General features: G+C 43.0%; 4 protein-coding genes across 7 annotated transcripts; 3 read left to right on the forward strand and 1 right to left on the reverse strand.

The window, feature by feature from the left end:
- The first annotated feature begins 6,466 nt into the window (after positions 1-6,466).
- PRXL2C (peroxiredoxin like 2C) lies at positions 6,467-15,746 on the forward strand. The gene is made up of 6 exons (XM_066616071.1): positions 6,467-6,664; positions 9,445-9,513; positions 10,962-11,015; positions 12,964-13,069; positions 13,741-13,872; positions 15,477-15,746. The coding sequence occupies exons 1-6, from the start codon at positions 6,473-6,475 to the stop codon at positions 15,602-15,604; spliced, it is 681 nt and encodes a 226-aa protein (XP_066472168.1). The 5' UTR covers positions 6,467-6,472; the 3' UTR covers positions 15,605-15,746.
- Positions 15,747-20,792: 5,046 nt separating this feature from the next.
- Positions 20,793-71,318, forward strand: CDC14B (cell division cycle 14B). Of its 4 annotated transcripts, none has more exons than XM_066618597.1 (15): positions 20,793-21,046; positions 32,474-32,567; positions 35,472-35,547; positions 41,059-41,151; positions 49,388-49,464; positions 50,124-50,190; positions 51,523-51,585; positions 51,956-52,043; positions 52,193-52,423; positions 54,434-54,572; positions 58,358-58,511; positions 59,069-59,166; positions 62,914-63,030; positions 67,476-67,532; positions 67,788-71,318. In XM_066618597.1, the coding sequence occupies exons 1-15, from the start codon at positions 20,869-20,871 to the stop codon at positions 67,822-67,824; spliced, it is 1,569 nt and encodes a 522-aa protein (XP_066474694.1). In that variant the 5' UTR covers positions 20,793-20,868; the 3' UTR covers positions 67,825-71,318. The 4 variants fall into 4 exon arrangements, with proteins under 4 accessions (XP_066474694.1, XP_066474695.1, XP_066474696.1 ...); XM_066618600.1 differs by lacking the exon at positions 20,793-21,046 and adding an exon at positions 30,244-30,331; XM_066618598.1 differs by lacking the exon at positions 67,476-67,532.
- A 1,293-nt stretch (positions 71,319-72,611) lies between these two features.
- On the reverse strand, positions 72,612-98,181 carry HABP4 (hyaluronan binding protein 4). The gene is made up of 8 exons (XM_066618601.1): positions 97,743-98,181; positions 87,709-87,859; positions 86,740-86,898; positions 86,494-86,565; positions 81,056-81,139; positions 76,836-77,004; positions 74,400-74,582; positions 72,612-72,920 (listed from the first exon to the last, which is right to left on the reverse strand). Exons 1-8 carry the CDS (start codon positions 98,056-98,058, stop codon positions 72,864-72,866), a joined length of 1,191 nt encoding a protein of 396 aa, XP_066474698.1. The 5' UTR covers positions 98,059-98,181; the 3' UTR covers positions 72,612-72,863.
- Positions 98,182-106,443: 8,262 nt separating this feature from the next.
- ZNF367 (zinc finger protein 367) lies at positions 106,444-116,182 on the forward strand. The gene is made up of 5 exons (XM_066616960.1): positions 106,444-106,967; positions 110,383-110,533; positions 111,897-112,016; positions 113,510-113,648; positions 113,921-116,182. The coding sequence occupies exons 1-5, from the start codon at positions 106,587-106,589 to the stop codon at positions 114,150-114,152; spliced, it is 1,023 nt and encodes a 340-aa protein (XP_066473057.1). The 5' UTR covers positions 106,444-106,586; the 3' UTR covers positions 114,153-116,182.
- Positions 116,183-118,327: the final 2,145 nt, after the last annotated feature.

The raw sequence follows: 118,327 nt of genomic DNA on the forward strand, positions 1-118,327 counted from the left end.
TACGTATAGTCTGGGATTAGCTGATCACTCATCATGTGACAGGAGGTCTGGCTCAGTTGGTAGAGCTGCCGCCTTGTATGCCTGAAGAACTGAGGCTGCCAGTTTGAAACAACCGGAAGTACCCGAGAACTGACGACATGCTGATATACTGATGAGCTGACCTTCAGTGGCAAAGAGGAGTTGCCGTCAAGTGGAGCATGGGAAGCGAAGGGCCAGAGAGAGGCCAGACCGGGAAGGAATCCAGCTGGAACGAGGAGTTCTATGAAAGACTAGAACTATTCAATTGTAAAAATCCCTAAACCCAGGGGGTTTAGAACAGTCTGCCTATGTAAACCGCCTTGGATTAAAGTCTGAGGAGAAATCTGACGATCAAAGAAAGGCGGCATATAAATACCTGTATTAAATAAATAAATCATGAGGGCCTGCTAGGAATTTTTTTCTGTCATCCAAATTAGCTGTGGATGGCGGTCTTTTTTTTTGCCAACCCCAGACTGAGGAGGGAAGGACTGATGGTGCGTTCCATGTTATAAACGCATGTTAGGTTCCATGTTATAAAAATTGGTCATTTGTGGTTAATAGACTGGCCCAAGTTGAACCCAAGCTGCAACCTGGTGTCTTTGTTGGAGGATGCAAGGGTAAATAGAATGCCAGGTGGAGGAGGGGGGCAGTGAAATGCAAGCATCTTGCCTTCTGTGTGCTCCCTGAGGCATCTGGTGGGCCGCTGTGAGATACAGGAAGCTGGACCAGATGGGCCCTGGGCCTGATCCAGCAGGATTCTTCTCATGTTCTTATGGAAACAGCCCAATAAAAGAAGGGAGGGCTCTGTTTCTCTTGCACAGGAACATGACTACAGGATTGTACCCTAACAGATAAAATATGATCTTTTTTTATTCAGGCCTGGAAATGGCTATACCAAAAAGAAAAAAGGAAATATTGTAGCAAAACAATTGGGTTTTAACAAAAAAAACAACACCATCAGCCTGGAATTCCTTTTGACGTTTCTGACTGCAGCAATTTTCCCACTCTTTCAAATGATTTCAGTTTGTCAATGGCCAAACCAGGCTTTTCATTTGGAGTTCAATATTAAATGGTATGCAGCTTCAGAAATAGAAGGCAGGGCCTTAGAAAATTTTAGTGGCTAATGGCATTGGCTCCTCTGTTGATCTTTATGGGGTTTCTTCTCAGCCAAACCAACTTCATGACTACTTAGGGTCCAATCCTATCCAACTTTTCAACTCCGATGCAGCTGCAATGCTGTTCTAAGATAATAGAACAAATGCTTCCTTACCTTGAGGAGGCCTCTGTGACTGCCCCCCTCTCACCATAGCACACACCCTGGTGGCACTGCTGCATCAGTGTTGGAAAGTTGGATAGGATTAGGCCCTTAGTCCCCTTCAGGACTGTACAGTCCCCTCTCAGTACAGTATTTCTATTCGCAAATCTAGAAACTGCTTCCGTCAAGAAATCTGGACTTTAAAAAAAAAGTTTGGTTTTGGTTTGCTGGTCAGAAGTTTTGCGTTTTCCTAATGGAAAGTGTAGTCAAAAGTAATCTTTTCATGATGGGATTTACCATTTCAGCAAATACCCACACTTTCTCCATTTGCTAGTTGTTTTGATTAATGTTTTCCTCCCAAACACTCCTAATTATGAGCATGCAGAACATCCCTGGGGGAAGTGAATACATCTTTTATTAACATATCCTGTCAGGTACCTTTCAGTCAGCTGCATAGTTAGTATTGTTTTAGCATTTAGGAATATACAGATAAAGAAATACGAAGGTGGGAGAGAAATGGAAACTGATGAGGCATGCAGGACATGTCAGGGAGAATGGAAATCAGAATAAAAAAGAATAAGGCATTGTGTTGTCAAGAACCTGCTGAAAAATAACTGAGAGCTGTTGTTCTAATAGACAGCATGCCTGGTTTTCGAAGGCCCATGTCAGAGCACACGGGCGACAGTGTGTGATACATCTCTGACATCAAGTGGTCAATCTGTAAACTTGCAGTGTAGATCATGTTTTGCATGTCCTCCAGCCATTCAAGGTCTTGGAAATAATTGGCATAAAATCTGATTGCATTATCAAAGCACCCATCATTTTTTTATGACAATTGCATCCTGCCCTTCCGGCAATTAAACTGCAGATTTTTCTGGTGGTGGTTTGTTTTTTGCTTTTGCTGCAACTGTTCACTAATTAATTTAGATTTTAGCCTGGTTCATGCTAAAAATTCAGAGCAGGTCATGATGCTTTTAAAAGTTAGAAAACCCCTCTGAAATAAAAGCTCACTGAAAGTGAAAACACACACACACAACTAAAATATAAAAAAAAAAAATCATTAGGGCAGTGGTTCTGAAACCTTTTACAGCCCCTAGAGACTGTTACCTGATTTATGAATGCCAAGGGGTGAGGCTGCAATGGTGATTTGGCAGCAGTGCTCCCCGCTCCCAAATAGCAGCTTGTTTAACCCTAGATGCACATAGCCCAATCTGCCCTGTCAGTTTTGTGAACCACCAAAAATTGACCCACAGTGGGTCTTGATGACAACACCGCAGTTACCGCCAACATGCTCGGAGTGGTTGTGTGCCACTCGGAGCAGCCACCAGCTTCTTTTGCTTTGGAAAAAAATGAAAGAAGTGGCTGCTAGGCGGCTACTTGGTGCTACCCAGCACATGTGGGGGAAGTTGATGGCAGTGTGCTTCCACCTGTCTGGGCATGCCGCTTGGAAGCACGGTCCTCTGACCTTCCCACAGGTACACTAAGTGTTCTCCTGAGCTGTTGGGAAAAGGGCTTCAGCCTTTCCTCCCATCACTTCTTGTAATGGAGGGACTGGTGAGGAAGATGCTGGGAGCAGAGAGTTTCCTTTCCCAAGATCCTCCTGGCACTTTACAAGAATGAACAGTAGCCAACTGGGGTACAAGAGGATGGTGATGAGGATTCTAAATCCAACCCGGTCCCTTCCAGGACCCAATCTCACAGTGTAGGTCCACGCGCACCCATGCCAGCAAATTTGCTATAGCAGGTCTGAGTAGACCCCTCCATGCTGCAGAGGCTTACCCCTGGGTAAGGGAACAAATATTCCTTTACCCAGACATCCACAACTGCCAGACCTCCATAACTGCCAACCCCCACAGGATGCAGCAGTTGCCATTTTGACGTTGCTGCAACAGCCGGGGGAAGGGAATAGGGTTGGGCTGTGTGTCTAATACCATTTGTTTGAGCATTCAGAGACAGCCAAACACCCACCCCAATCAGTCAAGCTTCATTCTTCTACCCTTTCATCTTGTTTAACTTAATTATATTTGCACAGTCTGTACAATACCACACTTTAAATGCAACATTTCCCCTCCCCATTTAGCTTTACTTGCTCTGCTAAAACTATATTTAGCAAAGCTCTTCAGAACCTTTTCACTGCATTATAATTTTTTTCTGTTATCATTCCTCAGCAGCTTTTAAACAGGAGCATTGGATAAGATCTGAATATGTACAGGCTGGGCCAATTCTAGTCTTCGTGAACAGATTCCAAAGCAAGCAGGACTCAAATACTCTTTGACAAGAGAGGAGGAGTTTAAGATAATAAACTTGTAACACCAGGGTGGGAATCCTCAATAATCCTCTGCTGCCTAGGACCTGTTACTTAAAGCAGCAAGTGTTGTCTCAGAGTCACTCTATCTGAATGAGATGGCAAATATATCCTGGTAAACTGTGGTGCTTACATTTTTTCCAACAAATATATTCTGCTATTGGAATATGGGTTAACTGAGCACAAAGGCACACACTGTAAGAATAAGAGGTAAAATGCATCTCTTTGTTAGCCAAAAACTTCAGGTTCAATCTCTAGTATCTCCAATTAAAGATAGGAACATAAAAAAGAAGAGCCCCGCTGGATTAGGCCAATGGCCCATCTAATCCAGCTTCCTGTATCTCGCAATGGCCCACCAGATAGCTTTGGGAGCACACAAGATAACAAGACAAGGTACCTATATCTTGTTGCCACTCATTTGCACCTGGCATTCAGGGATAGGCTACCTCTAAAGCAGGTAGCCTATCCCTGACTGTACCTTGCATACAGTCATCATGACTTGTAACCCGTGATAGACTTTTCCTCCATAAATTTGTCCAAGAATCTCATCCAGAGCTGGAAAATCTTTGCCCAACACACTGGAGAACTGCTGCAAATCACCAGCAGACAATACTGGAGCATGTGGACTAATTGTCTAACTCAGTTAATACAAGGCAATGCTGTATGCATATCAGCTCAGGAATCGCCTGGGGATGGAGCTCAAGTAGCTCTGCCCCCAGAGTTGAATCAGAAATGAAATGAAAAGAAACCTACAGTTGTAAATATGCACACTTGAAAGTTAATTGAATTCCAGATGCAAGGGAGTGGCAACAGGATGCAGGTGCCCTGAGGCATCTGGTGGGCCACTGCAAGATACAAGAAGTTGGACTAGATGGGTCCTGGGACTGATCCAGTGGGACTGTCCTCATGTTAATTCAATTAAAAACCAATAGAACTGGCTTCTGAGGGAACTGTGCTTGAGACAGGAGCATCAATGCAAAACTTACTGTCATTCTCTTTCCAGAACTGAACAGGTAGGATTCTGGCTCTCCCCTGAAATGCACTGAGCCATTCCTGTGCCCCTGTCGTGTTTTTTTTTCCTGGTGCCACAACTTTTCATTATTTAGGTACCATTTCCTGTAAATTTAGCAGGAGCCAAATTAGGTCCAAATCCTATCCAACCTTCCAGCCCTGGTGTAGCCATGCCAATGGGGTGTGTGCTGCACCCTGTGGTGGGAGGGTAGATATGGAGGCCTCCACAAGGTAAGGGAACATTTGTTCCCTTGCCTTGAGGCTGCATTGCAGCTGCACCGGTGCTGGAAAGTTGAATAGGATTGGACCCTTAGTCCACAAGGTGAGGAAAAGGCTACACGTCACTCCCCAATCACAATCCAAGGCAGTTTAACAAACAAGAGATCTTTTTTTCACAGATGCCTCCAAGCAATAGCTTAAGACGCCCAGCTATTAACATGCTATGTTCTATACCAGGGGTGTCCAAACTTTTTGGCAGGAGGGCCACATCACCTCTCTGACACTGTGTCTGGGGCCAGGAAAAAAAAAGAATTAATTTACATTTCAAATTTGAATAAATTTACATAAATGAATATATTAGAGATATAACTTGTATGAATGAATGAGGGTATTGCAATAGCTCAAGTCCTATAAAAGGCCTTGCACAAAGCAAGGCCAGTCTTTCCTTTGCTCCCTCTGCTTGCACAGATATGAAACAGCAAGCAGTGGAGGGAGCCCTCATCCCACAGCTCACACGAGAGGTCACAGCTTACACAGTTGGCCATCATGCTGAGAGCAGTTGCATCAGGTCAGTGCAGGGAAACAGCAAGTCTCCCATTAGATATTTGATTTTCTCTGTAAACCGCTTTGTGAACTTTTTTGTTGAAAAGCGGTATATAAATACTGTTGTTGTTGTTGTTGTTGTTGTCTCCAGAGGGCCAGAGGCTCATTGGAGACTGGGGGCTCCCTGAGGGATGGATTAGGAGTCCTCAAGGGCTGCAAGTGGCCCCAGGGCTGGCATTTGGGCATCCCTGTTCTATACCAGTGTTTCTCAACCAGTGGTACAGGTTCCACTGGTGGTACCTGAGGTGGCATCTGGTGGTACTCACAGGACCCCTAGACAACTGCTGCCCAGCAGCAAGACCAGGCAGCAACACAACAAACAACAGTAGGAGGCTTGGCTCCGAAGCCAAGCCGCTCAGAAGCGGGCAGAGCTCCGAAGCATGCTTTTCCACACTCAACAAAGCCCTCCTGTCCACCCTGAGCATCTTACTGGTGTTTATCATGTCATATCTGGTCTCCCAACCCAGAAGTAACTGGTGATGATGTCATACTTCTGATGGTACTTCGAATAGGTGGACCATGTGAAGTGGTACAGCAGAGGACAAACCTTGAGAAACACTGTTCTAAACCAGTCACAGGAAGAGAAATCTTAAACCTTTGCCAAGTATGTAACAGCTGCTAAAACGACTGGGGTCTGAGAACCCAATCCTATGCCTGTCTACTCAGAAGTTCCATTATAGTCAATGGAGCTTACTCCCAGGAAAGTGTGGATAGGATTCTAGCCTGAATTCGCAGCTCAGTGCAGAGCTCTCTTGTCATTTGGTTACACTGACACCCCTTGAGACACGGACTTGGAATGAATGAAACTCTCGCACCAATAGCGGTGCGCGAAAGGGAAGAGAAACAAGCAGCGTGGAGTTGGCCATTGTGACGTCACTTTCTCCGACTCTTCCCTCCACGTGTTGCTGGTTCTCCCTTCCCTTCGCCCACTCAAGCCCCGCTCCTGCTATTGGAGGAGGAGTAAGTCCAGCGAAGGCAGGGAGAGGCTGCCCTCCTCGCAGGCATCATATCCCCTTCAGCAGTGCTCCACCTTCCTCTCTTCCCCTTCCAGGGCAGCCCGTATGGCAGATCCCCTAGCAGGGAGGCTCCCGGTTACGCGGCAGGTCCGCAGCACGAGTCCCCGGCAGCACAAGGAAGAGGAGCCCGTGGAACTCCGAGACGCTGCCCAGTGCACGGTGGTGGATGCAGCCGGGAAGGCACTTCCCTTCGAGAGCCTTTACCGAGAGCAGAAGGCAATCGTAGTGTTTGTGCGGGTGAGAGGCGCAGGCTCCCATCGCGTTTACACTGTACTCTGATGGGGGGGGGGCTACTTTGTATCCGAGTAAAACTTGAGACTCGCCCTGCTACACAACTTCAAAGCTGTTTCCGAGGTGTTGAGCAACTGCTAGTAGTAAGCAGGAAACTGGAAGTTGCAGGCGTGATCTTAATCCTGAGACTGATCACCTATAGCAGGGGGTAGGGTAGGGTGGGGTGGGGTGGGGTGGGGTGGGGAGGCAGGTGAGGCAGTGCCTCCCCACTGGAGTCCTTCAAAAAGCAGCACCGTCATGTGAGGTGTCCAAGCACCCACAACCCACGTGCAAAAGTGTGTGGGTTGTGGGTGCTTGGGCACCTCACACGACGGTGGCGCTTTTCGAAGGATTTCAGTGGGGAGGCACTGCCTCATCTGCCTCCCCATCCCACCGCAAGTCCCTGACATAAACAGATCTTGGAGATAGCAACTGGAGAAAAATAGCAACAATAAAAAGCTACAATCCTATGCATGTATATTTCCAAGGAAATGAATTCCCACAATGGGACTTGCACATCAGAATGACCCACAGGAGACCCATTGTCATGCGTGCTAACTTCGAAACCCCGCTGAGGTCAGCCCACTTTCATGTAAACATGCATAGAATCGAGCAAAAAAAGGCTATGCTGAAATAAGCTGCGCAATTCTATCCATGTTTTTTTCTGGCCATGCTAGATATCTGATGCGGACGTCTGGTCAAAAAGTTTGGAGACCCCTGACCTAGAGAATACTGTATACCAGGGGTGTCAAACACAAGGCCTGCAGGCAAGCAATTTATCTGGCCCCTGTTATAATTGGGCTCTCCCAGCCTGATAATTGGGCTCTCTCATATCTTGAAAATATGAACAAAGTTTGCACATTTTCTCTTCTGTCATTTGCATCTAATGAATCTCTGTGTGAAAAGTGCTTATTTCTGGCCATCATCTGCTTAATGATGTCACTTTCTGCTTAATAATGTCACTTCCAGCCCTCAGCAGGCACTATGAATGCTAACCTCAGCCCTCTGTATGAAACAGGTTTGACATCCCTGCTGTAGATCATTTCAGTGCTTCCACTGACATCTACTGTCCTTGTTTGCTTTTTGCTTTTTATCTTTTGTGGCCTGTTTACACACATTGCCATTCTGTTATTATTAGAATCTATTGCCATTCCAGCTGCCTCAGGGCAGCTAGATCCTATTGGGCCCACGCTGTCCCAGTGCTGGCTCTCAGTATTGCAAACGTGTCATAAGGCATGCCTGCGACACTATGTACCAGTCCAGTGCCAGCGCTGGCTCAGTGCAGGCAGAGGACGAAGAACTTCGGGTGAGCACTGGGCGGTGGAATGGTGAGGTGGGGAGAGGCGTTTCAGGGCGGGGGGCAGGGGGCAGAGATGGCAGCAGGCCCTGCCGCCATATCCTAAACCAACCATTTTCAACCACTGTGCCATGGCGCACTGGTGTACCACGAGTGGTTCACAGGTGTGCCACAGGAATTTGGGGGAAGGTCATTTATTAATAGGACCAATGGGAGATGTGAACCCCCACTGGCAGCATGGTGTACCTTGTCAATTGTCAGAAACCTGATGGTGTGCCTTGACCATTTTAGTGCCTTGTCAGTGTGCCGTGAGATGAAAAAAGGTTGAAAATCACTGTCCTAAACCCCCTCCTGGCCAGAGAAACTTGGTACAGGTCTCCTGGAAACTGTGCCTGCTCAATAGCAGGTGCAGATTTGAGGTGACCCATTGGGACCACCTGGCCATTACATAGGTTAAGAAAGCATAAGGTCCCTTACACCGAGTAGCCCTGTTGCTGCTTCCCAGCCCCATGGGATGCAGCGGTAGCTGTTTTGACGCTGCTGCAGCCCTGGGCTCTGGGAAGCACAGGATTCGACTGCTCGTTATTTCAACCAGATATATATGATTTTTCTGCCATTCATGTTAATCTATGTCAATACATGATTGATCCATTGACTATATTCTAACATAACTTCCGGGATCATATATTTCCACAAAACACATGGTTCACTAGATCTATAAGAAAAGAAGTGGAGGTGGAACTCCTTTGTTAAACTCCTTTGTTACTGATATCATAACTATTTTAGGGAACAAATACTGTATGAATCCCAATACCCATGACCTGCACAATATAGGGTGGTGTAGTGGTTGGGGAGTTGGACTTAGACCTGGAAGATCCAGGTTTGAATCCCCTCAGCCATGAGTGGGGTGGGTGACCTTCCTGGGTGACCTTGGGCCAGTCACTTTCTCTCAACCTCACCTACCTCACAGGGTTGTTGTGAGGAAAAAAGGAGGGGAGCAGCCGTGTACACCGCCCTGAGCTCTGTGGAGGAAGGGAGGTATAAAAATGTTAAAAAATAATAAAATATCCTCAGGTCTCATATCCATGGATTCATTTATCTGCGGATCAGGTCCAGTCCCCTCAGCGTGTGCCCTCCCCTCCAGTGCAATTTCTCCATGTAACCAGAAGTCACGTGTTTTGAGCTATACAGCTCAGTCTGAGCCTGGTAAAAGCTGGGGTTGGACATCCTCGGCCTCTGCTGAGCTGGGCCCCAGACCCACAGCTCACCCATATCTGCGGATTCAGGTATCTGGGGGGGGGGGGTTTCAGGTGTCCCACTATGAAATTCTGTGACTTTCTGATGCTACTTCTCAAACTTTTATATACTTACTAACCAACTCCAACCATTTTGAAATCTGATTATTTTATTACAGTTATGTCTTCTGACATCCCTAATTGACTTTTTTCAGAACTTCTTGTGTTATGCTTGTAAGGAGTATGTGGAAGATCTGGGCAAAGTTTCCAAGAAATGTTTACAAGTAAGTAAAATCCAAAACATCTCACCATCTTTCAAAACGGAACAGCTGAGGACAAAGTTAATGCCTTTGCTTATGTCTTTAGAATACATGCTGTGAATGTGTTCTCCCCATGTGCTTTCTTCCTAATATCTACTATGATATGCATATAGAACCAAATGAGGTGGTAGAATGGATTGTACCACTTCAGGCTGCAGGCATAGGATACTATTTTTGAATGCTCTTCCATGTAAAAACTCCTCAAAAATAGTAGAACGCATAAAGAAAAAACAATTCTACTGTAGGCTGCTCCCTGCTGTGCGAGTTTTGTGCTTGCAACAAGCCTTCTGAGTTGGGAAGCATTCAAAAATATGATTGTTTCACCTGTAGTCTGCAGTAGAGCAGTCCGTCCTGCCACATAACTCTACCATCTCATTCTGATGCCCATAGACTAAAATTAGATGTCACATTAACCACATGATGTGTTATGAAAAGCATGCTTTTACTTGCATTTTCTGCAAGTAATGCAACAACACAGGGACACAGTTTGAATCAGAATTGCTGTTGGGAGGTAGAGGGTACTTAATTTTTAATCCTGAACCATTTTCCTGCTGAAAATCATGCCCCCCCATGACATTTTACCTTTGTAAAATTTACCTAGTTCCATCTTAAGCCTCTGCGTGTTTACTCAGAGCAATGCCCACTCACCACAATAGAACTCACTCCCAAGAAAGTGTGCTTCACATTGCAGCGTCAAAAGTGTTTGGCTTCACATTTTCAGACCTTTGAAAGCCACTTGAAATGACTTGTGAAGTGCTTGTTAATTACCTGTGGAAAAACAGTACTGAACTTGCTTTAAGAACATCAATTTTGCTTGCTTCAACTACCATTCACCTAAAAAGAGAGGGTTTCTTTTATGTGTCTCATTGGACATGGTCCATTACCAAACTGATTTTTGCTGTGCAACTTTCTACTCTTTTTTAATATTGGCTATTTTTAATGATCTTACTGGTATTTGTGATTTATTATTACAAAGTTGTTAATACTTTTGTCAAATTGTTAACAGGCACTAGCTTTAACGTCCCCCTGCCTGTGATCTTGACCTGGTGTTAATTAGTGCTAAATGGCTTATACGCAAATAATCAATCTAGAAAATCAATCTTTTCATTAGTAGCATTACAGAACTGGCAGTACAGCCTAAACAACATCTGTATCGCAGTCTCTGCCTTCAATAACTTTCTGTCTTTATTGTAATGCTAGTATATCGTCCTGGCTTAAGACACTGCAATATCATAATTGTGGTTTGGTCCAGTCTGTTCCCTTCAGTGTTGGCACAGTGAGCCATGGATTGTGTTAGTAACATTTTGAGATTGAGGCTTTGTAACTACTCAGAATTAAGACCCATGGGATGTACTCCCTGTTACTTGTATATAGGATTGCATAGTAATATTCTTTGCGTTTTCCCCCTTTAGGATGCAAATGTCAGACTTATAGTTATTGGACAATCATCACACTACCATATTAAGGTAAGAACTAGTAAGAAATGCCAGATGGAGAGGAGGGCACCAGGTCGCAGGTTGTGTCTTGCTGTCTTGTGTGCTCCCACTGTGAGATACAGGAAGCTGGACTAGATGGGCCTTTGGCCTGATCCAGTAGGGCTCTTCTTAAAAAGTTAGTGAACATTCATGGCAATATTTATTCTGTTGTGTTACTTTAAATTCAGTATGCCTCACCTCACCATTAAGAGTATGTGAGTGCATGCATATTTATTTATTTTTATTTTTCACATTTTTATACCACCCTTCCTTCAAGGAGCTCAGGATGGTGTATATAGTTCCTTCCCTCCTTTTGTCCTCACAACAACCCTGTGAGGTAGGTTAGGCTGAGAGATAGTGACTGGCCCAAGATCACCCAGAAAGCTTAGTGGCTGAGCAGGGATTTGAACCTGGATCTCCCAGGTCTCGCACTGCTAAGTTTTATTCATTCTATACCTCCCCACCACAGTGTCAGGCAACAGGAGACTGTGCCAATTGTATCCACACTTGAGAGAGAACTCAAAAAGGACTATTGATTAATATTTATTATTGTATCAGAGCAATTTCATCTTTAAAGTGTCTTTTGACCATAATTAAGGTTGATCTTCCAGGTTTGTGATTTCTGCTGAGATCAAATAGTGTATGCTGATGTGCAAAAAAGATACTTCAAGAAATCCTAGGTCTGCTGTATAATTACTAAACTACTTGCATGTGAATAAGTGCAATTGGGTTCCATTGGGATTTATTTATAAGTGTGTTTGAGGCAAAGTTGATTTTTATTTATGTAAGATTCCTGCTAGTGAAAATTCTGTATGAATCTTGTTGGCATCCTTCAGTCTTGGAAGACTATGGTGTCACGCTCTGAATGGTGGTTCTGGAACAGAGTGTCCTCTCCAGTGCGTGAAGCCTGCGTAAAGTAGGTATGGAGGATAGGCTGTTACCCATGCAGCAAATCCCCCCTCTCCACGTCGCTGAAATGGTCCAATGGAAAGGCAGAGGCCAATACGGTTGGTTCCAGCGGCGTCACAGGAGTTGCCAGAACGTGACTGTGTTCAGCCATGAACTGCCTCAGGGACTCCGGCTCCGGATTTTGCCTCGAGGTTGACTCCTGAAGCCTTTTCCATAACTGGATGTAGCCACAAGGCAGTGGAGGTTTGGGATCAGAGTTTTCCTTCTCTCAGATGAGCTGCCTTCCCAGGCTAACGAGTCCCACCTACTCGGTGGCTGTTTAGTCGCCTCTTACGACAAGTACAGCCAAACTGAGGGCCTATTCTTATCCCAGCCCCCAGGGGAATGAATGTATGAATGCACATTACAGTAATCATAGCTTTTTTATGTCACACAAATATGAGGCAGTATGCAAAAAGCCATTCAACTCTCATTTTACATGAGTTTGATTTACACTTTTTTGAAATAATGTGCTTTTAAAATTAATACCAAAACCTAATTTACACATGCCAATTTTAAAATACCATGGTAAATTCCCTGCACTCCTGCATGTTTGGCTGACTTTGTGTGTGTTACTTTTGATTTTTAATTTATAAGTTTTTGAAGTACACACTAATTTTCATGAATGTAACAAGAGCTGCCTGTATATCATTCATGTCAAGAGTGGCCTGTATATCATACATAGTTCCTGAATCATTTCTCTCAAGAGCTGTCTGATTCCAGTTTTGTATGAAAGGAGTGTAAATGGAGACGGGTATGCAATCCAGCACAATACTAAGGACGTTTGATCACAGATAAATCCCATCTACCAGTACTATGACTTATGGTGGAATCCTATACAGGTTTATTGAGAAATTACTCTCAGGAAAGTATTTACAGGATTGTACTGTTGTTCCTTAGAGTATATGGTTAGGATTGCAGCTTTAGTTTTGGGGGAAGTATAAAAGACTCTCCAATCAGTTCTATTTATATTTATGTACATCTTTTGCAGCCATTTTGTAATTTGACAGGTTATCCTCATGAAATGTATGTAGATCCCGAGAGACAGATTTATCGTATATTTCACATGAAAATTGGAGAAGAATTTGTTGCATCAGGTAGGCATTGCTACCAACTGTAAACATTAGAGTCCACTGCACAAAAACTGTGAAGTAACAATGTAAAGATTTGTAGATTTCAGTGTTTTTTCTTACACCACAGTCACATGGGTTACTGATCTCAGGTCATGCTATGTTAATGTTCAGATTTAAGTCAACATCAACTTAAGAAAGTTTTTGTCAATGTCAGTTTTTTGAGTTTTGACTGAATTTTATGTTGATTGATATTTATGTTTATCAATGCTTTTAATTTTGTTGCAAGCTACCTTGGAGGCCCATTTAGATGCTGAAAAGTGCACCTTACATTCCCTTACCTTGGGGATGCCTCCATGACTGCCCCCCTACTGCAGGATGCAGCACATGCCCTGTTGGCACAGCTGTACCAGTGATGGAAAATTGGATAGGATTTGGTCCTAAGCCAAGTAGGCTGCTTAATAGTAATAGCATTTGTAGAGTGCTTTCTGAATGTGCAAACCATGTCACATGTTATTTTCTGTATGTGGTTCTTATAACAACCCTGTAAGACTAATATGTATGCATCTTAGACCAAGTGGTTTGCCAAAGGCATCTGTGTGTCCATGGCAGATTCAAAGCAGGGATGTCCTGATTTGCAACTCAGGCTTTTATTTATTATGCTGGTCTTCTTCATCTTTTGTGTTGTACTGTTATAGCACAGAGTCCTCATGTAAAATCCAACTGGCTATCAGGAAACATTAAGAGCATATGGAGAGCAATGGCTAGCCCTGCATTTGATTTTCAAGGGGATCCAGCTCAACAGGGAGGAACTTTGATTATAGGTCCAGGTAAGAGTGTTTAAAAAAAATAATCTTCCCAAGATTATGCTACACTACAGGGTGTCTTCTCTCTCCTGGCTGCACTTTTTACCATTTCCATGGATTAAGTTGCAAATACAGCATTGAAAATGCTTCCCTGTATTTCTGTGGCTCTTTTTGAGGTCAGCAGTTTTGTCTGTGAAACTTTTGGAGACAGAGATGCAAACATGCTTTAGTTATTCCTGCAGCTTGGGAGAAACTGTTACTTGATTATTCTTGGCTAGAATCCAAAAGTCACCCAGAGTGTTATGCATGGGTCTTTTTCATGCCCTGCCCACTGCTGTTCCTAGCATCTTCTGAAACACTACTCCTGAGGATCATGTAATGAGGTATGGGGGAAAGCAAGGGGGGAATCGGCACCTCTTTGTGCACATTTCTATTGGGCTATTTGGATCCTGGCCTTAATATTGAAGCAGTTTACAGTTACTGTATTCTTTTGTTCCTCATAATAATGAACCTGGGTGTGGATTACAATTGCTCCCATTTTACAGATGGACAAGACTTTTCCAGGTAGTCTAAATCTCTGCCTGCTAAAAGCACAATTGTTGCAGTGAGATTTGCAGATCTGCCTTCAAGGAAGTGCTTGGGTGGCAATGGTAAAAAGCAATTTTTTGGTCACTGGAAAACTGCAATTCTCCTCCCACCAGCAGTGATTCCATTGGAGTTCTGAGTAAAGTATGTGGTTATGAAAATCTCATAGACATTTCATAGACCTCTTTCATGAATCTTGTTGCTCCTTTTGTTTGTTTGTACCCTTTCACTTACCCTAGAGAATGAAAACACATTTCTCATTATTTATCTTCTAAAATCCTCCTAACTTGGTGAGCAGGCTATCTTCCCAAAACAAGATGATTTTTCTCAGCAACAAGGCTATCCACTTCTTTGATGTGGGGTTAGGGTGGATCATTAGAAAATGCAAGTACAGGTGCAACCTATTTATCCACGGATTTTTTATCTGTGTATTTGTCTCATTGTCTCAATGTCTCATTGTCTCATTGTCTCAATGGGGTGGGGTACTGACAGTCACACACACCTTTGCCTCCTTTGCCCTGCTCTGGCATCTCGATCCAGACAGCCCAAAACACTGCAAAAAGGTTCCGCCTTGCCCAGGCCCAGGCTTAAAAGCTCAGCAGGACAGCTGGCAACGGGAGGGCTGAGTACGGAGGGGAGGGGATTTATAACAGCTGCCTTAGTTTCCTTCCATCCGGAAGTGTCTGGCTGCAATGTATTTGTGTAACTCTATGAAATTTAGCACAACGCGTTTTTTGTTAATCACGCTGAGTCACAGAACAGAACTAACGCGGATAAATAGGCTCTACCTGTACTTTATTAATGAGAATAAGTATTTTGTCACATGGAAAGTAATTCCAGTAAATCCATGACTGATGTGGAACTTGAGAAAAAAAAAAGAGAAAACAGTAAGGTACAGAGAAGCTCATGTATTTTAACCCCTAGTTCAAATCCATCACTCTTGCCACCGCTCTGCACTGATAGCAATAACAGCGAACTGTTGTGATGATGAAAGAATATTTGTACAGATAAATGTTAATATTGTCATTTTCCATTGTTTCCAGGTAATGAAATCCACTTTGCACACCTTGATAGGAATAAGTTGGATCATGTTCCCATTAACACTATTCTGCAGCTTGCAGGCATTCAAACAGTAAACTTCACCAACAGATCTCGGATCATTGATGTGTGACTTGTCAAGAGAAGAAAAAGTCCAGATGGCAAGTTAAATGATACACAGCAACACAGTCTATTCCAGCAAATCACAAAAGATGAACTTACTGTGGCATTGCGGAATGAAAGTGTTTGGCTTCTGAGTAAACTGGTTTCCAATGGATGAGTGTGATACTTCATACTTAGTGATTTTCAAGGCTATGATGCAACTAACAAAAAATCATGTTTAAACTGATGCACAAAGAGATACAGGCATGCCCATGGGGAAACCATTCTAGGGACCCCCCACACACACACAGCTACAGAAACAATGGATATGGGGATGTCTGTATGACTAGTGCCCACCCCCATATGCCCATTAATGTTCTTTAAAGTCTTACCGATAAGTGTTTCTTGCTTTAAACAGGGTGCTGTAAGCACAGGAATTGGAAGTTAACTGTTTCCTGTTTAATGTTAGGTCTATTTTGTCAGTCATTCAGGTTGCCAGCAGCCTGTTCTCTTTGCACTATCAGCTTGAATGCTTCTAGCCCCCTGTTTAAAGCAAGAAACACTTAATGCTAAGACTTTAAAGAATGGTAATGGACACATGGGCCCCCTGCATCCATGGATAATTGAAAACATGGATGCCAGATCTGCTGTTATGGAGGCCTACCTGTACTTGGTATGTTGCAAGTTTTTTTTACACAGCATATTTTTAAAAATATATTACTGTGAATGAAGGGTGCACAAATAATGTGAGAATCTGTATATGTTACATCCAGTTTCCTACATTTGGCCTTTTTGTCATGCTCTAACAGTATCATGATCAAATGTGATAGAAGTACAAGTTCAAATCTGGGGGGGGGGGGAGGACTCCCTGTCCAATATGTGCAAATACACTGACCTTACATCTGCAAGGAAAATTCTTGGCTTTCTGCTGGGGCTATTCAAATGAAGACGTCAGGAAATGTTACTCTTTAAGTCTTCAGCCAGGAATACAGCAATTATATACAAACAACAAAATCAGCTGTGTGCATGTGTTGGTGCAGACTATTTGACTGAAAGGTAGGGTATAAAGGCCTTGAAAGAAAGTACAGTCTACACAGTTTCTAGGCAGTCATTACTCTTTTGAATAGATACAGCAGGGGAAGACTGTTACCATTGTGATAAAAATGGGTTTATTTGTTAACAGTTTAAGGGCTGTGTTTTAAATTTTCATTTATCTTTAAAGAAAAAGGAATCTTACAGTACCTTGACATACTGTGCCATAAACTTTCCTGGACTGAAGGCCATTTCATCAGCTAGGTATGTATGTGAGAACTAAACAGTGGGGGCAATGTGTCAGGAAATGCAAGTCAGGCAGTCTGTGACATTTCTATGCAAATTCAAGTGTATACAAAATAAGCAAGGTGACCATTCACAACAGCAGTAATTGGTCAGAATGCACATCTAGCCTTGGGAGGAAGAGGTCATGAAAGATCAGTATGTTTCCTCTACCAGCACAGCCAGGCATTAATTAACATGGAAAAACTAGAATGATTATTATGTTTTCACCCACTGCTGCTTTTGCTGAATAGTCCCAGTGCTTATTTTCTATACATTTGAGCATTACACAGAATTGTTACGGGTTGTACCTCCTGCATTTCATGGCCATTTTGTTCAACTGTATACAGTCCCCCTCATACTCATTTATGTGTATTCCAGCCAACTAGTCAACAAATATTTATACCATATAAAATGGTGAATAGTCCAATCCTATCTGGGTCTTGCACTGCTGAAACTTGTGTTGCACCAGCACAAGGCCCTTTATGATGGTATGAAAGCCAGGCCACCATCACACACTGGACAGCGGCACAGTGCACGCAGGAATGGCTCCCAAAGCCTCCACTGGTGCCAAAAAGTTGGCAGCAGAGGCATGTGGGGAAAGGAGGTAGATCTATAAGCAGTGGCTTATGCCAGGATCCTATCACCTCTTTCCTAGGTTTCCCTGTCTCTTTTCTTTCTTCAGACTTAACACCAGCAAAATGGCTTGTGTTGATTCAAGGAGTCCCATAGGTGATTGGGCAGCCTACCGGGGGTAAGTAAAAATACTTTACTTGTCTCCTGCTGGCTGCCCAATCTCCCCTCCTTCCTGTTGGATGCAGCATGCATTCCATCAGTGTGGCTGCATCAACAGTAACGGTGGGGAATAGGATTAGGGTATTAGTGCCGTGATACTCTTGTTGTTTTTGATGCAACAGGCTAGCAGGAATAACCCCCCAGGAAGCTGTGCATATCTTGTATATGCGAGCTTTGCATAGAAAAGTATCTGGCATTTCTTAGACTTTGGCCCAACAGTTGACATGTTCCATGAATGTACAGTATGTGCATGTTATATGTGTGTCAAATGAAAATAACATTTCATGTATCTGATGAAGGAGGCTTTATTCCATGAATGGTTATGCCACAGTAAATCTGTTGGTCTAAGGTGCCATAAGATTTCTTATTGTTTTTGCTGTAACAAGCCTACCTAGCTGCAATACATGTTTTAACTATGGAAGTTTTAAAAGGAAACAATACTTTTATGGGAAAAATGTGGCATGTTAATATTAAAATTATTTAAGAGTATTAAATAATTACACTTAATGATTAATGTTTAATAACATCATTAAATATTAATATTAAAAAATTTTAATATTCAGCAGATGGCAGTCTTCTCCCAAAAGAAATGAAGGATTTAAGCATGTAGATGCTGATGAGCCCAAAGAGGACTTGGGCTGCGAATGTCCCAGTCCTTCCATGCCTTGTTACGTGGAAATTCTGGAGTTTCCTTCGAAGTAGCTGTTTTGAGCCTCAAGGCATACATTTTCTCACTGCATTTTTAAACTGCACTTCTTGCACTTGTATACACTGAGGCCATTATTTTAAGATACTGTAACCAGCAAGAACTGTATTTTAAACCAGTGGAAACTTTGGCTGTTCTAGAGCTATTCCCATGTGGTTTGTCTATGAGACTGTTCCCAAGGACATACTCATAATGCGAATATATTTGGATTGGAATTCTGCAGTACCTCTATTTGTACCATTTCATTTCTAAAAACACTTTCAGTATTGGGATTGGACAAACCTCCCTTTGCCTTTTCACTTATTACAAGTAAGGCAACAGAAATCTGAAAAAAGCACTGGAAGTTCAAGTCACGCTGGCTCGTAAGCTGTATTTGCTTACCAGCAGCCCAGTCCTATGCTTCCTGGTGCCTGATGGCTACCGCTGTATCCAACAGGCTTGGGGAAACCACTTTTGTCCTCTTCCCCTAGGAAAAACCTCAAGCCCTGCATCGGGCTTCTCAAGTCTGTGCCCGCTGTTTTGCCAGAGCAGACTTGAGAGACTTTGTGTTGGGCTTTTCAGCCCGCCATGGAGTTCAGGAGATGGAGGAGCAGAGCTCCACTGGTCCCATCCCCCTCCTGCCCCAGTTCCTTCCCCTGCCCTGCCCTCCCTCGCCCCCAGAGATTGCACCATTGCCCAGTAGTTTCACTTATCCTCAGTGGCAGCACATCCTCCTTCTGCTGGCTGTGGGCCTGGTGCCTGACTGACATGGGCCCAGCACCAGCGCTCCCTACTCTTCCAGTGCCATAAACATGCTTGACGGCACATTTATGGCACCTAGTACCAGTGCTAGGGTTTAGTGCCGACACTGGGAGCGTTGAGAATTGGACCCTAAGTCCACATGCCATTTGGGCCTGATACAGCTTATTATTATATGTAGGCAGTCCTGTTCAGACATTTGTTGCAGGTATAAATGTCAGCAGGCTTTGCACCTGACTGTATATGTCTACCTGGATGGTGCTATATAAAGAAATAATCTGTTTCAATATCAAGCCCTATTAACGTGTTACTTTCAACATGTACACAAACTGTTACGCATGATTGTTGAGAAAAGCACATGTAAATTTGTTCACATTATTTTAACAACAGTACATACACTGCATTTTCAGGGGAACCAGTCCCCATGTTGATCTTTAAAATTAATGTCGTTCCGTGCACAGAAAGACATGCAGACACCTATATGTGGAGACAAAGTAGCACCTGAACAGCCTTACAGAAACAAGTCTGTGCATAGAAATAGGGGTGTAAGGTGCTTGCCTTCACCTGGAACTTGCTTCTGTTCCACCAAGAACTCATCTCTGAAAATAGCCTAGGGCTTAGTTGAGTGTGCATCAGTCATCACATGTGATGGGACCATTTGTCATGGATAATACCTATCTAGAAGAGGAGAGAGTGGCAAAGATGTGACTAAGAAGAAATGAAAGTACTGTATTGGGACCAAGTATAAGGAGAAGACGGGAGGGATAAAAAGGTCTTTGAGATATAATTTATGGACAGTTCCTAAACTGCACACTAACTTAAATGTACTTGGAAGTGTGGTTCCATATATGCTTTAGAAGCAGAGAGGTGCAGTAGGTGGGGAGGCAGCTGAGGCAGAGCCTCCCCACTGGAGTCCTTCAAAAAGCCCAAGCACCGTGTGAGGTACCCAAGCCATGTGAGGTGCCCAAGTGGAGTGTGGGTTATGGGTGCTTGGGCACCTCACATGGTGGCAGGGGTGTTTTTCAAAGGACTCTGGTGGAGAGGCTCTGCCTCACCTGCCTTCCCACCCACGGCACCTCCCTGCTTAGCTACATGAAATAGATTCCATGACAGTCGAAGTGGCTTGGGATTCCACTAACTTGAACGCTCAACAGGCTTCTGCACCAACGCGGAGCGTTATCCAATACCCCCTGGTCCCTACTGCATTATCTAGTTGCTGCTCGCCAATTCAACCAGCTTTCTATGTCCTGATGTACAGAAAAGATCAGAGGCTGCAATCCTGTCCAGACTTACTTGGAAGTAATCCCCACTGACTATAATGGGATTTACCTCCGAGTAGACAAGCATAGGATTGGGCTCAGAGTAATTTCTCCCCCCTTGGCAAGGAGGAGCTGGCTGGGAAAGGATTGTGGAGATGCCAGCTCCACGCGTTCTGAACCTCTGCCCGTGACGCAGGTGCCCAAGTACTCGGTGTGACATCACGGGGGCCGAGGGTCTGCGATTATGACGTCGCACTGCCTTGGCCCAATGACAGGCGAGCAGGAGGGGGGAGACCGAAAGAGGAAGGAGAGGTGGCCGAGAGCGGCAAGTGGCAGGTTGGAAGAGACGGGGGGCGGCGCCTGCCTCCCTCCTGCTCCTCCTCCTCCCGCTGGGCTGCTGGAGCCCCAGTCGGGGGAGGAAGCGGCGGGGATGAGCCCGGGTGTCCTGCAGCCGCCGCCGCCGCCTCCTCTGCCTCCGCCGCCATGAAGCGGAAGACCTCGGGGATGGGGGGCCGGCGACACTCGGCCCCGGCGACGCTGCCGTCCACGGCGCCCCCGGCCATCAAGAAGACGCGCAGCTCCGCCACGCTCCCGGTGCTCAGCGAGGTCGAGGAGCTGCCCTGCCGCTCTCTGCGACGGGAGATCTGCCTGCAGATCACAGGTGAGGGGCGGACGGGCGGGGGCGCCTGCGGGGCGGGGCGGGGCGGGGACTCCCCTGCTCCGTCCCATCCCCAGCCACCGGGGAACTGGTGCGAGCCACCAACTTCCACCGTCAGCCCAGCCCAGCCCAGCCCACCCCGGGAACTTGGAAGCAACCCCCAGGGGCTGCAGATCCCATCCTCACTTACCTGCGAGTGAGCCCCTTCGACTACTGTGGGGCTTGCTTCTGAGCTGCTTTGCCTCGGATTGGGCTCTGGGTTGACTGCCCTCGTCGCTGAGCTGCGTTGCACGGTGGCAGGCTGGAGGCATCGCACGGCTGGCTGTGTATACACAACAAGGAGTCACGTGTTGTTACTACTTACTTCCAAACATTTGCAGGCGCTTCCGAGGCTCTGCAGTGCAAGCGGGCTCCGAGCTGCAGGCGTTCGGGAGAAGGTTGCTCATCTCCAGGGCCACCCACTGGAATAATGATTCCCCCCCCCGCCTCCCCACACGTTAATGGCAGGTAAACAGGCCAGACCTTCTTGTGGGTGCCCTCTCCAGTGCCCAGTTCGTGGCTTTGCCTACCAACTGATCATCCAGACCTTGAAATGTAGCCCCCTTGCCTGGCTCCCTCTCTAGTGCTCAGTTCCGGGCTTTGCATAAGGGCTGATCAGCCAAACCTTGAAATGTAGCCCCCTTACCTGGCTGCTTCTCTAGGGCTCAATTCCTGGCTTTGCCTAAAGGCTGATCATCCAAACCTTGAAATGTAGCCCCCCTTACCTTCTGTTTGAAGATGAAATGTGGGGAGATGCCCCACTGCTAGTTGGGAGCCCAAGTGAGAAATGGCCACTTCCTCATTCTGTCGTAAGAATAGTCTTTGTATTCTGTGCTTAACAGATACCTGTTTTTTTGGCTATTTTCCCTGTGCGAGAATTGCATAAGAATACTCTTATGACATTAAAATAACAGGCAAAAGGACGTTTGCATAACTTGGCCATTAGTGCTTGCAGTGGGGGCAGGTTCAGAATTGAGTTGTGGGGAAAGCACCGCTTTTTGAAGCTTGTGTGGCAGTTCTGGGCTTTTCCAGATACTGTAGTACAGTATTTGGTCGTTAGACACCAGATCAGTGTGAACAGTCTGAAAAAAGTTTGTGATTTCACTTTAACTGAGTCTTGTGAACTAGGCCATGAGTCTCACTGCTTGTCAAGCAAAGCATTTCAGTCAAATCACATTTGGGGTTCTTGTCACACAGTTTGCTGCAAAGTCTTGCCCTGTCATGGTGGATAGATGGAAAATCATATGGGGCAGTGCACACCCACTCTAGAGCAGAATCAATGCCTTTCTTACTGAATGGCTTTCTTTTTCCTTCAGCCTTTCTTTGGAAATGTTGCCTTAATGCATAATAAATAATGTTTGTGTACACAAACAGGATGGTTAACAAATAAATCAGCATTTTTTGAATTAGACTGCAGTCCTAAATTCACTTCCCAGGCAGTAAATCCCATTGAATTGAACTTGCTTCTGAATAGACATGCATAGGTTTGCTCTGTCAGCTATATTCAGCATCCTTTAAAAAATCATCTGAATTAAAATGAAATCTGAGTGTAGTACAAACAAATTGTAAAATTTATATTCCTTGAATTGAATTAAAGGGCTTCTTGTATGGTATTCCACTGACTTCCATGAATTCCCCCCTACCCCACAATTCTGCTGAGGCACTCCTTGCACCATTACCTATGCAGTCCCGGAGGGATTCTCCAGTCCTTTTGGAAGTGCACTATAAGATGGAAGAGGCAGAAAAGTCCTATTCAGTGAGTGGAGCTGGATGAATGTAACCAATGATTTCTTAAAACTGAAACCATGTCTCTGGTCAATCCACCCTCTACACACAGCATTTAATATATCTTTTTCTCTGAGTTTTAGTATCTTTTTTTAATGTAGTTTTTTCTTCCTAATACTTGGGAGTGATGGCATCATTCAGATGATGAATAATTATCTCACTCTTTCATTGAGGTGAAACCAAAAATTTCTGAGTTTAGGGCAAGTCAGCATAATCGGCATGACAGCTTTGTTTTCTTATGTCATTTTGGGTGCAATCCTAACCCCTTATGTCAGTGCTTTCCAGCACTGGCATAGCAGTGCCAATGGGGCATGTGCTGCACCCTACAGTTGGGTATCACTCACAGAGACCTCCGCAAAGCAGGGGAATCTTTGTTCCCTTACCTCAGAGCTGCATTGCCCTTATGTCAGTGATGGAAAGCACCAACATAAGGGGTTAGGATTGCGCCCTTTGCCTTTTCTTTTTTTGTTGTTATTAGGAAATAGGAAAGAGTTTATTTCAAATCTGTGCTGAACATAGGAGGAACTAGAGCATCTTTTCTTAACCTTTGTCCCCTGCCATACCACTTTGCATATAGGAAGTACCACTGGAAGTAACTAGTGATTATGTGATTGCCTGTTACTTCTGGATTGGGAGGCCAGATGCAGTGAAACAAACAGTAGTAAAAGGCTCAGGGCAGATGGGAGAGCTTTTTCAAGCGTGCAAAAAGTGCACGCTGGAGCTCTGCATGCTCAGCCGAGCCTCTTACTACTGTTTGTCATGTTGCATTGCTGGCCTTGCTGAGAGGGTCTGGGGGGTACCACGGGTACTACTTGACACCACCTCAAGTACAACCAGTGGAATCTAGTGATTCAGCACTGGTTGAGAAACACTGAACTAGAGCGTGTGCAGCTCAGACTAGAAAGCAAAATACAAGACAGGATACATACAATATAACTAGAAATGGTACATTAAAAGAACCTCCTTAAACTGCTGTTGTAGTCTTTTATTTTCCTAATGTTTGTAAAGCCTTTATGAATTTTAATTTGGGAGTCTCTGTATCTACTTAATCAAATTTCCTGTTGACAGTTGGTTTCCTGTTTTCTTTATCTTTTGTATTTCTTATCCTTTGCTTCTGATGTGGAAGTTTTTTCTTTTTCCTCAAGTGCATAATGGCTAAATGGCACTGCTTTGATCTGTACATACAGCATTTTGTCAGTGCTACATATAATAGCTGTATAAATATTGTAACAATGATAATGTGCACTGTACCACAGTTTGCTATGTAATGTAAAGCAAAGGGTTTGTATTTAAAATCAAGTAAGGCTCTCACTATAACTGATCCATGTGTATCGATGTTCACCTAGGGATTAGGCATTACATTTATTTATATGTTTTAACATACACGTATTTTCATATTTCCAAATTTTCTGTATGCTGCCAAATGCTTACAAGAACAAAACTAAAATCTGCCTGTAGTTACAAAACAATACAGTCAAAATAAGCCAGACTCAAGTAAAATTGCATCACAAAGACCTATCCCACATCCAGTTTTCTGGAAACCTTTGGGGAGTGAAAACCAAGCCTATGCATGTCTGCTCAGAAATAGCCTTACTGTGACTTACTGTGAGTTCAGTGTGACTTACTCCTCGTTAAGTGTGTGCAGGATTGCAGCCTGACTTGAAGATGCCTTTTACTGCAGTCTTATGCACACTTAGTTAGGAGTGTGTACCATTGAAGGGCCCAATCCTATCCAACTTTCCAGCACTGGTGCAGCCACAATACAGACCTGAGGTAAGGGAACAAATGCTCCTATACCTTGAGGAGGCCTCTGTGACTGCCTCCCCACCACAAGATGCAGTGCATGTTCCATTGGCACAGCTGCACCAGCACTGGAAAGTTGGATAGGATTTGACTTGAAGTAAGTTGGGAGTAAGTACCATTGAATATGTGGAACTGAGTAAACTCAGGTATTTCTGAGTAAACTTCTGAGAAGTACTGTAAGTTATATTTACCTCTGCACAAACGTGCTTAGGATTGTACGTGGCAGAACAAAAACATTTAGGCCCAAATCCTAACCTACTTTCCAGCACTGGCATAGCTGCACCAATGGAGCATGTGCTGCATCCTGCAGTTGGGGGGGCAGTTACCTCCTCAAGGTAAGGGAATGTTTGTTCCCTCACCTTATGTTGGTGCTGAGAAGTGGGTTAGGACTGCACGCTTAGACATCCAAACTGCTCTTATTTCTGAAAAACCTTAATTATACTCATACTTGCCCATTTTGGCAAACCTTGACTGGCAAATTTGATTTTCTTTGACTGAGCTTTGTGTCACTCATGTTCCTGATATTCCACTGGGTGTAATCACAGAGAGACAATCCCAATAGGGCTGCTTAGGAGTCTGCCCATGTGGCCCCATCTGCATGTGTGTTAGTGCCTTGTGGGGCCTTTGTGATGGCTGTCTCCCAGGCAGCTCACACAAGACCAATGCTGGCCCCAGGTTGTCAGTTACTATTCCCCCAAGGAAGCCAAGACCCAGTGGTGCCACTGGGACACATTGTTGGGGGGGCATAGAGTTGAATCTCTCCTCCCATCACACCATAGTCCTGATCAAACTGCTATTGACTTAATAATGAAAACAAAACACAAATACACGTGCCTCAATCAAGTGCTCAACAGAACATCTACTTTCACTTACTAAGAAGAAATAACTGAGAGTCAGACTGGAATTCTTGGCTTGCAGAGCACACTCTTAGCCAACTCCTCTTAGGAAAATACTGGAGATGACTCTCCTGCATACCATCTGTAATGCCTTTTAAAAGAGCAAATACCTTTTGGTCCCTATAGGATTGCCCTCTGTGTTGGCAGTCGTTGGTAAATTTTAATCTATTATTATAGTGGGGTTTCAACTGATACCACAAGGTATGAGTTTTGCCTATTCTGGGATACTTCACAGGGCTCCAAGCCACTCAGTGCACCATCACTGCACTTTCTTATTGGTAGAGGTAAGCATTTGAAGTGCATAATAAGCTGAATTTTGCTCAGTCAATGGGAAATTCTCCACTGGCTTTTAAAAATAGAACTGGATTGCAGGGATTTACAAGAAATGGGAGAAGGGAAGAGTGGAGTGTTGAGATATATTGCACATGGTAAGCCTTTTACAGCACCACAAACCTTCCTGAAAGTATGTGTATAGGACAGGCAATGGCAATGTAGTAATAGAAAGAAAAGAGTCTGAGTGGATTCTAGAACTGGTAAGTGGTTCATTCTTCCCAAAAGCAGTCTGAATATCTGAAGGACGTTTTGACCAAGAAAAAATTAAAAAATAGCATGCAGCTCAATTCTATGCATACTTACTCAGAAGTTCCTTGTGCGATTTCAGGCTTATTTCCAGATACATTTGCAAATGTTGTTTTCCCTGTTTGTATTTATCTAATACAAATTGTTTCATAATAAGTCTCTGGCTATTGCTCATGTTGTCTCTTTTGAATACTGCAAAAATTTCTCATGATAAGCATTAGTCATCCTCTAACTGCAGTCTTTCCCTGGAAATATTGACAAGTAATTTGTAACAGTTTTCAAGTTCTAAAGGGACAAGAGGCTGCAGCTGGAGCTTGCCCCAAATACTCAAATTAAAGACGTTTGGAGATCTGTGGGAAGATGTGAACAGGACACACCGAGAGTTGTGTCTACACATACATAGAGTTGTTTTCATTTTATTGACATGGTCTATTACAATAAGGAGGTAGAAATACAGTCAGGATAATGGACTATATTTTAAACTTAATAGAGGCAGAAGAATCTTTTCGTCATTGCAAGAATTGGTTCCTATAATATTTGACTTACAGCTACATTTCAATGGAAGCATTAAAACCACTTTGACTTGATGGAAAGCTGCAAAACATAGAACACTTCCTACATGCTACATAGAACATAAGAGTCCTGTTCTAACCTACCACTTGCAACTGACTGGTGTTTTGTGTGAATGCATATCTGTTAGAGTGGTTTTTTGAAAGGGAAAAATAGTTTCATTGCAATTAGGTGTGGCAAAGAATTGTAAAAATCTTCAGCCATGAACGTTTTTTAAAAGTGAGCTCTCTAAAACAACACATCAATTATCCTCTTAAATATGTTTGAATTTATTTCATAATAGATTCAGCTATTTACTTGCTGAGAGGAGAGTTCTAGGCTCATAAAGAATGAGGCCCAATTTTTTTTCTTTGTACTCATAGGCTGCTGTCCATCATAGGGTCAAACAAGGTGAGAATTACATAACACTATGCAGAATGAGATGAATACTGAAGAATATAACTCCAAGCAGGCTTCTTATAGACTGAGAATTGGGACATTACATGCTTTCCTCCACCTCCCTTCCATCCAAAATAGAGCAATAATGACATCTCCCCCCCCCCCGAAATATTAAGCATTTCTCTGTTGACAAGACACTTCTTACCTTCAGTTCTCAGTAGGCATCAGAGGAGGTGGAATTTTGAATAGCTTTGGGATGAATGTGGGACAGGTGTCAGTGTGTGTAGTGTTGCATCAGTGTGATAGGGCCAATCAAAGGAGGTGCTGGAGTGCATTTAGGATGACACCACCTGCTGCCTGTCCCCTTTGAAAGGAGCACAGCTAGACAAAGGATGCTCTTCACCATGCTCTCCGTGATGGCTTTGTGGCTTAGATTTTCATTTTGTTTTGGCCTAGACACAGCTTTGGATTTAAGGTGATTTCAGCCTTTTGCCATAGTCAATTTCTGCCTCTTGGCTTGGTCAAGTTGGCTTTGCTGATTTGTCGATTTTAGCCTTGAATAACTTGGAGGCCTCTCTGCTATTGATTGTAGGGGAGAGGGGTTACCCCTGCAGGTTTGGGCTCAGCTCTGTGCCCTTGGGTAGGAAGATTATGTTGGGAGTGGATTTGGGGCCTTTGGAACTGTGGGATTTGCAGTCTGTGAAACGGTGGCAACTGGGAGCCTGGGCCTTGCTGTCTCAGTGTGAGAGAACCAAGCAGCTGTTGGAGGAGTGCACATTATATATAGTTTTAATAAATATATAACATGCCCCACAAAGTTGTGCTAAAGGGGAAGCAATGTGCTTCTAAACACCCACTTCCCAAGCTTAAGATTTGGCAAAAGGGTCTTCTGAACACTTTGTCTTATTTTTTTATTTATTTTTATTTATTCACATTTTTTATACCGCCCTTCCTCCAAAGAGCTCAGAGCGGTTTACACAGCTGCTGCTCCCCTCTTTCTTGTCCTCACAACAACCATGTGAGGTAGGTGAGGCTGAGAGAAAGTGACTGGCCCAAGGTCACCCAGGAAGCTTTGTGGCTGAGGGGAGATTTGAACCTGGATCATCCAGGTCTAAGTCCACCTCCCAAACCACTACACCATCACTGTTTGCCACATCTTTAGTGCGTTGTACTTTTTTTTCTGGGTGCATGTGTCAGTCTTTAATCTTTAAGACTATTTATCCAAGAGGCATTTCAGACATTATATTTTCCAGCAACGGAATAATTCTTGTGAATGACTTGCAGTATATATAGATAACCCTGCAGAGAAAATATTTATTTGTTTGAGAGATTTATATTCCGCCTTTCCCATGCCACAGCAAATGCCCAAAGCGGCTTACAAGATTTCACAGTAGAGTACAAATGAGTTTATTACAATAGTTCTACAGACAGATTGTAGAACCCCTCTCTTCCCAGTGGAATCCTTCACGAGGGTATTGTTTCCCCACCCATCCATCATCAACATATACTGGAGATCCATGGATGAGAGTCTGGTTCACAGGAAACCAATCCATCCGTGAGAGCTGTTACAGGCAGAGGTTAGAACCAGTGGTGTAGCTAGAGGGGGTGCAAAGCCCTAAGTTTTTCAGGAAGCCTCAGCATAGCATGCAAACGACCCCTCCCTTTGGAGCCATTCTGGGCGGTGGGAACAAAATGGAGGCATTTGCTTCTGTTTTGCTCCCACCACCCAGAATGGCTCCAAAGGGGAGGGGCCGTCTGCATGCCACACTGAGGCTCCATGCAAAACTCCCTGCTTTGCACCCCTTCTAGCTATGCCACTGGATCTAACTGAGTCCCAGCTCTGGTATGAGTACCCTTCCGAACTAATTCCTCTAATTTCTCTTTCATTAAAATGGGAATTGAGAGGACATGGTTTATGTTGGCTAAGCACTTTGCACCCTTTGAGGTGCCATGAAGATAAGGATAACACAATTTGGCAATGCTGTAGCACTTTTCACCTTCAAATGCAGTGAAACCATTATGCTAATTCAGGGGTGTCAGACAGAAGGCCTGGGGGCCAGATGCAGCCCCTGGAAGCTTTTAATCCAGCTCTCAGCTGCTGAGCAGTGCTGAGGTGTTACTGCTGAAAGTGCAGCCCACATGAAAATTGGGCTCTCCCATGACTTGAAATATGATCAGGATCTGTGTATTTTACATCATTTGCAGCTAATGAGTCCCCAAGTGAGAAAAAAAAAAATCCTTATTATTTCTGGTCATGAGCTGCTTAATGACATCACTTCCTGCCTAATGACATCAGATGAATGCTATTTTGGCCCCCTGTATGAAATGCTGTATGACACCCCTGCGCTAATTAGTCTGGGGTTATTAGGCCCATTCTGCAGATGGGAGTTGAGGCTCCAAGAGGCAGTGCAACCTCTGAGAGTCCAATGCTCTGCGTGTCTACTCAGAAGTAAGTCTCATTATGGTCAGTGGGGCTTCCTTCCAGGAAAGTATGGCTAGGATTGTCGCCTGAGCTGCCTGCGGACTCCAAGGCTGGCACGGCTCCTGGGCCAGCGTGTGTGTTTTCCAGGGAGAAACTTTCAGCCAGTTCTGTGGCTTGCCCAACTGTGGATGTGGCGAGGACGCCTCCGCCTGGAGTGCTTGTGGTGGAGCCGCATGCCCGTTGCGGCCTCTGGCGCGGAGGCAGGCACGGAGTTTGGCCTGCAGGCACCGGGGGCCGCCCTTCCCGCTGGGCGAGCCTCCCACTGTGCAAGCGGCGGAGAGGCCGCCCCAAGCCTCGGAGCGCGCGGGGTGGATGTGGCCGGCGGGTGTGGCTTTGCCCCATGCGCCAGCCAATGGCAGGCGCTCTGGGGGGAGGACTGCGTGGACTGCAAGGGGCTCGAGACTGCTCGGGAGCCGTCGACGAGCCCGGCAGCCGAGGACGTGGGCTGCAGCGCTGCCCTCGCTTTTCTGGGGGGAAGCCTCCTCGAGGACTGACTTCCGAGTAGGCATGCCTCGGGCCGGGCTCTAGGAAGGCGCCCACGAGGGGGGCTCGCCGGCCACGCAGCCTCTGCTGCTGAGCGCGCGTCAAGTGCGGCCGAGGAGCGCCCCGTGGAGGGGGACCAGGGCGCGGGAGGAGCCCTCCTTGGCTCCGGAGAGGAGGGAAGCCGCAGCCGCTGCCGCTGCCTCTTGGGGTGCCAATGTTGGTAAACAATGAGCGCCGTCAAGGAGTTGCGCCTGTGTGTGGAGGTAGTCCAAGGTGAGGGGGAAAACATGGCGCTACCCCGGGGCGGGGGGGGGGGCTTGGTGGCCTTTGTGCAGCTGGTCGACTTGGCTCTTTAAAAGCCACTGGTGCAAGGCCTCTTGGGCACAAGGAAGCGGGGAGGGCGCCAGCTGGCGGCTGCTCTTCTCTGGCCCTGCCCCCTGGTGTGTGTGGGGGGGCTGAAAGTTCGCTCCTTCCACTGCCTGCAACAAGTGTGTTTGGATAGATAACAAAGGGAGTCCTCACTGAAGGGCAGCCAGCAGGTGTGGGGTGCCTTCAGTGGGATGGGGTGAAAATCACCCAGTGCCACCTGAGATGTTTGAAATAAGTGCAAGAGACTTGTTGACCTTGTTGCCGTTAGTCACCTACAGTTGTGTGAATTGCAGCGTGCTCTCGGTGGTGAGCATGGGAAAGGGGGAACCTTGAGCCACCGTCTCTCTCCTCTCCCTAGATCGCCTTCTGTGCCAGTGCCCAAGTTGGTAGACCCCACCACTAGCCTGAGGAAAGCTAGGCAGAGAAAGGCCTTCTTTGGAAGGTTCAGAAGAGAGTGACCAAAATGTGATACTACAGCATTTGGGGTTCTTGAAAGAAGACACCCAAGCGAGGTCATTATTGAGACATGCACAGGATGGATAGAGGGAAGGTCTTTCCCCTCTCACGCAACACCAGAACCAGGGGGCATCCACTAAAATTGACTGGTGGGAGGGTTAGAACAGTCAAAAGGAATTATGTCTTTACCCAGCATGTAATTGATCTGTGGAACTCCTTGCCACAGAATATCAAAATGGCACCTGACCTAGGTGCCTTTAAAAGGGAATTGGACAGATTTATGGAGGAAATGTCCATTGTAGGTGACAAGTCATGATGACTATATGCAACTTCTGGGTTTTAGAGATAGTCTGTCTTTGAATACTAGATGCAGGGGTGTGACAACAGTATACGGGTACTATATCTCATTGTCTTGAGTGCTCCCTGAAGTACAGGGCCACTGTGAGATACAGGAAGCTGGACTAGATGGGGCCTTGGCCTGATCCAGCAGGTCTTATTTCCTTATCTTCTAGGTCAAGATTCTGTTTGACCAAATGCAGACAAAGGGATAAAATATTTTAAAAGTTATTAAAAATACTGGGGGAGGTGGATAATACAAGGAGGAAACAATAAAGCAAATAGACTTGGAAAATGGCTTGTGTGTTCACCATGCTTGGGTGTTGATCTTGGCAAAAATATAAGTAGGCAGAGGCATATTTAAAAGCAAAATAATTCTCTAACAAATCAAAACCTTAATGTTCCTTAACTATATGTTAGGATCATCATCCTTCTCAGGTCCCCATGGAGGCAGGTGAAGACTTGAACACACACAGATGCTTTCTCGAAGGGAGCCAAACCAGAACACACACAAACATAACCTTAAGAAACTTAGGTTTGATGTCATTATCCCATCATATTGAATGTTTTCTAACCACGTGGGCAACCTCTCCCGGCAGTTATGCTGGATCCCAACCCCTGTCCTCGTGGAGAACAGAGCGACTTAAAGCCGCTCCACTCTCCTTGGACTTGCACTACGTCCAGAGGTGGCGCAGGTTCGAGGAGACCCATTGGGGCCAGCATCCAGGGGTAAGGGGAAGAGTTTCCCCTTGCCTCTGGCTGAGCTGCTGCTGCCAATGAACCTGCGTGGGATGCAGCGCAAGCCTCCTGGCTTGCCTGCTCCAGTGCAGGTTTGGTTTGCGCCCTTTGTTGAATAGTAATTAAAAGATTTCTTTCTACTTCTTTTCCACTTTAACAAAATAATTATGCTTGGTAATAATTGTTTAGTGATTTATTATGTCCTCCTTACATGGAACTGAAATGAATATTCTAGTATCACAACAACCCCATGAGGTAGGTTGTATAGGCCTTGTCCAAATCCTCCCAGTGAGCTTCAGAGATGGCTGGGGATTTAAACTTCAGTTTCTTACTTTAAATCCAGCTCCTTAGCCACTACATCACACTGGCTAATTATCAATATTTGTCATGAACAATAACATCTGCTCCAGACATTCTGAATGGAAGTCTTTACATTGCAGTTAAACAGCTGAAATAGTATTGACACTTTTTCTACTTTCATTCTAAGAACTAGTTTGGTTTATTTTTCAATTTCAGATCGTCTTTATTTTGCCATTCTCTGCCATAAACCAAAGGCTGGTGGTGCAAGCACACATTATTTCTGCATAGACGATGAATATGTGTATGAGAAGTAAGTATAAAGTTATACCTTTGTTCTGCAAGACCATGAAGTAAGTTAATTTGTATTGCAGCATTAATGAGGAAGGCAATGAATCATTGTGATAAGAAAGATGTGGTATATAGCTCTGATGGAAATATGTAATGCAATTGTTTACATGCCCAGGGTCATCAGAGAGATTTATAGACACATGGCTTCTGTGATGTAACCCACACTGAAATCTTCCAGAACAGGCTAGAATATACAACTTTATTCTTGTTACTGACCTTATCAGTAATAATTGGATTTGGCAGCATAACACTTAACTTCAGTTAAGAAGAATTCCAGAGTCATTTCATTTTGTATCCAGCACTTGGAACTGCTAACAGCTGCAAATCCATGCCACCTTTTTGGATTTAAAAGAAAAGCCAAAATAGAAAATATAATGCATTAGCATAATAAAGAAATGTACAGATGCTATGGAGCTTTCATTTTTTTAAAGGTAAAACCAGAAGGGAGAAATAAAAGGATTATAATGAATACTGTTTTCTATATTTTATCTCCCTTTTTTAGAATACAAGGCATCTGTGTTCCATAATTCCTTCATGTTTCTCTGAATTTTTGTGGTGGCTGAAGTCAAATTATAGAGTTTGTAGAATGCCAAAAAAGAAAAGTAATGAGAATTTTTTAGGCAATATAACGTAGATACTCGGCTATAAGGTGAGAAATTTTACCCCCCAAAATCCATTGTAGACCATCTACTTGTCCTATCTGTGGGTTATTTATGGGGTCAGGGCAGTGCAGGGGTCTTGCGGCAGCCAGGAGAAGCCCAAGGGAGCAGCAGGCAAGAGCTTAACTCTGACTGGCCATGCTTTGCCTCTCCCAACAGCTCCCTCTTGCAGGGAAACATTTAGCCAGTATGTGATTTGGCAGGCAGGCTGCTGCAGGGTCTTAAAGATTGGCAGCTACTAAGTCAGTACAACTACAGATAGGAAAACTTCCCTTTACTTCCTCTCTCCCTCCAAGCTGTTCCATTACATAGAAAGGAGGAATGGCACACAGTACTGCATAAGCACCTTGTTAATGTCTTTAAAAAGTGACATGATTCAGATTCGTTCCCTCCTTTCAATCAGGCTCCAGGGCAAGCTGCAGCCCTTCCTCACAAGCACCTTTCCCTATGTTCCCCCCCCCCCCACTTATCTGAGAGTCATGGAACATTCCATGATTTTTGACTGAAAACCTGCCCTCACCATATCTGTGAGATCATTTTATAGACAAGTATCTACGGTAAACTGCTTTTTTATGACAGGAGCCCTGTTAGGTTAAACGAAATGTAGTCCAGTGTTCTAGACTGGGAGCAAATGTCTCCTAAAGGTCCAGTAATTTGGCTTAAAAGCAACAGCCTTGGCCCATTTTTTATTCCTAGCACCTTGTGTTCAGAGGCATGTATATTTTAATGCAGAATTTCCATTTAGCTGACATAGCTAAAGTTATTGGAAGACCTGTTCTCCATTAATTACTGCATAGAATTCATGAGTCTCAGGTTATAGAGCATGGAACATTGTTAATAGAAAACTCCTCTTGGAAAAGGCTCATTATGAGCCTTTAACAGCCCAGCCCTCACTTACAATCCTACCCACACTTTCCTGGGAGTAAGCCCCATTGACTATAATGGGACTTACTTCTGAATACACATGCATAGAATTGGGCTCTGAATCCCTACACAGTGATGCAGCTGGTTCAGGCTCTGTTTCCTCCTGTGGGATTTTCAACTGCTGGAGGTCTCCTTGGGGTAAAGGAACCTTTGTCTCCTGCTGGGTAAGTCCCAGCAGCCACTATGAGTCAACTTGGGCGTGTGCCAGCAATATCATTGGCACAAGTCCACATTGATCCATGGAGGTGGATTGCGCCTGGAAAGGGGGATAGGATATGGCATGCACTGGCGCTGCCAGTCCCGTCTGCTTCCAGGCCTGATCTGCGCACTCTGCCCCATCTCCTCCTCATTCTTTTTTTACCCTGCCCTGTTGCATAATTCTGCTGTCATCTGTACCTGTAGAGACTTAAATGCTCCAGTCAACATACCCATTGAAGTGTTGGTACAGAATTAACCACCTGTAGCAGCGCTTGTGAATAAATTTGCAACTGAGAGCTTTTGGAAGGAGTGCCAATGAACTTTTCCAGAGCCAATCTCTCTAGGGTCAATTTCTGTAACCCTGCTTATGTATTCAGCCTGAATGCCTGAAAGTGGACAAATAAGAATGTTCTGGTTTGCTGTGCTCTTTCTCATACTCATGTGTCTGCTAACCAAGTCTTTGCTAGGATTCCAAATTGTGCAGAGAGAGCATCCATTTATGTCTTTGTAAATAAGCACTGAATGTGTAGATATTCAGGGGTGTAGGTTGTATGGTAGTATAAGAGTATGGCTAGATGGCACATTCTCATTCACTTCCCACTCAATTGCTGAATATTTGGCATAAAAAAATGACTGATGAAGGCTTGTGTTAACTTTCAAACTAATTTATTGAGCCATTTCTGCCCAACCTTTCATATATGCAGCAGGAACCAAATGTGTACCCCTGTGGGATGGGCAAAAATGGGTTAAAGTGCTGGATGAAGAACCTTACATTGCTAGTTCCAAAAACATTTCAATGTTCATTTACATCTTAATCTTGGAGATACTGCAGATGTGTGTTGTTTTTTTTAATGAGTAAGGCTTACGTAATTGGTTTTTCTACCAGTAATTGCAGCTTGCTTCAGTGGTATGTGGGAAAGAAATTTGAGAAAGTAGTATACCTGTATAATGCATGGTCATTTTAATGTGGGCAATGCCAGGGTGGAGTGGGGGAATGGGTAACAATTTCAAACTAGATCTTATTTATGAAAATGTTTTCTTTTTTCCCCTCTACTTTCTTCTTTTTCCTACCCCCTATCCCCAAGCTTTTATGCAGATTTTGGTCCACTCAATCTGGCAATGCTTTACAGATACTGTTTGAAGCTAAATAAAAAATTAAAGGTAAAAACAGCTTTGTACAAACAGTTTGAATACGCTGGACTGTGTTCCTTTATATGTTGCTTTGGGGGAGAACATACTTCAGTTTAAATGTGTTATATGCACTATTTTTATAACAGTAAATACACTAAGTGTGTGTGTAATATACAGGCACTAACACATATGTTTAGGTGGTGCTGTAGTGAAAAGGAAGTGTTTAACACAGCGATTTTTCAACTGCTTTCATCACATGGCATACTGACAAGGCTTGAAAATAGTCAAGGCACAGCTTCAGTTATTTTGAGTGCAATCCTAACCCACTTTCCAGCACTGACATAAGGGCAGTGCAGCTCCAAGGTAAAGGAACAAACATTCCCTTACATTGAGGAGGCCTCCGCGAGTGCCATGCAACTGCAGGATGCAGCACACATTCCATTGGCACCGCTATATACAGCACACATTCCATTGGCACTGGTATGCCAGTGCTGGAAAATTGGTTAGGATTTGGACCTTATTTATTTCAGTGTACTGCATGTAAAGAAGAAGAAAAATTCTACAATAACAAACTGGTCTGGGGGATGAAAATCTGGCTAGGTCATTATCTATGTTTTTGCTAGCCTAAATTATTTGGATATGAGAGAGAGAACCTTAAGTTACATTTTAAGCTACATCCAAGGACCTTAAGGTACATTTTTTTCTTGTGGTTCTGAAATTATAATATTTTTCTTTACAATGGTTACTAATACTTTTGAAGATGGGACTGCTTCTCCCTTCTAATAAGAACATAAGAAGAGCCCCGCTGGATCAGGCCAAAGGCCCATCTTGTCCAGCTTCCTGTATATCAGAGTGGCCCACCAAATGCCCCAGGGAGCTCACAAGACAACAGACACAGCCTGTGTCCCGGTGCCCACCCCTGCATCTGGCAATCAGAGGCAGCCTGCCTCTAAAACCAAGAGCTTGCACATACCTACTGTGAATTGTAAGCTGTAATGAACTTTCCTCCAGAAATTTGTCCAATCCCCTCTTAAAGGCATCCAGGCAAAATCTGGTCACTGTTTCCTGTGGCAAAGAGTTCCACAAACTAATTACACACTGGGTAAAGAAATATTTTCTTCTATCTGTCCTAACTCTCCCAACACTCAGCTTTCGTGGATGTCCCCTGGTCCTGGTGTTATGTAAGAGGGAAAAGAGCGTCTCTCTATCCACTCTGATCCCCTGCATGATTTTGTATGTCTCAGTCATGTCCCCCCTTAGGCACCTCTTTTCTAGACTGAAGAGGCCCTAACGCTGTAGCCTTTCCTCATAGGGAAGATGCCCCAGTCCAGTAATTGTTTGATTTTTCTCTGTAAACTGGTTTGTGAACTTTCCGTTGAAAAATGGTATATAAATACTGTTAATAATAATAATAATCATTTTGGTTGCTCTCTTTTGCACATCCCTTGTAATACTGTAATAAATGAACATCCTTTGTAATATTTAGTACAGGTGTGTGCCCCTTAGTGACCTACTCTGGGATCGCATATGCGACGACCCTGTATGGTCACGTGGTCATCAGGGGCACACATCCCAACCCTCCGAGGAGGGTCTGAGCCTCCCAGAGGCAGTGCACGTCTGAGGCAGCGCATGTCCTCTCACGCGATTTATGGTTTCCTCTGTGAAACAGGAAGTCACGTGAGAGGCGCAGTTTCCCTCAGTCTGAGTCTTGCAGAGACAGCGCTTAGACTTGCGCAGACAGCCACCCGGAGGGGAGCGGAGCATTTCCTTCCCTGCGGAGGGTTCAGATAGCATCAGGCGCCACTTGACGGCAAGGATCATGGTCCTGATCCTTGTCAAGTGGCTCACGACTGTACTGTAAGAAAACTGAACCCCCCCTCCCTTTTTTGGAAAATACTATAGTGAATGAATAAGTATCTAGTAGTAACAAAATCATTGCACTGTTTCTCATGGTTCCTGAGAAAGAGAAACATATTCTTATTAACAATGTGTTTTCATTCTTAAGCGTTGCCCCAATGGTATGAATCAGTAGTTACAAAATTTCACAGTTGTGGCAATTTGGGGTGTAACTGTTAACCAGAATGTTGTATCCCCCTTGAGCTTCCTATGTTTAGGTTCTTGAGACAGATTATAAATTTTTTAAATAAATAAATTATAGCCTAATCCTAATGGGGCTGCTGGTGCATTGATGCAGCGGTGCTGAAACAGCCGCCACTGTATCCTGTGTGGCCAGGGAGGCAGCTGGAGGCCTCCTTAGGGTAAGGAAACGTCTGCTGCTGTAACTAGTGTGGAACCCTGGCAACCTGTATGGATCTGCTCAAATCTGGACCAGCTCAATTGCTGGTGCAGATCCAAGTAGCCCCATGTAGGGCTTTCAGGCCCCAAATGGGGAAATAGAATCTGATGGTAGCGTCTACCACCATCCCCACCTCCCCTGGGCCGGAACCGCCCTTCCCTGCCCAGCTTTACCCCTCCCCACCTTCCACCCACCCCAGAACGCCACGGCACAGCTAGGCAGCAGACTGCCCCCTTCACCATGCCTTCCTCCTTCTGGCTGCTACAAAGTGCCTTACAGCACTTTCACACCAGCCATCTCCTGGGCAACACATGTAAGACTGATGCTGACTCCAACTTCAAGTTTGGATTGGTGCTGACTCTAAGTTTGTAAATCAGTTATTCTAATCTAAAGGATTACATAAGTTTACATAAATGAATATATTAAAGATGAACTTATATAAATGAATGAAGGTCTTGCAATAGCTCAAGGCCTATAAAAGGCCTTGCACAAAGCAAGGCTGGCCTTTCCTTTGCTGCCACTGCTGCATCACAGATGTGAAACAGCAAGCAGTGGAGGGAGCTCTCATCCCACAGCTCATGCAAGAGGTCAAACAGTCGCCCTCATGCTGAGAGCAGTTGCGTCGGGCCAGTGAGGGCTCCAGCAAATCTCCGGTGGGCCAGAGGCTCATTGGAGACTGGTGTTTCCCTGAGGACCACATTGAGAGGCCTTGAGGGCCACAAGTGGCCCCAGGGCCGGGGTTTGGACACCCCTGATCTATAATAATAATAATAATAAAATTTAGTACTATAGTAGTATTTATGTGTCGCAATTTGTGAGAAGTTGGCAGTTCCAAGATGCAATGGAAATAACTTTGCTTTAAAATTTTAATATGCTTTAAAATAAACAGGGAGCCATAAGTTATTTGATTTTTCTCTCTAAACCGCTTTGTGAACTTTTTTGTTGAAAAGCGTTGTATAAATACTGTCAATAATAATATTAGGCAGTCTTCAGTTGACTAAGCAAACATCTGCTTAAGTGCTTTCATTCAGCCCTTGACACTTCAATTTTTCTATAAAGTGCGAAAAAATTGGCATTTGCAATACATCTATCACTAATAGCAAGGTATGAAGTTTTGCTTGATATATAAACAAGATTTATTTTAAATGTATTGCTTAGTTCTTGGATATTGTTGTACAAGTCACTCTTTCAGAGTCTTACCTTGTGCTAATTGTTTTTCATTGAGTGAAGAAGAGAGATCCAAACATTTGCCTGTCTTTTGGAGTAGAGCACAGTAGGTGTTAATTTACGCTAGGCTGTATTTTTGTGTTGCCTATGGTGCTATAAATAAGTAATGAATCTCTGAGGTGTGAAAATAAATTACACACTACCTAGAGCACAATTAAAGTTTATTGAAGGTTCTTTTTAAAACAGCAAAACGGAGGAAAATTGCTCGTCCTGATAACTTCATGTTTTTACCATTTTTTTTGGTTATATCTGACCAAATCGTGTGTGTATTTTGCAGACTTTAGAATTATTCATTCAATTAAAAGTTTGTTTCAAATATTAGTTCTAGCTGAAAAAAAAAACACCAGTTGCTGCTTCTTTTTGTGTTGCTGTCCCCTGGCTCTGTAGAGAGCACCTCAGTGTCTTCATCGTTACTCTGTAGAGAGCACTTCAGGCATCAACAAGGAAACTATACTTTTGCTTACATCTCAATTCGCTGTTGTCTGAAAGTACACAGGGTTGTATCCTAAGATTTGCTATTTGGAACTAAGGCTGAAATCCTATGTACACTTTCCTGGGAGTAAGCCCAACTTAACACAATAGGGCTTACTTCTGAGTAGACAAGCATAGGGTTGTGCTGAAAGAAAATTAGGGCACAATCCTAACTGGTCGTTAGGCTGGCACAAGTTCCTTGAGCTAGCCTGGGAGTGTCACAAACATGCCGTAGAGCACATTCACAACTACTCTGGAGTCGGGGAGGCTGGTGTAAGGACACGTGCCAGCCTCTCCGTGCCAGATCCACACCCCTTGGCAATAAGTATGCATCAGCCGAGGGTGGCTGGCACAGGAGATTGGTGAGGGTGGAATGGGGGTGTCTTAGGGCTGGTGGGCGGACTGGTGGGGGGTGATGGGACTGGCTTTGGGAACTTAGGCCGGATCCTAACCACTATCCCTTGCCTGGTCAACTTTACACGGGCCTCTCTGATTTGCACCAGTGATTTCCCTGCCATAGATCTGAGTAGTCCCATGAGGTGGCTGGGGCATTACTCAGAGTAAGGGGATAAATATCCCCTTACTCCAAGTTGCACCACAGCCACATTCTAACCTGCAGTGGATACAGTGCAGGCCACTTGGCCTGCATAGAGTGGGTTTGGGCTGTTAGTCATGGGTTCAGGCTGCTATTCAATCAATCAAAATATTTTTACCCCGCTTTTCCTCTGCCGGAGTAGATGCCCAAAGCAGCTTACAGTTTCCAGCTAAAATATACAATATATAAAAACAATATCCCTGCTAATTGGGTAAGAGGCACTTTTTCAAGTGGGTGCTCCTTTTTTTAGCAGGGGGAGAGTAACTGGCCCACCTCACCCCAGCACTGTCTGTTCTAGTGGCTGTCTGCTGGTGTTCTTTTGCATCTTTTTAGATTGTGAGCCCTTTTGGGACAGGGAGCCATTTAGTTATTTGATTTTTCTCTGTAAACCGCTTTGTGAACTTTTAGTTGAAAAGCGGTATATAAATACTGTTAATACTGTTAATAATAAACAATCACAAAAAATAAATAAAGCCAATTGGAGGAGGGCACTATTTACAACCAAAGTACTGCTACAGAAGCACAGGAGTAGACAGCCCATCACACAAATGCCAGATGGAACAAAATGTTCTGAGCCTTTAACAAAATGCCATGGGGGGGGGGGTAGATCTTAATTCACCTTCCCTAGGGAGTTCCATAATTGCAAAACCAGTTACCTTCAGATTAATCTTATGCACCAGTCAATCTTATGCACATTCCTGGGAATCTTCTGGATTGAAAAGAGTGGGTATTACTTCCAAATAAACATGCATAGGTCTGCACAGTTTGTCATGACAAGCTTCCTTGGTAATGATTCACTGGTCTTAGCATACAAACCAGGATAACTATATGTAACATAGCACCATTCTAGATGAAGCTGTTTTTTGAGCATGGAAATTATTTTGCCTTGTTACTTAATATTTTTGAAATCTAAGAAGTCAATTATATATCTTTTGTTCATTTCTTGATACAGTCTTTTAGCATGGTGAGGAAGAAGATTATTCATTATACTGGTTTTGATCAGAAAAAACAAGCCAATGCAGCCTTCCTCATAGGCTCTTATGCAGTAAGTATTTTAACATCCAACTTTAAAGGCCCACATCCTTCAATGTGTTGTCTCAGTGATGGCTGGGGTCATGTGGTTTTAGGTTCTTTTTTCCCTTCATTGTTGGAATCCATGGCAATGCTTTGTCTCCAGTTTATGAAGAGGAACATATTCATATGATAAAACTCGTTTACAGTTTTACCCATATATTCAGTGGTTTCTTTATATAGTTGATTTATAACATGGCAAAACTTTCAGAAAAAAATTTAGAGCAGTGGAAATAGCAGTGTGCTTATGTAGAGTAAGTAATGCTATCCTAACAATAATAAAAGTCTCAACCTGTGAGGGAATGTAGTGTTTGGGTTGCAACATGCCAAGAGCTTCTGTTGGTACACAAGGAAGCAGACCATGGTGAGAGATCACCATGGTCTGCTTCCTTGTGTACCAACAGAAGCTCTTGGCATGTTGCAATCCAAACACTACATTCCCTCACAGGGTTGTGGGGTTGTGGTTGAGGGAAAGTGTGGTTGAGGGAAAGAGGGTGATGGGAAGACGACAGTTGTTTTTGCTTTTGAGATTGTTCTACATAAGCACACTGTTCTAATGTAGAGTAAGTAATGCAATCTCTTCCTTAACTCTGCTCTTATAAAACTAATATTAGAGACAGAGTTGCAGCCCTTTCCTTTTGGTCATGGTCTGTTTTCTTAAACCAGTCATTCCAACTGTGTTCTAGGGAACCTTGGGGTTTTCAGGAGTTCAAACAACAGTCGTTCTTATGATGTATCCAGGATTGCCATTTGGCTGCTTAAATTAGAATCATTTGCAGTTCAAACATCAGTTTGATTGGAGCATAGGATGAGATGCCATATGCTCAGTACAAAAGGCATATGTCTATATATAAGCATTATATGAGAGTGTGTGTTTAAACATGGATGGTTGAGCAAGAATCTGTGTAGTTCACAGCTTGTGAGGGTTGTGGGGTTGTGGTTGAGGGAAAGAGGGTGATGGGAAGACGACAGTTGTTTTTGTTTTTGAGATTGTTCGAAAGGAAAACCCAGTGCATTGTTAATAACAAAAAGATGTTTTAAGGACCTTGTAGGATCCCAAAGGGAAGGGGGTGGATCCAGACTTCCCAGAGTAAGAGTTGATTCTCTGAGCTCAGGGTGGCTCACCTGGCCGCTAGAGATTCAGGAGATCTCCTTGAAGTAGTGATCTAAGCATGGCCTAAGCAGGTGATCAGCTACATGGAGTGCCTATATCTTCAACCATTGTATAGAAGAGGAAATTTTGCCAGGTGCAGCTCAAAATGGAAACTGCACCTACCAAAATCCTCTCTTCTGTACAATGGTTAAAGGTAGAGGCACTATGTCTTCCATTGTATTTGGTCACCTTGGACCTGAGCAGCTTCACTGGAGAGGGGGTTGCAGCAGCTGTGTTCCTCCTTCAGCAGCCTCCTTATGTCCATCCCTGGGTCTTGGGGTTTTGGTTTTAGCTGGAGATCTGGCAGACTGCTAGTCCCTGGCATCCTCTGGATGGGAGGACCATCCCCTTTATCACGGGCCTGCTATCTCTTGGGCCAGGGCCCCCACCCCTTCCAGGTCTCCGCCCCTTCTGCATCCATAAGGCCCCCCTGATAGGTCTCCCTATCCCTATCCACATCCCCTCCTCCTAGAATCCCTGCATGATCAGGATCCCACATTTTATGCACTTGAATTTTTTGAAAGCCACTTATTGTGCTCACAAAAGTGTGTATTCTGTTTTTTACGCCTATTTCTTCAAACAGTTTCATTCTTGTGCAAAATCATGGAGATTCGATCAATTAAAAATCATATGATTCATCCATTAAGTTTGAGTGACAGCTGTAACTTTTCCTTCAGTGTTCATCCATGACTTATAACAGCATGTCAGCTGCCCAAATTACTGTACCTATTATGTTTAAGAATAGTGAGGTTTTTTTTGCAAAGACAGGGTAAGAATTAACTCATTGTTTTGTATTTATTCTGTCTCTTAAGAGAGTTATACTGTAGTGAAATGAATTGTGCATGTAGGCTGTTCAGACTGAGTGTTTATCTTTGAGGGAGAGAGAATAGCAGGAAAGATACTATGAATACATAATGATAGATGGGGATCAAATTCTTGTTTATGTAGAGAAAAGTCTTATAACGATGTTGCGTGCATACACAGTATAAGAGCCAATTGTTGTGTTGCAGTTTTGAACTTTATTGCTCTGTGACTTGCCCTCTGGAGTGCAAATTTTCCCAATTTCTCTATTTTGTGGGAGTGCTTAGTGTTGAAAGAAATAATTCAGGAAGGAGTGATCTATATTTATTTCTCTTTGATGTTAATATTGAAATAGACAGTATAATCTAAATGCAGATTGTTGCTTAAGGTTTTTCTTTCTCTCTCTCTTTTGCAAACTGGACTGACAGTAGATTACCAGTATGGAATTAATAGCTTGCTAAGTAGTTATTGCCAGAATGTTAATGCTTTTTGAGCATACTCTTATAATATTACTAGGAATAGCATTTTTTTTAAAGTCTTTTTACAGTATGTTTTGTAGGGGTTTTTATTAGCCTTCTGGTATCTTTTTAGTTCAAGGACACATTTGCCATAAATCTTCACAGATGTCTCAGATGCAAATCCCTTAGTGTTACTATGAGTCTCTTGTTTTCAGGATACGTACTAAAGAAAATTATGCATAATTATGCAAGTTTCTCACTGCAAATACAAAATATTACCACAGATTTCAAATGTTTTGTTTGAAATATTATATAACATAACTTTGTAATAATGGAAGGAAAATAGAGGTTATGATCTAAGAGGTGTGCCTAAGTCCCATTTATGATGGTGGGCACTGTTCCTGCTAAGCTGTGCAGCCATGCAAGCTTTAAACCAAACCCCACACAGCTTGGAACTCAGTTTTCTTGATGTCAGCAATGACGGTGATGTTATCATGAGTGCTTCGGGAATTGACACCACGTAGCCATGGTAGGCATTCCGTGCACTGGTGGTGAAAATTAGACAGAACCCTGGTAATGGTACTTAAAAGTGCTTAATAGGGTGGTTGGCCCTTTTCTGGATTTCATGTAGTGAAAACTGGATATTGCAAGTGTCTCAAACTCAAATTGCCACATACAACCTTAAGCAAAAGAAATAAAAACATCAGATGAAGGGAATGCACAAATCAAAATACTATTTTACATCTCTAAATCTAGAACATTTTCAGGAATTGAATATGTTGCAGAGAGAATATGCTGCTTCTTCATTCCATAATGATTGTGGTCTAATAATTAAAAAAAAACAAACAGCCATACACTTTTTTGGCTTAATGTATGCTTCTGGTCTTTCAATGTGATGTGTTATCTTTCTGCTGTCTCTCCACATCATGTCCTCTGTTTTTGATCCATTTTCAACAAGTTTCAGAATGTATCAGTCTGGGTTTGTGCTGCTGGAAGAGAATGCCAGGAATGTTTAGCAGCATTGTAAAAATAGGATTCGAAAGTACAGTATGTGGCTCTAATTTTATTTCATTAAAAAATTAATGCACTGACTTCATACTTAGAAGGCAGAACTGTATTGCTTGGAAGAAGCTTATGTTGCATGGTTGTTTGTTACCCAGCTAGAATGAACCTTCGAGATGACTTCTGCGATGGGTACTTTTGATCTTCTCTAATGTTTCAGGTGTTGAGAACTTCTTTTCTTTTGTCCTTTTGTTCGTTTTCAATTGGAAATAGCTTTCATGCTGTTTCTCCTTCCTCCATGTCTTCTTCCTCCGCTTCAGTTCTTCTTTCCCAGCCCTGCGTTAACTTAGTAACAGTGTTTCTTTTTCTCAGGCTTGGCACTAATTATGTCCTTTTGGAGGGCCACCCTTCTTGGGTCCTACCCCCAAGAACTGCTGTAATTCAGGTCATCTTCTTCAGGACTCATCTCTGTGTACTTTATTTTCTCATCTTCCTCCTTCAGGGTAAGCAGTTTCCTTCACCTCTTGTGGTTTTTAATCCTTCCTAGGTTCAATTTGTCAACCTTTCTAGATGTAGTCTTGTTTTAGTTGGAGCTGTTGCAGCAGGAGCATCGATATAATTTTCAGATAGCTAACTTCTCTATTAGTAATTTCAGTAGTAACTGAAGTTACGTGTAATGAACATTAAAAACCCATTTTAATTTCTAGGTCAATGCATGGGAAGTGATGGTATGTTTCATACTCAGTGTATTGAGGCTTTCAAAGCCTTTTCTTCTTTTAATTAAAAAATTGTTTCTCTTTTCCAAATCCTATGGTTGCATGTGGTTTTGTTTTTTATAATGTTTTCCTCCTCTTTGGATGTATATTTCAGCTAGTGCTGTCCTCTCATTTTCCCAAAGGCCAATATGTCACCCTCTCCTATATTCTTCATTAGGTCTCAAGGTTTGCTTTCTCCTGTACATAAATGACCTTTTCCTTTTGTATTTCTCAGAATGTATCTGTTGTGTCTAATTTGCAGTGTTATTCTGGAAAGTTGCTAAAGCAGATTGGTTCCCTAGTTTTGGACAACGGTTTCAATTTTTTTTTCTGTCTTTCTATTTCTCTGTAGTTGCTTCTCTTATACTTTGTCTAGAATAAAAGATACACTTACCTTTCGAAGAACTGCTTTGCCCTTAACCATAAGCCAACTGCTCTAATTCAAATTGGTTGCATTTTTCTTCTGGAAATATTGTATGGCATACTGATAGGTTTTAGAAATCTTTGTTAAAAGTACTTCTTGGAACTAGTGCAGATGTGAGCCAGCTATTAGGCATGCTTAAAGGTTAAAAAATGGCCCTTCCTCCTTGCACTTGAATCACCTAGCTAAAGTTAAGCATGATTAAGGTGGGCAAGTCAAATTTGAATTCTGGCTGGAAAGCACTGGGGGAAGAGAGTATGCTGCCCCCATAGTCTGTTCCTCATCCATTAACTATGGTTAATAGCCATCTGGCATTATGTCTCACAGATTTTTGGACCATGTTTTGCAAGAAAAACAAGCTTCTAATTTAATTGTTGTCAGCTGTTAAGAATTTATGGCTGTGTTTAGACTTGCATTGATCCAATGCCATTTTTTCTTTTTCTTAATATAACCTATTCAAAAATGTGTCATGTTTTTATATGTTTGTAGTTTATTATGGAAGGAGTAATACATACTGTATAAAATACACTGTAAGAACTGAAATGCATCCTGTATAAAATGAATGTACTTGAGTGACTATGTCTGGGCTGTGGGGGAATGAAAGAGAGCAACCACCATAAGAACTGCACTACAGAAATACAATGCAGTACTGATGACAGCTGCTCCTTTTTTCTTTTTTTTCTTTGCTTAAAGCGTGGCACAGAGGTAGTTTCAAGCAAGTACATCTTGGTGGAGGGATTGATCATCCTTTTTATTTGAAAGTCTGGCATATAAAAGGGTGGTTCTCTGTTAGAAATATATTCCCTTCTACCTCCCCATTTGCAATTTATTCACTGTAGGTATGATATTTGTCAGGAGGTAGAATTTAATATGTTTATTAAGCATACCAGAACTTTGCATCCTTGGGGACATCCACTGTTGTTGCATTCTGATCCAGCACTTGATGCTGTAGTTAAATGGAGCCTTGTATTTTACAACAGTGGTGTTAACTTCTTTGTAACAGCAGAAATGCTTCTCTTATCTGCCCCCATGCGTCAAATGCAACCTTTGAAGGCACCTGGGTGAGCTCCTGCTTAAAAATGTTAAAAGCAAGTCCCCTTCACACACAGCTGAGAGCAAAGCAGTCTGCATATTTCTAGGATACAATTTTATTCATAAAATTGTGTTCAACGTATTGGCAATGACACATTCTAGCTGCATTTTAAAATGTATTGGTATCGTTTCTCAGTGTAAGTGCTCATACTTGTATGTGTAGAGCCTCTAATTTCTAAACACTTTGGGGGTGGTTGTTTTACATTGACTACAGCAGTGAATGTGGCCAGTAAATCTCCCCTTTGAGATTAACAGTAATAGCTTATTGTGCTGCTGAATATGTAGCATCTGTTCATCAAAAAAGACTTGAATGTTCTTAGAAAATTGCCTTCCTCCTCAATCATGTAATGGATAATTACCTTGTGTACAGCTATATTGTCTTGGGAATACTAATTGGATAATAAAGGCTTGTAGCCAGTGAATTATGTTTTGCCCATAATTTTAACCTTTGTTTTAGAAAAACATGGTTGTTTTGGAAGATGGTTGCAAAATTAAATCAACTAACTTTTAGAATCTTCATAATATTATAGTATTCTGGTTACAGCTTGAGAGAAACCTGCATCTGTTAAAACATTAAGATATATTTCCTGTTTTCCGTTATTTTACAGGGTATACGTCCATAAATCTTTAAAATATTAGAATTAATTACTCTTTTAAATGAGTATTAAGTAAGTGGTATGATGATGATTATGCTTCATTTCTTGTGCTGATGTTTGGGTGGAGTGGACAGGGCAAGAGGATAACTGCATTCCTTAGCATTGTTAGTCATCTATTGCCACACATTTTAGTTTATTAAAATATAAAACATAGTTGACAGGTGTCTTATGGCCCAATCCTATCTAACTTTCCAGCACCGGTGTAGCCTCAATGCAGTCACAAGGTAAGGAAACAAATGTTCCCTTACCTTGAGGAGGCCTCTGTGATTGCCTCCCCACCACAGGATGCAGCACACGCCCCATTGCCACAGCAGCACCAGCACTGGAAAATTGGATAGTATTTGGCCCTAAGTAATGTTTTATGTAAGTGGAGGCAGACAAATAGCATGGTATCTGACAAGGATGCAAACCACACAGGTTCGGTGCAGCTTGGTAGAAGCCATTTGTGTGAAATTGTGTCCATTCAGTTTGTACCAGCAGTAGCAACCAACTCTGACCTTGATTGCTTACATACCAGAATGGGGTGTCTGCAAAGCCTTATTTTACCAACCCTGTTAGTTTTAAAAACTCAGTAGCTGGAACATTTCTTTGGTCATGTTTACTGTTCAGGAAGAAAATGGTAGAACACTACTCAATGTCCAAGGTTGCGTTCTGACAGCCAAATTCTATTCTCCACCCCCCCCCCCCATGCAGCGATGCCAAAAAGGCTATATCTGTATTCTGAGGAGGAGAGAGTTGCAGAGGTCTCCCTGGTTAAGGGAACATTTATTCTCTTACCTGGGGTAATCCTCCACAGTATGGAGGGAGTCTACTTGAACCTGCTAGTGAATTCATTGGCACAGGTCTTCACATACTCATGCTGTAGGATCAGGTCTGAGAACAGGAATAGGATTTGGCAGTTGTCACTGAACCCACTCCCTTTCCAGTCCCGATCTGCCCATCCCCACCATCATTGCCTCCCTGTTCTGCCCTGTTGCCACCTCCTTCCATCTTCCCTTTCACAATCCATCATCGTCAGTCCTGGAATGACAGTGCAAAAGTCACTGTCATTCTGCAGGCTACAACCAGCAGGGCAAATGGCTAGAGGCTATGTGCCTGTGACAGCGACCTGCGGAACCTCTTCCATCCTCCATTGCTGTCAGTAAGTCAGAGGGAAGGTAGAACACGGGCAGTTGTGGACGGTTTGGGGTGAGGAGCAGACCAAGCCAGAGGCAGTTTGGTGGTAGGAGTAGGAGAATCTCAATGGCAGTGTTACATGCAAAGATCCTATTCCCCTTTTCCTGGCCCAACATGCCCCCAACTCTCCTTGGACTTACTTCAGCTAAATAGCTGGTGTAGGTCTGAGGAAATGCATTGGAAGCCAGGCAGCCTACGGGGAGGCAAGTAAAAAAATTGTTTACTTACCTCTCCTGGGCCATCTGATTGTCCCCACCACCATAGCAGTCAGTAGCATTGCATGTCATGGGCTCGTGGGAGACAGGCTTGTAGTCACAACTACTTTCCTTTTGTCATGTCTTAACTAAACTTTGGATGAAACCACAAATTTTGAGTTATACTGTAGTTATATTGCTCTAACGTGTTTTAGTTTCGAGTTGTTGCCACCTAAAACATTCATAGTCATAAAACGACTGGGTTTTTTTTTCCCCCAAGTTTTATTTATGTTCTTCCTGAGTTCATGTTGGTCATTGTTATACTGTACTCATTCTGCTTCCCAGTCTTCTGCCTCATTGTGTGCCAGTTAGCCTTTGCTCAATATCACTGTTTGCAGTTAAAAACACCATACGATAATACAGAGAATTTTATCTTGCTGTTAACTTAAAAGTACTATATGAATGTTTTTTCCCCATCCCTTTTTCTCTTTTTCTGAAATAGATATTATATCTGCAAGAATCTCCAGAAACTGTATATAGGCATTTATTGGCTGGAAATGTATCATATCTTCCTTTCAGGTAAATGTAAAGCAGGTCTTCAAAACCTATCCATCTTTGATTTTACAGCTCCGTTGGGGTAGGGAGATTTGATTCCCTGGTCATTTGGAGCCCCTAGATCTTCTTCTGTGCCAGCTGTGGAGCTGCCTCATTGCCTACAACTTTAAAAAAACAAACACAGCATAATTCTTACCCTCTTTTGGGAGAGATGACAGTGCCTCCTGGAATTTACTATGTCAAAACATGCAGAGGCCATGAATTGCATCTTGGTCTATTTAAAAATATGGGCAAAGGGTCCAGAGTCATGCCCCAGTTGCCCATTTTTGTTGTAACAATGTTTACAGTAGGCAAATGCCTGATGGTCAGATCTGTTGGGGGGGGGGAGGGAGAGGAACTGCTCTACAAACAAAGGCACATTGCCCTTGGGTTCTCTTTTGATAGAGACCACAGCAGATGTTGTAGCTTGAGGGTTTTGCCCCCACTGCAGTTTTACCTCCTGGTGCAATATTTATTCGCATATGAAGGAATGAACAACTGCTTTCAGACCATTTGTAACTGATTTCTAGGAAGCATTGAATATTGTGTTTTGTAGCCAAATTAGGAAGCTTAAAATATTTTGCTTAGGAAACCGAAATTATTTTCAGTTGTCATTACTGAGCTCAGATCTGTGTGCTTTACAGGGATGCTGCTTTTGGTACCTGCAGCTTTCATCTAACGCTGCTAGATTGTTTTCATGCAATAAGTAAGGTTAGTAAAATTGTGTTCATGTTTGTGAGCTACGCTTTGCTTGTTACAAAATTGTGTTCATGTTTGTGTAGAAACATTGTGCTTGCTACAAAACTATGTGGAACTTTGAACAGTTTTGAAGTTAAAATATTACCAATTGAAAGACTGAAGAACTGAGAAAATGCATATTGATCATAATAAATAAATAAATAAATAGCATTAATACTGTATACAGTGCTTTCTGAGAGTTTCTGGTGTAGTGCAGCATTTTAAGTGGCTAGCAACACAATTCTGTGGAGATTTACTCAGAAGCAACTAACTTCTATTGTATTCAGTGGGGCCTACTACCAGGAAAGTGCATATAAGTTTGCAGTGTGAGTTGTGAATTGGAACTTCTCTGGTTCAGATCTCACCTTTGCCATGAACTCATCTGGTAATCTTTGGCAAGTCACTCCTTCCCAGCCTCAGTTCCTGAACTGCAGTGTGTGAACAACAATAATAATACTTACCTTGTAGAGTCTTTGTAAGGATGACATCAAGTTCATATGTATGAAATGCTTTGAACAATAAAGCACTATACAAATTCTCATTAATATATGCATAAAGCATTATAGATAATTAAAAGTTTTGGTTCATACAGTGGTGCCTTGCAAGACGAATGCCTCGCACACCGAAAAACTCGCAAGACGAAAGCGTTTTTGCTGGTGACTCGCAAGACGAATTTTTCTATGCCGTGCTTCGCAAGACGAATTTTTTCTATGGCTGTGCTTCGCAAGACGAATTTTTAAAATTAAAAAGTTGAAGTTTTGTGCTTGAAATTTTTGAAATCCTCTGTACAGTATGTATGCCTTTAAAGAGCACTTAATAAACACTTTGTAAACCAAATTTGACTTTGTTCTGACTTTTTTGCCCATAGGAACGCATTAATTAAATTTCAATGCATTCCTATGGGAAACCGCGCTTCGCAAGACGAAATTTTCGCAATACGAAACGACTTGCGGAACGAATTAATTTTGTCTTGCGAGGCACCACTGTACTGAGAAAACTAGACTGATGATGACTTGTAAATGAGACATTCTAAAAGACTATGGGTGCAATCCTAACCCCTTATGTCAGTGCTTTCCAGCACTGGCATAGTGGTGCCAATGGGATATGTGCTGCATCCTGCAGTTGGTTGTCACTCACGGAGGCCTCCTCAAAGTAAGGGAATGTTTGTTCCTTTACCTCAGAGCTGCATTGCCCTTGTGTCAGTGCTGGAGAGCACTGACATAAGGGGTTAGGATTGTGCCCTATGTTTGTTATCCATTTTAAGAGGCTTCAATATGTTCAGAGTTTCTTTCTTATGGATTTTAGGCTTTGCAGTATGGCTTCCTTGATTTCAATACATTTGATGTAGACGAATATGAGCACTATGAGGTAAGTATATTTCTCTTTACTGATTACTCTTTATAATTACTACTGAGATTTTCTTTGCATAAAATTGGCATGCATTACTTATAGCTCTTGATTTTTTCTGTTTTCAAGATAGTCTATATCTAAATATGTGGAGTCAAGGAAAGTAAGGTAAATAACAAAAAGATGTTTCAATACACTTAAGGCTGTCGCATGACAGTGTGAGAGCATGTGGTCTTTTATCCCAGATGATATTGGAATTACACATTCTTATATTGCAAAAACCTTACATCAGCATTTCTTGTCATCTTCACTTTGTTCACTGAAGCAAATATGAGAATGCTAAGAGAGTTTCAGGAATGAAGTAAACAATGTGTCTATGTTTCCTTGACAGAGGGCGGAAAATGGAGACTTCAACTGGATAATACCAGAAAAATTCCTTGCTTTTAGTGGACCTCACTCAAGAAGTAGAATAGAAAATGGTATGTTTAAAGGACCAAGGGGTGTTGGACAGAAACAGTTACACTGCTGATTGTTACTTATTGCATTATTGGCTCTATATGTACTTGATTGTTTTGTTTTTGGGAAATCTGTCTGATACTCTTCTTTTTATTTCCTTCCTTCTTTCTAGGTTATCCACATCATGCCCCTGAGGCCTATTTTCCCTACTTCAAAAGACACAATGTAACTACTGTAATTCGCCTGAACAAGAAAATGTATGATGCAAAACGATTTAGAGAGGCAGGCTTTGAACACTATGATCTTTTCTTTGCCGATGGAAGTATACCAACTGATAACATCGTGAAAACATTCCTAAATATTTGTGAAAATACTGAAGGTGCTATAGCAGTTCATTGCAAAGGTATCGAAGTAATGAGTTCGAACCATGGATATTCAAATTTTTCTAAGAGCTTTCACAACATGCATTCTTAACCTTTGTGTATCTATTAATTTGAGTTACTTGAGTATTTGTTTATACAGTGAGGGATTTTTTTTTCCCCCTTGCCAGGCTCCATTTCTATGGGAGCTTTGGTGAAGCTTGAGATATTTTTAGTTTTTTCAGCCTGTGTTCCAGTGTACTCCACTCTTACTGTACGAGTATTCAGACTAACAGCCCAATCCTATGCCTGTCTACTCAGAAGTAACTCCCATTAGAGTCAATGGAGCTTACTCTCAGGAAAGTGTGGATACGATTGGGCTGCTAGTTACCTGTATAAACAGTGGTAAACAATGAATTGTCTGGCATACCTTATAGGTACAGAAAGCCCCATTAGAAATAACCAAAAGACAGCGTTAAACTACAAATGACAAACTATAATTATGTACATAACTGAAGAGCAGAATAATCTTTTTTAAAAAGAAAGAAAACTTGACTATTATTACAGAATATTTTATTTTCAAGAATGCAAGTTACATTATTGTTCAGTTTGCTTTATGTACATTAAAAACTGAGGCATCAAATTGAAAGGCCCAGCTCAATTTCAAAATGTTCTTCATCCAAGTAACATATTGTTTCCTTTCTAAAACAATGTTTGGCTTCTTGCACACAACTGGTGTGTGAAAATCCAGCATTTTGGTTGTGTTTGGTGCATTTAAGCATTTGCTTGTTTTTTTGTGTTCAGATATTTTGTTAACTGTCGTGGCCTCTTCAGTTAAAAGATCAAATAAATGACCTTGTATTTCTAATACATTCCTGTAGGGGCCCACCCCTGGAGGGGCCTGGAGTAGGCTTGTTTCACCCCCAGGGAGGCCTCCCTGAAGGGGGAGGGGGTTCCAGCACCCTTGTCCTCCTCCTTAGCAGAGCTGCCACACCTGGCTTGGGGGCAGGAGCTGTTCACCTCACAACTCCCTGCTTCACACTGCCTCCTCTCATCCCTGGCTTCCCTGTTTTATGGAGCAAGCCCGCCCCTTTTGGCCCCTCCCCTTCCTCCAGGTGGAGCAGGAAAGGCCTTTCCTGTTCCTGGCTTGTTTCCTTGTTTGGCCTGCCAGTCCCCTCTGTCTGGTTGGGGTGAGCCAACCTTCTTTGCCCCCTCAAGGGCAGGGAAGCCTCCCCACCCTGGGCATGGGGTGCCTGCACCAGGGTAAGTCGGAGGTCAGGGCATCTGGGAGGGGCTCTGACAATTCCATTAGATCAGGGGTCTCCAAACCCCGACCCGGGGGCCAGATGTGACCCACAGCAAGCCTCTTTCCGGCCCGCAGCCAACCTCTTGTCCCCTGAAAGCCTCTGGCCCACTCAACTGAACATGACCAGAACTGTGCTCTGATTGTGTCTGGAGGGTGTCCTGAGGGCCAGAGAGGCTGAACGAATGAGTCCATTCATTCATTTATTCACTCATCTAGCTCTAATTTATTTATTTATTTATTTATTTATTTATTTTCCTGACCCTCTACACCACGCCAGATATTTGATGCAGCCCTCTGGCCAAAAAGTTTGGAGACCCCTGCATTAGATCAAGTGGAGCTGACAGCATTTGAAAGTGGTTTTTGAAATAGCATTTAAAATAGAACAGCTGCTAAACAATCCAGATATGTTATTTGTTAAAGATGTGCTATGGCCTGGGCTCAGTCTGCCTTGGTTCCACTTGGGCTTGCATCAGCAGTTGCTGGCACAAGTCCAAGTAGACTCTGTGGGGCAGCCAGAGCTTACCCCCCAGGCAAGGGAAAAATGTTCCCTTACCCAGAGGAGACCTCTTGGACTGCCATCTCCCGCAGAATGCAGCATGTGCTCTAGTGGCACAGCTGCATTGGCGGGGAGGGGAGCTGTTAGAAGCAACATACATTTGGGTTTTTTTGTCCTATTGGTTGTAAAGCTTGAGTTGGAGATCCCCTGAGAAATCTGACTAAGGATTGAGTTTCCTTGTGTTCTGTGCAGCTGGACTTGGCAGAACTGGCACACTTATAGGCTGTTACATTATGAAGCATTACAAGATGACTGCTGCTGAAACCATTGCCTGGATTAGAATATGCAGACCTGGCTCTGTGATTGGATCACAGCAGCACTTCCTATTAGAGTAAGTAAACCTTTATACCAGAATATTTAGATGATCAAGGCAATGTTGAATCCAGTTATTTTCCATGCTAACTCTGGCTTCTGGGTTCACACAAATGCGTAATGACCATCCTGCTTTTAGGATATTATATATGCAGTGAGCTAAAGATATTGTCTAAAATGATGATTATCCATGTGGGAAAATCATCGGCAATGTACCTTTTTAAAGATATTGATGTCCTCTATGCTGAAGTAGATTACTCTTGTTGCCTCCCACTCTATAATAAACCAGACAAGAATCAGTGGTACCCAAAACCTTTGGCAATCAGCAGTAGCTGGACAGAGTTGCTGTATGTCTCTCTTTGATTCTTTCTGCCCTATTGGCAGGATTGTCCCCTGGGGGCTGGAGATAAGAATAGGCCCTCAGTTTGGCTGTACTTGTTGTAAGAGGCGACTAAACAGCCACCTGGTAGATGGGACTCGTCAGCCTGGGAAGGCAGCTCATCTGAGAGAAGGAAAACTCTGATCCCAAACCTCCACTGACTTGTGGCTACATCCAGTTATGGAAAAGGCTTCAGGAGTCAACCTCGAGGCAAAATCCGGAGCTGGAGTCCCTGAGGCAGTTCATGGCTGAACTCTTGTGATGCCGCTGGAACCAACCGTATTGGCTTCTGCCTTTCCATTGGACCATTTCAGCGACCTGGAGAGGGGGGATTTGCTGCATGGGTAACACTCTATCCTCCATATCTACTTTACCCAGGCTTCACACACTGGAGAGGACACTCTGTTCCAGAACCACCATTCAGAGCGTGACACCATAGTCTTCCAAGACTGAAGGATGCCAACAACAATTGGCAGGATTCAGTGGTTGTATTTGCTGTTACTGATTTATATTTGAAGAGTCTGGATAAGATCCAAATCCTCTGTGTGGAAATGGAAAGCATTTTCACTTCCACATAGGGGCGAACATTCCAGTGGCAGTTCCTCATACTTTAATGCAGCAATTTTCAACCTTTTTCATTTCACAGCACACTGACAAGGTGCTAAAATTGTCAAGGCTCACCATCCATTTTTTGATAATTGACAAGGCACACCACACTACTGATGGGAAGCTGACAACCCCCAGCAGCCTTATTAATAAATGACCCTCCCCCAAACTCCCATGGCACACTTGTGAACTATTCACAACACATCAGTGGACCATGGCACACTGGTTGAAGATCACTGCTTTAACCGATGCCACTCAAGAGGGCATCCCAGCTCTAGGAGGTAGATTGTGGGATGCTGTTGCTTTAGATCAGGAGTGTCCAAACTTTTCAGCAGAAGGGCCACATCATCTCTCTGACACTGTATTGGGGCCTGGGGAAAAAAGAATGACTTTGCATTTAAAATTTGAATAAATTTACTTAAATGAATATATTAGAGATGGAACTTATATGAATGAATGACGATATAGCAATAGTTCAAGTCCTATAAAAGGCCTTGTGCAAAGCAAGGCCAGCCTTTCCTTTGCTACCACTGCAGTCAACTGTCGCACGGAGGGTTGGGCTAGCGTGCACTCCAGCAAGTTCTGGCGGTCTAGAGGCTCTTTGGAAACTGGAGGCTCCCTGCGGGCTGGATTGGAGGAACCCGAGGGCCCCAAATGGCCCCCGGGCCAGGGTTTGGACACCCCTGCTTTAGATAATTTCTTAAAAGCCCCTCCATATCTGAGTAGAGGAGCCACTTGAGTTTATCTATATCTAAGGGTGCAATCCTAACTGCACCCTATGCCAGCCCAAGTCCCTTGTGCCATCCTAGGAGGGTCGCAAACATGCAGTAAAGTACGTTTGTGCCTCCTCAGGGGGAAGCCAGGCCAGTGCTCCGAGATGCGCCGGCCTGCAGAGGCTGACGGAAGCCTCTGCGCCAGCTTCCCCCCAGCTCCTTGCGTTGGCTCGGATGAGCTGACACAAGAACGAAAGGTAGGCGTGGGAGGGGCGGGGAGGAGGGAGGGAGGTATTCCTGGGCAGAAGGAGGGAGGGCAATGGTCGGCCCCAGGGCAGGTGAGGGGATCCGGCAGTTATGCCGGATCCCAACTCCCATCCCCAGGGAGAACGGAACGGCTTCAAGCTGCTCCGCTCTCCTTGAACTTGTGCCACCTCAGGAGGTGATGCAAGTCTGAGGAGACCCACTGTGGCCAGCAGCCCTTACCCAGGGGTAAGGGGAACAGTTCCCCCTTGCCTCTGGCTAAGCCGCTGCTGACCACAATCCTGCGCTGGATACAGTGCAAGCCTCCTGGCTTGCCTGTTCCAGCGGAAGTTAGGATTGCACCCTTAGTCATAGAACTTGCAAGATACTGAAAGATACCTTTCTCTCTAAAGTGCTGTATTCACGAAGGACCCAATCCTAGGCTCATTTGGCACTGGGCAGTACAACGGTGCCAAAATGACCATAGACCATGACCTCAGTTGGCGCAGAACTGAGGAGACCTGCGTTGGGCTCTGCAGCTCAGAGGGGGGATAGGATTTGGTGACAACCTCTACCGCTGTACCTGCCCCCTTCTGGACTCAAACCACCCTCCCCCCACCCATTTGCCTCCCCCACTCTGGAACTCCTTCCTGCCACTTGGTGGGGAAATTTACCACTGCACAGTCCTCCACGTCTCCAGGCACATAGAACATAGTTATGATAGCCTCTCTGCCAGTGGCCACTGCAATGCAGCTTATGGCACTTCTGCTATGATCATTGCCAAGGCAGCAGGTGGACCCCAAGTGCTGCCCTGGCATTGGATTGGGCTACCCACCTCCCAGATATCAGATGCTGTTCATGCTACTTGTGCTGCTACTCATGCACATGCCAGTTCTTACCTTCTGATGGAGAAGCGTCCTCCTTTGTGCTGTAGCTCCTGTATGCTCCTGCTGCTGCCCCTCCTCCTCAATAATAATAATAATAATAGGAATTGATGTGGCTTCCTGGGCAGTGGGGTGGGGAGCAGGAAGTGTAGAGCCCTGTCCTCCTTCCCCAGGGACCAGTACCATTGCAGAGTTTCCAGATGACCCCAACACTGTATTGGGGTGAAACATTTGAGAATGGTACCTGCCCTCCAGGGAAGGGGGATGGTGTTGTATTCCTGCTATTGTCCCCACCCCGTATGTCATACTTATTTGGCTATGGGGGATTCTTTTTCAGAAGTGAGAACAGATGGGCGGGTGTTCCTCCTCCAGGAACCAGATTCATTTTAAAATTCCCATATTTTCTGGCCCTAACTCTGTGTTCAGTTACAACATCTGAAAATTTTAAAATGACTCTGGTCTCTGACAGAGGAGGAGGGCATTCCCCTCCTGCTGCTGTTCAGCTAAGATTGCCAGGTAAGCATCCCCGGTTGAGATTTACTGACTGGTACAGGGAACAGTGGCAGCAGGGGATCTGGGGATATGTGGGACATGGATCTCCAGCATGTACCCAACCAGGCCCAGCCTGTGATGCTTCCCCTATAGGTAATCCCCTCATTGTATTCTAATTGAGGGCCCAATCCTATTCAATTTTCCAATGCCGGTGCAGCCATACCAATGGGGCGTGAACTACATCCTGTGATGGGGAACCAGTGACAGAGGTCTCCCCAAGGTATGGGAACATTTGTTGCCTTGCCTCAGGGCTGCATTATAGTTGCACTGGTGCTGGAAAGTTGGATAGAATTGCATGTCAACTCAGAAATAAGTCCCATTATAATCAATTGAGCTTACTCCTGGGTAAATGTGGATAGGATCCTAGGTTATTAATAGTATTCAGTTGAACAGAATGTATTTTCTATATATTTTCTCTCCATAACAGGAAAGAGTCAGAACTTTGGCTGGAAGGAGATGTTTTCCGTTCAAGGTTAAGGAAGCACCAACAACTTGCTGTTACAAAAATTCTTTCAGGAGTAGATGACATTTCAATTAATGATACCAGAAATCAGAGGCCCATCAAGAAAGATTCTGAACTGGTAATCACCCGAACATTTTGCTGTTGTAAATCTTAAGGCAGTGCTAAAAATTGGGTAAAATAAAGCAGAAATGGCTAGATTTCTTTTGTATACTCTTCTGTACTACTAATAAGCATTTAAGGATACAGAAAAAGCACAACAAATGAGCAGGATGAAAGAACATACTTCAGGTGAGGTATTGGCATAATAGTTTCATTTAATTCTTTTCACATTAGTAATATAAGAGATGCACAAAAGCGTTTTAGTGTTGACAAAGAAGAGCTTCAGTTATGGTTCATGTGTGTCAAATCGCTTAAAATGCTTCTTTTGCTGTTCTGGCTAAATTCAGTACCCCCATGTGTGACCCTGTTAATTTGACCCTCATGTTACCAACAAAATAACTGGAGGTGCCAAAATGGTTGTGTGTTGTTTTTTTAACATAAAAAAATCTGTTGACATTATAGGTGGAAATGTTCACTAATTCACCTCTAGCAGGGCGTGTATTAAAAGTTATGCTTCAAGAGTAAAACTTGGACATTAGATATAAATAATTCCAGTGGTTTACCATTTGTTTACAGTACAGTGATGAAGATGACACAAACACAATTACGCAAGGGGATAAACTTCGTGCCCTGAAAAGTAAAAGGCAGGCAAAAGCAAATTCAGTTCCGCTAACGTAAGTTTTAAATTTATTTTGCTTTGTTTTGCCAAGACCTTTTTGCCTCTTTCTTGATGACCAAGATGAGTATGTTTCTGTAATTTTAAGAGAAACACATGTATTCATTGCCATTAAGTCTCACTCTACAGTATCTAAGTCTTCTCATTGTCTTGTTTATGTACCATCAGTAAACTCTCCTCTCTCCCACTGTGAGGTGTCTGTTTCCCACTTAACAAGCCCATTGCCTAGACATGAAAGCACTGCCTTTAATGGGATGTTACAGCAGTGCCTAAACTGTCATTGTGTACTTTTAAGTGAAGTTGGATACTTTTAAAAGACTGTACTAGGCTGGTTTTCATAGTCATCATTTTTGTCAGAAGATTCTTGCTTTTTAGAGTTCTCATTCTGGAAAAGTGAAGCTAGAACAGGTCCCTGTACTAGGGTAGATTATGTCCTCTGTGTCTGGAAGCATATGGCTGACATAATTTCTTTTACATGTACAGTACTTTTTGGTTAGAAATAAGGCATATGTGGACAGAAGTTGCCATGTTTTTATTAAGTATAATTTTGAATCTAGAAAAGTAAGATGCTCCTCTGTGCTTTTTCTTGTTTATAATCTGTGTGGTGGTGGTGGTGTTAGATCAGATACAGTAATATCAATGATGCTCTGGTAATCTAGTCCTTAGTCTTCCTGCAGAGAGCATTTAATATTGGTAGGCAATATTGTGAACAAAGGTTTTGTGTTTTTGAAAAAAAAAAAAATGGCATTTGTATGGATCTAGAATGTATTTCTCTCCAAGGCAGGTTTTTTGTTTGTTTTTGTTTTGTTTGAGGTAGAAAGTGATTTTTGCATAATCCTGTATCATTGCTGAAAGTATTTACCCTATAAAATATTTGCTTTGAAAAAGCAGCATAGTCTTGAATGGAAAGGAAAGAATTGTTTTACTGAGTGAAAGTTGATGGACTTTTATTCTTTTGAAACTGCAATTGGCTGAAATGTTATACCACTCGTTTTTAAAATTCTTGATTTTCCCCTTTGAATTCATGTTCATCTCTTCCTCCCCACCCTCACCCCTTTTTAGATATCTCCTAGCTATGCTGGTCTCTACCCTGAGTAGCATTATCATCTGGTGGATTGTGTGTGGCTTCCTTCTTCCCAACCTGCTATTCTGTCTAGATGGTTTAAGAACATAGGTCCAGCAGGACCCCCCCTTTGTAAGTGGCCCTTACGTTCTCTACCATAGCTCACCTTCTTGCCTTTTTCATCAATGCATGCATCAAGCTTTTACTGGCTTTTTCCTTTTTTGCTAAGGTCTGTTTAATTTGCTCTACCCGTTTTTATAAGGAATAAAGAGATGTAGTGTGTGAATAATGATTTAGCTGCCTTAGAATTCCCTTTTGAAAACAATTGTAGGTAAGGTGTTTTACACTGGTACATTTTCTGGTCTGTGTACTCTTCTGAATAAAACATGGTACTAACAAGGTTGAATGTATGACTAGGTGCTTCCTTATGTCAGCACATGAAAGTGTTTGGGAACTTCTTTATCTCCCACTTCTGAAGAGCTTTTGAGAATTGAACAGGTTTCTTTGCCTATCTTTGAATCTCAGACTGTGGGTTTGAATAGCTGCAGCCAGGGTGCACTTAAATGCTGGACTAAGGCTACAATACATGGAGTAAACATGCATAGGATTGGGCTGTAGGTGAACTAATTAATTGTCCTGAGGCAGACTGAAACAAGGCAATATTTTTTTTCTGGATTGCTACTGTAGTTCTTGGCTTCCATCTAAAGTGTGTATCTGTCCTAGATCACATCTTTGGTTTAGAATAGTAACAGAAAACAATTTGCAGAGTGGGTTAATACTTTGTTGCTTGGATTGGATTGGGCAGATTTAAGAGGCATGATGCCCCCTAGTGATTATTTGGGATATTTTTTTCCCATTTTCCTTTCTCTCTTTACAAGGTCTTGTGTTCTGTTGTGGATGGATCTTGTTGTGTTGTAACTTTGACTCTGTGTTCCCTTCATTCTTACACATCAGTATGCTTTAATTCAAACTTACAAAAATGAAACTGTCAGAAATGCCTTACTTTATAGTTTTAGCCCAAAGTATTATTATTATGGAGAATACTGTGTTTCTACATTTTAATTAAAAATGCAGTAAATATTGTCGCCATTACAAATTTCAGTCTGTTCAGAATACTTAGTTTAATTTATGACAGGACGAAACAGCTTGGCAACACATCTCTCTAACAATGATGAATTATACTGTACATTGCAACGCAACTGAGATGATATAGTGGATTGAGCAAGGCAGATGTTGCAAATAGCCTTCTCTGTAAGCTCTTCAGCCACATAGTTGGAATTGAAGCTCCATACAGTGAACAAGGTTGCACATCACCCCCAATTCCATGGCTCAGTGATGATTTCCTTTGCATTTGCCACTACAATTGCAGTCATGCACTATATGTTACTGATATGAAAAGCATTTGGTTTCAAAGTGTGATGGAGGAGAAAGGCTATTGTTAAAAGAGATTTCAAGTTTTTCACTGCCCTATGACTGAGTCATACCCCCTTATGGGGAGGGTAAATCTCTCAGGTGTTGCTGTATTGAAATCTTACTGACTTTGGTACAGATGCTCACTCATTTACAGTCTGCTTTTCTATGTATCTAAAGTTGCTAACAGAATATGCAGGAATCAATTGAAAGCATGACAATAAAATATATGGCCTGTTTTTAAACAAGAATCCATGTATCAGCTAAAAATTCTCAGTTTTCTATCCATTATCCCTCCGGGAAAGACTCCTTGAAAAGAAACATTTTTGTAGTAATTGTTTACAGGGACAGTATGAAGCAGCCTCACCTGATAAAACATTCTGAGTGCTGGAACCATAACTGAAAAGGCCTTCTACACCAACAAGGTCTAAGATTTTAAGTGGGCCTTTACAGCAGGTCTTCCTGGGCAAGGAAGGGAAGAGACTTCATTTGGGAAGGTACTAATGAGATTTTTATCCTTTGCCCTATGAAGTACTAACTAGTAGTAAAAAGGGGAGAAGATGAAAATTGTCCCTTCTCTCTTGAGCTTTTGCAGCTAAACAAAGCATGAGAAGATGAAATTGCAGTGAAAATGGAATAACAAGCATAAACCACTTTGTTTTGAGAACTGTTCAGTGTCACTAAACTTCCTGACATCTAGAGAGCTCACTTGTTTGCCCTTTGCAAAAATATGAGCCTTCACAGTCTGGGGATACACCGTTAGTCTGCTTTCTTTTTATGTGTACAAGTACCAATCACATTTGTTAGAAATTCAAGTGAAAGATATCAAATCACTTCTCTTTTTAGTTTTATGTATTCCACAGAATCAGGTTATTGGATGGACAGGCATTTGGTGACTCATCTAAGGAATTTTTCTCCTGTTATTCATCCTTCACTATCGATAAGTGCATGTACTACCTGATCCTCAGTAAAGCAACTCATGGTGGAAAAAAACCAACCACCTTGCTTCTTCCTCTCAAAAGTAAAAACTTTTAGCCAGAGGAGAGAGGGTCAGATAAAATGCTTGGAATAAAAAGTTCTAAAGCATAGCAATTATCTAAGTAAGCCACACAGTTGCTGAAGAGAGATCATATACATGTATCCACAAAATTCTACCTTCCAGACATCTTTGTGGAAAACCATCTATGTACCACAACATTTTCCTAATTGTGCATTATATATTTTTCAATTTTACTTTTGTATTCTATAACTCCTTTCTCCTACTCTTTTCAGAGTAATTCTGCAATCCAGTGTTCAGAAAAGTAAACACTCTGAACCTAGCATTTCTGACAATGCAGGCTTTACTAAAAGAACTACCAGGTCTACTGCAAGAAAAAGCAGTTTTAAAAGGTGAGAATTATTGTCCTGAAACTCCAGAGACCATTTACTAACTCAGACTGAGCTTTTAAAGAAAATTCAGATTCTCAGTGATAAAGTATTCTTTGCTCATGTATTACTAGTGTGCGGAAGCCTGACTTTTTTGAGTTAAATATGGAAGAATGTTTATCATGGCTGAAGAAGTAGATGTGCTATCAAATGTATAGGGCTGCAATCCTGTCCACACTTACCTGGGAGTAAAGGCCCATTGACTATAATGAGACTTGCTTCTGAGTAGACATACAAAGGCTTGGGCTGTCGGTCTCCTGTTAAAAATGAGTCCTTAATAAAAGGGAGTCTGAAAATATTCTTCCAAGGGAAAGAAAGGACAGTTAAGATAATTTACCAAAAAACCCACACAATTTCCTCTTCTACTTAACATGCAGAGATAAAAAACTAGGTAGAAAGAGGTATACATTTTTGCTTTCTCTTGCATTTATAGAAAAAATAATAATTATTATTGGGGCTGCATAAAAACAGCCCAGTCCTAACCAACTCTCCAGGGCTAATGCAACCATGCCAACAGGTTGTGTACCGCATTTTATGCTGAGGTTGCAGTCATGGAGGCCTCCTGAAGGTTAAGGGAAGTTTGTTCTCTTACCTTGGGGCTGCTTTGTGGCTGCATCGGCTCTGGAAAATTGGATAGGATTGGGCTGTTAGTTGATGAATTGGTTAGGTTAAAAATGTTTTAATTGATAGTAATAAATGGTGTTGCTGGTTTAATTGGTCAGCAGATTTAAACTTGTCTTCATACTGCATTTTAAAAACCGCAGCTGCAAGTGTTAGATGAAGCATTCCCTCCTGAAAGACTTCTGTGATGTTACTTCCTGTGCTACATGTGTATGCATCATTTAAAAATGAAGTGTTTTTTATTATCTTGAGACCTACTGTTTTTCTCATGGAGATTTTATTTGATTGTCACCCAATTAATGACATCCTAGGGCCCAATCTTATCCAATTTCCCAGTGCTGGTGCAGATGTGCCAGTGGGGCTTGTGCTGCATTTTACCATGGAGGGGCAGTCACTGAGGCTTCCTCAAGGTATGGAAACATGTGTCCCCTTACCTTGTGGCTGCATTGCAGCTGCACTGGTGCTGGAAAGTAGGATAGGATTGGGCCTCTAGTGTATTAACTGCTGCAGGCTATGACAAAATACTCGAAAGTGATATTAGCTGCACCATTGGTTTATTTAAAGGAAGGAGATGGTCTGGTATCCCACTTACAGAAAGTACACGTGTGTACGCACATATATTATTATTATTTTGAAGTGGGTCCTTACACAAGTGATTATTAGAAGCCTGGTTTTGTAAAATCAGAGGAGGACTGTCTTATACCCAGCCACTTCCTTGGAAGTGTTAAGTGATAGATATCCTGTATCTTTCTTGTGTGCTCTATCTATTCTCTTTCCCATACTTATCTACCTCAGAGAGCTTGTTTGGCACTGCCACTTCTTTCTCCACCAGGGCACCCTAGGGATCAAGATTCTGCTTTTCTCAGAGTGCCCTGGTGGAGCAGATCTGCAGCACTGAGGGAGTTCTCTAAGGGGGGATTTAACAGACCAATGGGTGGAAGTGTGTCCAGATTTAATGGACTTTTGCTCTCCTGTCAGTCTGTTAACTGAGAATTGCCTGCAAGTGTGGTTTTAAGCAACACTACATGGTTTCTCCATTTTGGTTGCAGCTATATTTCTGAGATTGGGGTAGGAAGTGGATTGAAGATGTTATAGGGTTGAGTAGCCAAAATCTCAAGCTGTTTTTATGTGGACCTTAATAAGCACCCCACCCTTTTTATTCATACTCCTATACAAGAGTTTTAGTCAGAGAATCTGATACTTCTTCAGAAGAAGTTGGAAATACAGTCCTGACAAATGACCAGCCAGGATCTGGGCATTTCTAGAGACTTTGATAAAAATGGACTTGCAGTTTTATATGCTTTTTTGCACGTGGTGATGATTGCATAATTGAAGAGCCTGATCCTGTGCTGCTCTGTACAGTGCTAAATTCTAGGTATTGTCATGCCACCTCTCTCTGCTCCAGTATTGAAAGTTGCTTCTTAAGCAGAAACCACCAACGGTGCACCTTTATCAATGTTGAGGAAAAGCTCCTTCATGGCATAGTAGTAGAAACATTTTAAGGGAATATTTTACTTCCAATTAAGTGGAAGTATGTAGGAAGAGGGTCTCCCCGCAATTGATGCAAATTCTTGCTAGCATTGCATCAGCCAGAACTTACAGCAAGATACTTTTTACCTTGCTTTTAAGAACAAATTTGCACAAGGTGCCACTTTAGCTGCTGTAGCACAAGTGGAGGGAATGCTTCAGCAGCAGTGAGATCATGCTGCTCACTGCTGCAGCAAATCTGCAGGGCATGACTTCTGATGTTGGGTGTTCCAGGTCATGCTTGTTGATCTGGTTCATTTAAGTTGAAGAGCATAGCCATAAGCAGATTCAATAAGCAGGCTATATACTGTTCAATGTGAGCACATCTTTTTATAGGCCACCTGTCTAAAAACTGCTAGAAAGGGTATGAGAACACTTATGGTGGACCCCAAATAGTTTGATTTCTGCAGCAGCATTGGAACAACATTGTGATCATTTTGCTGGTGACTTGGTACTAGTTAAATTGACCCCGGACATGATGAAGCCTTCAAAAATTGAATTGAGATTTAAACAAAACAACTCATGATCATGTGATCCATGCTCTGAGACACATTTACATTGTTTTTCATCCTGTCCTGCAAAGTCTTACAAATTCAGTATTGAGAAAAGATGACGGAAGTGAAGTCTGTTCATTATGTTCCACCATGTAAACTGTGATGAAGTGAATTTGCTTTCAAACAATAGGATGAACCAGGTTGGAGTATGTGAAACTTGCTCTGCCTCTGGAGGATAGGGGTTGTACTCCAAGCTCATGTGGTTCCTTCCTCCAAACTTGCAGATTCCATTCCAGGTTTTAGTTCAATCATCTTCAGATTGGGCAAACAATGGTTTAGTGCTAACCTCTATATATTGTTATTTGAAATAGGCTTGCAAATCTTAATTAGGAGCTAAAGGATCTCTATAAGTTGACCAGTTTGGGCCTCATGGGGAAACTATAGAGAAAAACTAAAAATGGAGGAGTGACACTAAAAAGGAGATATGGTCTATTTGTAGTGCTCATCCAAAATGGGGAGGGAAGCTTGTGAGCCCATAGAATATTCCTTTACCCTTCAAACCAAAGAATGGTTGGGATTGAGTCTATATCTTTGGGAGTCTATATCTATACTCTGGGAGTATTGTCAGGCATAACCAGTGCCTACATTGTATTTTCCCCCTCCATTTGTGTTCTATATTCTTGCTCTGGAATTTAGTGAACACCATTTGGTGGTGGTCACACATTAGAAATGGCAAAAACCATTTATCTTAGTATTTGCACTGTGTCCTTTCTTAGTCAGTAAACTGCAGAATAGCAACCTATACCTAAGTCAGACACAAAGAAATTAATTCTGGATTTGGGAGGGGGCGAATAGGTTCCTATGAAGCCGAACACTGCAGAAGCTTGAACCTAGTCCAGGGCATACACAACTGACATAGTACACTGACAGCCAGAGTAATCTCACGCAGTGGAATAGATTAAGGATCAGTATGTGCTGAAGAGGATTAGCGTGGGAATTGGATGCACTTAGAAAGCGCACATGAGTTTTCATGCTGTACTTTCCACAAGGGCCCTATGTGCTGAGATCACCCCTGCTGTGGGAAAAAGTTCCATGTTATCACAGGACATTCTCTGCAATGCAGCAATCAATGTAGCAAGCTTCTTTACACATAGGGTGACTTTGTAGAACAGCTTGTTGTTGTTAGAGGTGTTTTTGTTTCCAATGAGTAAGATAGGATTACTGCCTAAGTCTTATGTGAACACAATCGACTTACTTATGAGTAAAGTAAATAACACCATTTTCAAACACCTAGTTATTGTTGAGGTTGTTCTTAAACCATGATTATCAAATACTTCAGCCGCGTCTAAAATGGGACACTCCTGGGACAGTTTCAAGAGTGTGTAAATAACTCCCTCCCCTCTTTCTCTTGAAAATGGCTGGAAACTGCAAATGAAAGAGTCATCCCTTGTTGCTACAGTTAGCAGTTTAGGGAACGAGATATTATGTTGACACGAGTGGAGAGAGGATGGATTTAAAAGAAACTTGACGAATAAGAGCAATACACAGTAAGTGCTACCCTGTTAATTAAATAGTAAGAATTGTTTTTTAAACTTTTATAGCTCATTTTTTATAAAAAAAAAACTAAGAGACATTTTAGCAATCTCTGCCAGCTTGTCATCTAGATTTCTAATTAAACCGAAAGTGAAATAGTGTCCGAACTTTATGTATAAACCTTAACTCATCTTCAACAATTTTTCTTTACCTTTCTCTTTACTTTTCCCACAGTCTGATGCCTCAGAGGGAAAGAAGGAAAAGGGACTCTTTACAACAAATGCGCTTATGGTACTTTGATCCCAATGCTTTCTCTTTACGAACCTGAGCCTTTTGCTCTTCTCCTGTTTGTAATCAGAGTGGCCGGCCTGTGCTTTCTTTGACTTTGCATCATTTTCAAAGATCTGTCCTCTGGCATTTCCCTCCCTAACCACCTCTTGGTTTGCTTACTTGGTTTAAGTTGTTAGCAATTGCCTAAAATTCTTTTGCATTTTGACCTTTGTATCTGCCTTGTCTCATAAATTTCATTTTTTATTGTTTCAACAGCGCTCCTATCCCAAGAACCAGGACTGTATTGCGTTAAGCACATAGAACTGAAGAGGCTGTTGCAGAAAAGGGAATGTTGCTGTCAATTAAAAATCACAAGAAGAGAAACCTTTTTAAAAAAGCAGTGGTCTATTTTAACAATTGGAAAACTTCAAGACATGTAGGAGGGCCCTCTGTTGTCGTGAAATGTTAAGGTGCTGACTGCGTACTGCTGGGAGCAGTCACAAATGTTAACACTGGGAGTAAATAACTCTTGATAGTGAGAGCGCTTTCTTTTCTGTATGATGCATGTGTAGAACGTGTGATGGCAATCACTTAGCTTCTGTTCGCCACAAAGGAGTGACTGTAGGGCATATTTTAACTATTGTACCTTACCTTTGTCATTCCAATGTAATTTTTCTCTAGATGGAGAAAAAGAAATTAGGAAGACATATTTTTTGTTGCTCATTTTCCTTTCTTGGTTTGGTTATCCTAATTTTTACTAGGATTTTTATTAAGCTAACTCATTTCAAAACTGTCCACCAAAGAGTGCTTTATTTTCATATTTTCTGAATTGTTTATCCAAGTAACACAGCTGCCTAAAGTGGTACTTGTTACTTTTAAATTAATATCTCTTAAGGATTGCAGCATATGTATGCTACTCTGGAAATTATACTGTCCTGTTCAGGTACTATCATGTGGGTACAGAAATGAATGTAAGGCTTAGAGAAATGCACTAAACTAAGCAGATTTTTTTCCAGTCCATTCCATGAATGTCTGTACAAACTCTATCCTATATTTCATAACAATGTGCACAGGTAGAGGTGGCCCTGTAATATTTCCTGTTTTCCATTGTGGTTTGGGAAAACCTCAATGATTCCTGTTATCTCTCGGTGTTAAATTTGTGGGAGAGGCAGCTGCAGCAGCCTCTTATCTCTGCTTTTCCAGTTTGACTCATTACCCTTTAAGAAGAGAGGTAGCCCAGTAGCTCTGCTCTAGAAAAGCACTGTGTGTTCTCACCATTAGCATTCTTAGTCTTTAGTTGAGAGCTAGGATGACTGCACAATTTTCTCTCCCACCAGTTTTAAAGTGCAGCTGTGATAGTGTTAGTCTTTCAGCAGATACTGTTATTTAGTCTGGAAAAAATTGCTGCTGCAGCCAGAAAGTTATACAAGCATACATCCTTGCACCTGACAGCTGCTGTTCTCTCAAGATGTGCCTAGTTGTGTTTTCTGAATTTGAATCTAGGACAAATTCTAAAACTTGCAACTAACATTCTTCTCTGTCTCCCCCCCCCCATCTGCTAGCCATTGAGCAAGTTCCAAATACTCAATTTGAATTAAAAGTTTTAAGCATATTTTGGTAGGAGCCATCAACTGAACTATACCTTCCAAAAGTTCACGTTATATATAGCCCTCATATCTAGGACTGTGCCACTCAGAATGGATGCGGAGAGATCATATTTGAATTCTGCTTCACTCTTAGAAAACTCCTTTTCTGAAGTGCTTTTATTTTTCTAATTATTCACATGTTCAAGTGATCTTCTGTACCCCCTTTTTGCTAGGCCAGTTTGCAAGGGCTTCCCCTTCCTGGGACAAGTGACCTGCTGAAACCGTGGAGAGCACCACATAGTGAGGAAAGGGAATTAACCAAGTACGTAAACAGGCAAATTGGCATAAATCTGTACAGACAAAGCAGTCTTGCAGATAAATTCCAGCAGTGTATTTTGAGCTGTTGAACTAACCTCACTACATCAATGCTAAGCTCACATCTTAAAATGCCAGGAGCCAAACTCAAGTGCTTAGTGTCTGAGTACTTGTGAGTTCATACTAGAGTGCCAAATAGAGGTTAAGATTCAGGGCAGACTAGCACAGCCACAACTGGTTATGATTTTTTGTTTAGAGCCAATGTTATACCCCATTTAATTCTACAGAATTAAATGGAAGACACATGCGCACACACTGGGTCATTACCAGGTGTCATTCTTCAAAGTAATTTTAGGAGGAGCTCTCTTCTGATTGATGGCTGATAATTGTGGTTAGATCTCAAAAAGATAAGTTCATGCTATATAATTTAACCTAAGGAATCACTTCTACTGCCTAATGATTACCTAATATTTCCTGATTAGAAAGATGCCCCATACTTTACATACATACTTTAATTTGTATGTAACCATAGTGCCATTTGGTAACTTGTTCTTTTATCGAGGTAAGTAAAGGGAGGAATCAGTCCATACTGACCACTTGCTGAACAACCCATTCATTCACAGCTGGGAGTACACACTGTTCAGTATAGTAACATGAGGAGAAAGTATTTAAATATTATTCTACCATGAGCAGCCCAGTTGTGGGGTGTAGCTTGGACCAGCTCACATAGGGCCTTTATGCAGTTAGGTTAGCAACAACAGCTTCAAGAGTACAGAGTATCCTTGCAGCCAAGTTTCAGTAAGTCTCTTTCTATTGCATGGTTTGATTCCCTTAGCTTCTAGCTTGCTGAACCACTTAATATTGATTCCATAAAGACCTTATTCCAGAGCCCTATAGCAGGTCTTAATCCTATGCAGATGTAGTCAGAAGAAAGTCCCATTAATTTTAATGACTCACTCCTAGGGTAAATGGGTACATACAGGATTTGCAATTTAAATCTATTAAACCCAAAACTGCATTACTTTTTCCTACATGTATAAAATATTAGCTCTCTCTCCTTTCAAATATAAACAGTTATTAACTGAAGACCAGCTCTAATGAAACTACGGCACCTGTCTGTTACTATAAGTTGGCTGTTAGTATAACATGCTCCTGTGTATTACAGTAATAATTCTGTTAAAAGGAAAGTTATTCCCATTTCCTAGGAAAACTGGTACAGTCCTGTAAACCAAAGAGGCCTCTCCAACTACTTTTTAGTTGCATCCTTCCTTTTTAAAGACAAAGACTATTTTGAGTTTTTTTTACCTCTTATACATATTTACATACCAAATGAAAATTATGGTACACTTTTCAAACCATCAATTTATGATGGAGCTATTCTCCAACACTGCTATTCTGATTCAGACAGCTGTGCTGTTGGTAAAGACCAGCTAAAACTATTAAGTTTTGAGTAGCCACCTGCAATCTCCCAATTACATTGTAGTGCAGTTTTTATAAGTACTGCCTTGTACAGACAAGTTGTTCTAAGTAGATGGTGTAATCAATGCTCATCTTTTTGAAAAGTTTCTAAGTATTTTAAAAGTCCAACTGGAAGTTTATTTTGCTAAATGTAAACTTGATACAATCTTGGAAATGTAATTTGATATATTTCTCAGTGTAATTTGAGTCTATAAATATTGACTGACTTGTAAAAAAATGTACACAAAATAAAATTTATGCAGATAAGTTTTTGGCTGTGTACTACCAGAGATTTCTTTAGGAAACCCCATACTATTAGTGAAACTGTTCCTGGGTCTGTTTTGAAAGTAGAGTAGTAGTAGTAGTAGTACAGTGTCTAAGGAAGCACAAATTTGTGTTTTCTACAAGCAAGTCTTTTTCAGCTCTACAGGTTTAGTATAAACATTTATGCAGGGTCATTTCTCAAGGAATTTTATACTATGGTATCTGTAGCAGAGTACAAAATATATACAAATTCCATCCTAAGTTGGAAGCCCAAGGCTCACTGAAATCAATGTATTGTCATGACACCTGTCAGCATTCACTTTTAGGATGCCAGTATTTACTATTCATTGTTAATGTGGATCAAAAGCATAAAATGCTGTGAAGATTAACACAATGGTAGCTGAAATCCAGAAGAGTTTAAAGTGATGCACATTAGCCAAAATAAACCCAGTTTTACTTATTCAGTTTATGGAGTCTGGAGGTCTTAAAAGTGTGGTCTTGGGGTGTGTCTTAAAGTCTTCTTGAAGTGGTAAACCTATTTCTGAGTACCACCTTAGAGCATTCACTCAAAATTCCACCTGCAAACAGTGGTTCTCAAACTTTGTCATTCTAAAACGTGGGTCCTAATGCTAATCTGTCACTGGCAGAAGTGATATTAACCTGGAAGTGACATCAGTTTAGGCTTCAAATCTAGGCTGCGATCAGCCAAAGGTCCCATTACAGAGTGTGTGAGTGCTGTTATTTTGCACAGTTCAGAATTCAAATAGAAGTCAAAGCAGAATGCAGACTTGGATCCTTCTCCAACCCCACAGCCCTCCCCCCTTTCCAGCATCCCATCTCCCCACCTATTCAGGGCAAAGCACCATCCCTCTCTCCCACCAGGAGCCTGCCCTGCCCACTAGCTCTGTATCCTGTATTTTCAGCTCTATATTTTCAATGGGGGCTGAGCCTAGTGGATCCTGACTTACAGTTTGAAAAATGCTGCTCTATAAGAATTACCTTCCATAAAGAAGGGTCTGGGCCTAGTGACAATTTCTCTGTATAACAATGCTTTTTGGTAGGTCATCACATCAGACTTCACCAGCAATTATCCTACACACAGATTTATCATCACCTTCATTCTCGGCACTGCAATCCTATGCTTTACTTTGCAGCTCACTCTAAAGAAATCCGTGAGAGAAGTTTTTCAGACTGGAAATAATCATGCTACAGTTTGCAACTTCCAGTGTTAAAGAAGAAAAATTAACTGTGAAAATAGCATCTGGCAACCCCACCAATAAGCAGGGTTTTTATTATCAACCAACCTCTGAGAATTGTGTTTGAGTATGCAAAGATACATTTCACTCAGTCAAGGCATGAAAATAGCTTTCAAGTCAGTTTCTACTATCAAGGCCACCATCCCTCCCAAACAGGCCATCCTGTATAGCTTACTTAATAATATTTGACACCATTGACAGAGTCATCCCTCTGAACCTGCTTGACACCATCATCTTGAACCTTTATTTGAAATCCCATGTGTATGATACCATAAGCCTTCACACAGCTAATCCCAAGACAGTGGTGTTGGACCTCATCTCCTGGCCCACTAGGTATTGTCTAGGCCCTTAACCCAATAGAAGTGAAAAATTCACACACAAAAGTCATTTCTCTCTGTAGACTTGGATGATTCTCTTCCACACCAACGTAGAACTGCTATCTTCAGTTTGAGGTGTCATTCAATTCAGTTATTTCAAGCTAGAGCAGGAAAATCCTCAGGATCATCGGGATTTGGAGCATTGATGTGCATCTAGGAGGAAAAACACATGTTTTTCTTAACTGGGTTATAGATTAGGCCATCTTAATGTTAAGTTTTATCTCTGGTTCCAAGTTGGTGCTACACCCAAGCCAGTAGTCTTTAAGGATTTCCTATAAACCTGTACTGGGAAATACCAGTCACCATTTTAACTATGAACAATTTCATCCACTTGACCTGTTTGACTGAACATAAACAATTCCTTTCAAATTTTAAAGATTCATGAATACTGCTAAAGGTTCAACATTAATGACTGTAATGCTGTGCACTGGGCTGAGCACAACCCCATTCAGTCACGAAGGTTCTCTGGGAGACCCTTGGTCAGGCAATCTCTCTGCCTATCCTGAATTCATTCTAGTTTTCTTCTAGGAGAGTGTTTGCTGGTATTTCTTCTGAAAGGTGTCCCAGTGTAAAAAGATGCCGAACAGGGAAGCGTTTATTCATTTTTTGCTATGTGAACCACTCTGAACGTTTTTGTTGAAAAGCAGTATATAAATATTTGTATGAACTTCTTGGAGTGGTAAAGTGTATTATGCAACAAAATGAAGAGAGGTTCCTTCTCCCAAAGGGACTCAAGAGACAAAAAAAGAACGTTTAAAAAAATGCTCAGTTACTATGCATGAGGGTAGTTGTTCTTTCCTTACAACCTTGGTGCCTTTTCCTCACCTCCAGCACACTGTTTGTCCTCTACACCCAACACCCTCCCCCACCCATCCATCTCAGCCTACCTTCAGGTGATGCAAGTATTCCAGAAGTAGAAACAGGGACAGAAGTTGCAAACTGCCTTACTTCTCACCCATTCTTATTACTAGTACACAATCCTTTCTGATGCTAGACCATATGAGTCACTAGCAGGCGCCTGAACACTCTGAACATTGTCCTCAGCATGTGGCTCAGAGCAGCCGTTCCCAATGTTTGCAGTGCCACAGCCCACCTCTGCAGTGGGTCACTATGCTCCTGGTGATGATGGAGGCCTCTCCCAGCCTAATAACCTCCTCTGCAGGCCGCAGAAGCCTTCGTAAGCCACTTCTCATTTTCAGAAGAAAACCATAAGTGGATTCCAAAAAGTGAAGTGGCTTCTATGAAACTTCTGAGGCTCACAGAGTGGGTTGCTGGGCCCGGAGAGGCCTCTGGAGGATCCAAGGAGCAATGGGGTTTCATTGCTTAGAATAGCCCCACTACCCCAGGACAAACAAGGACAAGAGCAGGTAGGAGGGCCCAGATTGTGACCCACTATGCTTGCCAGTGGGTTGCAATCCACACTTTGGAAAGTGCTGGTTTATTTGGTCCAGACAGCTGACCAGTCAACCTCAGCTCTATTCCGTTTTCATCTTTTCAGAAAAAAGTCTGCAAGTTTGACTATACAATATGTACTTTAATTTATCCTTCTCTGATCATAAAAAGGGCCCTCAGTTGCACTTGCTGGATCCAGGAAGCAGAGTGGACTTGACATAATACTCTGAACACCATTACCATCACTTCAGGCCTTGGCCCTGAATCCTCAACTCTCCGGATATTTCCACGGCCCCCTCGCGCTCCTCTGGCTCCACGGCCGGGACGAGGCAGATTCCCAAAGTTAATGTCCAGCTGAGAAGTAATGTCATTCGCTGCTTTTCGGAAACAGTGATAATCATCTTCAAAATCCTCCTTCAGGACCTGGAATAGAATTTATCTACTTTAAAAGTTCATAATCTGAATGTTTTGCTAAACCAAAGGAGCACCAAAGGCTTCCTAGATGCTGTGGGAAAGAAACAGGAAATGAGACAGTCGTCACTTGCTAAGAAAATTGCAACAGCTTTTAATTTATTTTGATTAAAATGTTTACCCTACTTTAAAAACCAATCTGTCATAAAACGCAAGGTAGTACAACCAATGAAAACTAAACAAATAACCAAAATCTAAGCAAGCAGCCCCTCAAACAAACAATTCCCAGTACCCAAAACTCTGAAGGAAGCTTACCTTAGTCAAGCATCAAAACAACAGCAACAGGAAAGTGGAACAGATCTCCCTAAAAGCAAGTTCTATAACTGTGAGGCCACTATCCTGGGTCACCACCCACTAAACTTCAGCTGGTGAACAAATTTAGTACAAGGACTCATGAGGAAGATCAAAGTACAAGTAAGACATTATGAGTGCAGGTGAACATGACGGCACTCTTAGTTCACTTGGTACTAGTGATGAAGTTCTCTAAAGTGTGCTACACTGTTGGCATCAACTAAACACCTTCTAATCATATTGTACAAGTTTATCAATGAATCATATCCAAGTTACAGAGATGAACTGCGGCAACAGGTGTTCGCTTTGAAGTTTTATGGACCATCTCTTTTGCAAAACAGGAATTATGCCCATGAAATCTGTCCAGATGTCATGCTGAACAGTAGATGGCTTGATTTAATATCTTTAAAATATTATACATATGGAGAGCTGTTGGTGTGTCAAAGCATGTCAATTTCTCAATAGCAGTCAAGTGCAAACCAAATTTATGTGGTTTGTAGAAAAGCTGCTTGGTTCTTAGAAACCTGAACTCACAATTTCAAAGTGGGAGGACTTCTGGTGCTTTTGACAAATTTGTTATGTCGCCTCCACCTCCTCTCATCCAATTCCCACGGTTGCTATCTCAGTGAAGTGAAAACTTTATTTTACGTCAGAAGCACTATACACAATGATAAGGTTTCTATTTAACTACTTAAGCAACAAATTCATTAAAATAGTCTCTTTTCCGCAGGACTAAATTCAACATGATGTACACAACATTACTAAAGCAATATTAAAATGAAATACTTAGAAAGTTCAGTAAATACAAGAGTTGATTAATATCCAGAAAAAGAGGTATAAGAATGTCTTCATTTGGGAGAGGTTGCCAGGTAACCTATCTGGACATGGAGTTCCAAAGAGAAGGGACAACCACAAAGAAAGCCCCCCCCCCCCCCACACACACACACAAACACTTCTTGATCTCACAACAGTGTATGAAGGAAGACAATTTGGGCATATCCACTGATCTCAATGGACTGGAAATAATGCAAGAGGCCCCCCAAAAGCCGGGTGTAGCAGCTGAAAACTAGTAACTGTGCCAACAATATTGTAACTTCTATGGTTTGTCTAAAATTCCAAGCACACAAAGATATCAGACAGATCAGGATGTTTAGAAAACTCCAGTTTTGTTTTAAAATTATTCTCCAAAAGACATTATGAAGAACTGTGGTGAACACAGAGATAATCTACAGAGAGATCTCAATGCCAGGCTGTGAACCCATCATAACGTACTAGGAAAATAAAACAAACTAGAAGGCTGTTCACATGTTCACAACCACTGCCCATACCTCCAACCTCAACGTATTCAGCTGAAAGTATATGCATAGATATCTATGCACATACAACTATCTACACACAGAGGCTCCCATCTGCATAATTAGAGACTTGGCAAGAGGCCGGATCTATGTTCACACAAGGTCTATACATGAGCAGATGTATATTCAGAGTCCTTTGCAGAACTTCCTTAGAGGTCAGGGAGACAGCCTAACACCATGATCCTTCTTTCCCTCACCCCAAAACACATATCCACTAATAGGTTTTTTTCTATGTGGATACGAGATGCTTAACTAGAGACTATATAATGCAACAACTGAACTACTAATATGCAGTAGACACAAACCAAAATAGAAGCAAAGTTGTTTCTGTTTGGTCATTACAATTCAGTTAGGAAGAGCAAATGGAAATGGGTCACTATGTGGCTCAAAATATAGAAACGAGCTGTTGCTGGGACAAATTAGAAGTTCTAATTGTGTATTTCAAGTTATTCAGAATATCCTCAATAAATATAAATCTCAAGAGAATAAAGTCAGAATGTTCTGTTTTTAAACACAGGGCTAAAAGGAAGAACCCTCTAGAGTCTAAGTTAATGCTTACATCATCTCTATATTTTGACTTGTGAATCACCACTGCTTTGGAAGGAACAGTGGTTTCAGGCTTCCGGATGTTGAATTCAGGCTTTGGTCGATTTTGTTCCTGGAGATTTTTCCACTCATCCAACGTCATCTCTTGAACTACTTCTTCCACTGGCTCTCCTTCAGCAACTCTAAAGGTTTATAGTTGTAAAGTAAAAACCATTAGCCTGTGAAATGCTAGGAAAGGAAGGGTACAACTTTCTGGCAGAAGGCTACTTAAACTTTAAGTACGAAGCACTATACCAACTATACCTTTTACAATCTGTGATAGAGTTTATAAACTAAGGAAAACAAAGGCTTTGGACATAAACCATGACATTTAGATATTTAAATTCTGATTGGACAGTTAATGCTTATTGCTAACCTCACATTTTCAAGGATTGTGACAGAAGGCAGGTTCCCAGGCTAATGGCTTACATTAAACACCTATAGGATGCCACTGTTATCCTTTATGATGAAGATTCATAATGTGTGCCACACTTTTCCAGTACTGCAACAATAGCAGATGTTTCACAGACATGTTTTCTGACTTTAATACTTGATTTTTTTGCCATAGCTAAGCAGCAATGCAAGTCTAGAATGTATGATCAAAATCTCCCTAGTACATTCGCTACATGTAACGCACATGACAGACATATCCCTGACTTGAAAGCATCCAAGGGTTTTGCCAGCCCACAAACCTTTTTGTTAATGTCCCTGCCCACTATACCCTATTGTCAGATGTTTGTCACCCGAATCAAAACCTGTTCCAACTCCCTGCAAATAATCGGTTATTTACAAGCAAGATGCATTCCCATTATAATCATACATCTTTGCAGAAAATATATAAGAACTTGTTATATCCTGTCCCCCTTCCTACACACAAACATGCACAGCTGCTGCATCACCACCACTGTTAAATAAACAACAGAATTAAGGTAACTGGGAGAGCACTCTTGTCAAGCTTGACTTAAAGGACAAACTCTTTTGTTATCAAATAGTAGTTTATTTAGCATACCCTAGTTACTAGTCTATTCTAAAGGATTGGAAGAACAATAACACGAGTCAGCAGTAAACTGCCCTAAGAACAACAGCCACTTTGTATTAACCCCAGATGCTTTCTCCAAGGTTAGAAGTACCAAGGTCATGTGTTAGCATAACTCAACTACAGAAGTCTTTTTAACACATCCCATTAATCTTTGCCTGTTACCCAAGGTGAAATTCTTTTAAGGCTTCAAGGAGAATAAATGAATCTGACACTCATTCTGTAAACATTTGACTTGTACGCATTTCATACTTTAATTTAGAAAAAATATATTAAGGGCAATTTCAAACAAGCAAAATGTGGAACTCTATTACTTCTCAATGAGTCATTTAAATCCAACAGCACACTATTAACAGGAAAACTGTAAGCAGGCTATTAATATGGGGACAAAACTGAGCTATCTGCGATGGAGGGAAGGTGGGCACATGAGGGAGAGAAATGAAGGAAATACAAAACTGAATTCCCAAGATAGAACAGTGTGGGTGAAGGCTAGCAGAAATGCACATGGCAATAAGAAATGTGAAGAATTAGCAGACCCTTCCTATGCACCGTTACAACTCTACAATCTCGAAAAAGTGGCTCTCCATGGAGTCACCTCCAACCTTCACACAACAGCCCTGTTCAGATGCAATGCAAGTCTTTCTGCTCTCCCCTTCCTCCTCTGTGCATGAGGACAACAGCTAATGATTGCAGGTGAGGCTGGAACAAGCCACCATTTCCCATTTTACTTGGATCCCATAATTTCATATTACATCTAAATTGGGTTATTCTGTCAACACATGATGGCAAGCAAAATTCAAATGTTATAAATGTGCTATGGAATTTCACTGCTGGCTATGACTGCTCTGGAGAGAAAGACAAATTAAGTAGACTGGGGAGGTACTTAAACCAAAGAACAAATTTAAACTGGTTGACAACTGGCTGTACTTAGCCTGTCCACTACCTAAAAGTGGATAGTTTGGGTTTGTCAAACATATACCTTGCATGATGTCCTAAATTCCAAACAAGCCTACTTAAGCATCATTTAAGTGTTTCACAACATTGCAAGCCAAAAATATCTCTTCTACAGGTGTCTATTACACACACTGCACAGAACTTGTTGCCTTGTACACTGTCCTCATACAGGAGGTGGTGAGGAATGTCACACACACTTAAGTATGCACCATTCAAAGTTTTACATATGGCTGATTCCAAGTTCTGGTCCAGGGGTGTCAAAATCATTTCATACAGAGAGCCAAATAGCATTCATGATACCTGCTGAGGGCCGGAAGAGATGTCATCAGGCAGAAGTGATGTCGTTAAAAAGATCACAACCAAAAATAAGAACCTTTTCTCACTTAGGAGATCATTAGCTTCAAATGACAGAAGAGGAATTACACAAATCTTGATCATATTTCAAGAGATAGGAGAGCACAATTTTCATGTGGGCTGCTCTTTCAGCAGTAACATCTGAGCACTGCTCAGTAGCTGAGAGACGGATAAAAAGTGTCCGCGGGCTGCATTAGGCCCCCAGGCCTTACATTTGACACCCCTGTTCTATTCCAATCATTCAGAAGCAAGTAGTTCGAAACTTCTTGTTAACCTAAACCAGGGATCTCCAAACTTTTTAGCACAAGGGCCACATCATATATTCGACATGGTGCCAAGGGCCGGAAAATACAAGGAGAACCAATGTGTTAGGAGTTTGATTGAATACAATAAGTGGGTGGTGGTGGAAGGAGGAGGAGAGCAGAGACAAAAACTGAGTTTCACAGGAAGACAAGGGAATGGATTTTGAAAATACATCAAGCAATCTACAAAGCAAATCAAACTTTTTTTGGTCTCAGTTTGTGCTCTGTATAAGTTTAACACAGATATAAACTTTATATTCCATGTCTCCCAGCATGTATATTTCTCATTCACCCACTAGAGGTGCTGAAATGACAGACAGCACCTCTAGCAGCTGAATGAGATATAAACATGCTGGGAGACCTGGAAGTGCACCTTTTGAGCTATTTTTAGCTCCGAGGGCTGGATCAAATCCTCTGGAGGGACAGATGTGACCTGTGGGCCAGGGTTTGGAGACCCCTGACCTAAACTATCATGTAAAACCTAGTAAAAGGCAAGTTATGAATCAGTTAGTTTTAACTGAGGAATGGCAATCAGCAAGATTGGCAAAATACATTTTTGCCCACTGGAAGAGAGGCACAATGTTCCCATCAATGTTTATGAGAAAGCTCTTTTGATATGCAGTTAAGCACAGTCACTTCAGATTCTGATATCAGCTGCAAGAGAACAATATTCAGCTTAAAGAGGAATTATGCAAACAAAGTACCAGTACTGTCAGGCATCTCATGGAAGGGCCTGCAATAATTATTACAAAGAATCAACCCATAGGAGTTCCTAGTGAGTCAAATTTTCTAAATTCACATTTTATACTGTGTAACTTGAAGTCCTATCAGCCACTGCTGAAGTTTTCACAGCTCCCGGGGGGACAGCTGGGTTCCAGCAGCACAGGATGATCACAGCTGATTTCCAACACTGGAACATGACCATTTTTCCAGGGCTCTCCATTTGCCCAATGTAGCCAGGCAATAAGGTGCTTACATAGTAACGCTGCAGCACGCAATGATCCTTGCATCACTGTGCGTGGAGTATATGAGAGCATCCTAAGAACCCCCGATTGTGGGTAAAGGCCAGTAAAAGGGGAGGGAGAAAAGCTTTAAAAAGGGTTTCAAGTACAGGGTCTGTCTAACTTGCGATCCACTAAGTCAACCATTTATAGTGATCCATTAGAGTTTAATAAATTGGGTTGTGGTGTTGCCATCTGCCCAGGACAGCAAATCAGGGAGCTGTAACCTGCCAGATGCTTGGCAATATTTGGGTGGTGGGCTATGAAAAGATTGGGCAGGTCACAAGTTAGGCAAGCCTGAAAAAGATCATCATATGAATGTGCAAAAGTCACAGCTTGTGCTTCTGCAATTAAAAGTTCCTTTGAGAACAGGCTGGTAATCAAGAATGGGTGAAGCACTCTCAAAAGCTTGTGGCTGCTACACAGCAGTATTCATTCTGTGTTCATGTTAAGACAATTCCAACCTGCTTGGCATAATAAAGTTTCCCACCAGGTCAGTGTTTCCAGCAGTGACCTAAAGAACAAAACATTCAAAACCAGCTCATACTTAGTGGTAGATTCTCCTTCAGGTACTCCTGGATGCTCTTCTGTTTCTGCAGACTCTTCCATAGGAGCAGCCTGTTCCAATTCACTGTAGAAACAGTAATGCACACCTAGTCAATCTGATGGAAAGGACAGTTGTAGAAAACCAAACTGTTCTGCCACTTTTTGGGGAGCCATCTGGTGCATCTGAAACATACCTTTCTCTCTAAGTGAAACTCAAAGAATATAGATATTTGCAACAAAGCAGCACACCTAATAATGAACTTAATGAAAAAAGTGGCACAATGCCTTAACTTGCTCAGATTAAATAAAACACTCATTAGAAAGAAATCCACCTACTTTGCCCTCTATGCTCTCTCTGTGGCACACAGCTGCCTGCGGTCACTAAGCAATGCCCCTCCAGTATCATTATGGATAGGATTTATCTCGCAGCAGGACTGGCATGCCATATATCCTGCATATCCTCCAAATTCAATGGAAATGAAGTAGCTAAATAATGCATGAAGCACACAAAAAGGCAATGTCCCTTAACTGGAAAAAATTCAAGGTGATATCACTACAGTCAGGCTATCTTTAGAAACATTTTAGAATTTAACCCACTTTTGCCCAGCCCACAGGTGTACACATTTGATCCCTGTTGTATATAAGCAACACTGGGCAGAAATGGTTTAAAAGAGCTCCATAGTTTACTAGAACAACTCATTTTAATTCTATTGTGTTTTTTTTGCAGAAGTCATCTTAACTTTAGGAAAGGTGGGTTGTAAATAAAATCAAAAGCATCTCTCTGCTGCGCCACCTGAGCAGAAACAGTCTGGCTGGCACAAGCTGTTTTGCCACCCAATGAAACATCCAGATGGTGCCCCTTCCTCCATCCAATCCATGCCAGTGGATGAAGAGAGAATTCTGGTAAACTGCAACTGTATTTGTGAATATAGAATACAGTAGAGAACATGCTCCAATAGTAATATTCCCAGATAAAGAGCACTATATCTAGGCTCAGTGAGCAAAGGGTCAGCTGCCAGGAGGGTGGAAAGGAGCTTGTTATTGGGAACACCTGTGTCTGGACTCTAGACTGACAATTGGCTCCTTCTCTCTGCAGGTACCTGCTAAAGCCTATGGCTTGCCTGAAGCACGAGCCTAAGGGCAAGAGCCAAAGGGCTCTTGGCCCGTGGCTCTTAGCATGGGGATCGTGCCCAGAAGATCAAAGTTCCCTTCCTGTTTGGTGGACTGAAACAGCAGTGGGATCATTCCTCCCCTTCTAGCAGCAGGGGAGAGAGGAGTAGCAGAAAGCCTTAGGGCAGCAAAGTCTCTTTCCAGCAGAGGAGTGGCCTGTGAGACATCCAGTGCTAGGCCTGCCTCGCTTTTATCCTTTTATAAGCAGCCCTGCTGGTTGTCTCTGTCTGTATAGGCCAGTCTCAGAAGGTGGGTCTCGCCACATGTGTTTTTTCTTAGGAGGGAGCTCAGGGGAAGGGAGGGGTGCCACTATCAAGAGAGTGACAGGCCAGGGGAGATATGGGCGTGGGGGCTGGACAGGCCATTACAGAAGAAGGAGAGTTCATCATAGGCAGATTATCTCTCCTTCTGGTCCTTCCCCCAATTCTCGGATGCCTGGTGGTCTTGGCAGTGAGTCCCTGGATCTGAAGCTGCTGTTTTTGAATGCCAGGTCAGTGAATAACAAAACCTGCATCATCCGGGATTTAATCCTAGATGAGAAAGCTGACCTGGTATGCATTACGGAGACCTGGTTGGACATGGCAGGAGGAGTTAATCTCTCCAAACTTTGTCCACCAGGTTTCCAGGTGTTGCAACAGCCAAGATTGCAGGGATGGGGAGGGGGAGTTGCAATGGTCTATCGTGAGTCCATCTCCCTTACCAGGTGCCCGGTGCAGCAGTTTGCTGGGTTTGAGTGCCTGCATGTTGTGTTGAGAGGGCCGGACAGGATTGGGATTCTGTTGGTGTACCGCCCACCCTGCTCCCCAACAGTCTCCCTGCCTGAGCTGACCGGGGTGATCTCGGGGGTAGCATTGGAGTCCCCCGCCTATTAGTGCCGAGGCATCTGCAGCAGGGGCAGCTCAGGATTTCAAGGCTGCCATGACAACCATGGGCCTATCCCAGAAGATCTTGGCCCCGACACATACTGCAGGACACATGTTGGACCTGGTGTTTACAGCTGGGCACGGGGGTAGTGATCTGGATGTAGAGGAGATTAAGATTACTCCGTTCTCATGGACAGATCACTTCCTGGTAAGATTTAGGCTTGTTGCGGCTTCTCACCTTCGCAGAGGCGGGGGACCACATTCTACGGTCCACCCCCAGAGGCTAATGGATCCTGAAGGTTTCCTGAGGGCTCTGGGGGATTTTCCCACTGCCAAGACTGGCGTCTCATCTGAGGCCCTGGTTGACCTCTGGAATGGGGAACTGACCAGGGCAGTTCCCATTCCCCAGGGCAGTGGATGAGATTGCTCCGGAGCGACCTCTGCCACGTTGCAGACTCGAAGCGGTTCCTTGGTTCACTGAGGAGCTGCAAATGATGAAGCGGCAGGGCAGTCGTCTAGAGCAACGGTGGCAGAAAACTTGTGATGAATCCGATCCGACACGGAGTAGAGCTCATTACAGAGCCTACTCTGTGGCGGTGGTAGCAGCAAAGAGATCTTTCTTCTCTGCTACCATTGCATCTGCTGAGAACCATCCGGCAGAGCTGTTCCGTGTGGTACGGGGCCTCCTCCATCAGGCCCCTCCAGTAGATCAGGAGGAACACAAAGTCAGCCGCTGTGACATGTTTGCACAACATTTCGCAGATAAAATTGATCGTATTTGTCACAACTTGGATGCCACACTGGCAATGACAATGTCCCCTTGGCAACTGCTTGTCCGGTGTTGTGGGATTCTTTTCAGCTTGTACAGCCTGAAAATGTGGACAGACTCCTTTGGAGTGTGAGGTCATCTGCCTGCCTGCTTGACCCTTGCCCAGCTTGGCTGATAAGAGCTGCCCGGGTGGACTGGCTGAGTAGACAGGGAGGGTGGTCAACTCTTCCTTGATGGAGGGGAAGTTACCACTCGCTTTGGAACGGGCAGTGGTTCGCCCTCTCCTGAAGAAGCCCTCCCTGGATTCCACTGTGTTGGATAACTACCGGTCAGTCCCCAACATCCCGTTTCTGGGCAAGGTAATTGAGCGGGTGGTGGCGTCTCAACGCAAGAGGGTCTTGGATGAAGCGGATTATCTGGATTCTTTTCAATCTGGTTTCAGGCCAGGCTTTGGGACAGAAACAGCCTTGGTCGCCTTGGTGGATGACCAATGCAGGAGACTGGACAGGGGGAGTGCGTTCCTGTTGGTCCTGCTGGACCTCTCAGCGGCTTTTGATACCATCGACCATGGTATACTTCTGGGTCAATTGGCTGAGTTGGGAGTTGGAAGCACTGCTTTGCGGTGGTTCCGCTCCTACCTGGAGGATCGGTCCCAGATGGTGGTACTGGGTGATGTCTCTTCAACACCCTGGCCCTTGAGGTGCGGGGTGCCACAGGGTTCAATTCTGTCCCCCATGCTATTTATCATCTACTTGAAACCGCTGGGAGAGGTCATCCGGGGATTTGGAGTGGGGTGTCATCAATATGCTGATGACACCCAGCTCTCTCTCTCTCCTTTCCTCTAGACTCCAGGGTGGCAGCTGAGGTCCTGGAACGCTGTCTGGAGGCAGTGATGATCTGGATGGGGGCTAACAAGCTGAAATTAAATCCAGATAGAGACTCTACTGGTTCAGAAATCCTCGATGCAGGTGCTGGACTATCGGCTTGCGCTGAATGGGGCTGCACTCCCCCTGAAGGAGCAGGTTCGCAGCTTGGGGGTCCACCTGGACTCACAGCTGCTCCTGGATTCCCAGGTGGCGGCTGTGGCTAGGGGGGCCTTTGATCAGCTTCGGCTGGTGCACCAGCTGCGGCCGTACTTGGATCATGCAGACCTGGCCACGGTGATCCATGCCACCGTGACATCAAGGCTAGATTATTGTAACGCGCTCTATGTGGGGCTGCCCTTGAAGGCGGTTTGGAAATTGCAACTAGTGCAGAATGCGGCTGCCCGTGTAGTTACTGGAGGTGGGCGGTTTGACTCTGTCAGTCCGCTTCTCCAGAGGCTGCACTGATCACCCATTCATTTCAGGGCCCAATTCAAGGTGCTGGTTTTGACCTTTAAAGCCCTATACTGCTCTGGGCTAGGGTATCTCAGAGACCGCCTACTCCCGTACAATCCGGCCCGTCCTCTTAGGTCATTAGAGAAGGCCTTTTTACAAGTGCCGCAGCCTAGGGAGGTACGTGGAGTGGCGGCAAGAAATAGGGCCTTCTCAGTAGTGGCACCAACACTATGGAATTCCCTTCCCCTTGACTTAAGAACTGCTCCCTCTCTTGAAACTTTTCAGTGAGGCCTGAAGACCCTTCTGTTTAGACAAGCCTTCTGAGTTCCTGGACTTTTTAACATCTCTTAATATTTAACATCTGTTTACAGGCCTGATCCTTTTTTAATTTGCTGCACTATGCTCTTATCTGACTAGTTTTTATCTGACTACTGTTTTTACAACATGTTATTTTTCATCTGTTTTAAACTATGTTTTTAATGTTCTAACCTTGTTTTGTAAGCTGCCTTGAGTCCCTTCAGGGAGAAAGGTGGGGTAAAAATAAAGTATAATAATAAATAATAACAATATATAACTAAAAATTGGTGCAATCAGATAAAAAACTGCACAGATTTTTACAAAGCAGTATCAGGCTGAATGACAGAATGTGAAATTAAATGAGCACAGAAAGAGTGCTTTCCCCCTCAATATTAAACCACTGTAGCCTGTTCCCACATATATACTGCCTAGATCTCAGACAAGTTTGTTTTTAAAGAAGATGGTCTCTATTAATCAGGCAATGATGTTTAACAAATACAACAACTCTAAGCCTTTCATAGGATTTACTTCTGTTGGTGTCAAGAGGAATTTTGAAACATACAAACTGCTCTTAATTTCAGATGCATGACAACGTGTTGTAGTTACTCAGTTATGAAAAGGTTTTCTGCACATTCTCAGGGATATTCTTTCCTTCTCACGTTCTCTGGCAGAGTCCTAGCCTTCAAAGTCTTCTACATAGCTATATACACACTGAGTACAGTATAGATGGAACTTGCAGTCGTGACTATGACTCTGACATTGTCAACATGCAACATGACACGACCTTCAGTTTACACTACTTTCCAAAAATGTGGCATGGGAGAAGAGCTGAGCAAGTGATTTGCATCATCTGTGAATAGATTTCTAACAAGATTTGTCAGATGCAGTCTCTGATACCTATGAGCTACAAATCTCTAAATTGAAGAGCTTCATTCATAACCAACAAAGTAACATATGCATCACTTGGAAAGTGTACTGGCAAAGATTATAGTCTGGGACAACTATTAAAACATTATTTTACCTCAGATCATCTTTAGCAGCTCCCCAGTTGCGAGCTCCATTTCCACCCCTTTTATCTTCTGCTCGGATTCCACTAGAAACAGAAACAGCAGTATTCTTTTAGTTCCCTTGTCTTAGGGATTTCTATAAAAGCAGCTACACAAATGTATATTGTATAGGTCTTTCTAGTTCCCACCACAAAGACTCACTATCATCTGCAAACTATTACTATCAGGATGCTAGATAACAGTGCACACCAATCACTTACGTTTTGTCACTCCCACTCTGTCTGTCAAATTCCCTTTTCCCGCGCTGATCAAAGCCATTGAAAGTCCTATTCATTCCACCTCTGCCTCTGCCTCGCATTCCACCTCTTCCTCCCCCACGACCTCTCACTGGCCTTTCCCGATCAAATCGGTCTATTGGTCTGCAAGGTAAGAAAAAAAGGGTACAAAAAGCATATATTAACAGGCAATGCCACAACAATGTATTCAAACTCTATACACAAGACAACTTATCCACTTTTATTTAACTCCTTTATTTCTCAACAAATTTGCACCAAATATGATAGGATGGCAAATGCTGTTACCTAGTTCCTTTGTGCCATACTTAAATACTGGAGATAAGGTTTCAATTTCATGAGGAATAGATCATTCAGGGCTTGTTAAGCCCTTGAGGTTAACTTTACACCTACTAGATGTGCCTATATAATATTGTGGCTGAATACCCACTCACAGTCCTTGACACCATAATAACACCACTTTAAAAGCCACACACAAAACATAAGCACAGAACTGATGTCTATCTCTACTTTCCATACAGCCCAACCCTTAAGAGTTGCTGTGCCAACCTAACCACCATTATAACCAGTCACCACAAGACATATTTACAACTAAGGTTCAAAAACCATACAATATCAGATTCAGCACCCAAATATTGATTTTCTTACCTGAGAAATGGGATTCCACATTCCACACCTTTTCTATAGACACACCAAAGACATGTTTATGTTAAGAAAATCTCCTGCTCCAATTAGCAATCCATAGAATCCCAAATCTGACACATGAAAACAATGGCAACTAGTCAACAGGAGATACATAATCCAGGAAATTGTTAGCCAAAATCACTGTTTCATTGATCACCTAAGAGAGGAATTTGCTGCAGTTGAACAAATTGACAAGAGTAGAGAAGTTGTTCTGAAATGCCTTTGAAGGCCACCTTGTATTGCCTTGCATACCTTTCTAGTGCAAATTCAGCTTGCCGATCTACTTCATGAGGACGATATTCCCTGAAAGAAGGTTTCCAATCAGCTTTATCCTGCTTTACTTCTGTACCTCTGGTATCATTCCATCCCTGCTGTTCTCCCCTTTTTGGAGCTCGCTTCTGGCCTGTAAGGACACAACATGTACTTTTTCAATTCAGAGCACACAAAAAATCAAGCAAATTATAGCAATCATAAAATACTGTTTGCCATTATCCTCCATTTATCCACTTATGTATGCAATTCGTAACTTTTAACCAGCTCTCTCCTCTCATTATGACATTAATTCCAAAATCAATTGTACAGTCATTTCTGACTGTAGCTTATACCCAAGCTTATTGAGAGCTAACCTCAGATTGTGACTCCACAATGATTTCTCATAAGACTACTACATTTTATCAATTGCCTCAACAATTCATTTGTGTAGCTGGCAATGTATTTGAACTATAGACCTAAATGGCGATCTGGATTTTTAATGGATGTGCCTTTTTTGGACTTATAACGTTGGATACAATCTCACACTCCTAGTAAAGCTTGGCAAGTTGGCTACTACTGAAATACCTATAAAACTAACGTGTTATTTCAGACAGAACCAATCTGCAGAACTCCATCAGAACTGGGTGAATAAGAATGAAATATATAAGACGAATAAGAACATGGTGACAACATAATATATTCATTAGGAACTTTTAAGATCTGGTTAACTGATAACCACTAAAGTTCACTGTGACCAAGATCAATAGTGCAATTCTCATTTTCTGGCTAGTAAACTAGACATGCATACCATATAAGAATATAATCTTGCTCTCTGATAATTTAAAAAAAATGGGCCAGATGTAAAGTGCATTTGTGTCAGTTTGTGCTGCTTGAATCGTGTACACTAGCAGAAGCCAAACTCTCGATCACTGTGCGTGTTGGAAATGTGGTCCCCATCTGGACTGCATCCAACTGTTCCACCCTCGGGCCGAGATGTCCTCCTCATTTGGGGGACAGGGATGCACTGGGCAGTCATGTCTGCTGCCATCCCAGAAGACCATGTGAGCATGTGCATTGAAAATGCAGATGCAAGAAGTACTTCAGCCAAATCAAAAGCAACAAGCTGAAATTTAACAGAAGGCATGGCAACAAGAGATTTTTCCTTGTGTACCAACTTCTTGCTTCAAATCTTTTCGGACCTAACGTAAGAATGCAGATGCCATTTCTGAGTTTTCCAATCAATTTATGGATATTAAGTATTGAAATCACAACATTTTAATAAACAGTGTATTAGCATCCAATATTAGCATTTCCACTCACATGTTCTCTAGCTGATGGTATAAGCTTCCAAGCTAAATAATATCACCAAAATGATTTAAAACTGTGGGATAAGAGGTTACACCTACAGACTGAACACTACATCAATATTCACAGGAGAGCAATTTTTGCCTCCCTGCAAAAACTAAAGCTTCACATAATGCAGAGTTGTTAAATCTAGCCTACTATCTCTTAAAATTCAAAATACACAGAAGAGATTGCACATATCACAAAACAGTGCTTTATGATATAATTGCTTACAGATGGACAAAAAAGGAAATAAATGAACAAACTGTTGAGAGCCAGATAACTCTATGCACCAAAAGGTGTATTTGCTTCCCCATGACTTTTCTGTTTCATTTCAGAAGCCATTATTGATTGTTACTATTTCAGATATCCAGATAGAGATCTGACTTCATGCTACTGAAAACAGTAAACTTGTTTTCAAGTTGTTCTAACAGCAGAATAGCACCAAAGCCAAACTATCATGTAAAGCCCAGTCAAACATTTTGCTAGAAATTCAGTACAAGTGAAACAAGTACTCTGTAAAAAAGTTAAGTAAAATCTAACTATTCAAGGGGCCCCAGTTTTTGCTAAATATGTTCATCTGTGCAATGTCTTAGAAGAACCATTAAACATAAACAATATTCAATATCGGAGACCTGGTTAAAGTGCAACTCTCACAACTGCTGACAGTTAAAAGCCAAGTTGTACAGAACATATACCTCAAAGGCTACATGAAACAATTCTCACGCTTTGCAGACAGAAGCAACACTGAAAGAACATGTACATCTTGATCTATCACAAAAACATTGGCAAAGTGGTGAGGCAAGCTTGCAGAACAGCTTACAATCAAGATGCACTAGCTCCAATTAAAGTTGCAAAAGCGATTAGACAGGAAATGATTAAATAGGAAAGCACTTTTATTGAGTAATTTGAGGACTGTCAAATCCATGCTCTGAACATTGCTTGTTGTTGTGAATATGATTCTTTATTAATCATGCATCAAACATAAAAGCATTGTCACTCAACCAGTTCTCAATTATTGTTTAAAAAAAGAAGTCAAGTCATAAGCCAACTGGAAGCACAGTGAGATATCAGACCAACCCATTCTTTTCCAGTGAACTTGGAACATAAAATGGAAAAATTACTTTACAAAGGATGTTGGAGACCTATACAATTGCAACCTGCCTCTTTTCCACATGCACCTTGGAATCTTCAGGGCAGATCTCCAGACTGGGGAGGAAAAGCTTCAGGAAAAGTGAAAAGAGAAGTGATGTCAAATAATTCTGACAAAGGCAGCCTGAGAACACTTGACCACAACAAGAGCTGCACATTGTTCAAAAGGTTCCTTTCAAAGGTTATCTGCAGTCCAGTCCAGCTGGCAACACCCACATTTTCTGGAATCAAGGGCTCATCTACAGCATATTATATTGTATTGGCAACCTTCAGTCTCAAAAGACTATGGTATATCTACAGCATAATTTGAGAGAATTAAACATTTGGTTTTTACGCTAACCAATAGGGCTTTTACGCTAACAATATCCAAATATCCTGCAAGACCTGTTGTAGTCAGTTTACATTTCTAATATTCCCATCAGGGAGTAAGAATAAGTAAACATACTGTAAATAAATATCAATTTTATTTAGATTTTTATTGGATTAAGAACCCACTTTATCCAAGTGTTCAATAGCAAAATGGATGTTAAGACACACTGATCATATAAAAATGAAAAGGAGGAACTGAAAGCATGGTTATGATCCCAATAAAAATCTAAATACAACTGATTTGAATAGAAGCATTATCACCCAAACAGCTCTCCGTCATTACAGATTCTTACTTTTCCTTCCAGCAGCATCGTAAGACTCCTGGACATAAACACACACATAATATAATTGCACACTATATTCTAACATGTAAGTGGCATTTTGTGTCCACTTTTACAAAAAGGACCCACAACTAAAATTATTTACTTGATAAAATTTTGTGTTTCTCATTATTTTAATGATGATGCTAACTGCATATTGTGAGACGCTTTGTCTTATTTTACTATGCTGTCTCCCCTAAAATGCCAGTTTTAAAAGCTGCAAATTTTATACTGCTGTCATTCCATAGCAGAAACATTCATTCTTCATGATGGCTCCACATATTTATTTATTTAAAATATTTCTATCCCGCCTCTCCTGAAAGCAGATGCCCAAGGCTTCTTATAATTTATAGATTAAAAAAATTCCAATATACAGTGGAGTTAAAAAGCAGAAAATACAATACAACAAAAGAAAAAGGAAATACAATGTTGGAACACCATGTGGAAGAAGGTAAAAATAACTCAAGGACTGCTATAGAGGCACAGGAGGCAGGCAACCCAAAAGCAAAACAAAAATGTTTTAAGCCCTTGCCAAAATGCCATGAGGGAGGGGGTAGATCTTAATTCCCCCGACAGGGAGTTCCATAATTCTGGTGCCACTACTGAGAAAGTCTGCCCCCATGCCACCATCCCACTAACTACATACATATGAAAATCAAATACATAACTGATATCTACAACCCTACAGAAGGGGAATCTTATCAGAATATGCAGTTTTCGGCACCCGATTACAAGAACAGTTGTTCCAGCCCTAAACTGTTCTACGTCATCATCTACATACAGCAGAGAAGACAGAAAAAAACCAAGAAAAACTGCCTAGATAAAAGTTGTGGATAAAGCAGCATCTACAAGATGGAGACTTCAATTTGTTACCATGTTGTATTCAATGTACAACACAAGCATGCTCAACAAGGTGATTCTGCCAACATGACCTTGGGATTGCCTTTGTCACTTTCCCCTCTTCTTCCAAACTGTTTCAACTTTAACACCAATTTACAATAATTAGCAACTCATTCAAAAAAGTTAGGGCCATACAAATAAAACACAAGCATTCAGTTAAACAGCTGCTATGTTGCTTTCACAATATTAAACCCAATTTCTGAACCAGGAGAAATCACCAGCAGCAGCAGCCATGATACAAACCCTTTTTCCAGGTCACAAAACCTTTCCTAAACTTAGTGAATCCACTGGATGACAAACACCTAATTTAAGGATGCTCAAGTGCCCAGCATTCAACCAAAGTTACCACCTTCATCTTATTAAATAGTAATTGGATGTTGCCAACAGAGGCTTAGAACGGTGGTTCTCAAACTTTTAACACTGGGACTCGCTTTGCAGAAAGACAATCTATCTGGGATCCACCGGAAGTGCCAATATCAAGCAAATTAAAATGAGTAATTATAAATAATTAAAGTAAAACAAATAAATAAGGGGAGATGAGATGGGGAAGCCAGCCCTTTTCCACCAAGCAAATTCTCTGTAGCCTGCCTGCAATAACCTCAAATCCCACCTCCCAAAAAACAGTAAGATTTTCAGCCATACCCTGTGCCCAATTCAATTTCTTATATTTAAACCAGTTCAGTGTAATTTGGGATGAAACCAGTTTTAAATCCAACATGTTTTTTTGTTTGGGCTGAGATTCAAAGCTTCCTTCTAAACAGCATTAAAACCCTAGTGATGAGAAGAGGAAATAAGGCAAAAACAACCCTTTCCAATAAAACAGTGGTTCCCAAACCTATTAGCACCAGACCCCACTGTTTAAAATGATACACTATCAGGACCCACCTAGCTTTACAAGTCTAAAAAAGAAAAAAATTCACCTTACCAGCTCAAGGCTTTTATTCCCCCCCTTCCTTACTGTGTGTGTGTGCGGCCGGCTGCCTTCTGGAGCATTTGCTGAGTTCCACTTTCATTGTATTGGTACTATTCTGACATCCTTGCATTCCCCTTTGCGCGACTTTCAACATGAGCCAAGGCATGTTTGCTTACTTGCAAGTAAACTTGACCATACAGCTTGGAGGGAGGGACTTCCTTCTCAAGTATTTTTGGAAGGCTGTGTTCATCTGCTTGGGACCATTCTGATAGTGTTGGATTCCTCTTAGGCTGCCCTTTGGAATGGGCCAAAGCCGTTTCCCTTCTAATGAGTAAATGCACAGTGTGGCTCGGCTGCACTTTCCATAGGGCTCCATGCATTTTCTTTCTCTGTCAGTTTCAGCTTCCTGACCCACCAACAGGTTGAAACGCAGTTTGAGAAACCCTAGCTTAGAGACTTCAACTAAACAAATCTTTATTCACTGAGTTATCAGTAGTTTTAATCTGCCCATAAGGCTAAAGTATTTCAACTCTCCTTTTCGTGAGGCTTTTTCAAGAAGAACCTTACAAACACAAGGCAACAGATCCTAAAATCCAACTTTTGAATATCCAAGCATGTAAATAAAGTGCTGCAGCACCAACAGGGAGGAAAACACATTTTTCTGCTATGAAGATAAAGTCATCATGGTTTTTATTCTTCTAAAAGTAAAGCAAGTGGCATAAATTTCTTCCAAGGCTACTAAAGTGCAGGTGAGGGTAATCTGAAGGAGTACAAATGAAAAAGACACGAATGCTGAGAGGTTCACCTGAAAAGTGTCACACCCAAAATCTGTTTGGAAAACTTCATCTCAATGAAGGTAAGTTGACAGAAGGCTAAGCATGTCTGAGGATACTAAACCAACCACTGAAAAATCACAAAGAATCTAAGAAGCAGCTAAGAAGCCTTCAAGAGATTTATGTAGCAATTTCTTCTTCACAGAGATAACATGCGCTGGAAAAAGAATGTTCTGAATCATCTGAAGTGCAAGCACTGGTGTTTTTTTTTTCCTGAAAGCTCACTGCACAAGCAGGGGATTTGAGCAGCAGGTTTGAATGTGGGGTATTTGTGAACAAAAACAGAAAAAAAATTAAACTCTTTACTCGAATATGTGTGGTTTCCTAAACAAAATTACTTCAAAGTAATACACATACACACAGGGTGTCTCAAAAAATGTACACACATTTTAATGAGCTCGAATTCATGCATACTTCATTGTAGAAAACCTGTAACACTTGAACATCTAAGGAAGCAATTGAAGAGATATGTGTAACCAGCCCAACCCACATGTTAGTGAATGCCTGAAAATCCCTTAGTCAACAATGTCAGTAGTGTATAGATGTCGGTGAGCAACACTGAGTACTTGGTCTGATTCATGAACTAATTAATTGGGACAAATTATTGCTTCTGCGTACACCATATACAACATGTGTGAATTATATCATAACAAATTTGACACTACAAAGTGTCTGAACATTTTCCTGAGATACACTGTGTGAATATTTAACATGTGGTCCCAAGACAAGTGAATTCATGCTTGCTATGATGAATTCTAAACCCTGCTATGACTAATTGCCCTTTCCATGGGATACCGGAAACACAAAAACAAAATATGAGATGAATGGTTGTTAATTTTTTCCAAATTAAAAGAAAAAGCCAATTCCATGTTTAACTACATGGACTTGTCATGGTCAATTCTCCAAGACAGAATACACGGTACATGAAATGTGTCATTGGATGCTTAATTTTGTTCAGATTAAACAGAACTGGGTTTGTTTGGAACAGCAGCCCTCTCACAGTAGCCTCAGTGAAAATCATGCTACTGAAACTAGCATGAAACCAGGAGGAAAGCTTCCTTTGATGCCAATGGCAGCTTCTCTCTTGCAGTTAATAAGGTCTGTGGTTTTCCCACAACCCAGATTGGCCAGTGGGTGTGGTTCCACTCTTCCCTATCCACATTTCCTGAATGCAGGAAGAGCATAGGACTGTGGACTCAAAGGAGTAATTACTCCTGGCTCATTAACTATTTTGTCATAGCACAAAGCTCAGAATACTGGTTCAGCCTCAAAAGAAGCACTGTAGGTATGGCAGAGATATCAAACAGACCAGATGCATGTTTTATGAAGAAAAGGATCACTAATATAAACTCAGTCACAAGTCCTTTTACCTATCACAACCACTGAATTACTGGGAGAGTGGCACAATGCTAAGGCATTTTTAGCAAATATCCATAAACAGTTCTGGGTACAGGACAAACAAGTCAACAAGAAGACGCAGTTGTCCATCTTCCTTCATTAAAGGAGAACATAATAGTTTGGCAACTGTCAACATGTATTCATCTCCTGCTTCCCTGCAGGTTTCATTTCTGGAAAATTGCAGTGGCATGTAAGAATACCACCACTTAGCAGGCCACCATGAAAGTGTGCAAAGCTACACGTTTTCCTGCAACTCTAAAAAGTTTGTGCTGTCATGGCTTTGCTAGAAGGTTCCAACTTGGAGCTCAAGAGCAACAATATACAAAGGAAAGGGCTAGAACTGCTTGTGCTTCTGGTGTTCTATGCATTTTCATTAATACATATACACAAAAAAACTGATTTCATGGTTCACATAAAACCATGAGTTGACATAAAACTTTGGAGACTAATAGTCTAACTGCACAGTTAGCATTCTGAGCAGGGCTATACTACCTTGTGGAGGGGGAGAAACCAAGAAAATCTTAAGCATGGAAGCAGCTAGTAGACTACTGCTTGTATCTCAGATGTCTCAAGACTTGAACAACAAAGAACAGATCAAGTGGTAGCAGAGATATCTTTCAATAGAAATACAGTACGTGATCTCAACCTGAAGGTTGGACCAAGCTAAGCACTCATGCAAATGCAAAAGGAATAACAATGAGGGAATGAATGTTGTAGCAATGGGGCAAGAAGCAGTAGCAACAACTGCATATAATGAATGTTGCACATGACATACAAAACTATGTTAGCCTTCTTGGTGTTTATAATAAAAAATTCTTTTACACGTACTAAAAAACTCTAGAAGGGAAGAGTCGGGTATAAGCAAGACAACACCAGAATTAGTTGGTGCTGCCACACCTTCATAATAGCTATGTCAGCAAATGAATTAGGCACTTTAGGAGAGTTACTCAGCAGGGTGAGACATGCATGTCCTGGTGACACATATGCTCAGAGAAATAACGCTATTTCTTACAGGTTACATCAAAGAATGTGGGCACATCTTTGCTCAGGATTATGTTCATGTATTGCAGAGAACAGAAAATCAATACTTAGAGATGTTTGTTTCTGGTGAGTAAAACAGGTTTACATCTTAAGTTTTACTGAACACAACGGGCTTACTTCTGAGTAAGATAGTTTTCAAACACCTCTACCAAAACTGCTTGACTGGAAAATATCAGGTAGGTTAAACCAGTATGTTGGAAGCATCCTCTACCACAGCGCCCTTCAACCTCTTTCAGCACAGACTGCGGGAGTCACTGCCCTAAGTGTCTGACTTTAAAAACATGCCACCCTCTTATTGTACGAGTTGCTCAAGGCAAATTGACAAAACCACCTCTGCCCTCAAAGGGCAACCCTTCTCCCCCACTGCTTTTGAGTGCTTATTCTATTACAGGGGTGCCCAAATGCACCCTTCTCAATGCAGCCCTCAGGGAGCCCCCAGTCTCCAATGAGCCTCTGGCCCTCTGGAGATTTGTTGGAGCCCTCACTGAGATGCAACTGCACTCAGCGTGAGGGCGACTGTTTGACCTCTCATGTGAGCTGTGGGATGAGGGCTTCCTGCACTGCTTGCTGTTTCAGGTATGTGATGCAGTAGCGGCAGCAAAGGAAAGGTCGGCCTTGTGTTGTGCAAGGCCTTTATAAGCTATTTCAAGACCTTCATTCATTCAAATAATCTTTAATATATTCATTTATGTAAACTTATGTACATTTATTCAAATCTTAAATTTAAATTAATTCTTTTCTTCCCTGGGCCCCCAACACAGTGTCAGAGAGATGATGTGACCCTCCTGCCAAAAACTTTGTACACCCCTGTTCTATTACATAGAGCTTAGGTGTATCCATGTAGGGCCTGATTCAAAGCTTAGTCTAACCCCACAAAGGTTCAGCCCAGTCGTATGCATGTCTACTCAGAAGTAAGTCCCTAGAGTCAATGGGGCTTACTCCCAGGAAAGTGTGGTTAGGATTGGGCTGTGAAAGAGCAGCTTGGACCACAGTGAGTCCACCCCACACATCGGCCAGCCTGGTGGAGAGGTGTCTTTTCCACTGATGTGGTTAAGCGGAAGGGAGGATGGGCGAGGCCGCAGAAGAGGCACTCGCTGTCTCTCTCTGAAGGCGGGGAAGAGACGCAGCTCCAAATTGCAGCCACGCTTAATCTTAGGCGCCCCCGCCGGCTTCGGCACCTGCTGCTGCCGCCTCGCAAGACGCCACAATCGCCCAGGCGACGCCGGCCCGCCCCGCGCAGGAGTGGAGCCACAAGGCCGCAGCAAGGCGCTGCACCTCCTCCAGCGCCAGCCCTGCAGAGAGAGGGCAGACTGCGGAGGGCCCAGGCGGCGGCGGGTCAGCAGCATCCCCGCAGCAAGCGCCCGCCCATCGCTGCCATGTGCTGCCTGCTTCCTCACAGGAGCCGTCCGACCCACTCCAGCTTCGCTCCCCCTTTCATGCTCTGAGCCGGAGGGGGGAAGCACACCAAAAAAGGCGCCAAGGAGAGGGGAAGCCGGATTCCCAGCCCCCTCCTACGCCTGTCTCCTCAGAAGCAAGTCCCCTCAGAGTCAATGGGGCTTACTCCCAGGTAAGTGTGGCTGGGATGTAGACTTACGCCGGAGGAGACCCGCTTGGGCTGCGCTGCGAGGAGCTCGGCCCGACTGCGAGGGTGCTACTCAGAAATGAGGCGCACGGACTGGGCGCGGCGAGGGGCTCCTTCGAGGAAGCGCGTGGCTCGCCTTCCTGCGGCCCGAGCGCTCGGCGCCTTGCCTCCTGGCCACCTACCGGGCGCGGGGGGGCTCTCCAGCGGCGGCAGGAACGGGGAGGCCTTGCGCTCCTTCTGGGACTCCCTCTTGGCCGCGGCGGCAGCGGAGGCGGCGGCGGCCCCGCCGGGGCCAGGCTTCCTCCCCGCGGAGGCGGCGCTGGCGGCGGCCTCCTCGCGTCTCTTGCTCTGCTGCTTGCGCCGCTCCGCCTCGCGGAGGATGTCGAAGGGGTCGGACTCGTCGTCGAGGAGCTGGTGGAAGCGGTTGGCGACGGCGCAGCCGAAGCTCTCCTGCATGGCTGGGGCGGCGGCCACGGGGCTGGCCAGCGCGCCCTTCATCCTGCGATCGCGGCGCGGCGCCCCGTCCCTCAGCGGCTGCGACAGAAAGGAGCCCGGCCCGCTCAGCACGGCCCCAGGAGCCACGCCATGGCCGCTCCCGCCCCTCCGACTGCGCTGGCCAATGGACGCGCCAGCTCGGCCCCCGGGCCAATCCGGCGCCCCGCCCCGAACCTCACACCCAATAATGCTCCTCGACGACGCTCGCCGCGCTCGGCCAATCGGTGTCCTGGGCTACTCGACCAATGAGCACACGGAGTCCCCGCCGCTCGGCTCGCTTTCCCACGCTGCCAGCCAATGACGTGGGCGTTTGTGGCGTCACGTGGCCGCCTTTCTGGCTCTGAAAAAGGCAGGTTTGTTGCAACGCGTGGGGCGAGCAGTAGTCCTGGCCACGCCTGTGATGACCGCCTGCTTGATTAGAGGCTGAGCGCTGGTGCTTCAGCAGCTGACAGGGACTCGGTGCAGAAAAGGGAGAAGTCCTGCACTCAAGAAAAGTTATCATTAAAATACATTATAAATATATATACAAAGTATAATTTTATATATACTTTATATATAACTATAAATATTATATATAATATAAGTATTTTAATATTATATACAGCATTATACATAACTATATATAATATAAAGCATAATTTTACTCTATAATTTATACTTATACTTTAAAGCATAATAATATATTATTATTATAATTATTATTATATACTTTTCAACAAAAAGTGGTTCACAAAGTGGTTTGCACTGCAAACAAATCAGTACATAGCTCCCTGTCCCCACAGCTTACAAAGAGGTGGAGAAGACACAGCAGCCACTGGAAAAGATGCTGGGGCGAAGAGGGATAGGCTGCAATCCTATCCACACTTTCCTGTGAGTAAGCCCCATTAGCCCCATTGTCTATAATGGGACTTACTTCTCAGTAGACAGGCATAGGATTGGGCTCACAATTGCTTACCCCCTGCTAAATGTAAAGAGGACACCACTTTAAAAGGGGCCTCTTTGCCCAATTAGCAGGGGTATTATGTAGATTGTTTTACATAAATATATGTTTGGTTCTTATTCTTGAGGGTTTTTTGTAAAAGCTGTGACCTCAGAAAAGTGGTATAGAAACAGTAAATAAAACAGAAACAGCCACACTGCAGTCTGTACAACACTTTTTATGACTCGTTAGCCTGGGAAGGCAGCTCATCTGAGAGAAGGAAAACTCTGATCCCAAACCTCCGCTGCCTTGCGGCTACATCCAGTTATGGAAAAGGCTTCAGGAGTCAACCTCGAGACAAAATCCGGAGCCGGAGTCCCTGAGGCAGTTCATGGCTGAACACAGTCACGTTCTGGCAACTCCTGCAACGTCGCTGGAACCAACCGTATTGGCTTCTGCCTTTCCATTGGACCATTTCAGCGACGTGGAGAGGGGGGATATGCTGCATGGGTAACAGTCTATCCTCCATATCTACTCTACCCAGGCTTTGCGCACTGGAGAGGACACTCTGTTCCAGAACACTATTCAGAGTGCGATACCATAGTCTTCCGAGACTGAAGGATGCCAACAACAACAATAGTTGATGGAAAGAGACAACAAAGGGCCCAATCCTATCCAATTTTCCAATGCCGGTGCTGCAATGCCAATGGGGTATGCACTGCTTCCTGTGTTGGGGAGGCAGTCACAGAGGCCTCCTCAAGGTATGGGAACATTTGTTTCCTTATGTCAGGGCTGCATTATGGCTACACTGGTAGTGAAAAGTTGGATAGGATTGGGCCCAAAGTACTGTAGCTTTTTTGAGGCCTGCTGTTAAGCTCAATTTTATGTGATCACCACAGAGCTATAAAAGTAGCTATGTCAATTATTTAGCTCAGTTTGTTAATAATAACTGTTATATTTAAGAAGGATCCAGCAGAGTTATCACTTCAGGAAAGCCATATTGCTGGGACGAATATGCTTCAATACAGCTTCAGCATTATATTAATGGAAGCAGAATCAGAGCCCTATCCTATGCATGACTACTCAGAAGTAAGTCACATTGTAATCAATGGGGCTTATTTCCCCCGATAAGTGCCTTAGGATTGCAGCCTTAGATCTTAGCTTTTTTCACTGTAAACTGAAGATCATAGTGAGCAACAAAATATACTGTTAATCCACAATATACAAGCACAGTACATGCAAACAAATGCCTGCCCAATAAAAGATTAAAAAGAAAAAAGCAGTAATATAGAATCGTATATAGCACAATCCTATACATGTTTATTCAGAAGTCTCATTTTGTTCAATGGAGCTTACTCCCAGGCAGGTGTGTTTGGATTGGTGCCATAATCTGTTTTCGGTGTATTAACAGAAATTTTAGTATCAGACCTGTTGTTTTTATAAAACAACAAGCATGAGTGACAATGGGCAGATTCTGCTCTGGAAAGGGATCAACTAGGGCACCAGCTGAAACTAAAAAAAAAAGGCATTCAAGTGGTTAATCACTGGTTGAGCACCTAGAAATGGCACTGGATAAAGGAGCACCCCCAATCTGCAAACTGAATCTTACAGAGAAGTGCAACTCCATCCAGTACAGTCTGTAAACTCAAGATTTACTGATCTACTGGCCAACGATACTCTATCTTATTTAGCCTAATAAGATAAGTTTGTTTCCCCAAATCCAGTTCCATACTGCCATCCAAAATCTGTTTGGCATTCCACTCCTTCTATAGGATTCAATTAAGAGATTGCATATTTTTCAGGGTGATTCCCAGCTTCCAGAGTGAGCCTCTCCTCATCTAATCCCCCTTTCACCTCAGAATATCTGGGAAGAGGGTTTCTTAACACCCAGGTCCTCCTCCTGTTGGGCTTAGCTATCTCATCTCACTCAAAGCTAGCCATCCAACATTATTGGACCCTCCCTGATGATCTATTAAATAGCATAAAGCAGAGTGTGCATAAAATCTACATCTCTTCTTTCTCACAAGTAATCTGGATCACACATGGCTTCAGGTGTCACTGTTGCCATGGCAACAGCATCAGCACTGCACAGGTCCCAGAGGCCTTCAGCCCCCCTGTCTCTCCTCTGCTCCCTGGCAAGGCTCTGGCTGCTCCATCACATACATTGATGGGTGACTCATCCAGATCACAGTCATTTGGTGGGCACAATGATCCTGGACAGAGATAGGAGCTGGGTGTCATCAGCATATTGGTGGTGACTCATGTCTAGATGACTTCAACCAGCAGGTTCATGTAGCTGTTGAAAAAGCATGGGGGATAGGATGAAATCTTCAGCACCCAAAGCTGCATGGACAAGGCATTGAACAATAGTCCTCCAGTACCATCTTCTGAGACCTACTCTCTCCCCATGAATAACTGGAGTCATCTCAGTAAGGTACCTCCATTCTGGCAGGGAATTCAAAAGGATTCCATGGTCAGTTGCATCAGTTGTATGTCACTGAGAAGTCTAGGAAGAACAACAGGATCTCATTCCACCCATCCATCTCTTAGAGCAGGTTATCTATTAGTGCAGCCAAGGCAGTTTTTGTTCCCAAATTGGGTGAAAACCAGAATGTTTCAGGCAATCAGTTTTATCCATGAAAACCTAGAGCTGGGTCACCAAAAATGTTCATGCACCTTACTTAGGAATAGAATGCTGGCAACTGGACTGTGATTCAAATTTGAATTGAAAAAATGCTTTTTCAGAAGAGGGAGCACTACCACTTCCTTTACTTCAGCTGGAACAAGTCCCTCTTGCACACTTCTGACTGTGTTAATAATCTCTGTCATAACTAGTCTAGATAATCCAGATCTGGTCATTTTATGATGCTGAGGAGCCTGGGTGGACATCCAATCTTGGGGAGAATCTTCAAGAGGCCGTCCCTGCTGACCAGGTCGAAAGCCTTCATGAGATCTATGAAGGCTATAAAGAGTGGCTGTCGTTGTTCCCTGCATTTCTCCTGCAGTTGTCTAAGGGAGAATACCATATCAGTGGTGGACCTGTTGGCTCGGAATCTGCACTGCGATTCTGGATAGACGCTCTCTGCAAGTACCTGGAGCCTCTTTAGTGCAACTCGGGCAAACAGCTTTCCTACAATGCTACAACGCTACAACGCAAGGACATGAAGGGCACTGTAATCTTTGATGGCTCCACATCAGACCCCTTTGACATCCGAAGCAGAGTGAAGCAGGGCTGTGTTCTTGCGCTGACCTTGTCTGGGATTTTTTTCGCTGTCCTGCTGAAGCAGGCCTTTGGAACCGCAACAGAAGGCATCTAGCTCCGAACCAGATCAGACGGAAAGCTCTTCAACCTCTCCAGACTGAGAGCAAAGTCCAGAGTCCAGCTGAAATGTCTGCGTGACTTCCTCTTTGCTGATGATGCAGCTGTCACCGCCCACTTTGCCAAAGATCTTCAGCAGCTCATGGATCGTTTTAGCAAGGACTGTCAAGACTTTGGACTGACAATCAGCCTGAAGAAAACACAGGTCATGGTTCAGGATGTGTACTCACCTCCCTGCATTACAATCTCTATGCATGAACTGGAGGTTGTCCATGACTTTGTGTATCTTGGCTCAACAATCTCCGACACACTTTCTCTTGATACTGAGCTAAACAAACGCATCGGTAAAGCAGCTACCACGTTTTCCAGACTCACAAAGAGAGTCTGGTCCAACAAGAAACTGACAGAACATACCAAGATCCAGGTCTACAGAGCGTGCGTTTTGAGTACACTTCTGTACTGCAGCGAGTCATGGACTCTTCGCTCACAACAGGAGAGGAAACTGAACATGCACTGCCTCCGAGGCATCCTCGGTGTCACCTGGCAGGACAAAGTTCCAAACAACACAGTCCTGGAACGAGCTGGAATCCTTAGCATGTTTGCACTGCTGAAACAAAGACGCCTGTGTTGGCTTGGTCATGTCGTGAGAATGGGCGATGGCCGGATTCCAAAGGATCTCCTCTATGGAGAACTCATGCAGGGAAAGTGCCCTACAGGTAGACCACAGCTGCGCTACAAGGACATCTGCAAGAGGGATCTGAAGGCCTTAGGAATGGACCTCAACTGATGGGAAAGCTTGGCCTCTGAGTGTCCTGCTTGGAGGCAGGCTGTGCAGCATGGCCTCTCCCAGTTTGAAGAGACACTTGCCCAACAGACTGAGGCAAAGAGACAAAGAAGGAAGGCCTGTAGCTAGGGAGACACACCAGGGACAGACTACATTTGCTCCCAGCGTGGAAGGTATTGTCACTCCCGAATTGGCCTTTTAAGCCACACTAGACGCTGTTCCAGAACCACTTTTCAGAGTGCGATACCATAGTCTTCCGAAATTGAAGGATGCCAATTGATTGATTGGTCATTTTATGCTAAAGGGTCAAGCACGTACATGTGCACAGCTGCACATCTCCAAGAGACACAGAGATTGTTCAGCTTCATTCTCCTGTTTCAAACTTAATCTGGGCATAAACAGAATAAATAAAATGGTGGGCAGAATTACCTGCATTATTTGAACTATATTATTTTCTATTTTGGGAACCGTTTTGAGCACATATAGTACTTGATTTTGTGCAAGCCAAAAACACATAAGACTGTACATAGGACTTGAGTAAGAAAGAACCATGGAAATCTCCTAAACAAATTACTGCAGCTGGAATGTGAGATCAGAATGGATAAGAAAATTTTTTTTTCTCCTCAACCTCCTCCCTATTAATTTTACTTAATAACCCTACGATTTGATATTATGAGAGAATAAAAACATCTCTCTTTTTGCATTCTCCACATCAGGCAAACTTCTATGAACATGTATTGTAATCTGCTGTGGTGGACCTGGGGCAGGACAAATGGGGTCAATTCCCCGGGTACCGTGCCTTGTCTGACTGCAGGACCATGCAGGAAGTGTTCCGAGGTTTTCAACATGATTGGAAACAGTACTTACGGTTTTCCGGAAGTACCGTTTAAGATTTCAGGGAATAATAATAATAATAATAATAATAATAATAATAATAATAATAATACAGGTATTTATATACCGCCTTTCTTGGTCGTCAGATTTCTCCTCAGACTTTAATTCAAGGCGGTTTACATAGGCAGGCTATACTAAATCCCAATAGGGATTTTTACAATTGAAGAAGGTTCTGTCTTTCCCCAGTTGGTACTGGAGTTGCATGAAGCTCTGTCATGCTGGGGAGCAGCATTGCACGGGGGGGGGGCATTGCGGACCTTTGTCCCGATAGTGGCAAGGGATAAGTCCATTACTGATATTCTGATAGTCACCATTTTCCTGAACACCATGCAGCTACATGGGAAAATTTACCTGCCTGGGTATATCTTTTTTAAAGGGAGGCAGTCCATACCTGGAAATCAAAATACGTTCAGGCATGTAAGGATGCAAAATGGACCAGAGGCCAGGTTTGAGTACAGGCAGGGAAATGCTAATGGCAGGGCCTGACTCACCTTTTGCATTCCTTTTTGGCAACACCCATGGCAGAGGCAGGAGGGGAGAAGACAAGGCAGGTTCTGGGCTCACTCTCCCCAGTCCACAGAGCAGCACTATACCCACTCCATAAATGATCATGGGTCAATGATCATGGTTCCATCCTGTAGCAGCCCACCCCCAAGCCTTATGCCTTCCCTTTCTCCTTGTTCCTTCTGGCAGCAATGATGGGGCTGTTCATGAGCCCTGAGGACCTTGCCCTTTTCCTACCCACACTGGATCCTATCGAGCAAGAGGGTAATAGATGTGAGAATGTGGAGAGCTCCCCACTCCCTCCCCTGTACAGTCCCACCCTGAACACAAGTACCAACTACTTGTTGTAGAGTGGTGGAGGAGAGGGAACCCTACATGCTAGCACCTATTGACCAGGTAACAAGTGTGACAGAATCAAAGATTTTATTGAATAGCATCAGAGATAGAGCAGCACCTGGAAGAAAGACACAGGAGTGGAGTTGCCCAGCCATCCCAGTATGCCTGCTTTATTTTATTTAAAAGATTAAGGCTGCAATCCTAACCTCACTTTCCTGGGAGTAAGTCCCATTGAACACAATAGGACTTACTTCTGAGTAGACCTGGTTAGGCTTGTCCCATAATATGTTGCCTTTCCTATGTTCTTTCTGTCTGCCAATGTTAATCATCCTGGACACAGTCCTTCAGGGAGCCAAGCTAAAAGTTTCCCAAAGCTGTTACCTTTTGGGCCTGATCTTCCATGCACAGTATTAGTATTTCCTCAGTTATAAGCAAGATAATGAGAATGTTTTGCTTGTGCCTATGGAAGGCATACAACAGCAGGAGCCATCAGTTTCCATGCTTTTGCCAAAGACCCATCTAGTCCAGCTTCCTGTATCTCAGTGGCTCACCAAATGCCTCAGCGAACATAAAAGGCAACAAGAGACCTGCATCATGGTGTCACGCCCTTGCATCTGGCATTCTGAGGTAGCCCACTTCTCAAACCAGGAGGTTGCACACACCCATTATGGCTTGTAACCCGTGATGGACTTTTCCTCCAGAAATGTGTCCAATGCCCTCTTAAAGGCATCTAGGCCAGGTGCCACCCTCACATTCTGTGGCAAGGAGTTCCACAGACCAACCATATGCTGAGTAAAGGAATGTTTTCTTTTGTCTGCCCTAACTCCTTTAGCACTCAATTTTAGTGGCTGTCCCCTGCTGTTGGGTGAGAGGGAAAAGAACATCCCTCTATCAACCCACTGCATAATTTTGTATGTCTCAGAGCCCAAGCCTATGCATGTCTACTCAGAAGCAAGTAGTCAGTGGGGCTTTACTCCTAGGTAAGTGTGGACAGGATTTCAGCTTGAGAGCCCAAGCTGATGCAGGTCTACTCAGAAGCAAGTCCCATTAGAGTCCATTGGGCTCACTCCCAGGACTGCAGCCTAAGTTCCCTCCCTCCAGTGCTCTTGAAGTGCAGCGCATGATAAGTAACCAGACGGGAGACAGCAGAAGCCGCCGAAAAAGCAGGCCGAGCAGGTCCGCGAAGGCAGCCGCCCGAGCGCGCCAAGCGCCAGCCCCGCCCCTCAGGCATGTTTACAACGCCTTGAACCGCCAGCAGCAGAACTCGCCCATGCCAGGCTAAGAGCCAATCGGGACCCGCTCGAACCTTTCACCTGAGGGGAGCCGGAGGCGGGACTTGGGAGCATGCCAGGCACCGCCCACAAGGCGAACTTTCGAATTCTGTTGGCTTAGCGCAGGACGATGACAGCCAATGGCCGAGCTCGCGGGTGGCCGAGCCCCGCCCGGCCCGCCCCTTCGGTCTGCACCCCGCCTGTGAACGGAGGGCGGCGGTGGCTTTTCTCGCTCCTCATTGGTCGCGAGCGGCCGCCGTTCTTGTGGCGTCAGAGCCGCCTTGTGCATTGGTGCCGCCCAGGCGCGAAATGTAAGGCGGGAAAGTCTCGGGTTTGGGGGTGGCTGTTCTGGGCTGTGGGAAGCCGCGACTGGGAAGAGGCCGCGGCCGCAGCTGAGAGGGAGGCTTCCCTGGGATGCGGGGTTGAGGCGCCCCCACCGCACACCAGGAAGAGCCAGCGGCGGCAGCGGCTTCTCACCTCCAGAGCGGCGAGTTCTGGCGCGGGATGTCTGAGCAGCCGGGCCCCCCTCCCCCTCCGGCGGCAAGGCAGAGCTCGGGGGACTCCCCGAAGCGGGTCTTGGTCTCCGTCATCAAGACCACCCCCGTCAAGCCTCCCCGCGGAGGCCCCGAGGAGCCCGCCCGCGCCCCCCTACCGCCGCCCATCCCCAGCAGCCCGGGCTTCAGCGACTTCATGGTCTACCCCTGGCGCTGGGGGGAGAACGCGCACAACGTCACCCTCAGCCCTCCCCCCGCCGCCGCCCAGCCTCTCCGCGACGGGCGAGGAGGCGGCGTAAGCGGCGGCGGGTCCCGGGGCGCGGCGGGGCGCTCGGGCGGAGAGGACGAAGAAGCCGGCAGCCCGGACAGCGGAGGCGGCGGGCCGCTGAGGGTGAGTCAGTGAGTGAGTAGGGGAAGGGATCGGAAGAGCGTTCAACGGTGAGGCGATGTTGACGGTTGAACGGAAATAACGGACGCCCTTTAAAGGGTTCTGTGGACACCCGACAGACCCTCCCCCCCGTCCTCCTCAGCTCTCCTTTCTCCCGAGGCTTCGAGTGAAGTCACTTCCGCGAGGGGTCCGTGACGACACCTCCGCGCGCCAAAACTGTGTTTTTAATGGGGGGGCCTCAGGCACGCACGCGCACCCCCCGTGCGTGCACGCGCACGCCCAGAGGCTCACCGTTGGCCCGTGTAGACGCGCGACTGGACAGGTAGTGTGCGCGCATGCGCACCTTCCTTCATTCCTTGCCCGGCCTCCTTCCTGGGGCGCCAGGTGATGTGAAAGGAACGTTCGCAGAGCTGAGGGTGCTGAGCCTCTTCAGCACCGCAGCAGTGGCAGCAGCAACGCGTCTGGCCTGGGTGGCTTGTTTGCTTCCTCGTATCTATCAAAACATTGACACTCCTGCAGTGTAAAGTGCTGGTCTCTGCTTGGATACTCTGGTGAGCTCTGAAAGCTGCCACAGCTGGCCCAGCTCTGCCCTGCCCACAGGTGCACACGCTTGACCCCTGTTCTGAATAGGCAACATTGGGCAGAAAGTCCTATCAATCTTTATTGGCACCACATAAAACAACACACACTTAATAAACCACAGACATACTGAAGTAACAGTGTCTTCATGTATCTGTTCTGATGGGCTGTTGATGCAGCTGATGCTGCAGTGGTTCCCAAGCTGTGGGTCTTGGACCAACCAGCGGGTCGTGACCCAATTTTGGGTGGTTCCTGAAACTGACAGGGCAGATCAGGCTATTGGGTGGGGAAGCCATTGCTGCCCAATCACCATTATAGCCACACCCCTCAGCATTTATAAATCTGGTCACAGCCTCTAGGGCAATGGTTCTCAAACTTTGAGCACCAGGAGCCACTTTTTAGAATGAGAATCTGTCAGGGCCCACCAGAAGTAATGTCATTGGATGTGACATCATCAAGCAGGAACATTTTTAACAATAATAGACTGCAATCCTACCCACACTTACCCAGGAGTAAGTTCTATTGACTGTCATTGTTAAAAGCATATATATAGTAGTCTATTAAAAGTACAAATGTGTAACATTTCCCTAAATGCATTCACATACCATAGTAGCATCAAATCTAATATATTAAAAATAAAATATTGAAATGAAGGGGGACGCACCTGAAATTTGTTAGCAACCTATCTAGTGGGTCTCGGCTCACAGCTTGAGGAACACTGCCTAGGGCCTTTAAAAGTTTGGGAAAAGCTGGCTAGTCTTTAAGGTGCTAAAGGACTCCTTTGTGGGGGTTTTTTTTCCCTACTTCTCTGGAAGTTGCCACAGTTTGAAAACTAACATTGGAAGGACAAGAATTAGGCAGCCTGTTCCTAAGGGTCCAAGACAATCTCTTTGCTGTGCTTGTGGAAACATCTTTAGAACTGAAAGATGGCTGTTAAGGGCCCAATCCTATCCAAATTTCCAGCACCAGTGCAGCCATACTAAAGGGGTGCACACTGCATCCTGTGGTGGGGAGGCAGTCTTGGAAAGCCCTTCCAGATAAGGGAACGTCTGTACTCTTATCTCATGGCTGCATTACAGCTGCATCAGTGCTGGAAAGTTGGATAGGATTGGACCCTAAGACCGAGAGCTCATGTAATATAGTGACTGACGGCACAATCTTATATATATCTACTCAGAGTTAAACCCTGCTGTGTTTTTTTGAGACTTATTGCCAGGACGGTGTGTATAGGATTACAGCTGGAGGCAGAGGGTTCAGTCCTATCCACCTTTCTAGTACTGATGCAGCTGTGCCAAAAGAGTGAGTGCTGCATCCTGTGGTGGGGATTCAGTTATGGGGACCGCCCAAAGGTAAAGGAATATTTGTTCCCTTACCTTGGGTTGCATTGTGGTTACAGCAGAACTGGAAAGTTGGATGTCACTGGTTTGTTTCTTGTCTCTGCTGCAAACTCTCTAGGTCAGGGGTGCTCAATAGGTGGATCACGATCTACCGGTAGATTGCGAGGCAAAATGAGTAGATTGCGGAGTGCCGACCCCCCCCCTTTCAGGTGCCTCTGGGAGGAAACGCCGGGAGTAAGGCCCATTGTACTCAATGGGGCTTACTCCCAGGTAAGTGTGGCTAGGATTGCAGCCTCACAGCCTAATCCTAGGCATGTCTACTCAGGAGTAAGTCCTGTTATACTCAGTGGGGCTCAAGGTACACCAACATACATTGTACACATAAATGTTATATGTTATGATGGCACGAACATTGTAAAAAAAACTCTGGTATGTCTCCGGGCCTTGCTGGGTTTCAAAGTAGCTCTCGAGCCAAAAAAGTGTGAGTACCCCTGCTCTAGGTGGTCTTCAGAAGGCCTCTACCTCCACAGCTACCATAAGAGGATGATGGTTTTATAAGATTGTTTTAAGGACTACTAATTAACATGGAATGTTTTGTATATTTGGAAAAAGCTATACAAATTAAGATCAAGTGCGACTATCGTTTCTTACCAAAGCTTTTCGGAACCAAAGTGAGAAGCATTGCAAGTTCCTGGGCAAATTAAACTCAAATTCAGATTGAGTTCAAAGGGCTCTAGAAAGCTGGGTCCATCCTTGGACACTGTCACAATTTAAGAAATGTGCCCAGTCTCTCAATTGACCAGTGAGCTGAGGCCTCTGCCCACCTCCAGAAGGGGGGAAAATTTGACTAGTTGAGAGGCAGCAGTGGTGGAGGATGTCTGCTTATGCGTGTGCCAATAATGAAAAAGTGAAGGTACCTTGTATGAGTTTCTTGGGGGTAATCTGTGCATGCAGTAGAACTCATGTGTACACTAGCCAGGATAACAGAACTTGGGGAGTAGAGCAGTACATTGGCTGTAGTTTTAAACTTGGGCTGCCCCTGCCTACTGGTCAGTAGTCAATCCCTTGTTGGATTGTGGGACCTGGCAGATGCCCAACTGCATTACTGTTGACACTATAGCTAGGAAGTGTTCATCTTTTCTCATTTTGCTACAGGGATGGTTTTATTATCAAATTCCTTTGTCCACTCACAATCCCATATCTTACAATTCCTTGCTTTTTAATGTTTCACGGTTGTTTTCACACATACGCTTAAACTTATAGCCTTTTTCCTCAACCAGTTTTTCCCCTTCATGTATGTGTTTCTTTTTATACATTTGTGTACTTTCCAGTTAGTGTTTATATTGTGATAAGGAAATAAAGAAATAATCTTGGAAAAATATGCAATCAAATAGCTGTAATTAGAATACAGCAGAACAAAAACAGGATGAAAATATTTCATGAGGGAATATGACAACCTTTGATGGCCATCAACTTTTTTGTTATGTCTTTTAATTTACTAGGATGGGATTAGACGAGGCCGGCCAAGAGCAGACACCGTCAGAGATCTGATAAGTGAGGGGGAGCATTCTTCCAGCAGGATTCGCTGTAATATTTGCAACAGGGTGTTCCCACGAGAAAAGTCTTTGCAGGCACACAAAAGAACTCACACTGGTAAGCAGACTAAATCAACAAGGAGTAACGTTGAACGTAGGTGTTCTGTCATGCCTTTGGAGAAAATGGAAAACTTAACAGTATGGTGTTTTGTCAGAAATGAATTGAGCTGCATGATATGCTAAGGTATGGTAGCATGATAGGGTCTTTTTACACTTGTACAGACACTGCTTTACAGTTGCTGGAGTGATAAAATAATTATGGAAAACACTGTTGCGAGTGCCTGTTTTTCTTAGGAGTCTGAAAGGTAAGTTCAAGATTCCTGAATCCAAATGGGGGGAGGGGAATTCTTATTTCAAATACAGTGGGCCCTCCTTATCTGAGGGCTCAGCATCTGTAGATTTGAATATCCTTGGGGACTAAGCCTGTAGCTGGAAGGCTTCAGAGGACCTCCAGAAGCTGCTCAAAGTCACTTCTGGTTGTCCATCACACAAACATCCATGGATTGGATTTCAGCTGCAGAATTCGGTATCATGGGGAGTCCTGGAACTGATCCCGTGCAGATACCAAGGGCCTACTGTACTGTTAATCATGTAATGAAATTGAATCTCATTGGATCTTTAATAAATGCAGTAGCTTCATTAGGTTCACCCCCACTATGTGAAAGACTGAAATATTGTTTTAACTTGCATTTATGCCACACCTATAGACTCAGTAGGATTTAATCCTAAAAGAAAACTCATAGGATCATGTTATTAATGTAATGCTGTGACGTTAAATGTCAAGCATGTCATTGCTTCCTACGGGCTTGGATTTCCCCCCCTAAATTGTCGGTGGGCGTGGTGAATCAGGATTGAAACTGATATGGGAGAAGAGCAGCTTTGTCCCTACTCTAGTCTGATTTGAGGGCTATACAGTACTTGCTCAGCACAGCTCTTTGTCCAGGGAAACAAGCTGCTGTTGGTGTCAATGATGGATTTCCATCCTGGGCAAATAGCAGCTGGCAAGGGGAGTTTTGGCCTCATTGTATTCCTTTTCCTTTTTTTTCTATACCCTTTTGTGTATGTGTACTTGTCAACTGAAAATAACATTTCATCCATATGATGGAGTGGACTTTATAAAAGTCACATTATAAAAGTCAAATTTCTTGGTCTTTAATGTGCCACAAACTGGTTGTTTTGCTGAACAAACACAGCTGCCCTTCTAGAAGAATTTATACCAAACTGTCAAAATGTCTACAGTAGGGCTGTGGCCAAGTAGCATGCCAGCAATAGGTCAATAAATGTATTTTTAAAAATTGGGAATAATACATTTACACTGGCAAGAACAAAGCAGTTTGCAAAAGAACTTTCAAAGTGTTAACTTCTTAGAGCATCCTTGGAAATCTCAGGTGCTTATAATCATTGTTCTAACTTTCCCCCAGGTGAGAGACCATATTTGTGTGACTATCCAGAATGTGGAAAAGCTTTTGTTCAGAGTGGGCAACTTAAAACACACCAACGTCTCCATACAGGAGAGAAACCTTTTGTCTGCTCAGAAAACGGTAAGCTATGAAAAATAGGCTTTAAAAATTCAAGTAAAACATCTGCAGGTACAGTTGAAAGTGTGCATATATATATTGAAGAAGGTAGAGTGAAGGGAATGGGAAATGGAGTAGAGTCGAGCCCTAACACAATGTTGCCCTGGAAGTTGTTGTTCAGTGTTGTAGTCTCTATACTTGAATGGCTAGAATCTTCATTTGACGTTGGTGGTCAAAAGAGCTGGGAAAGGTTTGGCATTCTACAATTTAATTGTATTGAACAAAAAGTGTTTCAATGGCAGATGTTCTGATGACTTGTATTTCCATTTGATGAGACCAGACAAATATTAGGATGTAACGAGAGTTAAAAACAAACTCCTCACTTAGCCAGAAGCCCTGCATATTTGTCAGTTAGAACTAATTTGTAGGTAAGAATTATTTTTTGCTTCTCTTTAATATGTTCCAACATTGGGGACAAATTTCAAAGTATGAAAAATTTGTTGGAAAGCTGGCAGACAGGTAGAGATCTAGAAAGAGAATGGAAGGAAAATAGAGTAGACTTTTGTGGAAAATATTGGATTATTTGTACACTACCCTGGTAAAGGAGATGCAGACTAAAATGCTTAATTTTTCAGCAGAAGAGTTGCAAACAATGCAAGTCATACAGAGTCAATGTGGATTCTCAAATATAAGGGGTGTTTTGTGTGAAGTGGATAAGCTGTACAGTAGTGAGAAAAATGTTCTCTCTTCGTGCTCAGAGGCACTATTTTCATACAATCTTGCATTCAGTTGTAGTATTGAAAAAACATTTCAGGTTTATCCCTGAAGAGCCTTAGCACAAAATTTTCAATGGAGGCCATGTTGTCTCTGCATTTGGGTTGTTTTCGGTATACAGACAGGAACATAAGGGGAGCAAGTGGCTTGAAGGAAGTAGTGATACAGTATAGACCAGCAATTTTCAATCTTTCATCTCTGACAAGATACTAAAATAGTCCATCAGTTTTTTGACAATTGACAAGGCACACCATTCTTCGGGGGGGGGGGGCTCACATCCCACAATGGCCCTACTAATAAATTACCCCCAAACTTCTGTAGCAAACCTGTGGACTATTTGTGGCACACCAATGTGCAGTGGTACACTGGTTGAAAATCACTGGTATAGACAAATAAATCAATGACTACTGAGAAAGCCCATCTGTAGGAAAATATCGCCTACTACCTGGCAAGGGCTCTGGTCAGCATCAACAGTGTGAGCAAGGCATGCAAGACAAACTTTGGAGACAGAATGAAGGCAGAGAGGTGGCCAGAACCTGAGGTAGGGAAGCTGAATGCTGATTGTTGGAACATAATTAATTTAGGCTGCCAGGCTTACTTGTCTTTATAAAATACAAAAATGAAATGTGTGAATTCTGCTAGTTGTTTGGACTTGTATCTGTCTTGCTTTGTGAAAATAGACAAATAATGAATATTTTAAAGGTGGAAAAGATTGTGCTGAATGTTTTTTTTTTTCTGATAAGGATGTGTAAGCAGATTCACGCATGCAAATCGTCATTGTACCAAGCACCCATATGCAAGGCTGAAGAGAGAAGAGCCTACAGACAGACTTAATAAAAAGCAATCGGCAGACAACAAAGCTGTTGCTGAATGGCTGGCAAAGTTAGTCTTTTATTATTTTAAAGTTTATATTTTACTTTGAAAAGTCTATTCCGTTTTGACAGCCATCTGTAAACCATTTGTAAAATCATTTTTGATATGTTTAAAGTCCAGTATTTTAAAACAATCTAGGCACTTAAAACTTATCATTAGATCTGAGTTGTCTTTGTCTCAACTGTTTTTTTTAGCTAATTGCATGAAAGATCCTTATAAGGAGTTAACTAGCTATGATTTTAGTGATAATTTCTAAAGCTAACTTTCAACTTTATTGGCAGGTACTGGGAAATGAGAGAACAGCGCACTCCGACATTGAAAAGTAAAACTGCCCATAAGCCTGACCAGGAGCAGCAAGACCCAATGGAATATCCTCAGTCTGATGAAGATGAGGAAAAGAATACCGTCCCTTCAGCCACCTGTAGCCGCCTTCAGGAGCAACGTGAACGCTTGCATGGGGCAATGGCACTCATTGAGCTTGCAAACTTGGCTGGAGCTCCACTGCGACAGTAGTAGAATAACTGGACCTGCTAATAGACAAAATGTACTGCATTTTGGTACTTAAACCAGTTAGCTCCAGGCATAAGCTAAGCACCTTATTTGCTTTCATAGGCTGCTATTCTGTAGAATTTATGAAGAATGTTGTTGTCCCAGATAATGGGGTAAGAGAATTGCACTTTTTTGTATGGTAAAGTCAGATGTAAAGCTTTTAAAGTATTTTGTAAATAGGAGACTGCTATATGCAGGGTGGATATTCTCATTTATGGAAAACTAGATTTGCAAGGTTAGGACTGTGCTTTTAATCGCAATTATGCGGAAGTAAGTTGCTGTGGGACTTGCCTCTGTGTAAGTGTTTAAAATTGGGATGCTAGTCATTCTTTGATTCAGTTCTCACAGAAGCACTTTCTGAACTCTAGAATAATGGTACGTTTGTTCAAAAAAAAACAAGCCTGAAACTGTTTGAAATTTTTCTCAAATATCAATGTCTTAACTAGCATCATTGAGGATGCTAGAATAATTAACTGTATACTGGTGTAGAAAATCAGGTTATGTGGTGTTCAGGATCTTCACTGTGACTGCTGGCACTAAGACTGACTGCTGTTGGTGGATGAAGCTCTCATTAGTTGAGCACTTGTTGTTCCTAACAGAATGCTGGGAACATTTGCACATTGTTGGACTTGCCTATAACTGAGTGGTTAATCTTGCAAATTCTAGGTATCATGGAAACATCACATCAATTGTGGATTTTTTTTACTTGGACCCTGTAACAATGGTATGTGATTTGTTGATAAGCATATTTGCAGAATAGTGTTGGTTTTTAGTAAAGTATTTTATAAAACTCTCATTAGTAAACACTAAAATACTGCTTCAAAGGATTTTTTGCTGATAGATTTTTTTCTTGCATAACGCCACCTTATTGCTTTATTTGAAATTTACATGCCAAGTTTGTGTTCACTAACTGTAGTTCAGTTACTGAAAAAAGTACAAAATATTGCTGTACAATTAGGGAAATAGACTTCCAGCAGTAGTTGCAAGTGTGATGTGTATGGCTTAGTATTTCCTGCAATGAAAATGTACTAAGTGCTTTTGAGCACTTAAAAAAGAAATAAAATTTTAGCAGAAGACATTATTTTTAGGGGTTTTAAGAAATTTATATGCCAGGCTTGTGCCTTGATAGCTGTCTATGTGAATACAATGGGTAGAGATGTATAATAAATTTGAGAGAATTCTGTATTCACTGCTTTTAGACAGTAAAAGGGATACTGGCATAAGCCTATGAACGATCTGATTCTTGGCCAAATAACCTCTTTCTGTGATTCAGACTGGCAAATGCATTTGGCATTTTGCAATCAGAATTCTTACTGATTGCAAAAAATAAGAAAACAAAGAAAAGAATTCATTTGATTCTATGAAACTTAATGTCTTAAATTGGCAAGATGCTGATACACTTTTGCTACTTTTTGGTAGATTATGCCTATAGCCTTAGAATTACAGTACATATTTTGGCAAAGGACTAGAAGGGAAAAAATGTAGTTTCTTAATGGATTTGAATCTTGTCATTCTTTGGCTTGTTAGCTTCATGTAAGTTTGGCACCTCTTCTTTAAAGCAAAGCACTTCAACCTGTACCTGCCTACCTAAACATTGATGTGCTCTCCTTGGAAAATAAGGCTAAAGACTTTCAATTGCCTTCGATGCTTTTCCTAAAGCTCAGTAGGGAGAGTTACCTGCACTTCTTGGAATCCAACTGATAGCATTGTAAAAGTAAGCTTCTGATTGTGTTGCTTAGTTCTAAAGACAGGTTTCAATTCCTTCTCAGTGCATACAAAATTCCCCCTTGTCAATCTATATATTTACACTGAATGCAAATTGAAAACATGTTCTTAATCAAAATACATTCTGCCTCACTGTAGGCAAGTCAAGCTGCTTTATCAATTATGTATAAAATACATTTTTGGAAAAACTCCAAACAAAATAAGTTAGATTTGTGGTAAAGGTTGGTTTTAAAAGTGGTGGTTCAAGAATTCTGTGCTTCATATGATTAAGCTGTAGTTTTGGCATGAGTTAAGATGTTGTCATTCTAATAAGCTTTCAATAAAAAGTTGCCTGAATCCTAAGTTTGTAATCATGGTGGTATTAATTCTTCTTATAGCACACTATCAGCCCCACTTAGTTTTGTGGGGTATTCTGGTGTGTGTACAATGATCCTGTGTCTGCTTGTGTATTAAAATTGGTTGGTACATTTGTCTAATACAGAAGATGATGAAAGCTGAAGAGTTGCATTCAAGCACCATGTCTATATTGGAGCTCTTGGCTAGTGAGCTGTTAAGTGCATTTTGTCAGTAAGTAGTCACAGCCAAAACAGACACTGTAAGCATATACTTGAAATTGATATTTGTGTGTGTGCGTGCTGGTAAATATCAGCTACCAACTTGCTGCTCATTCACCCACTTTGAACAGTGTGTCTGTGTTCTTTGGAGGAATCTCTTCAAATTACTGCAGCTGCATTGTTTTGAATTGCTTCACTTTTTCTTACTAATTATAAAAATGTTCCCATTCTTACACATACTAGAGAACAAAGGCCATACTGTTAGAATTCCTGTATATCTGAAATCATTGCTGTATACACAAGTGTATGGTTAGGAGAACATGTGGAAACTGCTACTAGAACTTTACAGGTACATTTACAGACCAAGCTGTTGACAACCATGTCTTAAGGATGTAACTCTAAACCTTGCATACCTAAAAGCTGATAAACTTGGTATATCAGGTGGGACAGAGGGAAATGATAAGTGGGTTCATTGTTGCAGGGGAAAATATATATATATATGACAACATGTAATCTGTGAAGGCTGAAGGAGTTTTGCCACCTGTATCCTTGACAGTATATGAAAGTATTTGGACCTTTTGTGTATCAGTACAGATTGTGTACTGTGATGTAGGAGTGACTTTATATTAGAAAACTTAAATAAAACTTGACTATGATGGTAACTGGAGAAATTGTAATTGCAAAAATAAACCGGCTTCCCTCAGTGCAGATGTCTAGCAGTGCATACCCCTTTTCATCCCTAATACCAGACTACTATGCACTGTTAGCAAGTAAATACTTGAGAAATGAGACATCTGGCATGTGTGAAATGTCTATCCAGATGCTTCAGAAAAAGTTCTTTCATCTAGAATCACAACCGCTAGTACTGATGTCCTCCATAGATGCCCATAATTAAAAATCTTTGGAAAGAGTTCAAAAATTTTTGTTTAGAGGAATGTACAGATTTTAGCGTATTCGTTAGCTTTTGTAGTTGGGTGGCTGAAATTCTATGCACACTCATATGACAGCAAGTTGTATTAAACTGTTCCCTTTCATGTAACATACATAGGCTTAGGCTACATGGATGATTTGCATTTTGTATACCACTTTTGAATATGCAAGACACTTTATATGTCTGTTGTGATGTAATCCTTATAACAACTCTGTAAGGAAGGAAAGTATTGCCAGCTGGGGAGCTGAGAGTAGCTGATCTAAGAAGGCTTAGTGAGTTCATAACAATGAAAGAGTTGTGATTCAGCCTCTGTACAAATCTCAGCTATATAGAGCAGGGGTGCCCAAACCAAACGGCCCTCAAGGCCTCTCAATGCAGCTCTCAGGGAGCCCCTAGTCTCCAATGAGCCTCTGGCCCTTCGGAGATTTGTTGGAGCCCACACTGGCCCAACGCAACTTTCAACGTGAGGGCTACTGTTTGACCTCTCATGTGAGCTGTGGGATGAGGGCTCCCTCCACTGCTTGTTGTTTCACTACTTGTTTCTGTGATGCAGTAGCGACAGCAAAGGAAAGGCCAACCTTGCTTTGTGCAAGGCCTTTTATAGGCCCTGAGCTATTGCAAGACCTTCATTCATTCATATAAGTTCATCTTTAATATATTCATTAATGTAAATGTATGTACATTTATTCAAATTTTAAATGTAAATTGATTCTTTTTCTCCCTAGTCCCAACACAGTGTCAGAGAGACGATGCGGCTCTCCTGCCAAACACTTTGGACACCCGTGATATAGAGTAAGCATGACTACTCACAAGAGCAGAAGTTGGCAATAACACAATCTTAGCTTGGTTAATTCACTGAGTTTTGTGTCCCGGGTTCTCTTCCCCTCGTATAAACTAAACAAGTAGAAAGCACCCACCTTCTTACTACT

This window comes from Tiliqua scincoides, chromosome 2 (genome assembly GCF_035046505.1).
Source record: "Tiliqua scincoides isolate rTilSci1 chromosome 2, rTilSci1.hap2, whole genome shotgun sequence".
Taxonomy (NCBI): domain Eukaryota; kingdom Metazoa; phylum Chordata; class Lepidosauria; order Squamata; family Scincidae; genus Tiliqua; species Tiliqua scincoides.

Excerpts from the sequence above, each read along its gene's own strand:
- HABP4 (XM_066618601.1), bottom strand. The coding sequence starts at position 98,058 with ATGAAGGGCGCGCTGGCCAGCCCCGTGGCCGCCGCCCCAGCCATGCAG. Across the intron at positions 87,860-97,742 it reads GGAGAGCCCCCCCGCGCCCG|GCCAGAAGCGAGCTCCAAAA; the intron begins GTAGGTGGCCAG and ends GTGTCCTTACAG. Across the intron at positions 72,921-74,399 it reads GGCCAAGGCCTGAAGTGATG|ATGCACATCAATGCTCCAAA; the intron begins GTAATGGTGTTC and ends TTTTCCTCCTAG.
- CDC14B (XM_066618597.1), top strand. The coding sequence starts at position 20,869 with ATGAAGCGGAAGACCTCGGGGATGGGGGGCCGGCGACACTCGGCCCCG. Across the intron at positions 35,548-41,058 it reads AGCTAAATAAAAAATTAAAG|TCTTTTAGCATGGTGAGGAA; the intron begins GTAAAAACAGCT and ends TTCTTGATACAG. Across the intron at positions 41,152-49,387 it reads TCCTCATAGGCTCTTATGCA|ATATTATATCTGCAAGAATC; the intron begins GTAAGTATTTTA and ends TTTCTGAAATAG.
- PRXL2C (XM_066616071.1), top strand. The coding sequence starts at position 6,473 with ATGGCAGATCCCCTAGCAGGGAGGCTCCCGGTTACGCGGCAGGTCCGC. Across the intron at positions 6,665-9,444 it reads CAATCGTAGTGTTTGTGCGG|AACTTCTTGTGTTATGCTTG; the intron begins GTGAGAGGCGCA and ends GACTTTTTTCAG. Across the intron at positions 9,514-10,961 it reads TTTCCAAGAAATGTTTACAA|GATGCAAATGTCAGACTTAT; the intron begins GTAAGTAAAATC and ends TTCCCCCTTTAG.
- ZNF367 (XM_066616960.1), top strand. The coding sequence starts at position 106,587 with ATGTCTGAGCAGCCGGGCCCCCCTCCCCCTCCGGCGGCAAGGCAGAGC. Across the intron at positions 110,534-111,896 it reads ACACAAAAGAACTCACACTG|GTGAGAGACCATATTTGTGT; the intron begins GTAAGCAGACTA and ends ACTTTCCCCCAG. Across the intron at positions 112,017-113,509 it reads TTTTGTCTGCTCAGAAAACG|GATGTGTAAGCAGATTCACG; the intron begins GTAAGCTATGAA and ends TTTTCTGATAAG.